The sequence below is a fragment of the Sorex araneus genome, chromosome X (assembly GCF_027595985.1).
Source record: "Sorex araneus isolate mSorAra2 chromosome X, mSorAra2.pri, whole genome shotgun sequence".
In the NCBI taxonomy this organism is placed as follows: Eukaryota; Metazoa; Chordata; class Mammalia; order Eulipotyphla; family Soricidae; genus Sorex; species Sorex araneus.
Window position 1 is genome coordinate 173,744,558 of NC_073313.1, and position 144,179 is coordinate 173,888,736.

A 144,179-nucleotide genomic window follows, 5' to 3' on the forward strand; every position below is an offset into this window, starting at 1 on the left:
ATAGGATACTGGGAACATTGGTGGTGGAGAATGGGCACTGGTGGAGGAGGGATGAGTACCCGGTCATTGTATGACTGAAACATAAGCACACAAGTTTGTAAGACTGTAACCGTACCTCACGGTGATTCATTAAAAAATAAAATTTGTTTAAAAATAAAAAAAAAGAATGCAGAAGTGCAGTCACACCTGTGTGCAGGCAGGGCAGTGGGGGGGGGGGTGACGCTATTAGTAGATGACACAGATAAACAGCACAAAATATGAGCCAGCAGAATTTCTTTTTCTTTCTTTCTTTTTTAAAATTTTATTGAATCACCGTGAGATAGTTACAAGCTTTCATGTTTGGGTTACAATCTCACAATGATCAAACACCCATCCCTCCACCAGTGCACATTCCCCACCACCAATATCCCTGGCATACCCCCCCTTTCCCACCCTCCCCCTGCCTCCGTGGCAGACAATATTCCCATACTCTCTACTTTTGGGCATTATAACTTGAGACACAGACACCGAGAGATCATCATGTTTGGTCCATTATCTACTTTTGGCAAACATCTCCCATCCCGACTGGTTCCTCCAGCCATCATTTTCTTAGTGATCCCTTCTCTATTCCATCTGGCTTCTACTCTCTGCTCACGGAGCAGTCTTCCAGCTATGGGGCAATCGCCCTGGCCCTTGTATCTACTGTCCTTGGGTATAAGCCTCATGTAATGTTATTTTATACTCCACAAATGAGTGCAGTCCCTCTGTCTGTCCCTCTTTTTCTGACTCATTTCACTTAGCATGATACTCTCCATGTTTATCTCCATTTATAAGCAAATTTCATGACTTCATCTCTCTTAACAGCTGCATAGTATTCCATTGTGTAGGTGTACCAAAGTTTCTTTAACCAGTCATCTGTTTTAGGGCAATCGGGTTGTTTCCATATTTTGGCTATTGTGAATAGGGCTGCAATGAATATATAGGTACAGATGTCATTTCTACTGTGCTCTTTTGCATTCTCGGGATATATTCCCAGTAGTGGTATTGCGGGGTCATATGGAAGCTCAATTTCTAGTTTTTGAAGGACTCTTCATATTGTTTTCCAAAAAGACTGGACCAGTCAGCATTCCCACCAACAGTGAAGGAGCGTCCCTTTTTCCCCACATCCATTCCAGCACTGGTTGCTTTTGTTCTTTTGAATGTGTGCCAGCCTCTGTGGTGTGAGATGATATCATTGTTGTTTTGATTTGCATCTCCCTGATGACTAGCAATGTGGAGCATTTTTTCATGTGCATTTTGGCCATTTGTATTTCTTTTTTGAGGAAACTTCTGTTTATTTCTTCTCCCTATTTTTTGATGGGGTTGGAGGGGTTTTTTTTATGCAATTCTACTAGTGTCTTGTATATCCTCGATATTAATTCCTTATCAGGTGGGTATTGGGTAAATATTCTTTCCCATTCTGTGGGTTCTTTTTATATTTTGGTCACTGTCTCTTTTGAAGTGCAGAACCAGCAGGAGAATTTCAGCCCAGCTAAGAGGCAGTATAGCTGTCCCTCTATCCTGAGCTCAGACCACTCGTATGTTTAGGAACTTGCACCAATTGTGTCATAAAGTCAAAACAGATCCAGAAAGTGGGATGGTTTGTAAACAATTATCTGCACTAGCCCTCAAGTCCATCTATTTAATCCTGGGCCCGAGGGGGTAGGGGTAAGGGATGGAGGAGGCTGCCTTCAGACTTTGAAAATATCACAGGCACACGCCAGAGAGCCCCCTCAGTTTTCCCCACCTAATTTCTGCTTGAGAGAGATTCACATGATGGAGACGAGACAGCTCTATGCTCACCTTGTTCTCCACATATCTCCCAGGATTTCCAAGAATGTCTAGGAACAAAGGTTTGTTTTCACCTAGCAATGGGGGGGAGGGGAGAGAGCAGCATTCCTCAATCTTTTTTTTTTTTTATTGAATCACCATGTGGAAAGTTACAAAGCTTTCAGGCTTAAGTGTCAGTTATATAATACTCGAACACCCATCCCTTCACCAGTGCACATATTCCACCACCAAGAACCACAATAAACCTCCCCCCGCCCCCTCAGCCCCCCACCTCACCTGTGTAGCTGATAAATTTCACTTTACTTTCTCTTTACTTCCTCAATCTTTTTATACCTGCCCAGGAGCACCTGTCCTGTAGACCAGTCCTTGGACCAGCAATCAGCAGTTATTACCAAGTGACAGACCATTGGTTTTTCACCTTTCTAAATCAGCAGATCAGCACTGGTCCATGGGACTGTGGTCAAAAGTCACTAGGTTAAACAGCCAGACATGGTCTCCAGGCTCTTCAGCACAGAGAAGACACACATAGATTTAGGCAGAGCTCTTGGGGGTCCCCCCTACCCAGGATCTGCTCTTCACTCTGTAAATAAGTGAGACTTTGCCTTTGCTGCCTTTGCAGAACATACGTGTTTAGTGGCAGAGTGAGCTCCACTTTAAGGAAACTTGAAACATAAAACTAAGTAAAAATTTGGGAAAGGCTCTTTGTTACATGATAGGGTTCTTTGAAGTAGAAAAAAAAAGATTTATAATGAAATTTAAGATACTTGAAACCTAAGCCCTGTTAAAAAATCACCTATTTCATACAACATTACAGGGACAGGTGTCTGTCTTATGTGAAGCACACCTGTGTATTGGAATCTATAGAATAAAGAGTCATTACAATAAAAAAATTAGGGAAATTGTCTCTTTATATAGGGCAAAGTCCTGACCTTTGGACCATGCCAGCATAGCTTTAAATTCCATCTCTGGCATTTAAAAATAATTGAGCAGAGTTGGGAAGAGGAGAAGTCTGAGTCATCATGAGATGCCAGATTCTTAGCCACAGGCCAGCATGAGGCATTGTTAGCCGAGAGTCTTGAGTCACCCTGTTCTTTGTGGTGATGTCTTTATTGAGTTTATAGGTTCAGTGTTTGATGTGTATGTGTGTATTCAAACAATATTGTACAACTGTGGAACTCAGAGAGAGATGGGTGAAGGACTGGATTTTATCCAGCAGAAATTTTTCATCTCTTTTTTAAGACCCAAGGTTGAGTGAAATCAAGTGAAAGCAATGGTTTGGAATAACTTGGACTTTGCGTCAATTGCCTTTAGGAGTATCAGGTGTTTTTCTCATGATAGTGGAGTGTAGAAAAAGATGATTTGTGAAGCAAAAGCACCAATGCACTGAAAATTCTATAATATCTAGTTGCCAGTAAACTTCACTTGAGATTATACTTTCTTTACAAAGGTGACTGAGACGACATTCCTGTTCTAGTTCAGGCAGGTGGGGAAGATGATTCACTAGAAGTGCATGCCGAAAATAGATAATGGACCAAACATGATGACCTCTCAGTGTCTGTGCTGCAAGCTATAATGCCCAAAAGTAGAGAGAGAGTATGCGGAATATTGTCTTCCATGGCAGCAGGGGGAGGGTGGGAAAGGGGGGGTATACCCAGGATATTGGTGGTGGGGAATGGGCACTGGTGGAGGGATGGGTGTTTGATCATTGTGAGATTGTAACCCAAATATGAAGGCTTGTAACTATTTCACGGTGATTCAATAAAATTTAAATTTTTTTTTTTAAAAAAGAAGTCACTCAAGCTTCAGCTCCTTCTCCTCCTTGCTCCCTAATTGGGACCCATTTCCCAGCAAGGAAACTGGGACCATTCCATGCTTCCCTAGAGAAAGGAAGAATGAAAGTTCTAAGACATTTCAAGATCATTTTCTGCCAATGATGCCTGAATGTCTCTCTCTCTTCTCCTGCCACCTCGTCTGCCATCACCACCTCATATCTAATTCTCTTTCATTTTCTCTTCTATCTAAATTGCCTCCTTTTCCTCCTCCTCTGCTATCATCATCTCCATCTCCTCTTCCCTTTATAAAAATCGTTATTCCATTCTAAGACTTTCTTCATCCTTAGGATCCAGATGCACTGATTTTTACTTTTTTCTGATTATTCCTACTTATTCTCTTTTGGGGACTGACTCACCCATTACTGAATCGTAGAATCCCTTTGTTTTCCCTCCACATTTTCTCTTTTTCCATAGGCAGTTTGATTTTCTTTTATACTTCTAGCAGTTGCTAAATGAAACCTCCTAAATCCATCTGGAGCAGTTCAGCTGTGATTTGTGTGTTGTCCCCAAAGCTTCCAATTCAGTGTGCCTTGAACTTCACTCATTTCTTGTGTACACCTATCCATTTGCTCAAGCAAGAGACCTGCATTTATTATTTTATTTTTAGCACAGAGGGTAGGGCATTTGCTTTGTTCACGGCTGACCAGGGTTCCATTCCTCTGTCCCTCTTGATGAGCCTGGCAAGCTACTGAGAGTATCCCGCCAACACAGCAGAGCCTGGCAAGCTACCTGTGGTGTATTCAATATGCCAAAAGCAGTAACAATAAGTCTCACAACGGAGACGCTACTGGTGCCCGATCGAGCAAATCGATGAACAACGGGATGACAGTGCTTTTCTGTATCAGCCCTCTCACACATAGTTCTGTCTCTTTTTTTGTCAGCCCTTTCTTAGTTCAGCCCCAACATTTATTACTCATACCATACTCCTAAAGAGTTTGACTTTCCATCTTGATGGCACCAACACATTCTCCATAGAAACACCGAGAGAGAGAGAGAGAGAGAGAGAGAGAGAGAGAGAGAGAGAGAGTGCTTCTAAAAATGCAAATTGAGACTTTTCCAGCCTGAAATACTTTTTATTGGCTCTATGTGCCACAAGACAGGCTTCACAGTTACAAGGCAAGGAACTTCCTCTGAGGTCTGTCTCCCGCTCTGAATTAATGTCAAACTCACATCAAATCTATAGGTTTAGTTTCTAGAAAGTCTTTTATTCTACTGATTGTTGGTTAACTCAAATACATTCTTTGGTTTTTATTTTCTATAGAGTTGTCTCTGACTTTCCAAACTAAATTATCACTCATTCCTCTGGGCAACTATTGTAGCTCATAGCATTGCACCTCTATTGTTACAGTTGAAATTGCTTTTCATGAGTTCATCTTTCCTGGGAGTTCTGGAAGGCATGAACCAAGTCATATTCATCTTGGTTCCATCAACTTCTGGCCCAAGGTCATATTGTCAATATTAAAAAGATAGTGTAGTTCTCAAGTGTTTTTTCAGGAGTCTTTTTGTATTTAGAAAAGTGAGGGAATATCATCACTCTAGTGCTCATGGGCCTCTCTTGCACAGCTCAAAGTGAGGCCTCACTGTCTCAGTCAAGTGCTCTTCTCTCCCATCTCTCCATACCATAAAATTCCTTCCAGTTCTTTAAGTTTTCAGTTGCATAAAGTTCAGAAAGTTTTCAGAGCTCCATTTCTTTCCAATATAACAGATAAGTGAATTTGTTCTAATTTAGACAAAAGTATCAATGATTAAATGACTTATATGATAAGTATAGGATACTTACTTCCTATATATAGAAAGCTATAGAGACTCATTTATGTTTTAGTAAAAATAGCTACCATTTATGAATCTGGGGATACCTCAAGTGGTTCTCAAGAGGTTGATATCAAGGGTATACAAGACACTGATTGACCTCTACAAAAAGAAAACATCCAACCCCATCAAAAAATGGGGTGAAGAAATGAACAGAAACTTTCTCAAGGAAGAAATACGAATGGCTAAAGGGGACATAAAAAATGCTCTTCATCACTAATTATCAGGGACATGCAGATCAAAACAACTATGAGATACCACCTCACACCACAGAAACTGGCTCACATCCCAAAAAACAAAAGCAACCACTGTTGGCGTAGAAGTGGGGAGAAAGGAACCCTCCTACACTGCTAGTGGGAATGCCAACTGGTTCAGCCCTTTTGGAAAACAATATGGTCGCTTCTCAAAAAATTAGAAATCGAGCTCCCATTTGACTCAGCAATACCACTTTTGGGAATATATCCCGGAGAGGCAAAAAAGTATAGTCAAAATGACATCTGCACTTGTATGTTCATCGAAGCACTGTTTAGAATAGCCAGAATCTGGAAAAAACCCGAATGCCCAAGAACAGATGACTGGTTAAAGAAACTTTGGTATATCTACACAATGGAATGCTATGCAGCTGTCAGAAAGGATAAAGTCATGAACTTTGCATATAAGTGGATCAACATGGAAAGTATCATGCTAAGTGAAATGAGTCAGAAAGAAAGAGACAGACACAGAAAAATTGCACTCATTTGCGGAATATAAAATAGAATAGTAGCAATAGTACCAGGAGGCCTGCTCCATGGCTTGGAAGCTAACCTCACATGCTGGGGGAGAGGGCAGCTCAGACAGAGAAGGGAACACCAACAAAAGTGCAGTGGAGGATCCACTCAGGATAGGAGAGGCGGGTTGAAAGCAGACTATAGATTGAACATGATAGCTACCCAGTATCTCCATTCAAACCATAACACCCAAAAGGAGAGAGAACACTAAGGAATTCCCTGTCACGGGGGACGGGGAGCAGCGAGGGGGGGCAGATAGCACGGTGGGGGGGGGAGGAGGGAGGCACCCTGGGATCATGGATAAAGGAGAATGGGCACTGGTGGAGGGATGGGTACTCGAGTATTGTATGACTGTAACACAGGCATGAAACACTGTAACTGCACGCTCACGGCGACTCATTAATAAAAAAAATTTTTTTTAAGGGAAAAAAAGCTATTAGCATAAAATTTATGATTTTGGGTTTTTTTGAGGCGGGTAACTTGCAGTTGTGCTCAGGGCTTACTTGTGGCTCTCTGCTCAGGACTCACTCCTGGCAGGCTCAGTGACCATATATGGTGCTGGGTATTGACCCTGGATCAGCTACATGCAAAGCAAGCACCTGACCCACTGTACTATCTCTCTGGTCCCTTATTAATGATTTTTAAAATAAAAATAAGTTTATTAATAAAAAAAAGAGGTCTGGCATCCCCACACCTCAGGTATTGGTCAATAGGATTGACAGTTCAATGCAAGTAGCTGAGTGTGCAGTGGGCCAGCTGCATGCTAGGTATGTACCATAATGATGTAGGAGCAGTGATGGTGTGTCTCTGTGCTCATCCATGGTTCCCAAGTTCAAGTTCTTCAATATTTTGAATGATGAAAATATTGAGTAATAAAGATGCTCAGACTCAGTTAGAAACTAGGAAAATATATTAGAAAGTAGAGAAAAAAATTTCCTCATGTGAGAAGGAATTGAGTATAGGGGTAAGCTAAGTCTTATTTTGAGGGTTTCTAGCAGGAAAACAGAACTTTTGTGTTTATTTGTCAAGTAGCAAGAGTGTTACAGGATATGCAAGGATTCTACAGAGTGGTCTGGCTAATTTGGGTCTTTTGGGTTATATAGTTGACCACTTGCCTTAAGTATTGCCCATTTACTCTTACTCTCTGGTGAATCTAAACTCTGGGGCAGAATTTATGGTCTTGGGAAATTTCTAACTTCCCTTTCTCGGATTTTGCAGGGTAATTAAAGGGTCAAAGGTTTTGCAGGGCAATTTAAGGGTGGAATGGGGATAGCAAAAACTAGCTTCTTGCAGGAACTGACAAGGGAAACTGAGGTTTCTTCTTTCACTGACCAATATTGCTATCTCCTGGCCCTATTTATGAATTCTTAATAAAAAACTGAGCTCATGGTATAGAAATATATGTAGCTAAAGTTAAGATGCCTTTAATTAATATTAACAACCAAAAAAGGAGTTTCCAGCAATTGTTAACCTTAATATAAATATCTATTCTAGCACAATCCAATAGTTCCATTCTCCTTGTATAGTACTGAATTAAGGATGAGGATATGAGTCAGTTCTGGAAATGAGATGTGGGAAAGGATGTTCAGGAGAGTCATAAAAATAGATTTTGTATTTTTTTAAACTTTCCTTCTGGTGGGCACTATTACAGCTGTGTGTGGCAGTCCCTGAGAGTGAAATAGGCAGGGGCCCAGTCAATGTGAGAATCCCAGGGCAGACACCTGGAAGTTACCTTGATCTCAGACATCACAGCTACAGAATTAACTTAGTGAGGCCCCCCACCATGAGTATCTCTTCTTTGTTTACCCCAGTGATTTTTATCCTTATGTTTAAGGCAGACACCACATTAGCAAAAGCAAAAACACAAAGGCTAATTAAAGGCTTTTATGGCAGGAGCCCACACTTTATATGTGGAAGTTCCAGAAATCTTTTTAAAAGATCAGAAAAAAATCAACATTTAGCTAGAAAAAGGGAAAAGGGGAGAGAAACTCAATAAGATTAAAGGGGAAAAGGGAGAAAAAACTCAATAGGGTCAGAAATAAAAGAGGAGACATTGCCATGATCCACGTGGACATAAAAAGATTTTAAGGTCTTGAATGACAGAGTGCCAACAAGTTTAGAAAAATATGATGGTGAGGACAAATGCTAGAAAACCGCCCCAGAAAACTTAGCAAAATCACTAAAATAGAAACAGAACATTTGAACAGACCTACAGCGCATAATGAGATTGAATAGTAATTTAAAAAGTACCACCAAAGAAAAAAGCTAAGAAGGGATTGTTTCACTAGTAAACTCTATTAACCATTTTTCCATGCCCTTCAACAAAATACAATAGGAATAAATACTTCCCTGTGAATATTAATTTATTCAACTAGTACAGGCAAATCTATCCAACCAACCATATACAATTTTGGGAAGGGGGATCTCAAGTAGTTCTTGGAGGTCCCAGGGTTACGTCTACTGCCACTCAACCAACTAGCTGATAGTTCAGAGCCCAGGTACAAGACAGAGTGTTGCTCAGGCTCTGGTTGCTGTGGACCAACAGTGTGTAAAACACAAAAAAGAAAAAGAAAAGGGCAAAGGCGACACCACACTGGGGAGGTTGAAGGTGATGACGAGGCAGGCGAAGGAAGGAACGGAGCCAGGCTGGTTGGTCTCAGTTGCAGTTTATTCCATTCCCATCTCCATTCTCCTCTGATTCTCCTCCTGCTTCTTCCTCCCCCATGCTACTTCATTCTCCTTCTCTGCATCTACTGGAACTCGCCCCCAGCCCCCTCATATAGCCACCTTAAATCCCCCGCATCTGGCTCCGGGATGGGGCTTATGCATATGCATAGGTGTGGTTACAATCAACAGGGGGTAAAGTTCTATCCCTTAGGGGATGCTTTCACTAGGACAGAATCTCTCTCAGCAGGACATCCGCCCAAGAGCGGAATCCCATGGGTGTGTTTCTCCTCTTTGTCCTACTAACATATAAGTATTCATATTATGAATAATTTTGTATGGACATAGCAAGAGACGCATTAAGCTTATAAAATTGCTCTCCTGGGGTCACCTCAATCTCAGACTACAGCGCTCAGGCCAGATTAGTCTTTCCTAGCCCTAGCAGGGCCCTAGTCTCATCGTTGCTTTTGGATCATGACATGACATGCCCATGACTAAGCTCTTAACATATAGTTAAGCATTAGGCACTTTGGCCAGGGCCATCTCGATGCCAGGGTAGCACACAACTCACCGCCGCCTGCCCTGGGTCCGTCCTGTCCCTCGTCTGGACCCTGCTTTTGGGGGTGCTAGGAAGCAAGGGTAGCTGAGGCTTAAGTCCAGAAAGCAGATGCCCGGGAGTGAATAATATTTGAAGCCAATTAAATCCCATGTTACCAAAGCATATTAATAAATGTCTTTCTTTGTCCATACAAAAAGGACATTGTTTTAAAGTAAACTATTCAAAAGACATAAGAGAGGAGAAAGACAATATTAACTTACAATACAAGTACACTGTCCTAGCAAGGTCTGACCTTACAAATTAACAGAGTTTGATTAGAGGAAGAGCAGATAAATTGGTAGAAGTGGTTACAGATAAACAAAGGAATGGGAGTGACTCGGGAGCACTTTGATGGGCGTGACTGATAAACCTAAGCTCCTAGTGGCAAGGGGAGCAGGACAAACCAATGATATCCAACAAACAGGACCACCCATATTCTATTAGAGCCATCTAGAGTCACACCCAGTGATGTTCTGAAGGTTATGTGGTACAAGGGATCGAACCTAGGCCAGGAATATGCAAGGCATGCACCTTAACCCTTACACTGTTCACTCAGCCCCAGCATAATGCACTTTGCATACAATGATCAACTGAGATTTTTCTACTCAAGGGTAAAAGGTTTTATCAAGATACAAAAGTTCACCAGAGTAATACAATATTAATAGAACAATGAATCAAAAATACATAATTATCTCAATAGATGCAGGATTTTTTTCACAATATTAACACTACTTTGTATTAAAAGCTCTTGTCAAAAAATAATGGGAACTTCCTCAATTTGTAAAAGAGCATCTATGAAAAACCTACAGTTAATATTATACTTACTGGTTAAAAGATGAAATTGTTCCCCCTGAATAAAGATAAAGACTAGGGATGCCTTCTCTTACCACTTACCCACTATATTTTCTCCCTGGTCCCTATTTTGTATTTATCTCTGTGCAACTCTGCACTGTAGCATTGTTGTCCCATTGTTCTTCAATTTGCTTGAGCAGGCACCAGTAGCATCTCCATTGTGAGACTTGTTGTTACTATTTTTGGCATACTGAAGACACCACAGGTAGCTTGCCAGGCTCTGCCATGCGGGTGGGAATACTCTCGGTTGCTTGCCGGGCTATCTGAGAGGGTGGGAGGAATTGAACCCAGGTCGGCTGCGTGCAGGCAAATGCCCTACCAGCTGTGCTATTGCTCCAGTCCTGTGCAACTCTATTTTATGAAAATTATGACAGTTTGTTTTTTATATTTTTGTGCCTCATTAGATGGAATAGGACCTTCAATATAGTGTTAATAAGTTCCATTCCCTAAGATTGCTTGATAAGATTGTTTGGTAAGATTGTTTTATCACTGAGGATTGAATTTCATCAATTTTTCCCTTACATTTATTAAACAAAGTCATACACGATCTATTTTTTTTTATAAATCGAACAAACCAAGGAGCATGTCACATTAAATTGCTATTATGTTTTTGTAACCATCTTTTTACCTATGTATTCTTTTCTCATATATTTCTAGCTTCTTTTTGATGAGTACTTTGAATTCTGGTATTGTTTGGAGGATTCATCGGTAAGTATAGTAAGTAATTTTCCTTTCATGTATTATCAGTTTTTAGTTGGAAGGTTCTTCTCATCTCATAAAAGAAATTATGAAGCACTTTACATTATAAAAAATTTATGCATAGTGTATGGAAGATTAATACTATGTTCTTTTGGTCTTCCTTTGGAAAAATTTTCATCTTCTATCAAGTCTGAGGTTGACAAGTTGGCTTTCAGCATGTCCTCTCAGGTAGACTTGGGGTTTCATATATTTGAAAATGTGCTTCCTTATTTATGCTTTGGACATGAATTTGTTTACTCACTGTACCTAGAAGAAATTATTTCTCTGTCTTTTGTTTCTTTGTGTAGTTATAGTAGAATTGTAAGAACAAAGGGCAGGGAAATATTTCTATTCTTTCATATTTTATTAAAAATCTTTCTCCTGTATTTTAATATGGGAATCCAAGTGTCTCATTCTCTTTGGAAATTTCAGTTGTTTCATATGGGAAGAACTCATGATCGGGAAGCATATTTCTTTTTTGTTTTTTTGCTTTTTGGGTCACACCTGGCAATGCACAGGGGTTACTACTGGCTCTGCACTCAGGAATTACCCCTGGCAGTGCTCAGGGAACCATATGGGATGCTGGGATTCGAACCTGGGTTGGCTGCGTACAAGGCAAATGCCCTACCTGCTGTGCTATCGCTCCAGCCCCGGAAGCATATTTCTTAACTGAGAGAAGCACCATAGCATGCTGGAAGAACTTTGGATTGGGAATTAGTGGGTCTGGGTACCTGACTATGTAACCTGCATTACTATCTGTGTGATACTCATAACTTCAGTGAGCTTAGTTTCTTATAAAACAAAGTGAATAATACCAAACTTGCCAAATTCACATATTACTGGAGGGATTGAATGGTATAAACAATATTACCCTATTTGATCATTGTATGATTGAAACTCAAACATGAAAGCTTGTAACTGTATCTCATGGTAATTCAATAATAAGAAATAAAAATAAATTTTAAAAATTGCCCTATTTGTAAGAGCTGTGGAAATATATTATTTTTATGTTTTCACATGGAGCACTCTGGAAAGCTGTCAGGAAATATGAAATAAAAGGATGTCATGGCTCCTGCTGTCATTTTGTTCCACCTTAATGAATATTCCCCAGCAAATCTGCAGTCACAGAGGAGTCACATTAATATAAAATGTATATAATTCATGAACTGCTACAGCAGCCTACAAAGACTTTAATCAGTTGATCAGTCGACTTCACTGTTAATTATTTTAAAATCTCAACAATGGCCAAATGAGCTTCATAGCAGTTAAATTAATTTGCATTAAGCCCAAAGGTTTTGAATGAGCAGTAGGTTTATGAACATGAGGGCTCAGTGGGAGCATGTTAAGCCAGAATGAATATTTGAGCTGGTTCCCACTGGTCCTTCTCAAGTGAAGCTGTGTATCTGTGTGCATGCACACATATATGAATGTGTGAGGATGTGTGTATGCATGTGTGTGTGTATCCTTCTTTCACAAAATTTTCATCTTGGTTTATAAAGATAGAATTGACCTTGAAGTTTCTAAACATGAGTTTAGTTGTCATTTGCTAAAAAAAGCTTTGGGATAATCTGTGAATGCCAGTGGTCTATCATATTTCAAGTTCCATAAGGATTGACTGTATTTTGTTTTAAATTGGGGGAAGGTGAGGAGATGATTGATTGGGTAATTTACTTACTGCACATCATATTGATTTTTATAATTAGAATATTTCAATACAGATTCTTCACTGGATGATGGTGACATTCCTGAAATGCTTCCAGCTGAGCCATAGGCTGACCTGAGTTGGTGTTGTTCACTGAGATGGCTACTTCTTCTCCACCTGAGAGACAGTTGCTCAGTTTTGGTCTTCATAGGATGGGTTACTCACATTACCTCCTCTCTGGGTCTGAAGTTAAGAGACATTAATGTCCAAATGATTTGGAGGGCAAAGAGGACAAATTAGGAAGTGACAATGTAGAACCAGCCCTTCTCTTACTGGTCTTCTATACTCTATCAAGCACCAATCTGTGATATTTTGCAATGGCCACACTAGCAAACTAGTTCAGGAAATTTGAGATAGTACACAACTCTCAAGTAAAGATTAAATGAGATGCTCAGTGGGACAAGAAGTATGACATAATCAAGCACATAGTAAAAAAAAGAGTGTTTTTAATTGAACTTTTTCTATTGAAGGGAAATTCCACTTGCTGAGACAATTTTCAACATGATACATGTTTACAGCTTCTAGAGTGATGTTATTCCACTGAACTATCTGTGTGGACAGCCAGTATTACACATCATAGCCCAATATTGCTGTCACTCCTTACATGAGGCCACTGTCTTCTTGAAATGAGACTAAGAAAGTTAATTTTTTATTGAATTCAAATTTAACTAGTCACAGTGTCTAGTTGCTGCTCTATGGGAAAGTATAAGTATAGACCCAGTTAGAAGATGCATATTTCAACTTTATAAGACAGCTATAATATCTCTTCATAAGCATGCAGAAGCAGGTACCTCACAGTCCTCTAGCTTAGTCTACAAAGTCACCAAGCATTCTCACTTTGTTTTTTTAAAAAATTTATTCTTTATTGAATCACCATGTGGAAAGTTACAAAGCTTTCAGGTTTAAGTCTCAGTTATACAATGCTCGAACACCCATCCCTTCACCAGTGCACATATTCCACCACCAAGAATCACAGTATACCTACCCCCTCCCCCCACCTCCTCAGCCCCCCACCCCACATGTGTAACTGGTAAATTTCACTTTACTTTCACTTTACTTTGATTACATTCAATATTTCAACAAAAAACTCACTATTATTGATTTGGACTTTCTCCCCCCTAAAGTCAACCTGCTGAAAAGAAAGCATTTGATAATTTGTTTTCCATTGCAGAGGATGAAGCAATATGAGGTCCAGAGGCCACACTAGCAGCCACACGGGTTTGGATTTCTGTATTTTAGTACTTTAGTAACTAAGTCCAGAGAAATATCTGTCAGAAATTGCATCATTGTAAGCTTGTACCTCTCAGCTACTTTATATTCCACATATGAGTGCAACCTTTCTATGTCTGTCTCTTTCTTTCTAACTCATTTCACTCAGCATGATACTTTCCATGTTGATCCACTTATATGCAAATTTCATGACTTCATGTTTTCTGACAGCTACGTAGTATTCCATTGTGTAGATATACCAGGGTTTTGTTTAACCAGTCATCTGTTTTTGGACACTCTGTTTTTTTTCCATATTGTGGCTATTGTAAACAGTGCTGCAATGAACATAGAAATGCAGATGTCATTTCTACTATACCTTTTTGCCTCTCCGGGATATATTCCCAGGAGTGGTATTGCTGGGTCAAATGGAAGCTCAATTTCTAACTTTTTGAGAATCATCCATATTGTTTTCCAAAAGGGCTGAACCAGCCGGCATTCCCACCAGCAGTGAAGGAGAGTCCCTTTCTCCCCACATCCACGCCAACACCGGTTGCTTTTGTTTTTTGGGATGTGGGCCAGTCTCTGTGGTGTGAGATGATATCTCATTGTTGTTTTGATCTGCATCTCCCTGATGATTAGTGATGAACATTTTCTCATGTGCCTCTCAGCCATTCGGATTTCTTCTTTGGGAAAGTTTCTGTTCATTTCATCACCCCATTTTTTGATCGGGTTGGCAGTTTTCTTCTTGTGGAGTTCAACCAGTGCATTGTATATCCTTGATATCAATCCTTTATCGGATGGGTACTGTGTAAATATCCTTTCCCATTCTGTAGATTATCTTTGTATTTTGGTCACTGTTTCTTTTGAGGTGCAGAAGCTTCTTAGTTTGAGATAGTCCCATTTATTTATCTCTGTTTTCACTTGCTTGGCCAGTGGCGGGTCAGCTTTGAAGATACCTTTAGCTTCAATGTCGTGGAGGGTTTTGCTGACCTTGTCTTCAATGTACCTTAGGGATTCTGGTCTGATGTTTAGGTCTTTTTTTTTTTTTTTTTTGCTTTTTGTGTCATACCTGGCGATACACAGGGGTCACTCCTGGCTCTGCACTCAGGAATTACCCCTGGCAGTGCTGCTCAGGGGATCATATGGGATGCTGGGAATCGAACCCGGGTCGGGCTGCGTGCAAGGCAAACGCCCTACCCGCTGTGCTATATCTCCAGCCCCTGATGTTGAGTTCTTTAATCCATTTTGATCTGACTTTTGTACAGGGTGATAGGTGGAGGTCTAAGCCCATTTTTTTGCATGTAGCTGTCCAGTTTTGCCAGCACAATTTGTTAAACATGCTTTCCTTGCTCCACTTCACATTTCTTGCTCCCTTATCAAAGATTAGATGATCATATATTTGGGGGTGTGTGTCAGAGTATTCAACCCTGTTCCATTGGTCTGCGCTCTGCCTTTGTTCCAGTACCATGCTGTTTTAATGACTACCGCTTTGTAGTAGAGTTGGAAGTTGGGGAGGTTGATTACTCCCATTTTCTTTTTCCCAAGAATTGCTTTAGTTATTCGTGGGGGCTTATTGTTCCATATGAATTTCAGGAGCACTTGCTCCATTTCTTTGAAGAATGTCAAGGGTATCCCTATAGGGATCGCATTGAATTTGTACAATGCTTTGGGGAGTATTGCCATTTTGACAATATTAATTCTTCCAACCATGAGCAGGGGATGTCTTTCCATTTACTCATGTCCTCTTTTATTTCCTGGAGTAGCATTTTGTAGTTTTCATTATACAAGTCCTTTACCTCCTTTGTTAAGCCGATTCCGAGGTACTTGATATTTTGAGGTGCAATTGTGAATGGGATTGCTTTTCTCAGGTCACTTTCTTCTCTTTCATTATTTGCATATAGGAAAGCCATGGACTTTTGGGTATTGATTCTGTAGCCTGCAACTTTACTGTACGAGTCTATTGTTTCTAGGAGTTTCTTGGTAGAGGTTTTAGGGTTCTCTAGGTATAGTATCATATCATCTGCAAATAGTGAGAGCTTGATTTCTTCCTTTCCTACCTGAATGCCCTTAATATCTTTTTCTTGCCTAATCGCTATTGCAAGTACTTTCAGTACTATATTGAACAGAAGTGGAGAGAGTGGGCATCATTGTCTCTTCCCTGTTCTCAGAGGGAAGGCTCTTAGTTTTACCCCATTGAGGACGATGCTTGCCGTAGGCTTGTGATAAACGGCTTTGACTATATTGAGGAAGGTCCCTTCTATACCCATTTTGGCGAGCGTTTTCATCATAAACGGGTGCTGGTTCTTGTCAAATGCTTTCTCTGCATCTATTGATATGATTATATGATTTTATCTTTTCTTTTGTTGATATGATGAATTATGTTGATTGATTTCCGGATGTTAAACCATCCTTGCATCCCTGGGATGAATCCCACTTGGTCGTGGTGTATGATCTTTTTGATGAGTTGTTGAATTCTATTTGCTTATATTTTGTTGAGAATCCAAGCATTCTAACTTTGAATTATACAACTTCAGTTATTGAATTCTAAGCACAAAAATTAAATAATAGATTTTTTTCTATTTTACCATTTCTATTGTTGTCCACTCTCATGATAGAAAATAGTATCCAAATAATAGTTTAGATGGGTTTCTCTGGTAGAAAAGAGAGGTTAAAAGAGATAAGGATAGTTTACTTTTTTGTTATAGGGTCAGGTGCATGAAACTGAGGGAGATATATTATGATATGACTTAGATACAGATAAAGATCCTGATTCTTGTTCACTGCTTCTCAAGGAGAAGCTTGGTGGGGAAGAAGCTTTTGCTTTAACCTTAGAGAAGAATTATTAACGCAATTTCTTCAAATGTGTCTTACAACTTTAGAAATCAAGTGCAGCTAGAAGAAAAACACCTTGATGATAGAGGTAGGGGATCTCTAGTTTTTAAGTGAATATTACTTAGATGGCCATTTGGGGTGGGGCCTCTAAGCAAGGAGAATCAAGGGTGAGCAAAAATGATGCCATCATTGCCCTCAAGGAAGTTGCTCTCTGCTGTAATCAATATTCATGATTATGTAATATCACACTTAGCTGTGATGACAATGAAAGAACGTCTTTGCCAGTTTCTGGAACTTCCCTCAGGAGGAAATATATGGGCTAAGGTCTAAAGGATGGGCCCTTCTGGGTTGAAGAAAAAGAAACAGAAGACTATTAATCATTCAACTAACACCTAAATATTTAATTTTCTACATTGGGTACTGGTAGATAAAGGAAATGACTAAGACAATTTCTTCCTTGGAAGCGGGAGTGGGGCCATGGCAGAGTGTAAGTGTATATATAGTAGATGAAAAGGATCTTTAAGGATTCTTACTTTAGATTTTGATTCATTATGCACCTTCTCCACATGAGAGTCACTGTATTTGACTAAAGTAATATATGTGTGTATGTGTGATGCCTTTGGGAGATTTAGTTCAGACTCACAGGTAACAGTGAGTGGACACAGAGAAAGTGATCAGAGGACTCTGAACAATCTAGAATGTACTTAATAAAGGAAGACTTTGGGAGTAGGGACAAATATTATGAATGAGGCACAAAAAGTCATAAAGAGAATATTGTAGATGGATAATAGAATAGGTAAAATTAATGTATTTTTTAGTACTAATGTTACCAAACAAGTAAGCAAAAGATGAATAAATGAGTACCTACAAGGTTATGTGAAATTATATTGGTGAAAGATTACGTGCACAGAATGACTCACCAAGGGACAGTTTTCAAAGAAGAGTCACAAAACTGCAAGACTCATATTTGGGACTCTGAACGATGATAGCAGATAAAGTGGAGGGAAGTTATTATTGCTCCTGTCACATAGGAAAGAAAGGTTTCTGTGGGGGGCTAATTGAAATGGAGTCCTGCCACCAGTCTGGTTGCCCAGAATCAGCAGAAGTGGTTGTTTGAGGTATACCCTGGGAATTTTAACTAATCTCAGTGAAAATCAGAGCGCTCTTCTTCTCATGTGAAATAACCCCTGAAAATCTCCTGGGTTTTGAACAGATTAACTGAGCAAAATTCAGGCAGAAAATAGAGGGAATGGATAGGTTTTGGTATTAGCAGTGCAACTCGGGCATAGAATTAGATTTAATTCAGTAGAAAGTGATTTTCGGGGTGAGAAAATCACTGGTTGGACGGTTAGGACTGAAAGAGAATCAGGAATTTCCGTGGCCTGGCCTCCTGGTGATCATATATTGGATTCCTCTCTTTACAGACCCCCAATAGGAGAACAGAGGAGTTTTTGGAGGGAGGAAAAGATTGTTTTATTTCTTATTGGGTTCTGGCACCTCTTTTGTATAGTTCTTTTTACTCCATCGTTGCAAGTAATGGCTTCAGGTCAATTTGAATAGCTACAAGGTACATCATTTTTTTTTTTTGTCTTGGAGGCCACACCCAGTAAGCAAGCAATTAGAGGCCAGTCTGGAGGCCTGTATGGATGTAATTGTGAACATGTTGTTCTTTAGAAGGAAGAACTGATGAGCCTTGGCCACATCCTTATTCTCTGGCCAGTGTCATGCACTACAGTTGGGATCCCTGACTCCATTTTTTGCTTCAGAAGGACTCTGCTATCCCATTGTTTGGGTCATTCCCTCCCTGCTTCAGTGGAGCAGTATCAACATGAAAGGGGCATAAGAGTCTTTCATAAAGCTGTCACCTGGGGCTGGAGCGATAGCACAGCAGGTAGGGCATTTGCCTTGCATGCGTCTGACCCGGGTTCAGTCCCCAGCATCCCTTACAGTCCCCAAGCAGCTCCAGGAGTAATTCCGAGTGCAGAGCCAGGAGTATCCCCTGTGCATTGCCAGGTGTGACCTCCCCCAAAAACAAAAGACTGTCATCTAACTGACTAACAAAGTTGTCTGCTAGCCTAAATTAAGACATATTATGGGGGGAAAGGGCAATTTGGTGTCCTTTTTGATTATTTCATGATGGAAAGGATGATTTTTTTTAAATTGAAAGGAAGATTTACGTACTTCATTCAATTATCCATTTATCCATTTTTATTTATTGACTGATACGGGATGAAGTTTGATAGTTTAGAGATTCAAAGTATATTGATTATATTTACACATTTGCGACTATGCCATGCACTGTAGCACTACACTGTCATCCCATTGTGTATCAATTTGCTTGAGCGGGCACCAGTAACATCTCCATTGTGAGACTTGTTGTTACTGTTTTCGGCATATTGAATATGCCACTGGTAGCTTGCCAGGCTCTGCCGTGTGTGTGTGGGATACTCTTGGTATCTTGATGGACGGATGAAGGAATCGAACCGAGGTTGGCTATGTGCAAGGCAAACAACCTACCTGCTGTGCTATGATATAGATGATTTTTTTTTTGGTGGGGCCACACCTGGATGTGCTCATGGCTTACTCCTGGTATTCAAGGCTTACTTCTGGCTCTTTGCTAAGGGATCACTTCTGACAATTCTTGTTTAACAATATGTGATACTCGGGATCAAACTGGGGACAGTTATGTGCAAGACAAGTGCCTAAACCTATGTACTATAAACTAGTTTGTATAGTTCTTTTTCTCCATGATTGCAAGTAATGGCTTTAGGTCAACTTGAATAGCTACACGTTGCATCATTTCTTTTTGGTTTTTGGGCCACATTTAGCAATGTTCTATAGTGAGTCATCCAGGGATTACTCCTAGCTTTGTGCTCAGGGATCACTCCTGGCAGTCCCAGGGGACTATATGGGGTGCTGGGAATTGGGCCCAGGTTGACCGCCTGTAATGCAAGGACCCTAACTGTTGTACTGTCTCTCTGGCTCTTTTTTTTTTTCTGGAACAACACATCGTTTTTTTCTTATTTTAATTTTTTTACATTATCTTGTTTGTATATGAAATTGACAGTCTCCTTATAGAGGGGCATATAAATCTTTTAAACATTAAAAAATATTTTAATGTTTCCATTTCCAAATGCCAGTTTTAGGTTGGAAAATAAATGTGTAAGTATGCTTTCTGTGTACAGATGGTCAGAGAACATATTGTTTGTGTAAAACCAATTTTTCCATAGTGGTTTGTGCTAAAGGGAGATGATAGAATGATCAGAGATAACCAGTCTGCTCTGGAACTAAGCACCCTGCTCCTCTCCTGGAGTGAAGTGACTGTTAATGCTTGTGGATCTTTGTGCATATGGGTATCTCTGGTGAGTGAGGAGTTATAGGAGTTCATGCTGAATGAGAGCTTCAACTGGTCAATCAAAGGGAAGAGTTAGGCATTTACTCTTTTCTACTATTTTCAGTTTTTTTTTTTTAATTTAAATTTCATTGAATCACCATGTGGAGGGTTACAAAGTTCTCAGGATTATGTCAGTTATACAGTACTCAAACACCCTTCCCTTCACCCGTGCCCATATTCCATCACCAACCACCCCATTATACCTCCCGCCCCCTCCTGCCCCCCCAGTCCCCGCCCTTGTAAGTGATAAGTTTCACTTCGTTTACGCTTTATCTTGGTTACAGTCCATGTTTCAACACATAACTCACTATTGTTGCTGGGGTTTCCCCCCAAAAAAGAGAAGACAGTCCCACTGTCAAGGAAGCATTTGATGGCTCTCCATTGCTGAGAATGTAGAGATATTAAGTCCCGCTGTTTGTTACATAACTTTTCTATTTTTTTCCCCCCTCGTCCTGTGCCACCGAGATCACGCCTGTTTAGTAATCACCACGCTGCCTGACAAAGGGAAAACAAACCAAAAGAGATGGTTATTTCTCGTCATCAGCTGGCATGGGGCTCTGCTTAGTTGATAGTCTGGTAGAATGTCTGCAAGCAGTTTCTGGAACCAAAAGTAATACGCTGGTATAGGCCCCGGCTCAAGATTCCACCAGCGTCCCACTGTTCCAAGTACATAATAATTTATTCCCTTGCGTCCCATTCCCACGCCACCAGGTCCTTGTCAGCTTAATGGACATCATACTATGGTTAACGCCACGCCGCGTTTCTTCCCGAGAAAGAAGGATATTTCTTCTCAGCCGGCGTGGGGATATGGCTTAGTTCAGTCTATAGAGATGGCTACCACTTTGGTGGCCTTCAATATTTCAGCAAAAGACTTACTATTCTTGTTAGGATTTCCCACCAAAGTCCGACCCGCTAAAAAGGAACCATTTCATATTGGTGATGATTAAATGACAATAGGTTGCTCGGCCATGGCAGGGGCCTCGCGGCTTTGAATTTCTGTATAAAGTCCAGGGAAAGTACAGCCAGAAATTACATGTCGCTACAAACTTTAACCCTATTATGGTCCCCCCAAAGTCCAACCCATTGCAAAGGAACCATTTCATATTGCTGATGATTAGATGACATTAGGCTGCCGCGGCCGCGCGATTTTGGGTTTCTGTATAAAGTCCAGGAAAAATTCTGCCTAAAATTCTATCGCTACAGTCTTTTACCCTTCAAAAAAAACTTAGTACTATTGTTTGGAGTTTCCCCCCACGTTAAGCCCTGCCAAAAAGGAACATTTACACGTTGCTGACAATCAAGAGATATTATGTTTTGGATTTCTTTTTTTTTTTTTTTTTTTTTAATTTTTATTATATCACCATGTGGAAAGTTACAAAGTTTTCAGGTTTATGTCTCAGTTATACAATATTCAAACACCATCCCTTCACCAGTGCCCATATTGCACCACCAAAATCCCCAGTATACCCCCCGCCAGGGCCCCCCCCAACTGTATAACTGATGAATTTCACTTCATTTTCTCTCTACCTTGCTTACATTCCATATTGCAAAACAAAACTCACTATTGTTGTTGGAGTTTCCCCCCAATGAAGACAGCCCTACTAAGGAAGCAGTTGATAATTGGTTTGTCATTAAAAGATTGTATGTTTTCAGTTTTTAGAAAAGGTCGCGCGGCCGCGTTAGCGGCCGCGCGGCTAGGATGTGTTCCAGTCCCGCAACCCGGAGCCGTGTTAGTTGCTTCTCAGTGTCGCCAGGGTTCCATCCGGAGAAGGTGTACCAGCTGTACCTCCTCCGTCTGGATCCCTGGTGTTGTTGGCCCGGATTCGGGTCCGGAGCATTTCTCCGGCCGCGTTGCTCACCAGACTGCCTCTGTTTTGGATTTCTATATGAAGTCCAAGGAAAATTCTTTTGGTAATTACATCACTCGCTGACAGCACCTGGGCCAGAAGCTCCCAGCACACAGTTTGGAGGCATTTTGGGGGCGCCGCTCGTGTCCAAAGTGGTTCAGTTGCCTCCGGGGTCGATCTTGCGCGGGGCCGCAAAGGCTATTTTCAGTTTTTTTTAAAATTAGTTTACAGCATTGTAGACTATAGGGCTATTATTAACCACTTCTAGATGACTATGAAGATTACATCTATCACCAACATCCTAGTGCCATCCTTTTATTACTGATGATTTATGTGAAGTAGGGATACGGCATTGAGAGGGGAGTCTACCACTTTCCTCTTCACCCACCTCAGTCACCTGAGAAGAGTCCGGAGGGATTAGGTGTGCAGAATCTGCTTAAAGCCTCTGCACAGCACAGATTTTCTGGCTCACCAGCTCCACAACAGTCATCAAACTACCTGACTTTCACTTGATCTTCAAGGTATGGGAAGTGATCCCTGCAAGCTGGCTTCTCGGGGAGCCACAGAACACAGGTTGTAATGCAGAGTTGCTCCTCACAGGGAAAGGAAAATTAGTCCTAACCTATTCTTAATCTGTCATCTACATCTTCAGGAAAGAATTTCAGGAAGAAAATTAATAGTGAAATATATTAGTTTATTTGGGAAGCATGAGGGGAAGAGAAAGAGACAGAATCTGAGCTTCTGAGAGTTAGAGAGCCAAGTACACATCCCGAGGAGACCCCTTGGTGCATCTCCAAGATGGAGAGTATACTATAAAGTAAATGAAACTCACATATTAGGAAGAGATGCAGGTGACCCCAGATTTGGGAAATATGTGCTCTTGTCCCTGCACACTTATTTTTTATACTGTTCTCTAAAACTGCTCCCAAAGTCTGCTTGCTAAGGTGCTGTCAAGGGTGAGGACATGAAGCTGTTGATTTTTTCCCTGTATTCTTAGCATGCTCTTTGTTTATGCTTGGAGCCTCTTCTTCCAGAAGGTCTAGTCAAAACTCTGGGCCTAGAATTCTGTATTTTTGTCTTCTCAGATAAGTCATGCATTTCAAAGGCCTTCATACTTTTGGATGGGTTTGGGTTCCAGTCAGTGTTTTTCCAAATACAGATTACCAGGGACCCACTATCTATCTGCCTGAAACACTACCATCAAAAAGCACCTTTACTCTCATCATGTATCCACCGGTTTCCTCCTTTTCTGTCTGGTAAAAACTATAATTTTCACTGAATCTGGGTTTGCTGTTGGGTTTCCCTCCTTTTTCACAGATGAGTAAAACTATATGGCAATTGCCTTTTGTTTCCTAATTTAATTTAGCATAATCAATTTATGTTCTATCCCTTTTGTTCAAATTTGTATGATTTCATCTTTTGGATGGAGTAGTATTCTATCTTGTATATATACCACAACTTCTTATCTGTTCAACTGCTGATGGACATTAAGGTTGATTCAGTATTTTGTCTATTGTAAATAATGTTGCTACGAACATACAAGCACAAATATTTCTTTGAATCAGTATTTTCACAAGGGATTTTAGGGTAATAGTTTCATACCTTTACTCATTTTTTGTCTATTTGCCCTCATAAACCTGTTTCTAACTTTCCAGATAAGTCCTTGTGTTCTAATTCCCTCTTTGACATACTGAGAACAACAAATAGAGAATATTTGCATAATGTAGAGCATTTCTATAATTGACTAAATAAAACAATTTTCAGGAATCCTCTAGAAATTTCCTATGGAATATTTAGATATATAAATTTGAATTAGAAGAATTAATTAGACAAATTCTCATAAAAGCATATTTATTTATCCTGCTTATCTAAAACAAGAGCCAGCAATCTATATTGGCTTTTATTGAACTTAAAAATTTCTGAATATTTGAATGGGTTCTAAGGGTCTATCCCAATGTTTGGGTCAGAACATCTGCATCTTCTATTGGAGAGCACAGTTGTCTGAATGGGCAATGGCAGTTTTGGAGACAGAAAACAGTGTTACTGTCCCCAGCTCACTAGTTGTATCCTTCTTAGCTGCCTCTGACTGTTACGAGCTGATTAGGGGTGTTGAGCTCAAGCCATGGAATTAAGTCATCCTGGGAAGCTTTTTGAAACTCAGCAAGCAGAATCTGGACACTTTAGGTCTGGGAAACAGGCCTTTACTCAGTCTTTATTCATGTTTTGGGAAGAAAGTATTATAATGGCTAATGTCTGAGAACCTTTTATGCATCATTCAGTGTAAGCCCAGTTCTTATGTCAACGCATTTCATTCTCATAACACTTGAGGTAGATATTTTTCCATTTTCACAAATGGAGAAATGGAGGTGAGCACTAACTTGTTAAACTCCTATTATGACCAAGAAGCATACAAAAACATTACAGCTTCATTAAATAGCAGAAAAATTAAAATAGAAAATGACAGAGATATCACCTCACAACAGTAAAAATGGCCATATTGAAAATGGCCAGAAACAACTTGTACTGGTTGGAATAGGAGAGAAAGGAAACTTCATCCATAATTGGGATTATAAAATGATTCAGCACTTATAGAAAACAGGAGAGAGATTTCTCAAAAAAATTTAAACAACCATATAATCAAGGAATTCAACTTTTTGGATCCAATCTCCCAAGCACGGAAGCATTCATATATGCACACTTATATTCATTGCAGTGCTATTTACAATAGTCAAGATCTGGGAACAACCCAAGTGCCTGACAACAGATAAATGGATAAATTGTGATTTATATAAACTGGCAGAGAGTCTCTTGCCCGCATGCCTGGCTGTCTTCCCCTGGGCCCCTCAGAGGGGATGGGCTCCAGCTTCCCTTTCCACCCCAAGCAGAGCTCCCGACGGCTGAAGACCACAGGAACCTGGTGACAGCCATGCTCGAGGCCCCTTTCCACACGTTCAAACAGGCCTCACGCATGAAGGTACTGGCAGAGGAACCCAAGTGTGTATAATGTGTAATCCCATCAATGGCTAACATCCAGAGACTTAAAAGCAAGCTCCCAGAAGCGATATCTTATAACCTACTTCTCCCTCTGGGAGAAACTAGCAAGCTTCTGAGAATTTCCTACCCACATGGGACAGCCTTGCAAGCTTCCCATGGTATATTCATATGCTAAATCCAGTTACAAGCTGTATCTCATTCCCCTGACCCTGAAAGAGCCCCCAGTGCAACATCCATGGGAGGGCCAAGTCGAAAGAGACTTCTAAGATCTCAGGGAAAGGACGAATGAGAGGTTACTGAGCCTGCTCGAGAAATCGACGATTAATGGGATTTCGTGATCATAATATATGAATTATGGAACACTAATTAATTGTACAAAAATATGAAATCTTGCATTTTTATAAAATTTTGATGGAATTGTAGGGTTTAGCAAAATAAGTCTTAAGAAAATAAAACACAATACCAGATGATCTTGCTCCTGTGTGGTATGTAAAGAAACAAAATAAGGGAACAATCAATGGCTATTGCAAACAAACACTTAGACTCTGACAACATGACTGAGTTTACCAAATGAAGACTAGGGAAGAGGAGGGTGGCGGGTAGAGGGTACAAATGAGAAGGGACCTTGGATACCTCTTCCTTATGGGTGCTTGGATGAAGAGTTTGCCCTGACTGAACAAAATCTAATCACTTGCCTTTGTTAGCCTGAAATTAGGGGTTGCTGCAGGTGAAAAATTTTGTGGTAGTGTTCATGAAACATGAGGGTACATATCACCAATTCCTTCCCACCAGGAAGGACAATATATATTGACAATATATATTGTCAATACATTGCCAATGCTTTTGGTAATGTAAGTGCCTTTTGTAAATCATTTATTTTCCTGAACTTTTGAGATTATACTGTGAGACTACTAAGAATCCTTGTTCAAAAAAAAATCTGAACTGAGTATATTAAAACTTATTTCTTTCATATAACACTGGTCAGGAATGTTGGGATTAAGATTTATATTTTAATTCAAAAGGTTACACAGTATTTTCATTTGTGTGGGAGGCAACCTATACATAAGAAAAATAATTCTAGGAGCCGGGGCAATAGTATAGTGGGTAAGACATTTCCCTTACATGCAGTCAACTAGATTCAATCCCTGGCATCCTGTATCGTCCCCTGAGCCCACAGGAGTGGTCTCTGAGAACAGAGCCAGGGTTAAGTCCTGAGCATCATTGGGTATGGACTAAAAACAAAAAAATAATAATTTTAAATACCAAAGGCATATTTTTAAAGGCACCTTTGTCACCAAAGATGTCAAATACAGGTTGCTGGAGTGATAGCACAGCGGGTCGGGTGTTTGCCTTGCACACGGCCGACCCGGGTTCGATTTTCAGCATCCCATATGGTCCCCCGAGCACTGCCAAGGAGTAATTCCTGAGTGCATGAGCCAGGAGTAACCTCTGTGCAACACCGGGTGTGACCCTCAAAGCAAAAAAAAAAGTCAAATACAGGTGTATTCACAGTGATGTTTTCTTTAAAACCTTACCATACTGTTCTGTATATTATTGTCAGTGTTCGGACAGAAATTAAAATTGGTGGGGCCAGAGAGATGTATAGCAGGTGGGGCCCTGGCTTTGCTTGCAGGCAACTGAGCTCAATCCCTGGCATTCCATATGGACCCCCAAGCACCACCAGTATAATTTCTTAGTGTAAAGTCAGAAGTAATCCCTGAGCATCACCAGGTGGGTGCCCCCAAAACAAAAAACATTAAAATTGGTGCTTATACCTCAAATATGCAGGCTTCTATGGTTTTCTAAAAATTTTAGAACTTGACTGTTTATCCACTTGTTCTTACAAAGTGCTCCTGCCTGGTTTCAACGAAGGCATTAACTTATATCCCTAGGTGGTTTATGTTTTTTAACTACTTAGTTGAAATAAATTGTTTTTAAAATAAAAAAAAATGTCAGTCACCAACTCCATATGCCTAATTTCCATCCACTAGGATCTTGATTTAGAAAAGCACAAGGAGAGACCAGGTAAAAACACTCTCCTTCTTATGTCGCAATCCCCAGCCACCAAACTTACCTTCTCAGAATGGTCAATGTGATTTCCTCTCTGAAATCTTCTCCATCAGCTCAAGGTATATTATATCTTCTCATTTTTTTCTGCTTTGCTGGTTGAGCCTGAGCAGCTGTAGGGCATGCCTCTGCATTGCTGATCCTTGTCAGAGTATAGGCTACAGAGAATGCATTAGAGGCATTCTCCAAATGTTGGATAGTGAAAACAAAGCCATGATAAGGAAAACCACAGAGCATGACAGAAGTAACAGAGCCCAATTTTGGTATCATCAGAATTGACGGTATTTGTTAATTGTGCAACCTTTTATAGGAATCACTCCACTGTGTTCTTTCTGTCTTCCAACCAGCAAATGAAGGCAACATCTTCCTTATAGCACTGGGGTGATAGTAAGATGATATTTATAAACTTTTATGACTTGCAGCTTGTATATCACATGTGCTTAGTCAATGGTATTTAGAGAAGGACCTAACCTTGTGCTGGACAGATAAAGGGTAGATGGGCAAAGAATTGGAGTAGAAGGGGGAACAAAAACACCGTTACCTCTTGGGGTTTTTTTTAATGTCATCTTTCAGCCTAAAGTGTTGAAGCATAGTCAAACAATAGATGCAAGAGGGTAGATATGTCCAGTCTAAAGGGACAGAGCTCAGGAGAATGGAAGGAGACAAAAAGTTCGAGATAATAGAGACTTCCTTCCACATGTGTCTGCTCTTTGTCTCCATTACTGTTAATGGACTTAACTCATTGTCTTTCCACTTCCATGGACGTCTCTCTGTCAGAAACCATTGCTGATCCACATCCTACAAAGCTGGAGGTAAGATATATTCTAGTTCCACCCATGTTTCCACATCTCTCTCATATGTGGGACTTAAAGATATGCAGCAAGGCAGCAACAAAGATCCAAAGGCAACATAATGGGGAGACTAACACACACAACTGATTTATGGGGGATGTCCTTGATAATGAAGACTAGCTCGGTAGCTCTCCAACTTGCGCCTATATTTGAGAATCGCCTGGTGGAGTCATCAGAGATTCAGTCTTCTGGGCTCCAGAGATGCTCAGATTCAATAGGTCTGTGGTGGGGCTTAGAAATCTGCATTTGGTCAATCGCATTTAGCTGATGCAGATGTTGATCTGTCACTGTCACTGTCATCCCATTGCTCATAGATTTGCTCAAGTGGGCACCAGTAAAGGCTCCATTTTGAGGCTTGTTGTTACTGTTTTTGGCATATAGAATACGACACGGATAGCTTCTCAGACTCTGCTGTGTGAGCTAGATACTCTCGGTAGCTTGCTGGGCTCTCTGAGAGGGGCGGAGGAATCAAACCTGGGTTGGCCGTGTGCACAGCAAACGTCCTACTGCTGTGCTATAACTCCAGTCTGTTGTTGATCTAGAGACCACATTTTGAGAACCACAGGGTAGGGATTATAGTCGGCAAGAGGGATTAATGAGAAGAATTCTAATGGAGCAGAATGGATGGCAGCTATGTCTAGGTTCTCCACCTTCCAGAATTGGGCCAAAGGGGGAGTTGATCCAGGTGTCTCCTTCACTCTGACCGAAGGTCAGTAAGAAAAAAATGATATGCTAATGCTATACCAAGATGCAGTGTATAGTTATCAAATTTATGCTATGTACACATTTGTGGAGCTCTGTGAATAAAGTTACCTATAAAAAAAATTCCTCCCAGTTGTGAATGTGTGGGAATCCTATAAATCTTCAATGCCTTAAAGCAAAATTCTTCTTAAACATAGTAAACAGGTACCAACTTGAAGCTCTATAAATTCTAAATGAACAGGCCATGATTTATTGGGAATCATTTCTTTCTGATGGTTGTCAGCAGCTGAACTCTGGGAGGTAATTTCTGCAAGAGTAAGCAAGCAATGATGGGCAGGCTTTTATTTTTAAGTTATACATTCTTTCTCCCATTTCCTCTTTGGGAGATTAGTTAATTGGTACAGGATTGCTACAGAAGAATCCACTTGACATAAAAGGATAATGATGGAGGGGTAGACTAAATGTAGTGAATGGAATGGAAAAGCCTTCTCTACAAGGCTTTTTGTTTTTAAAATTCAGCCATAAAGGAAGGAGGACGAAATGTCTTATCTCTGAGCTTCTGTATATGAATTTCTAAATGAAATCCCACTTTTGTTCTATGCTCCTGAAAATTCTTCTTACAGAATCACACAGTGAGGAGGATGGAGTGAAGGGAGAATTTAAAAAAAATCCCTACTTACTGAGACCAAGAGACAAAATCAGTGTGATTTCTATATACAAATAATAAAATATCTTAAAAACACATAAAGTAAATAACAAATCCCATAATAGCACCAGAGACAATACTATTCTTATTGATAATTTTAATTAAAAGGTGAAATATTTTGCTCCCTAAAAATGGTAAGGTTGATAAAATAAATCAAACACAAATAAATAAAAAACATGTGTTCATAGGAAGATTTAATATTGCTAAAATGATCATAGCATCTAACTTCAAATAAGTTCCTACTGAAGTCCTATGGCATTTTTCAAAAAAAATAGATTATAATAATTCTAATATTTTTATGGAAGTTCAGAAGGACCGAAAGATCTTGCATAGTTAAGGCAGTATAGAGGATAAAAGATTAATGCTGAATGTATCAGATTTCCAGCTATTAGACTGTATTGCAAACTATAGTCATTAAAACATTATGATAAATTATTTAGTTCTATTTCTATTCAATATAGTACTGGAATTTCTTGCCATAGCAGTTAGGCAAGAAAAAGATATCAAGGGCATCCAGATAGTAAAGGAAGAGGTCAAGCTATCACTATTTAAGGATGACGTGATACTATACTTAGAAAATTCTAAAGATTCTACAAAAACGTTCCTAGAAACAATAGGTTTGTATAGTAAAGTGGCAGGCTACAAAAATCAATACCTAAAAGTCCATGGCTTTCCCATATACAAATAATGAAAAAGAAGAAAGAGATATTTAAAAATATCCCATTCACAATAGTGCCTCAGAAAATCAAGTGTAAAATAACACGCAACCCGGAGATTCTTCTTGCAGCGATTTATTCAGAGACCTTCTCATGCAAACGGAAAAGAGGAGGAACGAAGGACGAACGAAGGACGAATGAGGAGGAACCAGGGGGGAACGGGGGAGGGTTGGGGGGGGGGAACCACTAGCTAGGCAGCTTCCCTCCTTATATACCTCTCACTGCTTGTTTACGCCCAAGTGTCTGCAGCTGATAGGCTAGTTACACCTTGTGGGCGTGACAGGACATCCTGTTTCCTTACTAGGAGTTATTTTCGAAGCACGGTGCAATTAACTAGAAACAGGTGTTGTTTACGAAGCACGGTCCAGTGGAGGCTCTCCACAGTTCCCCCTTTTTGTTTTAGAACAGCAAGTCTGCGTAGCGACCTCGGCCCCCTTGGCCTTACCCGTCATTGGGAGCCTTCTCGCTTGTAGGTCCCTGTCTTAGGTTGGTCCAAGAGTCAGGTGGGGTATAATGCACCCTTTCAAACTCCTCAACTACAGGAGGTCCCCTGCAGTTAAGGGCTCTCAGCTGCATAATACCTTTGCTACATCCAGCTAGACCTGATTGTTCCAAGTGAGATTATTGATTCATAGTTGCAAGCCAAAGCAGCGAAATGCCTGTAAATACCACGCCTTATAAGTAGTTGTTCTTGCTGCATTTTATATAGACACCAGGCAAAAACCAAAGCAGCGAGAAGCAACAAGGACAGTACTGCCCCCACCCCCGCCCACTCTTTGATAAAATGGAGGGGACTTCTACTCTGGTCCTATCAAGATGGGTAAGGAAGGGGATAATCTATGCACAGGCGTCAGAGCAGGCCATGTTGTAGCAATGGCCCAGGAAGCTGCTTCTTCAGCTCATATCCTCACAGGAATCAGGCTGAGCACGAGCACCAGTTTCCACCTCTTGGTCTACTGGAGGCGCAGTCTTCCGTGTCAGGCGTTCAGGAATCCACACTGGTTCTGCCCTGTCCTGTGGAAAAACACAAACAGAACCCCTGGCCCAGGTTAACACGGGGTCCGTTTGCATGAGAAGGTCTCTGAATAAATCGCTGCAAAAAGAATCCCCGGGTTGCGTGTTATTTTACAATCAAGTACCTTGGAATCAGCTGAACTAAAAAGGTGAAAGACCTCTACAAAGAAAACGACAAAACACTACTTCAGGAAATAAAATAGGACACTAGGAAATGGAGACATAACCCCTGCTCATGGATTGGGAAGATTAGCATTGTCGAAATGGCAATACTCTCCAAAGCATTATCAGATTCAATGTAGTCCCTATAAGGATACCCATGAAGTTCTTCAAAGAAATAGACAAAACACTCCTGAAATTCATATAAAACAATAAACCCACACACATAGTTAAAACAGTCCTTGGGAAAAAGAAGATGGGTGCCATCACCTTCCTCAAATTCAAACTGTACTACAAAACAGTAGTGATTAAAAGAGCATGGTATTGGAATGGAAACAGACCCGCAGACCAATGGAACAGAGTTGACTATTCTGTCAAAGACTCTCAAATATATAATCAATTAATCTTTGACAAAGGAGCAAGAAATGTGTAGTGGAGCAAGGAAAGCCTCTCCAATAAACGTTGCTGGAAAAACTGGACAGCTACTTGCAAAAATTTAACTCAGACCTCTGTCTAACACTAGGTACAAAAGTCAGATCAAAATGGATTAAAGACTTCAATATCAAACCTGAATCCATAAGGTACATGAAGGAAAATGTAGGCAGAACTCTATGACATTGAAGCTAAAGGCATTTTTAAGGATAAAACACCACTGACCAAGCAAGTGGATACAAACATAAATAAATAGGACTACAATAAATGAAGAAGACAAAGGTAGCCCACAGAATGGAAAAAAAAATACCCAATACCCATCAGATCAGTGGTTAATATACAGGATATACAAGACATTAGTAGAAATGTACAGGAAAAACCCACCAATCCCATCAAAATCTGGGGAGAATAACTGAACAGAAACTTCCTCAAAAAAGAAATACAAATGGCCAAAATGCACATGAAAAAATGCACTACAATCACTAATCAGGGAGATGCAAACCAAAACAACAATGAGATATCATTTTACATCACAGAGACTGGCACACATTAAAAAAAAAAAAAGAACAGTCAGTGCTGGCTCGGATGTGGGGATAAAGGTACTCTTTCATTGTTGTTGGAAATGCTGAATGGTCCAGTTTTTCTGGAAAACGATATGTACATTCCCCCTAAAATTAGAAATTGAGCTTCCATATGACCCAACTGTGGGAGAAGGCAGCTGGGATAGATAAGGGATCAGTAACTCAATGATAGTTGGAGGGATCTCTTGGGATGGGAGATGTGTGCTATAAGTAGATAAATGAACAAACATGATGGCCTCTCAGTATCTGTCTTGCAAATCATAATGGCCCAAAGGAGAAAGAGAGAGTAAAAGGAAATTGTCTTCCACAGAAGTAGGTGGTTGGATGGGGTGGAGGTGACTGGAGGAATACTGGGGACATTGGTGGTGGAAAATGTGCACTGGTGGAGGGATGGGTGTTCAATAATTGTATGACTGAAAATCATGAAAGCTTTGTAATTATATCTCACAGTGTTTAAATAAAAATTTAATTCATTAAAAAATAAGAAAAAAAACAAGGGCTTAACTCTGTGATCAAATACAACAATTTTCACATAAAAATAATTTAGGGCCTGCTATTGGGTAGGTTTGGGTGGTGCTTGGGAAAATTTGAAATAATAGTGGTGGGGGGCTGGAGTGATAGCACAGCGGTAGGTCGTTCGCCTTTCACACGGCCAACCCGTGTTCTATTCTCGGCCCCTCTCGGAGAGCCCGGCAAGCTACCAAGAGTATCGAGCCCGCATGGCAGAGCCTGGCAAGCTACCCATGGTGTATTGGATATGCCAAAAACAGTAACAATAAGTCTCTCAATGAGAGACATTACTGGAGCCCGCTGGAACAAATCGATGAGCAATAGGATGACAGTGACAGTGACAATAGTGATGGGTAAGGTTTATGGTGGTGGGATTGGTGTTGAAATATTGAGTGTAATAAATTATTGTGAACAATCATAAAAATAAAATGAAATTTTAAAGAAGAGATATTTGGAGGGTTGAGAGATAGTCATTCAGCCAAGTTGTGACAGAAGTTGGGAGAAGTGTCTTTGAGTCTCTTGTGACCTTTCTAGTTGTATCTTAGTTTATCTGAGCATCGAAAAACCTATACCCTGACTTCATCTGATTCAAATACACCAGAACCCCGAAGGATTCTTTCTTAAACCAATAGAGAATTTGTATCCTTAGATGCTAAGTGAGAAAATAGAAAATGTCTAAGGAGTACATTTCACTCCCCCCCTTCCCTGCCCCAGACAATTGGAGAGTAAACCAAGTCCTTCAATGACCAAGGGACCACTTTTCACTATGTCACAGACTTGTGGATAAGGATGGCTTGAAGAAGCATCCTTTAGATCATAAAGACACAATTCTAGGACAGAAAATGAAAACTGGCCCATATGTATAGGGCTGAACCTCTGTGATTTTAGTGGCATAGGCATCACAATGATCAGGCTTTAGACAGAATTATAATAACTATAAACTGCGGAATCACAGATGTTAAATTTTATCTTGTCTTTGGGATGACCTCATGCAGAAGCTCTACATACATCCACACAACTGATCCAGAAAACAGCCCCTCCAGGCCATGGCCTTTTCTGCAACTAGAGGTTAGGATTTAGAATAGGATACACAGCTGGAGGGGCTCAACTGAGATTAAACTGGCTCCTCGTTATTCAGTCCTGCACCACACTGTGAAATATACACAACATAGTTCTAAACCTTTCTATGCAAATAGGAGTAGGTTGGGGTTGGGGTGAATTCCACTGGTCCTAAAGAATGATTAGGGACTCCTGGGATTCATGGACATTTACCTTAAGCCATGTTTGCAGTTTTCCAGTTGGTGGCACCAGAGAGCTGAAAATCAGTTTTGAAGCGCAGTAAACTGGGTGAGTCTGAGTCAGGTGTAGTCTGAAGCGAGAAATCTGCCAGAATCCTAGCCAGGAACTGCCTCAGGCACCATGCTAAGCCATCTAGCCAAAGGACACCTTATGCAGGATACAACCCTCACAGATAAAGGAATTTTGTGCTCATTTATAGGCGTATGGGTGGTCCAAAGGGCCATTCCCATCCTTTTTCCTGACCATCACAAATGCTAGTCCTACAGTAGAACCAGGTTAATATCTATCTATAAAGTAATGCATATATTTTTAAGTAAGAGCCATATTTGATCAGGCTGAAGACAAACAGCTCTGTATTATGAACTCAGAGCAGTGAGAGAGATGTGAATGAGTGCAATGTGGCTTTATACTCAAAATACTAAACTAAAATATTTTTGTTTCAAAACTTAAGGCTTTTATTCCAAATATTTTAAATGTTTTTTTGAAAAATAAAAGAAGAACAATATGTAGTACAATACTTAGGTGTGGATTAGTAGAATGCAGATAAAGACTATATGTAGAGCAAGTTGGACTGCAGTGATAGCACAGCAGGTAGGGAGTCTGCCTTGCACATGGCCGACCCGGGTTCAATTCCTCCATCCCTCTGGAGAGCCTGGCAAGCTACCAAGAGTATGCCACCTGCACGGCAGAGCCTGGCAAGCTACCCATGGCGTATTCGATATGCCAAACACAGTAACAATAAGTCTCACAATGGAGACGTTACTGGTGCCCACTCGAGCAAATCGATGAACAACGAGATGACAGTGCTACAGTGCTACAGTAGAGCAAATCATAGAAGCAAGTATACTAACAAGGAAGCAGTAGGAAGAAAGTTCCAGAAACAGAGGCGCCAGGAAGGGGAAGGAATAGTGGTATAAGCATAGAGTGAAGGAGGGAGGCCTCCTACCAGAAAGGCACAGTCCACCTACATAAAGGGGGTTCCGTAGGTTTGGGGGGTCATTGCCCAGGTTGAAATCATGTTCATTTCTCATCATGCTCATGCATCACTGGGAAACAAGATGTCAGAGAGAGATGCTTCATTTCTAACCCTACCAGGTCACTCAGGTTCTTGGAATTCTGTCTTGGCTCTACAAGAAGGAAAAAACTCTCTTGGTCATCGGCTTCCTTATTTCCTCAGGGCTCAGTTACTCATGGAACTCCTGCTTCTGTCTGTAGGATGAAACTTGGGAGAAAGAGGCACCTGGCTGGAAATAGCCGTGTAAATCCTTGGGCTGTTGGCATGTTGGGTTGCCAAAAATGAGGCTATGTTCCCTGGTTTAAAAGTTAAGGTCTCAGCAGCAGCCCTCTGTCTGCTTCTGAGTGGCCCCCACCCCCCAGGGTCCCCAGTCTATGCTCCAGGACTCCCTGTTCCTCTTCAACACTCAGTTTTGGTCTCTTGGGCAGCAGGAACATGTCTCTGGTGGTGCGACAGTTTGTGCTGGTTCTGTCTCTTAGCCCAAATGCTTGGCTCCCCACATCTCTGGGTCCAGGCAATGCACAGGCGAGGGAGGTTTTTGAATCTATGGAAAGCTGGGGTCTGGCCAGCTTGCGAAGTATATCTTCTTATTCAGATAGCTGGACATCCAGGTCTTTGCTGACCTGGCCAAGCCTGCTTCGCCCAGGCTCATTCGTTGCCTGAATTGGTTGAGGACCCACCTGAGAGAGCCACTTTTACTAGCACAATGGTGGGATTGAACCTATCACCCTCCCCTTCTCATCTGGGAGGCATGTAGCCTGGCACTGAGTTACTTCCCTACTCACTCCCTCCATCTTTTCTATAGGCTTAAACACCTGCGCCACTCTCCTCATGGCCAGAGTCAGATGCTAGACAACTAAGGAGAGCAGGTATGCACAGAGCAATAATGTAAAAGAACCGATCCAGGCTGTGATCTGGCCTCACTGCTTCCTTCTTTCCATTGGGTCTTGATGGGAAGGGCCATGCCTGCCTTTTATCCTCCTTCATTCTTCTTCTTGGGGCTCCTGGGGCTTCCCCGTGGATCCTCTGTGGCACTCTGAGTACTCCGTCTAGGAAAATATTGAACTGTAAGAGGTCTCCTTCATGAAGTTATTTTTATGTCTGGGTCATACCACAACTCATAACGCACTGGGATGCATTTTTATCACTGGAATTTACCCTTTCTGAAATAGGGCCGGCGATCAATACCAAACAAGATGGCTGAATGATTGTTTTCGCTTCAGAGCACAAAGTTTACCCTCCCTCCACCCTACCTAGACAAACTTGCTTATTGTGTATTTCCCTAAAGCCTAACACAACTTTGTTTAGGTTTGCAGACAATAGGATGGAATATGCCTCAGGGAACCAGTCCACAAGGGGATTTTATGTTCATTCAGGCACCCACTGGTCTGCATCCCTCTCCCTGTCTCGCCGTTCTTTCCCCGTTCTTATGACTCTGCAGATAAGGTAGTTGCTTTGAGGACATGAGTCCACCATCGTCAACCTCTATTTGTTGCTAATGAAGCTTTTTCCTGACCTGTCACCTTGTCTCTTGTTTGATGGGTGTGGACCAGCAGTGAAACTGAAACTTATTCAGTTTTATCCCTGTCCCTACAATGAGTTTGCACCCTGCTCTTTGAGCCTACGGTTTGTGATACCTCTCTCTTGTCCTATGTGAGTTTGCCTTCTACTGTTCAATTTAGAATGAGCCCTTCCGCTCCTCTAACATTTTGTACTTTGCTTTATGTTTTCACTATATTGGATTTCCCAGAGGCAATAACATCTGGAGATTCATGTTACTGACAGAAGACCTGGCTGAGTAGAGGGGGTGCTTAGGGGATATGGTAATAGGAATTAACAATATATATATTTATGATTTAATTTTTAATAATATATAATTTAATAAACTTGTCTAGTCATAGGATCTGAGGTGGGCCCAGAAGCATGTAGGCCAGACTCTCATGACAGGTAAATGCTGAGCTTTTTGCAGATTCAGAAAATGAGGCTGAGAAGGGCTCACTAAGAGAAAGGTGAACCCCTCAGAATAGAAGTTTCACGAAAAACATATGGATGTAGAGCGTCACAGGCCCCAAATCTTTTCCTCAGGATGCCCTAGCAAAAGACTCTGACCTGCTTAGAAGGTCCCAGGCAGGGGCAGCTTGGGGGAAAGCCCTGTAAAACTAACCTCCTAAAGACATGCAGAGCACACTGTCCATTGTGGGGATTCTCTTCATCTCTACCTGGACTTGAGCTCTGGGAAAGCCTGTGTTCTCTCTTAAACACGTAACACACTTCTCTGTCTCTGTCTCTCTGACTCTGTCTCTTTCTCTCCCTCACTCTCTCCATCTCTCTTCCACCTCATAGTTCTCTAAATTAAACTATTTTACTTCACTATTTGACTTCTGAAATCCTTTTATTTTAAAAATGATAAGCCTGAAAACTATGCAGAAATCAGGACTGATTTTTCTTTTCTTGCAAAGAGCAATTCCTCACTCCAGCCTGAGTCCACGGCTCCCTGAGGACTAGGGTGGTGGGAATCAGCAAATCCACAGTATAGATGAGGTGCAGTTTGATAACTGCCCAGTGGGGCTGGTGAGACTCCGCTTCCATGCCATGCAGATGCTCATGCAGGCTTACCAGTCCTAACCCTCCAAGGGGCTTCCTCAGGTGACTGAGACACGTTTCTCTAACATGAAGAATATAACTTCAGTACATTCTTGAAGGACTGGAGTGATAGCACAGCGGGTAGGTTGTGCACACGGCCGACCCGGGTTTGATTCCTCTGCCTCTCTCAGAGAGCCCGGCAAGCTACTGAGAGTATCCCACCCTCATGGCAGAGCCTGGCAAGCTCCCCGTGGCATATTCAATGTGTCAAAAACAGTAACAACAAGTCTCACAATAGAGACATTACTGGTGCCCGCTAGAACAAATCGATGAACAACGGTCGACAGTGATAGTGCTGTATTCTTGAAACACTGCCCCATCCATAATTTCCTGACCCGGTGCTGCTCTTTCTGTGGGATAGATTCCAGGAGTAAAACTGCTGTGCCGGGGAGAACTATGCAGTTATTTTTGATGGATGTTTGCAGAGAGCTTTAAAAAATTCACATTTCTTTCTACCGGCAAAATATAAAATGAACCCTTTCCCTGCAAGTCTCTGGGGACCTTGGCATATTCAGAATGAAATACTCTAGAGTCTTAGGGGATAAACATTCTGCTTCTCTGAGTGTGGGGCTCCCGTGGAGATGGAGAAGGACAGTTGGCAGATGATGGCTGTAAAGTCCCTAAGGCCCCAGGCTGCCAGGCAGGAAAACCCTCAGGGTCTTCCCATCAAGAGCGCTGGTTCTTAGACCTGAGACCGTTAGGTTTCAGGTCCCTTCCCCGTGTTCTGTCCTTCCAGTATGGACTCTGCGGGAGGGACTTTGGGACGAATTCACAGGGGCCAAAAGGAGGCACACACTTTCAAGTGACAGCTGGGACTTGGTTTTCATGATTAGCAGACTAGCAAGGATTTTAAGTTTCCTGAGATGATTTAACTTTTTCACTTCATTTCCAGACTAGGCATGGTCTTGTTGTAGAAATGGGTGTTTGGGATGGGGGTGTGATTGTCTCTTTGATGAACTCTGTCATTTAGATTACTATCCTAAAGACCAGGCCAATAACTTCCTCTTTCTTTTCTCCAAAGCTTGCTTAGAAAAGTATATTTTATTTTTTTTTAAAAAAATGCACAATTAAAAACCATTTAAAATTTCACTAATCAGAAATAATCATAACTAATATTTTGGAATCAGATTTTTGTCTGGCTTTTTAAATAGAAATATTATATTTTGGCCTATAACTACTTGTACTTTTCAACCAAAGCCATTACATGTGTCATTTTTTTCAGCATATTACTGTACAACAACAGTTTCCATGAATATTTAAGTATTTTGTCCCACATTACCTTGCTTAACCTATTACCTATTATGAGTTCATTTCCCTAGATTTTTGCTATTGTAATAATGTCTATAAAAAATCTTTGCACATATATCAATATAATTGTACAATTATATTCTTAGGCATAATGCCTAGAAATAAGATTGCAGAATTAAAGCTTAGTCACTTTTCAAGGGCTTTTGTATTGAATTACTATCCAAAAAGTATTACCAATTTTATTCTCGAAGAAGTATTTTATAGCTATTTTTCCAAACTTTCCCCAATAGTTAAAAATTGTTATCTTTCATTTTGGCTATTCTTTCCCATTACCTAAGCATTGTCACTTTAATTTTATTTTTTGCTTTGTGAAGAATAAGTACTGGGTATTTTAATTTAACATTTCTATCAGCTGCAAGGAAGTAGTAAATGAATTTCAGTCCCCACTGGAATGATATTGTCTGATTAAAATTGAGATATTTGCTTCTATTCTATCTTCTGTAAAACTCTCAATCACTTTGAGTTCTTCTCAGACCATTAGTTAATGCTCATGTGTATTATTTTTGTTAATACTTTTAAGTTAAACTTTTAAAGTTTTTGTTTTAGTTATCTTACCAAAAATATTTTTGTAAAGTCCTTGAATGTAAGATTGACTCTTCTGAGCTTGCTTCAGATAATTGTTATTACTTAATAGACATTTTTGATTGATTGGTTAAAACCAAAGTTTAAATAATTGCATTTATTTTGATTTCTCCTCGTTCAAGTCACTGAAGAAAAGGAAAGTAGAGTATTCCCTCTAAAACTTTAGGAAATGATTTTAAATTTAGCCTAGCACTTCAAAATGTTATTTGGGCGTACACTTTATTTTGATATGGTGGGCGGGCGGGGGGGAGCTGGCAACTCCTAAGTGGTGCTCATGAGACTTGGGAGACGTGTTTTTCAGTGTAAGGTCCTGAGGATGTGATGCTGCTGGAACCCAAGGTTTCAGAAATACATAAGTCACCCTATTAGTGCTAGGTGGATTCCAAGCTTGGACCCAGTGGTGCCCCAATGGGTACTATGTTGTGCCTGGGATGGAACCCTGGAAAGACACATAGTAGGCATGTGCCCTGACAGCCATACTATCTCCTAGACCCATATATTTTTTGCATGAGTTATTATTGGCTTATGTACTTTAGCGTTTCTGGGCTAGGGCTTTATATTTCTATATATTTGTATATAGACTCGCTGAGCCCACCATCAAGTTTCCCGTGCCTCTTGGCAAACTTGAAAAACACATTTAATATGTTTCCCAATCAGGACAATAGACTCCTACCCTCCCACAAAGTTTTGACCTCTCACCATCAAATATGGACTAAGAATTTGGAGTCAGAGTATGTCTATAATGAGCTGACAAATCTTCTAATCCCAGACATCACCTTTTCATTTATAAAATAGGAAAAAGGACAGGAATCCTGCAAGACTTGGCTTCTGAGGAAAATAAGGCAAGTTGTTTTTGCTCTTTGAGCCTCAGTCTCCTCATCCGGAAAATTGTCATCATGATCATAGTTTCTGTTTTGTTGAGCTACTCGGAGAATTAAATATGTTCTCGCTTGTCAGATTCTTAGACCAGTGTCTGGAATACAAGCAGCCCAGCCCGCTTCCTAACAGAGCAGGTGAATACAATATATGCCCAGATACATCCTCACTGTGTAGCACAGCAGGTAGGGCATTCGCCTTGCACGTGGCCGACCTGGGTTCAATTCCTCCGACCCTCTTGCAGAGCCTGGCAAGCTACCGAGAGTATCCCACCTGCATGGCAGAGCCTGGCAAGCTCTCAGTGGTATAATCAATATGCCAAAAATAGTAGCAACAAGTCGCACAATGGAGACATTACTGGTGCCCGCTCGAGCAAATTGATGAAGAACAGGAGACCAGTGCTACAGGACAGTGCAGTGCTACATCCTCACTGAAGAGCTGGCTCAGAATTCTGAGAGGGGCTGGGAATCTTGTAACCCCAAAGGAAGTAGGACTCGGGCCAGGGCCCCCACATATCAGAAGTCTCTGGGCAGCATCCTCGAAGGGCTCAGAGGATTTGCCCAGTTGCTCAAATAGGAAGGATGAGAGGATGAGTGAGGACACAGGTCCAGGTGGCAACTTTCAAAGGAGAATTATTACAGTTCCTGTGAACAGAGTTCTGCCAGTTGCATGCAGCTCAAATGACTTGATCAAACCTTCCTCATCTTATCTCCATCCTGTCACTCCAGCTCCAGCACCACCTCAGGAAGATGACTCCCCAAAGAAACCTGAAACTAGCTGTCCAGGTGGGATCAGAGAGCTCTGGCAGGCGCGGGCCTCTTGACTTTCCTGTGAGAAGGATCACAGAGCTGTGGGCTTGGCAGCTGCCATTACCCTCCTCTTTTAGGAGGACAGGGAAAGCATCTTTGGATACCTCAAGCAAAGGAGGAGGTCCCTTTAAGCAAGTGGTTTCCCTATGACTGAAGTCAGTCTGCACTGCCTGTTTGGGCCAGCGAGAGAGTTCTGGAGGGAGATGAGAATGAGGGTAGTCTCTGGCTTCCTCACAGACAGCCTTGCAGCGGGTTCCTAACTAGACCGGGCTATTTGGGGCAGTGCTGGTCCCCTTCAGGTTGTGTTTGTTTGGCAGAGCATGTTTTTTTTTTTTTTATGATAGACACTATTTTATTAAGTTGATTAAAGTTACTACTATCAAAAGGGAATAAATCAACAGCATGTACCAGAGCAACACATAATGAGGAAATGGCATCTCCTACGGGATGAATCTGACAGAGCATGTTTTAAAAATATAAATCAGGAACTAGGATGTTAGCTGAAAAGGCAGCATGCTTGACTTTGCATGCAAAGGATTCCAAGTTTCTAGTCCTTCCGCCCCCTTTTCCACTTCATGGTTTCCTGAGCACCATGGATGTAACTTTCGAGGTCCCCGAGCACTGTCAGGGGTGGTGCTGGTCATCCCCAGAACTGCCATTAATGGGAGCCTGCCAGACTGGGAGTTGTGGGGAGCTCTGTTCCAGCAGACTCTTATATGTTACTGGTGCTGCTCTGGGAGAGAGTGTGGCTTAGTCTGAACCTGTTCGCATGGATAGATCGGACAAAACTCCCAATTCCTTACAGAGAGAGGTGAGAACTGCTCCTCTGCATTTGGTAGCAGCCACTGTGAACACTGAACAAAACTCCAGGCATGTAGTGGGCTTGTAACAGGGTGGTAGGTCCTCGTTCTTTCCCCATTGAGCTCCGTTAGGTTGGAATCAGGCTTGTAGTTTCATAATTGTGTCTATTTAATGAGATCCATTAAAAGGTAGTTTCAAAGGCGGAAAACGTGTCTTTTGTCCTCTACTGCTTTGGGAAATCCATGCCTTCAGGAGCTGCCCACTGCTCTCTGCTGCTCGTTAATATGGACACAGTTCCAGATGTCCTCTTGTAAAATTCTCTTCTTTCAGACTTACTCTGCCAGGGAGCTCTCACTGTGTGATGCCGATGGAATGCTTTGGAACTTCATCTCTATGAAACATGTAACTTAGGTCACTGAAAAAGTTTAAATTATACCCACTGTGCTGCCTTCATTGACCTTTGTTCTGTGATGTGTTATATTTTAGAAAGACTGCCACTGAAAATGGTTGGAGAAATGTCACATTAAGCTCTGGATTGCTTAAGTACTCTGGGAACTTGGCACAGTATGGCCGGCTTCAGGGGTGATACTCAAGAAAGGATCTAGGCTCTTGGGGAAATTGCTACCACAGCTTTCCATCTTTTATTTAGTTAAGATTCTGCAGGAGGGGTGCAAGGCCAGATCTCTAAGTCTGGAGTCCTCCTAGTCTACTCTGACCAGTCAGGATTTACTCCACACATTGATGGTCCAGCCCTTTGCTTCACTGTAGGAGAAAATAATTTCCATCTGAGCTCTACATTGGATTTGATTGAGATGGGGAATTTACCTCACACTGCACCCACAGGTGGTTTTCCCCCTCCTATCCTCTCTTTCACTGCTGCTCCCTTGCAGGGTTTCCTGGACTCTTCCTTAATAAATCACAGCCTTAGGAAGCCTCAGAGCTACCTCCAAGCAGGCACCTAAAAATAAGATCTTTAACATATTTTAAACATCCCATTTATATTAAAATTTCTTCAGTATTTCATTCTTTACATTTGCTTTTCTGCATTAGGATCCAAATATGGCCCATATATATTGGTGGGGTGACTTTTACAATCTCTTTTAATCTTTATGTTTTTTTCTTCCCTTTCCCATTACATTTGTTTGTGTGTTATGATTTAGAGAAACTAGGTTGTTTGTCTTGGGTGTTTTCCACAGTTTGGATTTGAATACTGGCATTGGCTTGATGTTATTAACCGGCTCCTCTTTCTGTTTTCCCTATAAATAATGAGGTAATCAGTTTTAGATGTGATATTTTGGCAAGACTATTTCAGATAAGGGGTGTTATTCACCTCTCAGGCAGGTGCCTAAGTTCTGTTGATTTTCTTCTTATGATATAGGTATTTGTTGCTACTCAGTTCTCAGATAGTTTAATTAATTGGAGATTGCCATTTGGTGATATTTAAATTCCATGATCTTTTTTACCAGTTTGAATATTCTGAGAACTTTCCCATACCAAGTACTTGGCACAAGTCTGAAGTACAGTTTCATAAGGAATTTAAAGAAGAAATGTTTGTTACTTTATCCTTATATGCCAATTTTCAAAAATGCTGAATTGGGTTCCTAGCATCCTTGGAAAATTTCTAATCTATGTTTATTTTTATGCCACAATGAACTTAGAAATTTATCCAAATAGTTTGCTTTCAATGCTTGGAAGATAAATGGATTTTTTTAATGTCAGTTTTATTCTAATTTATTTTGTAATTTCTTATTTAAAAAAACTTGGAAGTATGTCTATCTTGAAGATTTTCTCTTCTTTACTAATATCTTCATAATTTTTGGTTCCCATTATATCCCATTATATTTGGTTTCCGTACTTTGTCTAACAGGCAAAGTATCCTGTGTGCATTATTTAATACAGCATTTAAGATAATTTATGAAATATAATGAAAGTAACATGGGATTCTGGGTGAAAATATAAAATTCTTTTCTTTATTTATTTGACTTGGAGCCACATCTGGTGATTCTTAGGAGTTACTCCTAGCTCTGCATTCAGGAATTACTCCTAGCAGTGCTCAGGGGATCATATGGCATGCCAAGGATTGAACCTGGGTTGGCTGTATGCAAGGCAATGACCTTATTTGTTGCCAGAGAGTATAAATTTCTTAATTTGGGGATAAAGAAGTGAAGTCCAAGTTTACTTAGTTTGGAAGTAGGGGATAGGAAGATAGCTCAGGGACAGTGGAACATGTCTTGCAAGCTCAAGATCCTAAGGTGGGTCCCCAGCATTGCATAGCCCTTTAAGTACCAGTAGTTATAGACCTGGTGACCCCCGGCATGCTGGGTCCCAGAAACACAGGATCAGCAGGACTGAACTTATAACCATGCAGCCCAATTGGCTGAATATTGCTGAAAGTGACTCCTGGCTCCCCTGAGCTCTGCTTGTGAGCTTCTTGTCTTTCCCTAAGGGAAGTGATGACCCCAAATTTGGATTTGAGTCCAGCTCTGTTTGACTTCCCTTGAAGAGCTGCTGCTCTTGACCTTGAGTGTATGGCTGCACCATCTGGAGTCCCATTTTCAGGCCTCAGAGGTTACTCACATATCTCCTCTTCTGTTTATGGTCAGTCTTCTCTGCTCCGTGTTAAACTTCCTGCTCCTCAGGAATTCACCTCTGATCAATTATTCCTCTTATGTACACACATCTGCCTCTCAATATGAACATTTCTCTCAACCATGAACTGTGTTTGAATGTCCTGCACCCATGAAAGATAAAGTACCTTCCCCTTGGCCCTATCTGCCTTCTGAGTTGGAGCCTACCTCTCATCCCACAGCTGCTATTTATTTGTTTACGTTAACTAAATTGGATTACAAAAATCGATTGTATCAAATAAATATTGACTGACTGTGCATGTCCCTCTTGAACTTTTCACCTGCAAGGAGGGTCCTGTCAGCCCACCCACTGCGGTTAGTGCTGTCTCTGCAGAGTCCTCCTAGACTATCCCCACCTGGCCCTTTAGGGCAATTCTGTGGAGCAGCTATTAACTAGTCAACATACCCTTTGTGCTCCAGTCTTGGAGATGTTGGAGAAGTGGAGGTTTTGGAGAAAAAGTGTTGATTTTTGGATGAGTATTCCTTTTTAAAATTTGCTTTTTATTAAAGTTCATAGTTTACAGTAAACTTAACGCTGGTAATTTATACTTGCAGACACTACATGAATCTGTGACCAGTGATTTTAGATCCCTCCGCTATCATCCCATCGTCCATTCCCTTCGAAGGCTATTCTTTTTTTTTTTTTTTTGCTTTTTGGGTCACGCCTGGCGATACACAGGGATTACTCCTGGATTTGCACTCAGGAATTACCCCTGGTGGTGCTCAGGGGACCATATGGGATGCTGGGATTCGAACCCGGGTTGGCCACATGCAAGGTAAACACCCTACCTGCTGTGCTATGCTCCAGCTCCTCGAAGGCTATTCTTTTCAAAGCAGAGAAATACTCCATTTTAAGGCTGTGAATGATTGATTTTAAAAATAAGTTTTATTGGATCACCATGAGATACAGTTACAAACTTGCATGATTACATTTCAGTCATACAATGCTTGAGCACCCATTCCTCCACCAGTGCACACTTTCCATTTTTTCTGTGGATTTTTCCACAGGAAAAATGTTCAGCTTTCATTAATATTACTTTTTTCTGCACTATTAGTACCAGTTCTTTGCATGTCATACTTTATGTTATATGTTGTTTGGTTATATGCAATTGTTAAAATATTGAATGCTGGTTTATATCCTAGTCTATGTTTCCCTTACATTTACCTGACCCACTTACTATTCTGCACACGGTGAGTGTTGGAAGTTGTGGGATGATAGTCTAATTCATTATTTTTATTAGGCTTTTGGGAAAAATTGAGCTATGGTAATAGACAATTCAGTCCAGACTCTTGTAATATCTCTGAGCAATGTATTACAGATATTCTCTGCACCTCACACTCAAAAGCTTATTTAAAACACAGCAATTTTCTGTGGTCTCTTTTGGAGGGTCAGGTTTCCTGGAATTCAACAATTAAGTGTTAAGTATTAGGGAAAAGTAGATCATCTCTTTTCATAACATCCCGAAGTAGTGGATGTAATTGCTTTTACCTGCCCCAAATTTCTTCTTCCTGTTGGAAATGTATTTTCCTTGGAAAATAATGCCCTCCTGTATTCTGTCCAAGAAGCTTGTAGGCACCCCTCTCCATGCCCTCCTCAGTCCTGAGGATGGGCACTCAAGCCTAGTCAGGCAAGTGAAACCCAACTTGATATGGCATGATGAGAAAGGCATTCTCTGACCACTAGATTTGGAATTTTGATAGTGTTAGACTGGAATCTGTAAGATCCATAGACGAGAGTATCACCTTTCTAAGAGGTGCCAGCAGTGCAGAGTAGAGAAAAGGAGAGGAACTAGGCTTGATGACACTGATGAAGCCCTCCTGGAGTCAGGAGGCCTGAACCTCAGCCAGTTCTTGGATTGATAGTTACACGAGTCAACCTGGGTCTTCATTTTGCTCAATAAGAATAGGTAGATTTTTCTATCACTTTGAAAAATAAAGAATCCTAACTCATTAAAGCTAGGTTGTTAGATAACTATAGTATTTTTAAGGAAGAAGCTTTTTTTTTTGCTTTTTCAGTTTTTGGGTCACACCCAGCGATGCTCAGGGGTTACTACTGGCTCTGCACTCAGGAATCAGCTTCTGGCAGAAATGCGTCTGGACTCCCTACTAGGTTCTCAGCCCTGGGCTACCCCAGGTGGGAAAACGTGCTGACCCACTGCCTTTTCCCCCGGTGGCTCAAGGCCGCCATCTTCCCCTGAAGGTGGGAAGATTTGGGCCCCCACTGAGGAGGCACCAGGGGTCTCACAGGATGGGGGTGGGACCGGTTCTTTCATCCCCTGCCCAAACGAGACCCTGAGTCGCTGCCCACTAACGGCCTCTCTGGCTCCTGATCAAGTTGCTTAATGGCCATGATCCCAGAGACTCAGAAACAAATCTCGGAACCGAGAAGCTTTTGGCAGAAATCCCTCCAGATTTAATTATTAAAATTCCAGAATTCCAAAATCGCACATAGCGTCTGTGCATAACATCATATGCTATTAATAATCAGCAATAGAAAACGAAATGTCTAATGTTGCCTTTTCAGCAGATCTAAGTGTTGGGAAAAAATCCCAAATAACAATGGTGGATCCAGTGTTGAAATATAGAATGTAATCAAAGTACAGAGAGAATAATGTGGAAATCATCTGCCACACAGGCAGTGGGGAGAGGAGTGGGATGGGGGGGGTATACTGGGGTTTTTGATGGTGGAAAATGTGCACTGGTGAAGGGATGGGTGTTTCATCATTGTATGACCAAGACTTAAACCCGAGAGCTTTGTAACTGCTCTCACGGTGATTCAATTAAAAAAAAAAAAGCAAAGTAAAGTTTGGTAGAATCTACATTTATCCCCTTCTATTTGATTTGTTTTTTTTTTGGGGGGGGGTCACACCCAGTGATGCACAGGGGTTACTCCTGGCTCATGCACTCAAGAATTACCCCTGGCAGTGCTCAGGGGACCATATGGGATACTGGGAATCAAACCCAGGTTGGCCATGTGCAAGGCAAACGCCCTACCCACTGTGCTATTGCTCCAGCCCCTATCCCCTTCTATTTGAAAGCTACCTGGATGTCTTTGCAGATTTCCATATGTGTATTATTGACTAGAACTCAGTTAATACAATCACTGCTATCTCCAAGGAAGCCTAGGAAAATAAATACTCAACTAGGCATATTGATATTGCTACCAATATTAGGGTTTTGTTTTGTTTTACAAGAAAGAGATAAAGAATGAATTTGAGCTACCCAATGAAAATTTGCTTGTTCTTTCTGCATTTCCCATAGCATGAAATCTCTACCAAGAGGTTCCCCAGACTGTGGATTAAGAGACCTCTCCATATCTTAGCTAAATGTCACCCTGAGCCTCTCTCCATTTTGAAAAAAAACAGGCTTATTTGACAAGATCAAATTAGAAATACTAATATTCTAATGTACTCACTGTATAAAGTGGATAAATAAAAACAAACACAGATGGTGCTTTAAGAATAGACAAAGTTCCTAATGCAGCGCCAAGGATAAACATGGTTGGTATCAATGAATATCGTTTTTACCTTTTATCTCTCTTTCTATTCCTTATCAATGTACTTTTATCTCTTTCCTCCTATTTGTGTTAGATGAAAATATCATCATAATGTACAGTGGACAGTTTAGCTCATTGGGTTCATGACCTAGAATCTGATAGGAAGGATCTCAGAGAATATACAAATACCCAAAATCAAGGAAGCCAGATATGTGGCACATATCTTTGGTTTAATTAAATACACCAATTGACTAGTCAGAAAATATGAATCTAAAATAAGTTATACCAAATTAGTTCTGGTGTTTTCCTTTGGGTCTTATCATCTTATAAAATCATAATCTTCTGCCTTGTGACATGGAGCAGAGGTTCTGTGATAGGCAGAGAAATTAAAAAAGATCATCTTGTCATCACAGGGAAAAGAAGTGTGTTGTACTTTTCCATAGTAAATTGTTTTCTCCATGGAGGTAAGGAAGGAGGTTCTCTAGGTGACACTTACATGGTGTAGTTTGATGAGATCAACAGCTAGGACTCTATTTTCCTTTTTGATAAATTATATTCTAAAGTGGACAAGCACTTATTAAAAATCCAAAATATAGTTGTGAATTTGGGTTCCATCACTGATGAGCCATTGTATCCTGCAACCTCTCTAATCCCTCATTCTTCCCAGAATAATAGACTACTGTGAAAAATAATGAAAAAGAAAAACTGGCTGTGAGAGCAGGTGACATGTTGTAAGTTTTCAATTAATGCATATTCTAAGCATGAAGGTAAACAATTTTCACAGAAAAATGATGAAATGAAAGTAGAGAATCCAGTCAGAGAAGAGAACATTGCAGCCTGAGGACCTAAGCAGCCTGCTGTCAATAGACTTTGGTGAGCGGCTAGAGTCAAAGTTTGCAGTTATTCGGTTTCATTTCTTTCTTCTTATTCACCATTGACTAATTTTCTATTTCACTTACCAGTGAGCCCTTTCATTATTTATGTCTAAAATCTTACTTTACCAGTCACATTTTCATTTAATAGGAAATAGAGTCGTAAGCTAAAGGGAAATACTTGAAAGTATCATTTCACTGAAGCAAATTAGATGAAGACATAAACCAATCAACCAAAGTGAAATTGATCTATAGACAGTGGGACTACAGTAAATTCACTCTGCTCAGACCTGTGCCCTGGGGAAGAGAGTCTCTACATCCACTCAGTCATCCAGACCTTTCCAAGGGTTCCACTCCTTTCTCCCAAATCCCACTGGCATGTAACCCACTCTCCTGCTTAATGAAACCCCAGCCTACAATGCAACCATTTTCATTATCTTTCATCCTATTTCTTCACAAACATTACAAACAACCCATTCATTTTCATAAATTATAAACAGAAAAAACGTTAATCAAATGTACAACTACTTGATATATAATTATAGGACAGTCTCAAACTATGGTGGAATCTTTCCTACTCTAATGTAAAGAGTGCTGGTCTCAATGATCCAGTTTCTTCAGACTTTTACTCTGCTGAATCTTCTTGGGAACAAGCAACTTGATTCACATTCCTTTATTCTCTTGCTTTTCCTCTCTTATGGCAAGAGACCCTATGCCATCTTTGCTGAGAGAAGTACAGTTTCTGAGCAAGAGCCCCAGGCATGGCAGCCGATAGACCTGGCTTGAGTGTTTTGCTACTTATGTCTTTGGATTCTTGTTTCCTCTTTCCCTTGGGTTTCTCTCTCCTTTTCCAAATGTGGATTGCAGTGAAAAGTCCTCAAAGAATAATTACAAAGATTAAAAAAAAGAAAACAGATAAACCGTCTCCAACACAGTGCCAGACACAAAGCAAATATTTGCTATTAATGGGTTAATCATCACCTCTTGGACTACAATGCAAGCGAGCGTCTCCAGTTTTTTGTATTATTTTTAACTGAAGGACTACAGTAGGAAGAAAAACAACCAACACAGACCCCAGATTCAGAGACAATTACTTTTCTGCATCTTCTTGACAAGAAACTATCATATTCCAAAAGATCTATCATTTCATTCATGGCAGAAACCCATGCTAGTCAGAGATCTAATGATTGAAGGAGTGAAGGATAGTCTCATAAAGAGACTTGAGGACATAATATATTGCCACAATGTCATTGGGTAAATTATTATGGTGGCTTGTTTTTTTAAAGGAAGTCAGCAGACAATGAAGTGAAAGATTTGTCTGAATTTCCCCCCTCTGCTTTTCTTCTTTGATCTGAGATCAATGGGGGCTGTGCTTTGAAGAGTTGGTTTCCGATGCTGCTGATGAGCTGCAGGTGGTTCTCTATGTAGTCATATGATCATTCATCATTCTCCATTACACATTTTGCCAACTCCAAAGTGGAAGTTTTGAAACTTTTTTGGTTGATTTATAAATGCAAAATGTGTCAGCTAAGTTCTAAGTCTTTATTTGGAGCTATAGGATGGTATTGCCTGACTTAAGTATCAACCCTTCAGCTATTTATCAAAACATTTAGGATACTAATGGGAATGATGTCTGCAGACCACCCCTGAGGTCACCCAAACACTGCAAAAGAGTGATTTACAAATGAACAGCTGCATTCTCTACACAAAGTGACTGTGTGGGCGGGGACAAAACATATAAATTATCAGATGTTTTTGGTAAGTGTGATGCTATTTTTGTCACTTGCTAAACCATTCAGAGCATGATCCCATCCCTGTCAAGTATTGTTATACATATTAGTAGAAAAACCGTCGAGAAAAATCAATTACATTTTGAAAATTATAGTTGTGAAATCCTAGAATAACCTGCATTTGCTAACATCTATATTTTGGATTTGAAATTTCTTGGGGTAATTCTTTGAGGTGGGTAAGTCTGGTAAAGGGGTCAGTTGGAAGTCAGGTGGAAGATGGAAACAAGAGCTTTAATTTGTTTTTTGAATCACAATCAGTGGTGGTCAGGTCTAATTACTGGCTCTGTGCTCAGGTATCTTTTTTGGTTCTGTACTCGGGGATTACTCCTGGTGAGGCTCAGGAGATGTGAGATCAAACTGGGTAGGCCACGTGTTAGCAAGCATCTTACTGGCTAATTTAGTTCTCTAGCCCTAAAATAAGAGTTTTAATGGTGATCATAAAGCAGATCCTGAACTAGCATATTATATAACTGAAGACTAGGAGACGGAGATCAAAACAACTATGAGATACCACCTCACACCACAGAGACTGGCACACATCCAAAAGAACAGAAGCAACCGCTGTTGGAGGGGATGTAAGGAGAAAGGGACCCTTCTACACTGTTGGTGGGAATGCCGACTTGTTCAGCCCTTCTGGAAAACAATATGGACGCTTCTCAAAAAATGAGAAATTGAGCTCCCATTTGACCCAGAAATACCACTTCTGGGAATATATCACGGAGAAGCAAAAAAGTATAGTCGAAATGACATTTGCACTTATATGTTCATCACAGCACTGTTTACAATAGCCAGAACCTGGAAAAAACCTGAGTGCCCGAGAACAGATGACTGGTTAAGGAAACTTTGGTTTATCTATACAATGGAATACTATGCAGCTGCTAGAAAAGATGAAGTCATGAATTTTGCATATAAATGGATCAACATGGAAAGTATCATACTAAGTGAAATGAGTCAGAAAGAGAGAGACAGACATAGAAAGATTGTGCTCATCTGTGGAATATAAAAATAACAGAGTAGGAGACTAATGCCCAAGCATAGTAGAAATAAGTACCAGAAGGTTTGCTCCATGGCTAGGAAGCTGGCTTCACATGCTGGGGGAAAAGGCAGTTCAGAGAAAGAAAGGATCATCAAGTAAGCTCTGGTTGGAGGACCCGCTCAAGAGGGGAGATGCATGCTCAAAGTAGACTATAGATTGAACACGATGGCCACTCAATACCCCTATTGCGGACCACAACACCCAAAAGGAGAGAGAGAAAGAACAAAAGGGAATGCCCTGCCACAGACTTGGGGAGAGGGGGGGGCAGGGGGAGGGGGGATGGGATTGGGGGGTGGGAGGGATACTGGGTTCACTGGTGGTGGAGAATGACACTGGTAGAGGAAGGGGTGCTCGAACATTGTATGAGGGAAACACAAGTATGAAAATGAAAATGTGTAAATCTGTTACTGTACACTCATGGTGACTCACTAATTAATAAAAAATAAATAATAAAACCCCCAAAACTACAGGTAACTGTAAATCTATGTTATTTTCATAATAATAAATGAATGTAATAAGTAATTTAAAATATATTTACACTATATTATATATTAAATTAATACAACTTTTTATAACCAAAATTTTCCATAGATCCAGATTCCAAATTGATAGTTACTGATGACTACCAACTACTACTTTTAATTTGGGATCAACTCTGCTTAATATAACTTTTTTCATGATGGAAATGTCCTCTGTGGGTATTGCTCAATTTATAACAACCCACCACTCGTGGAATAGACTTTCAGTTTAATTTGATTTTAATTAAGTACAGTTTCAATTTTGATACTTCATGTGATGTTGGAATAGAGCTCTAAATATTTTAGGCCTGACTTTGGTTTTTCCTTTCTCCCTCGCTATAAAGACTTTAGCTTTATCTGATAATAATCTTTAAACAATTCTAGACTACATTGGTATGTCCTGCTCCCCTTGCCACTAGGAGCTTAGGTATATCAGTCAAGCCCATCAAGGTGCTTCCCTAGTCACTCTCACTCCTTTGTTTATCTGTAATCACTTCTATGCTCCCTTCCCCAACTAGTTATTCAGCTCTTCCCCTAATCAAACTCTGTTAATTTGTAAGGTCAGACCTTGCTAGGACAGTGAACTTGTAAATTAATATTGCCTTTTCTCCTATCCTTATGTCTTTTGAATAGTTTACTTTAGAGCAATATCCTTTTTGTATGGACAAAGAAAGGCAGTTGTTAATATGCTTTGGTGACATGGGATTTAATTGGCTTCGAATATTATTCACTCCTGGGCATCTGCTTTCTCGACTTAAGCTTCAGCTGCCCTCACTTCCTAGCACCCCCAAAAGCAGGGTCCCGACAAGGGACAGGATGGACCCAAGGCAAGCAGTGAGTTATATGCTACCCTGGCATCGAGATGAGCCTGGCCAAAGCGCCTAATGCTTAACAATGTGTTAAGAGCTTGGTCATGGACATGTCATGTCATGATCCAAAAGCAACGATGAGACTAGGACCCTGCTAGGGCTAGGAAAGACTAATCTGGCCTAAGCACTGTAGTCTGAGATCAAGATGACCCCAGGAGAGCAATTTTATAAGATTAATGCATCTCTTGCTATGTCCATACAAAATGATTTATATTACGAATGCTTATATGTTAGTTGGACAAGGAGAAGAGAAACACACCCATGGGATTCCGCTCTTGGGCAGGTGTCCTGCTGAAAGAGAATCTGTCCTAGACGAAGCATCCCCTGAGGGAAAGAACATTACCCCTATCGATTGTGACCACACCTATGTGTAAGCCTCAATCCCTCATGCTTGGGGATTTAAGTAGGCTATGAGAGTGGGCTGGGGGCCAGTCCAGGGGTCAGTCCCAGGGCCAGTCCCAGGGCCAGTCCCAGTGCCAGATCTGGAGAAGCTAGATCCACATCCAGATCAGAGGAGAAAGAGAATGAAGTAGGATGGGGGAGGAAGAAGCAGGAGGAGAATGAGAGGAGAATGGAGATGGGAATGGAATAAACTGCAACTGAGACCAACCAGCCTGGCTGTGTTCCTTCCTTTGCCTGCCTCATTATCGCCATCAACCTCCCTGGTGGTGCACTCCTTTTTTCTTTTTTGTGTTTTTACACAATGTGATAGGTAGTAGCTTTGTCTGAGAGAGCAGCTTTGGATTACGCTTAGAGGCAGGGTCTCTGCATATCTCCCAGTTTGCAAATTTTCAGGCCTGTTTAAATCTTTCATTCCTAAAATCTGGATTCCCTGGTGCAGTGACCTTACCTTGGAGTGCTTTAAAGTTGTGTACATCTCTATTGGAACACTTGTACAGCTTATAGAGTTGGCTTTCAACCTGCAAGCCTACCTTAGTGTATTCCTATATTCTGTAAAAGTGTAGCACCATTGGGCCACTGGAAGGTCATGTCTTGGCTCAGGGAGAAGAGACAGCCCAGAAGTAAACAGATCAGTAGAACTATGAGACAAGACTCGTGAAGTCACCTGTATTCACCTTGACTCTCCCCCCGTCCTCTGGACCATTATTTCCACTTACCTTTTAGGAATGACCTTTCTTCTTTCTATATCCATCATTTCTCATACTTATATGTCCTGGCTTTGACACGCTCAGCTTCCTAGGATTGGAAAGAACTTTCATTTCCAGTATCTGTCAGTTTCTCATGGTGCTTCCTGGATACTAATATCTTTGGGTGAACATAAATGTCCTTTGGTTTCTGAGTCTGGGTCAGATCCTGCCTTGATGCCTCGGGTTCTGAAGTGGTCTGCCTCTTCATTTTAGTATAGGAGCCATAAATTTTTGTTGATGCTTAATGCTGACAAAATATTATTTTAAAGGGACAGTTTTTATTTTGTTGGTAATGGATTATCAATTAAGAGCAAAGCCAAATCACAAAGGGCAACACTGGGACCTAAATTATCCAATCTGTTTTCTTTTGTGTATCATTTTTTTTCATTTGCAGTGATTTTGATAAGCTTTCATAGTTTTTGTGTTTTGCAAAATATTAGCCTTTGTGGGAAAAACAATCATATCCCTTCTTACCCACCAGAGAATGAGATTTTCCACAACAAATGAGTGGGAGGAAGGACCATGGAAATGAAGTAGATGCTTTTACTGGAAGGATGAGCAATATCTTAGGACTATATTTCATCAGGTCCTGGGATTAGATAGGAAATTTTCTGGAAATAGATGAAAAAATCACCAGAGTTCCCCAGGCTCCAGAATAAGTTGTTTTTATGTTGGTTATATATATATGTATACATATATGTAGCAGAAGCAGAGCCTGGCAAGCTACCCATGATGTATTCAATATGCCAAAAACAATAACAATAACATGCTTTTCATTTTCCTGGAGTGAGCAGATGCCATTGGGCTACACTAGCACGTGACAGGGACAAATGGAGATGTTACTGATGCCAGCTTGAGCAATCCATGAGCAACAGGATGACAGTGCTACAAGTGATATATATACATATAAATATATATATGCGCATGTATACATATATGATGTATATAGTACTGTAGCACTGTCGTCCCATTGTTCAATGCAGACATATATATTCTACATTGGCTTTACATATGTATGTGTATAATGCACAATTTATATATATCTATATAATCACAAACATACAGATTTAGGTTCTACTAAAGGTATTAGAGGGTAATGGATTACTCTATACTCAGATATATAGGAAACTATTTTCCTTCTGTTTAATCTTTCATTATTGGAAATTATTTTATGAGTAACCTTCTTACAGGAGACGGTGAGTTCCAGAAGGGGCTTAACTTAACCCAATCTGGAACCAAGAGTTCGTTCTCTTTGGGGTAACTGCTGACTTTGTGGTCTTTGTCCTTGTGCCTCCTTCCTATCCCTTCAGAAACATAGACCTTAATCTAGAGAGCAGGGTAGCTGAGTTGACATGAGGGTAATGGAGATACAGAGAACCTTCCATCCCCAGGCCTGCTGTGGAGGCTGCCTGGCCTTGGACTCAGCACACCTGTTCAGAGGGCTTGATGTAGTACTTTTCATGCTACAGACATTGGCTTCCACCTTTTGTATCTGGTTTCAGAGATCTGACCCATTTTTAGAGAATACAATCTTCTACTGTGCCATCTGGGCTTGCAACACCTCTCATCCCCTCACTTGGGACTCTGCGAGCCTGTATCTCCTGGACTCTCTGGTGCAGTGCTCCTACCTGAGTCCTTTGAAGTTATGTGTGCCCCTTTATTAGAATACAACATTAAAGCCCTCCAGAAGAACATGCACAATGACTTCTGCTGTGGAGGGTCTGCAATCCTGTGAAGGACAGGATTCAGGATGTCAGGATCCCCTTACTTCCATAATTTTCACAAGTGGGCAGCTTCAGTAACAGAATTATGATTATGCATGTTTAGTTCTGTTTACATGTTAACATTCTGTTTGTTTCCTCACAGCATGTGATGCTGTAAGACCAAGGGCCAAGTAGTTTGGTATCTGGTGAGACCACTCTCCTCAGCTTCCAGATGGTCATCACTTCACGATCATCTCTGATCGTGTACATCTCTGAGATCCTTTAAGGACTTCCATCTTACTGTATTACTGCCTTACCTTATGTCCTTACTGATGCCCTGCATAAGCCCCATCTCCATAGGCATTAGAGGTTAAGTCTTCAGCCTGTATGTGCTGGGAAGGACACAGTTCAGACCATACTGGTATGTCTCAGGAAGGTGTGTGAATTTCTCCCAAGATTGTACCTGGGAATTGCCCTGGATGTTGGCATTTTGTCCCCTGCTTTGTGTGGATCTATCTTTATGTTTATAAACTGCCTGCTCCTTCCAGAGAAGTCCACATAAATGAAGACCTCACCATCCGTGCTTTCTTTCCCTCTCCTCCCCTGGATCTCTGAAGAAATTTCTATATGAGTTTTTCACGCATCATCTCAGAAAAACTACACAATTACCTAGGTTTTGTTTTCTCTCTGGTCAGGGAGCTTAGAATGTAAATGCAAATATAGGTTGCTATCTTTCCTGTGCTCATGAGAAAAATATCTTCTTATTAAAAAATGGCCATGAGGTAGTCTTATCTTGACTCTACCATAAATGAATGAGTCTGCTTTGGAGGAGCTAGGTTTTTCCAATACTTTTCTGATACAAACCTCTAATGAATATACTTGTACTTATATCTTTTTGTACCTGTGCAGGAGTATTTGTAAGATAACTAAAAAAATTATTATAGAACTGTGATTTACAAAGTTAGTGATAGTTGAGTTTTAGGTATGTAATATTCTAGTGGAGCAGGAGCGATAGCACAGCGGTTGGGTGTTTGCCTTTCATGCGGCCAACCCTGAGTTCGATTCCTCTGCCCCTCTCCGAGAGCCCAGCAAGCTACCGAGAGTATCGAGTCCGCTCGGCAGAGCCTGGCAAGCTACCTGTGCGTATTGGATATGCCAAAAACAGTAACAATAAGTCTCTCAATGAGAGATGTTACTGGTGCCCGCTCGAACAAATCGATGAGCAATGGGATGACAGTGACAGTGAATATTCTAGTACTGATATCACCACAAGTGTCAACTACTCAGAGTTCCCGTGTTATCTCCTGCTTCCTCCCTCAACTTGCTGCCTTGACAGGCACATTTTGAAGTATGATGGTTGTAGTTTGGATCTCATATTTCACTTTTTTGAGTCTGTGATTTGGATATATTACTACACCACTCTCTCATATTACCAGTACCCCTGAGACTCCTGGTTCCTGTTTCTCCATTTCTTCCTTTTTCATCTTCTTCCTTCCCACCTCGATTTCTTTTCCTGTATATTCTTAAAAAATAAATTCTAAGAAGTAGCAATTATGGGGCAAAACATATGTTCTTCAGTTGTTTTTCTCATGTAGCCATAGGGCTAACCTGAGAGGTGGCTCCCAGTGTGCATTTCCACCAGCATTCTATAAGCTATCAACTGACCCCATCACTTATTTCAGAAAAAATCTTGACTGAGGGTCTCAGCATTATAAACAAGTAGTGGTTTGATGTTGGAAGCTGGTCTTTCAGTGGCTTCACCTTCCCCTGTCCACTCTTTGCCAATTGCCACGGGTTCAGAGACGTACATTTTAGGTCCAAAGGATGAAACGGACATGGATATGGCATGCATATCTTAAAAAGAATGACCCAAGTTGAGGGAATTTACTCTGGACCTCCTTAAGCTGAGTCCAAACAGCTGCTTCTTGCCTATTTATTTGCTTCCAGTGACTTTTGATTCCATCCTTTTTTGCTTGGGGGCTCCTCAGAATCTTTCTACTGGGCTTCCCAAGCCATTGCCCAATCCTGTTCTTTGTTCTCCTCAGGGAAGGTGACGGGCAGCCTTTTAGCTGGGTGTCTCAGGCAGAAGGGCCAGTGAGATACCAAGAAAACAAGGTTAGAGTGATACATGCCTACATTTCCTGGTTTTCTCTGATTTCCTGGAGCTGTTTCTTGCAAGTCTGGACTCATCCTTCAAATATTTGATTTAATGTTAGAGTTGGGGACCAAAACTGCTGCATATGGGGGCCATTTGAACAAATTACTTGATAATCTGCAGGTTATCTAACCAAGCCTCAATTTCCAGAGCTGTAAATGGGGTCAATGACAGTGCCCTCTGAATATCACAGAGTAGCAGTAAGAATGAAGTTGTTACATGTGAAATTGCTCTGTAAACTTATATGTGTTGCAAAGTGTATATGGGACGTTTTCATATATTTAATTTATTTACAACAATGTAATAACTATCAAAAAGGAAGCAGTGCAAACATAAAAAGGGGACTGACATTCTCTCTCTGCTAATCCAAGCCATTATTATTTTGTGGTATTTTGTATTCTTTTCCAGTTCTCACTCACATAGAAAACAATCAGAGGGTGATTCTGAGCTGAATCACTTCTCCCTCTAGGCTGCTCTCTGCCCTTCTGTTCTCCAGCAGATGGGAGGGGAGCAGAAATGAGCCCTCTGAGGATGCCTAGTGAATGATTTATCATTGAGTATTTTTAAAGAGATCAGACATTTTATGCAGCATAGGCAGCCCATTGCAGAGTTCATCCAATACCAAACAAAAAGAAAACAGAGAAATAAACACATCTAAAAGATTTCTTCACGACAATACTGTCTTTTTAAGAGTATTTTATGTTTTTGGATGGTCTTCACATGTACTATTTCATTTTATCCTTTGAGCAGTTCTGGAGGGAGATAAGATGGAACAAACATATTCACAATTATTTTCCAGCCAAGAAAAATAAGTTCAATGAGGTCAAGTGATTTGTACAAAGTTATGCTTAGTTTGGACCAGAGTTGGGTATGGAACACAGAGCAGATACACTCCTTTCTTGTTCTCTAAATTTTCATTGATTTGATTCTTCATTATAATTTCTGTGCTGAGTAACCACACAAAAGTACTTGACTATCAATCCCTTCATAATAAATCTCTGTAATAATAAATTCTGTTTATTTATTAGTAAAGTGTGCTTGGAAGAGTCATGCCTCATTATCTGAGGACTATAACTGTAAAATATATTCCTCCATGACCCTTTTGAATGAAGCATAATAAGCTACAATTTCTTATTACACTAGCAGCCTAACTTGTAGGCTATTGTAAAGTTCATTGGCAACTTTCACATCGGTTCTGTCATGTGAACCCACTGCAATTCTTGGAGGTACCTGGGCATCTAGGAAACTCAGATAAATCTGTTTTTCAGAATTTTGCAATAAGCTTCTATGCGAATAGCAAAGTGATAGGACTCAAATTCCCTCTCCCAGTGGCACACCCATGTCCACCCAGTGGTTCCCTGGATTTCCAGAGGAAACATGAGAATAGAGCTGGGAATAAAGAAGTGATATGTTCCCGTTTCAGGTCCTCGTAAGAGAAGCTGGTTAGGCCTTCTTGTCAGCCTACTGTAGGGACACAGGGGAAAATTCCTCCACAGCTTTGGATGATTTGACAGACTGGTTGAACAAAAAATTTTCATCAGTCAGAAAGGAAGCATTTAATTCTCCATACACCCATAAAAATTAAATGGCTGTAAATTCTAGTGTTAATGGAATAGTGTCAGAGTTTTAATTCTTTATTCTTTTTCTTTTCTTTTTACTTTTTGGGTCACACCCAGAGATGCTCAGGGGTTACTCCTGGCTCTGCACTCAGGAATTCCTCCTGGCGGTGCTTGGTGTCCATATGGGATGCTGGGAATCGAACCCGTATTAGCCGCATACAAGGCAAACGCCCTACCGGCTGTGCTATCGCTCCAGCCCCCCAGAGTTTTTATTCTTAATGTAGCAAATGGAATAAGAGTTGGGATGACAAAGAAAGAGGAAGGGGGATGTCTTCATGCTCAAAATTACTTCCCCACCGGAAGACGGGTTTCTTTGATAAATAGACTGACCCAAATCTAAGTAATATTTATCCTTTCAGATAATAATAATTATCTCTTGAAGTCCAGCAAGTCTCAGTTGGCCTTACTGCAATACCAAGTTGCCACATAATGGAAGAGCATGCTCTAGATTGCATGGAGAAAAGGCTCTCTGAGCACTGTGGGGAGGCCTACCATTTACTGTGCTCCTGTCCTCTGCTTCGTACTGCTGCCAGATCCAGATTTCTTCTGAGCCCTTTTACCTTCTTTCCCCATTCTGGTAACTTGACACCCATACCAGATTGTTGGGTGTTGCAGGCCTTATCAAAGTTTTAAGGAAAATATAAGGTATTTGGTCTACAGGTAAAATAGCATCTCAAATTCCATTCAGATGCTTTTGTTCCTGGGCATCTACTAGGTATGTCCGACATTATGGAACTTCTGATGGACCTGTAGCCCTATTGTTGGAGCCGCTTGCTGCCTTCATGGTTTCCATCTTTCCTTTCTCTCATGGCTGATATCTTGCTAACCTTTTATCCTGGCATATATTTTTGCTCACATTTTTCTAAATACTTTCTAATACTTTTCATAATTTTCTTTTTTCAAGTCATTTTCTGCAGGTTCTTGCCTCAAAGAGTCTCAAAGGAGCTCATTAAGGTATTTTCCTAGTAAAAAGCCACCTCTTCAGATTTGAATTCCCTATAATACAAAAGTGGCTGCAGCTGGTTCTTATACAAGGTGATTTTCCATTTCCTTTTCATAAATACGTATTTCCATTTTGCAGATGAGGAAACTGACATTTTGAGTCTTTTAACAGCTTGAACAAGCTCTAGTGCCTATGAGCGATGGTGCTGGGACCTTGTTTTTCCACTCTGACCTTCTATTTTTCAAGAGACTTCAATGATAATGTGTTTGTTATAATGATATCAAGGCGTATCTTAATTTACTTTTCTCCAGTGTAAGTGATTACTTCAAAGAACACTTTGCATTGACTTTCCGCTGTTCAGAATTCAAGGAGCAGAATCTTGACGTTAAGGAGCAACAAATGTCATGGCTGCTGTTAACATAGCCGAGTCAGGCTGTTTATACTCCTTGTAAAAATAATTGTGTCATTAATCTTCACCTCAACTACTGCATGCTGTTGCCAAGGTCAAGTTAAAGACACCGGTGAACTGAAAATATGCCATTATGCACACAAATCCCTGGACCCAATGCCTGAATTGTCTGAAGTGGCAATGAGCATGGAGGAGTCAGAAACTGGAGATGAGAAAGATGAAAGTCTGCTTTCTCAGAATGCAACGTAGACCAACACCCTGTGACACCAGAACCTTATTGGGCACATTAATGTGGCACACAAAAGCCTTCCCAGCTAGGAGGTAGGTCCAATTTCTTGAATTCAATTCTACCAAATGCACTCACCATTGAATTTGATGGTGACCTTTCTTTTTTCACTCTCTTCCTCAGTAAATATTATTGGTTTTTGTCATCTCCCCCCCCCCCCACACACACTTCATGGTCATTTTCCTATCACAGAGTTGATGACTTAAATGCACAAGAATCTACGCTTTCTCAACAATATATCATTGGATAAAAACTGGGGAAGACTATATCATAATGTGTCCTTGATCTTAGTAGAAGAAGAGAATGAATAAAAATATCCTTAGAGGTTCATTATATATTTTTAGGGGTTCTTTGTACACTTTTTACATATGTGTGTCCAAAATTAATTTAAATTTCTCATTTACTGGGTCAGATATAATATCAGGTACAGGAGAAGCAAAAAAAGGCACTGAGCCTGTTTGAAGGCTGATAGTGAAGGGGGGGTGTAAGTTTTGTCTGCCTTGAGATACAAATCAGAACGCTTTGGAGCACAGAGACGTGTGCTGCTTGGTAGAGGAAGCTTCTTTGAGAAAGGAAGTTAATATTTGAAGAATAAGGAATTTTTTCAGAATCATGGTGGAGCATACCAGAATTGCTTGTTTATTTGTAAGGATAAAGTCCTTAAAGCTTTTCATTCTGTACTTAAAAAATTATTGTTTTCCAAATTCCCAAATGCTTTCTTTTCAGCAGATCGACTTTAGGGGGGAGAAACTCCAAATCAATAATAGTGAATTTTTTTGTTTAAATATTGAATGTAATCAAAGTAAAGTGAAAGTAAAGTGAAATTTACCAGTCACACATGCAGGGTGGGGGGCTGGGGAGGTGGGGGGAAGGGGGGAGGTATATTGTGATTCTTGGTGGTAGAATATGTGCACTGGTGAAGGGATGGGTGTTTGAGCATTGTATAACTGAGACTTAAACCTGAAAGCTTTGTAACTTTCCACATGGTGAATCAATAAAAGAATTAAAAATAAATAAATAAATAAATTTAAAAAATTATTGTTTTCATGCTCCCTCATTTGCAAATAGAGGACAACTTTCTTGCTCATTCTCCAGTTGATTTAGATGGTGTTTTCATCCTTGAAATTTAAAAAAATGTAGTTAATCCCAAAGACAGTCAGAGTCACATATGGAAACGTTTGATAACACAGAACCTCAAAATTAGAAAGAATAAAAGCTGGGGAGATAGTACAGGGGTCAAGGTGCCTGCCTTGTATGTAGACAGCTCCAATTTAATCCTGGAACCACATCCAGTCTCCTGAGCACTAGGAATGATCACTGAACACAGAACCAAAAATAAGCTCCGAGGCCAGCTGTGCGTGGCCCAACACCCTCTTACCTCCTCCCAAATGTAAAATAGAAAAGAATAAGAAAGAATTTTCCTGCCAGCTCCTTTAGCAATTTGAAGGCATCTATCATGAGCTTAGCATTGTGTAAAAAGTACCTTAGTTTTAATTTTTTTTTCATGTGAGTGCTAGAGGAAGAAATCAATCAAATGCTTGATATGACAGAAATACTTATCAAACTTATCCTTTACATCCTAAGAAACACCTGAATACTCTTTTAATAAACCACAACAGCTTTGGAATAAATAACAAATGATTTCCCCCTAAAGCCTGCCCAGCATGCAGGGCCCCCTGCATCCTCTGAGGGAGGGAAAAGAACCAGAACATCGGCCTCCTGGAGAAAGATGAATGGATGGAGTCCATTCCTTCCGTCTTTCATGCTTTGTAAAAACAAAGACTTCAATGTATGGCTCTATTGCTAGACCTGGCTCTCACACAAAAATTCTTCATTAAACTTGACTTCCCTTTGGCTTCAGCACAAACCCAAGCCTTATACTATCCTGGGCACGGAAGGTGAAGCATTTCTGTTCTTTGTGAGTTCTTTCTTCCTCTGATTTCTGACTTATTCTCTGCAGTTGGGTATGGGTGTAGATAACCTGTGAATGAGAGAGAACTGAGTACATTAACTTTAGCTGTTACTAACATTTTAATGTTTATTGATTATGCCCTTCCTCTTCTCCCTTCTCAAGCCCTCCTCACTTCCTTTTCCTTATTTGCATTTTTGTTTCAAGGCACAGGGAGTACCACACTTGGTTGCGGTACATTGAGGGTTGTATATTTGGTGGTATATTTGGTGCCCTTGATCACACTAGCAGAGTTAGGAATCACAGTTGGCAGTGTTGTGGATTTAACTTGAGATCTCATACATGTAAGGCAGGCAATCCACCACTGAGATTCATGCCTAGCCCACTCTTTCCTTCCCCCACCCCCACAAAGGAGGGAAATGTACACTGGTGGAGGCATGGGTATTGGAGCATTGTATGACTGAAACCCAATCATGATCCACTTTGTAATGGGCTATCTCACAGTGATTCAATAAATAAAATTTTTTAAAAGGTAGCTTAAAATAACATGTATGCTTCCTGTATTTAAGTGAAATTGGTTCAAAAGGAATTGAGAACTGGATTCAAAATTATAATCTATAAGCTTGCTCAGGTTTATGTGGTTGAGATGTTAAGAATGTTTCCCTTATCTTGTCCTCCCTGAAAAACCTGTACAAGGAAGATAACAAGAAGGCTAAACCCTTAATTAGAAATCTTTTAGATTTATAAATGCATTCATTGGAGGATGCATCAGGAAGACACACAAAGGAATTCACCAGCTTTTTCCACCTGGGAGAAGCCCATGTTTTCTTTTGAATATGCATCCTTCTCTTTCCCTTTACATTTCTCTCTCTAAATTTCTTTCAATAAAACTATTTTGCTGAAGAAAAAACTAAACAAACAAAAAGAGAAATTACTATTTGAGGCCCTCTAGCTAGCATCCTGTCATTTCTGAAAGTACATTTTCTATTGCTCTGTACAAGATATTTCTTGTGAACATGCAAACAAAATATTTCTCTGGGATGATGCACCATCTTTCAGCCTGCAGGCTCATTGTCAGTGACACAGCGTGGGGCCCACTCACAGTGCTAGTGTTATGGCTCACTAGAGCCACTTTCTTGGCTTACTCAAGAAGGATTTTTCATGAGGAACACTAAAGAATAGATTAAGGAAGAAAAGAAAAGAGTAAACACCCAATAAGGGTTAAACAAGATGTTTATTTACTTTACAAGAGCAGGAAAGAGTAGAGACACTGAGGGTATCTGAAAGTGGAGTACCCCTGCCAGTATCCTAAATACTTTAAGGCTTCCAGTTCTGTCTCCTGTTCACCTCCTAAATTAGGTAGAAGTACCTTGAATTTCAAGACTTGCATCAGATTTGGCTACTTCCAAGGGTTATCACAGTAATTATTGTACAAATGAGCATCGTTTTGATAAGAGGGCACAATTTTTGATGTGTTAAGTTACCATAATAGTGATATAATGAGCTAGAAATTGCCGGAAGTCACTTGGGCTGACAGGCTTTTTTTCCCTGTGTAACAAAGGGTGGGAAGTAGAGTTGGAGGAATTTTCTTCTTACCATAGATTTGGTCTTGGTGTTATTCTGCTGGACGTTTGTTTAAACAGTAAAGACCTGCTTTGCCTCTCATTCTTTTCCCATGCTCCCATGACCTCACCCCTTACCATTTGCATCTAACTACCTAACACTAACAAAGCTTTCTCTGCTCAACACCTTATCTCTCTTTTTTTTTTTTTTTTTTGCTTTTTGGGTCACACTTGGCGATGCACAGGGGTTACTCCTGGCTCTGCACTCAGGAATTACCCCTGGCGGTGCTCAGGGGACCATATGGGATGCTGGGATTCGAACCCGGGTTGGCCGCATGCAAGGCAAACGCCCTACCCGCTGTGCTATCACTCCAGCCCCAACACCTTATCTCTTGATTGATTGACCCTCTCAAAAAAATATTAGAAAAAGATCTTCAGGATTACAATAGGAAAGATCCTGAAAGACCAGAGGCCATTTTTAAGAAAGTTAGCAAAGACAGAGGACACAGGAGACAAGAAAGATGAGATGGAGGGCTTCTCAGGAAATACAAAATATGCATATTTAAATGTCATCTTGTCCATGGTAAAGAGTTAATGAAAAGATTATGTAGTGGGATTGCTTGGAGCACATAGACTAGAGACTAGAGACCAGCGTGGGACAATGAACTTTGTATGACCTGCACTGGGGGCTTGGGAGAGTCCTGTGCAGAGGGCCTCTTGAAAGAGGGGCCTTGAAGGTAAAACCTACCAGCAAGATAAGCAGGACACATCCTGCACGTACATACTTCTCGTGCTCTAAGTAACCTTGGGAATGATCTGACTTAGTATTTTTAATGAGAACATCTTGAGACAAACACAAAATATGTCTAACTCATGAGAGCATCTTTTGACTTGGCTACGTGCCTGGGCCAAGGTATGTAAATAATATAAAACTGCTTGCTTGAGAATAAACGGGGCCTTCAGCCTCGATTGCTGCTGGTCAACACATCATCTCTGAGTCGGTGGTCTTCATTCCGGAGCTGGTCTCCGGCAAGATTAGGTCTCTCCCTAATTTCTAGTGCATTGGGATGCCTCAAAAAGAGTTCTGTAAACATGTAACTAATTTTTTCAAAAGGGCAACCTATCTAACCTTCAGAGTCTCTCAGAGAAACTCAGCATTTTGCCAAAGACATTTTGGAGTGGCAGACATTTGTTTCTCTACATTCCATTTCTTCTGGTTTGTTTTTGTTTTATTTTTTTTGTTTGGTTTTTTGCTTCCTACTTTCAGCAGAGCCCAGGGAACCATATAGTACCAGGAACTGAACCCTGTACTCTTGCATGCAAAGCTTGCATTTGGTTCTGCTTTGGGGCAGGGTTTGGGGTTTAGGATGGAAACATCCAAAAAGACGGTGTTGAGAAGGTGTAATGGTGGTGGGATTGGTGTTTGAATATTAAATTTAATCAAATATTGTGAACTACTTTGTACAAATTAAATTATTATCATTATTTTTCAAAAGGCTGCAGTCAGTGTGCTGAGCTATCTCTCTCTAGGCACTTCATTATCTTCCTTGTACCCCCTCCCTCTTTTCCCACTTCCCATTCATTGCCTTTTGTTTTCTGGCCTTTTCTAGGTTCTGTTTTTACTTCTTTTCCCAAAATGTTATTCTCCTTAGATTGTATTTTTTAGGACTTTATGATCTCACCTCCTTTCCTCCCACTCTTTTTTATTTTATGCTTTTGCTTCTGACTTCTTGCTTCTACTTTTTCTCTTTATTCTCATTCAATGTCTTGTCTATAGTTTTCTTTATCTTTTCTCTTTTGGTTTTGTTTTCTTGCTTTGTTACTTCCCTTTTCTCACTGTGCTTTCTTACTGTCTTGCTTTGTTTCCATGTTGTCATTTTACCCTTCCCATTTGAAACTTTTTTAACTTCCTTTTTCTCATTTCCCATTTCTCATTTCCTGTAAAAAACTAAAGCTCGCCGAGGGGGGAGCGCACTCGCGGGCTCTCCGGGCGGCTCTGTCTCACCGCTCGCGTTCGGTGCCCTGGAACCACAGTGTGTGGACTGGATCGGGACGGCCGGTGGTCAAGGACAGGCGAAGGAAGAACGAGGACCAAGCTGGTTGCTGATTAGTTACCGTTTATTCAATCTTTCATCTTTCTCATCTCCCGCACTCCCAGCTCCGGCCTCTCTCTGGTTCTCCCGCGGCTTCTTTCTGGCTTCTCTCTCTCCTCCTCCTTGTCTCCCCCACCTTGCCCTCTAGGCTACAACCAGCCAGGTAGCAAAATCAACATAAGAAAGCCCTTCCTGAGGGCAGGGCATTCCAAAGCCCTTCCTCACTCTTAAGGTTTTTTTCTTTTCCTTAGTCCAGGAACTTATTAACATCTTAATACTAGCTATTTTTGTATGGACATAGCAAGGGATACATTGAGGCTTGCAAGGTAGCTCTCCTGGCAACATCTTGCCACAGGCTCAGACCACAGCACTCAGGCCAGATTAATCATTCCTCACCCTAGCAGGGTCCGAATCTAGTATCACTGTTTGGATCATGACAGCATTTGTCCATGATCAAGCTCTTAACTTATAGTTAAGCATTAGGCACTTTGGCCAGGCCCATCTCGATGCCAGGGTAGCACACAACTCACCGCTTGCCCTGGGTCCTTCTGGTCCCACTGCTTTGGGGATGCTAGGAAGTAAGGGCACCTGAGGCTTAGGTCAAGAGAACAGATGCCCTGGAGGAAAATATCATGTAGAGTCAAATGACTCCCAGGTTACAAAAGCATAACATTTGTTATGTCTTCCTGTGTCCATACAAAAAGGACTTGCTCTGAATAAATTATGCAAAGGACTCAAGGAGAAGAGAAAAACATTATTTACAAGTCAACAGAACACTAAGAAAGAAGCTACAAATAAACAAAGAGGAATAGGAGCACTGTAACGGGAGTAACCCGATAAACCTAAACTACCTGAATCTATGTTATCCTACAATTTCCCTTTTTTAAAAATTTCTCTCTAAGATGAAGTCATGAAATTTGCTTATAAATGGATAGACATGAAGAGTATCACACTAAGTGAAATGAGTCAGAAAGAGAGGGACAGACATAGAAGGACTAGACTCATTTGTGGAGTATAGAATAATATCACATGAAGCTGACACCCAAGGACAGTAGATACAAGAGCCAGGAGGATTGCCCCATAGCTGGAAGACTGCTTCATGAGCGAAGGAGAGAAGACAGATGAAATAGAGAAGGGATCACTAAGAAAATGATGGCTGAAGGAATCAGTTGGGATGGGAGATGTGTGCCGAAAGTAGATAATGGACCAAACAGGATGACCTCTCAGTGTTTGTTATGCAAGCCATAATGACCAAAAGTAGAGAGAGTATGGGGAATATTGTCTGCCATGGAGGCAGAGGGAGGGTGGGAAAGGGGGGTATACTGGGGATATTGGTGGTGGGGAATGTGCACTGGTGGAGGGATGGGTGTTTGATCATTGTGTAATTGTAACCCAAACATGAAAGCTTGTAACTATCTCACAGAAATTCAATAAAATTTAAAAAAATAGCATGATATTTTATTAACTGCCTGATGCATTTCTTACATCTTGTCACTGTATATTCTTGGTCACCTCCTCAGAATACAATAACACTGTCATTAATTTTCTGGAGAATAAAATAAATAGTCTCTTTATAAACTTTCAAAAAAATTATCTCTAGCTTCTCTATTACTTATCTTTCTTGTTTGCTTTTTAGTACTTTTTTGTGTTGCAGTTCATGTTCTTGCTTCCCTCTTCTTTGTCTTTATTTACTTTTCATTTTTATTTTCATTTGCACTTATTTTTTGGCTTCCCCCTTCTCAGTAAGTTTCAACTTTCCTTTCTATACCCTTTTATTTCATTTTCCATCATTGCTTCTTTTACACACATTTTACTTCTCACTTTCTCTCTTCACTTGTCTCTTCTCATGTTATGTTTAGTTGTACCTTTTCTCGCTTTCTTTATGTGCTCTCTCTCTCTGTTTTTCTTGAATAACACTTACATAGATGGAGGGGAAAGAAGGAGAGGAAGACATGTTTCAGAGTGAACACATTTCTCTGGAGTGACAAAGAAACAGTAACAAGCAAGAGAGACACATGTCCAAGAAAGAACACTGGCTTGAAGAGCAAGCTGGTTTTTCTTTCTTTCACCTCCTGCCCCTGCGCCCCTTTCTCGGTTCTGTGTTTCCATTTTGTTCTCTGATTTGCTTCACTTTCAAGATTTCCTTTATTTCCTAAAATGCACTGTACTGTAGTACTGTTGTCCTGTTGTTCATCGATTTGCTCTAGCGGTCACCAGTAACGTCTCCATTGTGAGACTTGTTACTGTTTTTGGCATATTGAATACGCCATGGGTAGCTTGCCAGGCTCTGCCGTACAGGCGGAATACTCTTGATAGCTTGCTGGGATCTTCGAGAGGGATGGAGGAATTGAACCCGGGTCGGCCTCGTGCAAGGCTAATACCCAGTGCAACGCCCTACCCGCTGTGCTAATATTTTTAAATATTTGTTTTTTAACTTTCTATTCTTTTTCTATTTCCTTTTACGCAATACTCCTTTCTTTATTATTTCTTTCTTCCCTTTTTTGCTTTAATTTTTAATTCTTTCAAATCTTTGTATTTTCCTTTTGAATTTTCTTGCTTTGATTTTTCTTCCTTCTTCCCCCTTTCTTTTTTATTCCACACTAATATTCCCCTTTCTGGTAATTATTCTTGCTTCTTTTTATGCTTTTTTTTCTCGAAACATTCTTTGATTTTGTTTAACTTCTCTGTTCTTTTTTTCTTATGTCTCTATTTTATTCTCATTTGTGTTTCAGTTTCCTCTAGTTTATTTTCTCTCTTCTGGTTTTTCTCTTCCTTCCTTTTTATGCTTTCTCCTTTTGATTTCCCTATTATGTTTTCTTTGTATTGCTTCCCAGAAGTTTTGGGGGCCTTGGAGCTCTGGGAATATACATTACCCAATTGTGGGGTCCAGCTGCTATGTGTTTGGGCAGTGATGGGGTGGGTGTGCAGTACATAAATCAAGCACATGGATTTATGCATGCAAAGTATTACTCTGAGCTCTCTCTCCGGGCCTATTTTATCATATTTTCCTTTCCCTTTCCTTGAGTTTCGTGCTTCCCCTTCCTTTTTATCCCTCATTTTCTTCCTTTTAAAAACTGTCTCATTTTTGGTTTTCTGTTCCCCTCTCAAACCTTTTTGCTTCCTTTGATCTCACATTCATTTCCTCTTCCTTCTCCTCCTCTTCTTCCTTCTTTCTTCTTTCTTCTTCCTTCATGTTCCTAATTCCCTAAATCTTTTATTTAGTTGTCTATAGTTCAGGTTTTGTTTCTCTTTTCTCACATGCTTTTTCTTCTATGTCTTCACTTTTTTTTTTTTTTTTTTTTTTTTGCTTTTTGGGTCACACCTGGCTATGCACAGGGGTTACTCCTGGCTCTGCACTCAGGAATTACCCCTGGCGGCGCTCAAGGGACCATATGGGATGCTGGGATTTGAACCCGGGTTGGCCGCGTGCAAGGCAAACGCCCTACCCGTTGTGCTATCTCTCCAGCCCCTGTCTTCACTTTTTTGGCCTCTTTTTTCTTGCCTTTATGTTTTGCTTCAATTTCTTTTTTTTTTTTTTTTTTTGCTTTTTGGGTCACACCCGGTGATGCTCAGGGGTTACTACTGGCTCTGCACTCAGGAAATACTCCTGGAGGTGCTCAGGGGACCATATGGGATGCTGGGAATCAAACCTGGGCTGGCTGCATGCAGGCAACCCTACCTGCTGTGCTTTCACTCCAGCCCCCTTGCTTCCATTTCTTATTTCTGCCTTTTGCTTCCTATGTCACCTTAAACTTATTCACATGTTGTTTAGAGGAGGAAGGGGTTTTGGGGTTACGTCCAGTGTTATTCAGGGGGTGTTCTGAAATCTAGGCTCAAGGGTCACTTCTATTAGTATTCAGAGGAGTATATGCAGTTCTGGGGTCAAACTGGATTGAATTACATACAAGGAAAATGTCTTAACCTCATTGATTTTTCTCCAGACCTATTAAATTGTATTTTTGCAGTTCTCTGTCTGCTCTTGAAAAATCAGATACTAGATTGGTCATTCTGGGTACTCTTCTTATTTTTGTTGTGTTTGGGCACACCCTGTGGTGCTTTGGACTTACTCCTGGCTCTGAACTCAGGGATCATTCCTGGTAGGATTGGGGAACCACACAGGATGATGGGGATCAAGCCCAGGTCATCTATGTGCAAGGCAAATGCCCTATTTGCTGTCCTCTCTTTTCAGTGTCTGGGCATTCATTTTTGCATGGTTGGGTAAGCCAAGTATTAGTTTTTGCTCCCCTAGAGGAGTCCAACCACCCATTTCATCAGATTTTCTCTGTTTTCTTCAATCGTGATCTTAGTTATCTGATGCCTGGAGTTTGGGTCAAGACAGGAGGTGACAGGCACTACGGAGATGGATATTTTTCTTTTAATAATATTACTTGAAAATGTAATATTTGTAATGAGGATCTTCCGAGGTCCATTAACAAATTCCTTATATATTAATAAAGAAGGGAGATGGGGTTGGGGGAACTTTAGCAATGAGTTTCTCAGGGGAAGTAATAAAACCAAGACATGATTTAAAAATGTTGTTTCATCACCATCCCTAAAGGAACCCAAAGAGATGAAGGTAGGTGCCCTCCTCCTTTGGTGGCTGAAAAAATTGAGGCCTAATATTACTAACTGGACAGTTGCTGCCCAGAAAATGATGGATCTCCTCAGGAAAGAAGAACTTTCAACTGGAACAAAGGCTGTGATAAGAATTAGGAAAAAAGAGCAGTGCATATTCAAAGTTCTTCCCCTTATTAATTCCCTAGCAACAGACTCTTAACTCATAGAAAGTCCCAGGTGGAGGCAGTTTGGGAAAATGCCTATAATAGCAACTTTGCAAAAACAACAGGCACACATGCCTGTTAATGCCCGTTATGGAGTCAATTAAGCTTGGGAGGTGCAATTCTTTTGTTTTACTTATGGGGTACACTTAGCTCTCATTCTCTTGTTCCTCTGAAGAACACCATATTCTCTCTTCAGTTTGCTACTTTATCTCATTCTCACTCTGTTGTAAGATTTCCTAAATAAAACTATTGCTTCACTAGTTGTCTCCTCCTAAAATTATTTTCTGTGAGGGTAGACAACAAACCTGGTAAAGGTGGTCAGAGGTCAGGACTGACTGCTTTTTCTGCAAAAAAGCAATTAATCATAGGTCAGAATGATATCATAACAGGATGTAAGTCTCCTGCCTTGCATGTGGCTGACCTGGGTTTGATCCCTGGAATCCCATATGCCACATTCACACACACAAAGCAATTACTCCCTCCAGCCTGGGGTCATGACTCCTTGAGAATTCAGGTGATGGGGATTAAGTTCCATGTCACACAAATCAAGTGAACTTAGATGTAGCTTGATGTCTGCCTTATGGGACAGCGAGAATGCTAGTTTTCATGTGTGTGGGAAGCTGTGGCAGTCTTTTACCAGCCCCATGGCACATGGCAGGCACTTTCCTGGGGACATCAAGGTGGGTCAAATAGGAAGGTAGTAATACTCTATTAAGGCTACTTTCTCTCTGACTCACTATTTCTCCTACCAACATCATTTTGTGAGACAGCAGGGGACCAACATCATTAATGACCATTTGAAGTTTGCTGAAACACTAACTTCAGTTGGGAATATACCTTCTTAAATGAAGCAGAGGGAAAGTTTTCCAGAGGAGAAAATGTGAGTAAGTACTTACTTTGTCCTCAGTTATTACTTGATACAATGACATAAAACTCAAAATTGTTTTTATTTTAGCCACTATGATTTTATAGTACTGTCAATGACAGTATTTAATGTAGACAATATTAAGACACCAGAACTCCCCCCATGGTGTTTGTTTCCTTTCAACCATTGTGTTGAGGTTCCCCTCCCTTCCTCCAAACTCCCCTTATTATCTCCACCCTACTCCCCAATCTTACTGAGCTGGCAAGTGCTGTTTTGTAGACCAGCCTGGGGCTCTCTCAATGGGGCACACTCTGGGCTTCTCCAGTCACCAATCTGCTCTGTGACTCAACACAAAGCTCAGTTGCTCACAGCTCAATAGACAATATTTAAGATATAAGAGTTGGTGTGTGAAATAAAGATTTATTTAGGTGTTGGGAAATTGACAAGATGGTGGTGAAATCATTATCCTTCAAATAACATTGGAATATCAACCTTGGAGTTATGAAGGATCAGTAGAGAAAGTAGAACAAAAGCCAAAACTGGTAGAGGGCTGATGAATAAGATTCCATTTAGTGCCAACCTAGTCACTATAAACTTTTAGCTAGATTGCACCACTGTAAGTCTTTGATGTTCTAATCATCAGAAAAAGACACCTGCTCGTTTGTTTCCTCTCCTTTGTGGTTGTTTCCTTGATTAATACTAAATACATGGTTTATGGAGACATTTCTTAACAGTAGCAAAAATTAAAAAGCATAAGAGGAGAGAAGGATCTAGAAGTTCTGTGGAGAACAAGATGGGATTGCTAATGTCTGCTGTCTACAACAGTTGGGCAGTTTTAGTGACATCCCACTGCTTTTCCTTTCCCTGATATGTCCTCCTCAGTCAACTTTAGCATTTCTGCTGTGCTGTAGGTAGAAGATAAAGCTTTCTATACAACATTTGGGACCGGAAAATGTATATCTGACTTGAAATCTGTGGACCAAAGATGATTTTCTTCTATAGAAAGGAGGATAGCATTACTGTCAAGAAATCTTTCCCTTGTAGAGTTCAATCAGTGCCTTGTATATCCTTGATATACCCCTCATCAGATGGGTATTGGGTAAATATACTTTCCCATTCTGTAGACTGTATTTGTATTTTGGTCACCATTTTTTTTTTGAGGTGCAGAAGCTTCTTAGTTCAAGATAGTCCCATTTGTTTATCTCTGTTTTTACTTACTTGGCCAGTGATGTGTCTGTCATCTTTGAAAATACCTTTAGCTTCAATGTCGTGAAAACATCCAAGCCCATCAGAAAATGGGGGGTGGAAATGAACAGAAATTTTCTCAAAGAAGAAATCCAAATGGCTAAAAGACACATGAGAAAATGTTCTACATCACTAATCATCAGGGAGATGCAGATTTAAACAACAATGAGATATCATTTCACACCACAGAGACTAGTCCATATCCAAAAGAACAAAAACAACTGGTGTTGGTATAGATGTGGGGAGAAAGGGACTCTCCTTCACCATTGGTGGGAATTCCAATTAGTTCAGCCCTTTTGGAAAACAATATGGACAAGTCTCAAAAAAATTAGAAATTGAGCTCCCATTTGACCCAGCAATACCACTCCTGGGAATATATCTCAGAGAGGTGAAAAAGTATGGTAGAAATGACATCTGCATTTGTATGTTCATTGCAGCACTGTTTACAATAGCCAAAATCTGGAAAAAAACAGGAGTGCCTCAAAACAGAAACTGGTTAAAGAAACTTTGGTACCTCTACACAATGGAATACTATGCAGCTGTTAGAAAAACTGAAGTCATGAAATTTGCATATAATGGATATAAAGTGGATCAACATGGAAAGTATCGTGATAAGTGAAATGAGTTGGAAAGAGACAGACATAGAAACATTGCACTCATCTGTGGAATATAAAGTAACACCCAAGAGTAGTAGAGATAAGGACAAGGATGTCTGCCTCACAGCTTGGAAACTAGCCTCACATGCTGGGGGAAAAGGCAGCTGAGATAGAGAAGGAAACACCAAGTAGAAGATATTGGGAGGACCCATTCTGGTTGAAAGATGCATGCCGAAAGTAAGACTATAGACTGAACATGAAGGCCACTCAATACCTCTATTGCAAACTACAGAACCCAAAAAGAGAGAGAAAAAAATGGAATGCCCTGCCACAGAGGCAGGGTGGGTGGTGGGGGATGGGGTGGGGTGGTGAAAGGGATACTGGGATCACTGGTGGAGGTAAATGGGCACTGGTGGAGAGATGGGTAAACGATCACTGTATGACTGAAATGCAAACACAAAAGTTCATAAGTTTGTAACTGTACTTCATGGTACTAACAAAAAAATTTAAAAAAAGAAGAAATCCTTCCCTGTTGGCAAAGTGCATTTGGACCTATCAGTCTATGACCTTTGTAGCCCTTAAGTCACATTTTCCTCTCATTACGTTCTCAGGACAGTGCCATTTTCTTCTCAAGTTATTCAAGTTATTCAAATTATTCTTTCATCTCTGGTGATTTTGTGTTTGATATATCCTCATCTTAGGGCACTTTTCTCTGTGATAAAACTAGTGGTGGCAGGTCTGCTTCTTCTCATATAATCAGTTATACTTGTGCATATTCTATAATCACGCATCCACTACATTGACTATCTTATCTCTTAAAGGCATATATACAGTCTGTATAATGAGTACATATTACATATATGTTATTATATATTTCTCTATATAAGATTTGTGCACATATAGTATAAGAAACATGGGAAGACATGAGTAATTGTTACGTCAATAAGTGACTGAATAAGAGTCATCTATTCAGGGTTGCCTCCTTCTATCTTCCCTATGTTCTGGTCTTGTTTTTCCTGATCTTGAAAACTTAATTATATATTTTATTGATTCTTGAATCTCCATTTAGGTGACTGGTTGGGTAATTAGTTATTTCGAATTATAGCAGTTTAATAATGTTTACCACTATGTTTATAATCCCGTGTACTGAGAAAATTTGATAACAGATGTCTTTTTATCCAAATGTAATGATTTCCCCATGCACCATACTCACCAAGATACACCAATTGGGAAAACGCATACACAATTGTCTCTTAACCAATGTGCCACAGTCCACTGTCTACTATGACAGTACCTAAGTATGGTGCATCTTGAGTTTATTCCTTCTCAATTGGATGCTTCATCTTCCTTTTCTCACCTTTCTCATTTGCAGCACTTCCCAAGAAATAGCTGATGACTGGGTATGGGGGATTTGTAGTGCACTTCTGTTTTGGAAAAATGGATCAGAGGTTTCTTCTCCACTTGAAGACATCTGGTCACTGTAAAGGTAGGAAAAGAAACAGTGTGCATTTGTGCAAGTGTATAAAATCAGATCTACTTATGTTGTAAAATTTCAAAGGTGACCAAAGGAGTAAACTGAATAAATAAAATGATGATCAGATTCATATTTCAGATGTTTGCATTCACCAAATTGGTTGGAGTTGTAAAACCTGACAATTGTTAATTCAGAATTTGATCACTCAAAGACTGCTTATAGTGAAAGAAATATTAATGCACTCACAGTATAGCCAGTAGCTTTTCAGCTCATGTATAATCCCCCACAGGAGCTATGAGACTTACACATGCTATGTGTCTGACAAGCCTTTTTTGCACATACAATATTAAATTATTTCACAAGGGAAAGGAAAGAACTAGGAATGGGAAAATTGAAGTTTCTAGGAAAGGGTAAGACAAGGTCACTGAAGCTGTTTCATATCTCTGGGATGTGACAAGAATACCCGCAAATTTGCTAGTTTAGGGAAATGATGTTTATGTATCATGTTGCTTTTATCAAACTGTCTTGTTCAAAAATTGAAGCCTAAAATTTTAAACTAAGGGCAATACTACAGATTCAAGTCTCCAGAAAACCTTTCAGTAGTTGGGGTCCTGTGGGCACCCCTCATCTGGCAGATGCACCAGTATGTTCATTTTCTCTTCTGACTGCCACTCATTTCTAACTCTCTGCATGCCAGGAATTAGGGTTTACTCATTATGGGAATTGCCTGCCACCTAGCAGGTGGTCAAATAGCTAAGAGTTCAATCATACTGATATATTCACATTTTAATTTATTTTTATAGCTTGAAGGGGGAAATTTTAGAGGAAAATTATTATCCAATATAATAGATATTATATCTTTGCATATAATTTTTATTCCAAGGGTTCTAGAATCCCCAAAGCAAAACTATGTACCATTACTATGTAGTTTACTGCCCACACGGGAGAGCCTGGCAAGCTCCCCATGGCATATATGATATGCCAAATACAGTAACAATGTTGGGTCTCATTCCCCTGACCCTGAAGCGCCTCTAATGTGGCACCATTGGGAAGGATGAGTGAAAAGAGACTGCTAAAATCTCAGGGCTAGAATGAATGGAGACGTTACTGAGCCTGCACGAGCAAATGGATCAACGGGATAACAGTGATGACAGTGATACTATGTAGAAACTATTGGTGCACCCTGAGACATCACACACATTCTCGCAGACACTATGGTTGTGAGATGTTTTAAGATTCTATTGAAATACCTTGAGTTAGAAAGATGTAAATTTTAGGTTTACTCCTTCACACCTCAACACCTGTGTGTACTATACTGCATGCAATACCTATTCTACCATCCTAGTGTCTTACTTTTCTTTGCCAATCATAATTCTACTGCAAGAATCTAAAGATTTACTTTTGTCTTTTTCTGTTTGCTCTTATTTTTTTCTACTTAAAAAAAATAGCGGCCACACCTGGTAGGTGCTCTGGGAGGGATGTGGTACTGGGGATCAAATTCATGGTCTTGCACATGCCAAGCATGTATTAAGTCCTCATCCCCCCTTTCTCAATTTGATATCTGTATTTTTCACATATGAGTGAAGTTACACAGTCATAAACGTACTAGCTTGCTCAGGTTATTCTACTTATATGAAGGAGACAGTTTCTGCAGAGCACAAACACAATAAAGAAGGGGCATGGGGTCAGCTAAGGCACATTTGGTTAATATCTGGGGAATAGAAAAGGTAAAGTAATTTTTGGTCACTAACTATTTTAAATTTCAAAGTAACAGAACTCATATTCTAGTTCTGAAATAAGTTTAAGAACAGTTCTGGGAATATATCCTGGAGAAACAAAACAGTATAGTCGAAATGACATCTGCACTTATATGTTCATCGCAGCATTGTTTTCAATAGCCAGAATCTGGAAAAAACCCGAGTGCCTGAGAACAGATAACTGGTTAAAGAAACTTTGGTACATCTATACAATGGAATACTATGCAGCTGTTAGAAAAGATGAAGTCATGAACTTTGCATATAAGTGGATCAACATGGAAAGTATCATGCTAAGTGAAATGAGCCAGAAAGAGAGGGACAGACATAGAAAGATTGCTCTTATCTATGGAATATAGAACAACACAATAGGAAACTAATACCCAAGAATAGTAGTACATTAAATATTTTATTACATTACATTAAATATTTTATTGATTTTAATGGAAAAGGTAAAAGCAAAAGGAAGCATATATATTTATACATATATAATTATTTATATATACTGTCACTGTCATCCCATTGCTCATTGATTTGTTCAAGCAGGCACCATTTGTCTCTCATTGAGAGACTTATTGTTACTGTTTTTGGCATATCCAATACGCACGAGTAGCTTGCCGGGCTCTCCGAGAGGGGTGGAGGAATAGAACTCGGGTCGGTCATGTGAAAGGCAAACGCCCTACTGCATGAATTTATATATACATATACTAATATCATAGATTCTCAGATTCACTAGAACTCACCTTTTCTCTTTTCTGCCTATTTATTTAGCACTCCTTGTTTCCTAATTAGTGTGGTATTTTAAAGTCCCTCTAAGTAGAGACAAGTATTGCTCATTAATAATAGACATAGGATGTGACTAATTGTTCATTGTACTTTGATTTTTCTTTATTTTGCTATATTATCTAAGTACTTAATGAGTTGGTTATGGTAAGACTAAATCGTTGTCTGAATGAATTCTGTGGCATTAATTTTTTATTAAGAGACCCTGACTAATATTAGTGATTATAGTAAAAAAACACAGGGCTAGTAGTATACTCAGTAGGCCTTGGATCTAATTCTGGCAGTGTTAATAATGACATTATGATACCACTACCACTCTTCCTCCTCCTAGTGATGTTAGTATTATGGTTACTTCCATACATATTTAATATTAGCACATAATTTTTATGTCATTTCCCCCCATAAAAACAATAAAATAGGACTTACTTTTAGCAAAGTATAGCAAGCATAAGTAAACTTATATAAGAATGCAATTGACAATGGTTTGGTCAAGTCCCTCTAGGTTTGGGGATTAAAAATCCAATGACATCATACATTAAAAAATTAATCTTTAAATAGGGCATATTATAACATTATATATTGGCATGTTCTTTATATTTCATGCATTCCTCAGAAACAGGGCATCTGGGGGAAACACTCTTCCATACTAAACTTATAATACAGGCAACAAACAAGTTAATTAAAATGAAAATTTTAAGGAGCAAAGTCATGGAAGTGTTTATTTTGAGCATATTTTAGTCTTATTGCTTCCCCCCTAGGCTGGGTAGAACTATTACTCTTATCTGAGAAGTTGCTATGGAAACCAATTTGGGCTGTTATCCCTTTACTGTGCTATTTTTCCCAGGCACACATTATCTCTCAAAAATCTTAACCATAGTGAAACAGATATTAAGCCTCAGAGAACTGAAGAACAGGATTTGTATTTCTTTTCTCCATTCTTACCTTTCTCCCTTCAAAGACATGATTATTGACAAGTTGTTGGCTCACAGAAAATCACCAACAATGGCTGATTTTCCATGCAGACACACGCTGACAGAAGGGCTCCGTGCTAATGAGGGAGGGCTGTGACTGCTGTGTGGGTGACTCTTGTCCACTCCAGTCCCTCTGCAGTGGACACTGGGGCTCTGTCCCAGTTTGAAGGATGAAATGAACATTTATTACTTAGGGAAAAAAGATTATTATTCTTTTCTGAGCTTATCGTAAAACATAAATCTCAAGTTTACTACCATAAAAAGAATGACATAATCATATGAAGCAGAATTATTCCAAGTATGCCATACTAGTGAAATATTTAAAACTGAGTATCAATAATATACACAGCAAACTAGAGGAAAACACCAGATGACTTAACAACTGAAGCATAAAAAAGCATTTGACATAATCTAACTCATTTATAATAAAAAATATTAGCAAACTAGAATGGAGGAACTCTTCAATTTGGTTAAAATCTCAACTGAGGGCCTGAGAGATAAAATACGGGGTAGGACACTAATCTTGTACATGGCTGGTCTCCAACATCCCATACGGTTCCCTGAGCCCCATCAATAGTGCTCCCTGAACACAGAGCCAGGAGTAAGTCCCCAGCATCACTGGGTATGACCCCCAAACAAACAAACAAACAAACAAACAAACAGAAAATCAACTTACATTTTTTTTTTGCCATTTTTTTTTAAAATTTTTTATTGAGTCACCATGTGGAAAGTTACAAAGTTTTCAGGTTTAAATCTCAGTTATACAATGCTCGAATACCCATCCCTTCACCAGTGCTCATATTCCACCACCAAGAATCCCAGTATAGCTCCACCCCGCCCCCTCACACCCCAACCCCCCCCACGCCCCTAGCGCCCCCACCCTAAGCCCCCCCCCGCCTGTGTAACTAATAAATTTCACTTTACTTTCACTTTGATTGCATACAATATTTCAACAAAACTCACTATTATTGTTTGGAGAGTCTCTCCCCTAAAGTCAGACCTGCTGAAAAGGAAGCATTAGATAATGTGTTTTCCATTGCTGAGGATGAAGAGGTATGAGGTCAAGTGACCACACTTAGCGGCCTCTTAGTTTTGGGTTTCTGTAATTTAGTATTTTAGTAACTAAGTCCAGAGAGATATCTGCCAGAAGTTGCATCGTTGCCAACTTGTACTTCTCAGTTACATTATATCCCACATATGAGTGCAATCTTTCTATGTCTGTCTCTTTCTTTCTGACTCATTTCACTCAACATGATACTTTCCATGTTGATCCACTTGTATGCAAATTTCATGACTTCATGTTTCCTGACAGCTACATAGTATTCCATTGTGTAAATATACCAGAGTTTCTTTAGCCAATCATCTGTTTTCGGGCACTCTGGTTTTTTCCATATTGTGGCTATTGTGAACAGAGCGGCAATGAACATGGAAATGCAGATGTCATCTCTACTATACCTTTTTGCCTCTCCGGGATATATTCCCAGGAGTGGTATTGCTGGGTCAAATGGGAGCTCAATTTCTAACTTTTTGAGAATCGTCCATATTGTTTTCCAAAAGGGCTGAACCAGTCGGCATTCCCACCAGCAGTGAAGGAGAGTCCCTTTCTCCCCACATCCACGCCAACACCGGTTGCTTTTGTTTTTGGGGATGTGGGCCAGTCTCTGTGGTGTGAGATGATATCTCATTGTTGTTTTGATCTGCATCTCCCTGATGATTAGTGATGTTGAACATTTTCTCATGTGCCTCTTAGCCATTCGGATTTCTTCTTTGGAAAAGTTTCTGTTCATTTCATCAGCCCATTTTTTGATCGGGTTGGCAGTTTTCTTCTTGTGGAGTTCAACCAGTGCATTGTATATCCTTGTTATCAACCCTTTATCGGATGGGTACTGCATAAATATCCTTTCCCATTCTGTAGACTGTCTTTGTATTTTGGTCACTGTTTCTTTTGAGGTGCAGAAGCTTCTTAGTTTGAGATAGTCCCATTTATTTATCTTTGTTTTCACTAGCTTAGCCAGTGGCATGTCAGCTTTGAAGATACCTTTGGCTTCAATGTCGTGGAGGGTTTTGCCGACCTTATCTTCAATGTACCCTAGAGATTCTGGTCTGATATTGAGGTCTTTAATCCAGTTTGATCTGATTTTTGTACATGGTGATAGATGGAGGTCTAAGCCCATTTTTTTGCATGTAGCCATCCAGTTTTGCCAGCACAATTTGTTAAACATGCTTTCCTTGCTCCACTTCACATTTCTTGCTCCCTTATCAAAGATTAGATGATCATATATTTGGGGGTGTATGTCAGAGTATTCAACCCTGTTCCATTGGTCTGCCGCTCTGCCTCTGTTCCAGTACCATGCTGTTTTAATGACTACCGCTTTGTAGTAGAGTTGGAAGTTGGGGAGCTTGATTCCTCCCATTTTCTTTTTCCCAAGGATTGCTTTAGCTATTCGTGGGGGCTTATTGTTCCATATGAATTTCAGGAGCGCTTGCTCAATTTCTTTGAAGAATGTCAAGGGTATCCCTATAGGGATCACATTGAATTTGTACAATGCTTTGGGGAGAATTGACATTTTGACAATATTAATTCTTCCAATCCATGAGCAGGGGATGTCTTTCCATTTCCTCGTGTCCTCTTTTATTTCCTGAAGTAGTGTTTTATAGTTTTCATTATACAAGTCCTTTACCTCCTTTGTTAAGCTGATTCCGAGGTATTTGATTTTTTGAGGCGCAATTGTGAACGGGATTGCTTTTCTCAGGTCACTTTCTTCTCTCTCATTATTTGCATATAGGAAAGCCATGGACTTTTGGGTATTGATTCTATAGCCTGCAACTTTACTGTACGAGTCTATTGTTTCTAGGAGTTTCTTGGTAGAGGTTTTAGGGTTCTCTAAGTATAGTATCATATCATCTGCGAATAGTGAGAGCTTGATTTCTTCCTTTCCTACCTGAATGCCCTTAATGTCTTTTTCTTGCCTAATCGCTATTGCAAGTACTTCCAGTACTATATTGAACAGAAGTGGAGAGAGTGGGCATCCTTGTCTCGTCCCTGTTCTCAGAGGGAAGGCTCTTAGTTTTTCCCCATTGAGGACAATGCTTGCCATAGGCTTGTGATAAATGGCTTTGACTATATTGAGGAAGGTCCCTTCTATACCTATTTTGGCTAGTGTTTTCATCATAAACGGATGCTGGATCTTGTCAAATGCTTTCTCTGCATCTATTGATATGATTATATGATTTTTATCTTTTCTTTTGTTGATATGGTGGATTATGTTGATTGATTTCCGGATATTAAACTATCCTTGCATCCCCGGGATGAATCCCACTTGGTCGTGGTGTATGATCTTTTTGATGAGTTGTTGAATTCTATTTGCTAATATTTTGTTGAGAATTTTTCCATCTGTGTTCATCAGGGATATTGGCCTGTAGTTTTCTTTTTTCAACTTACATTTTTAATGATAAGAAATGAGATGTCCTCTCCAAATCTGAAACCAGATAATTATGATGCCTCTCACTATTCTTATTCAACAGCACATAGAAACCATAACTAGACAATGAAGAAAAGGAAATAAGACTTAAGAAGATTGAAAACAAAGAAATAAAACTACTTTATTCACAAGTTGACATGATTATTCAAGTAGAAAGTCCCCCAGAGTAACAAAATCTCCAGAAGCAAAGTTAATTATAGCAAGGGGTAGAAGACATAAAGTTAGTATACAGAGGTCAATTGCTTTCCTGTTGCCAGAAATAATTGGAATTTAAAATTCAAAAAAAACAAAAGCATTTTTATTTGTGTCAAAAAAAACTTAGGTATAAATCTAACAAAATATGTTCGAAGTATTTAAAGAATGATATTAAAATATCAAGCAAATCTAAATAAATAGATTTAGACTTATAGATTTTTCCTATGTTTGTTTACAGATTCAAAATCTTCAGAAATATTTGTGGATATTTTCACAAAGTGACTCTAATAGTGTATATAACTATTATAAAAATCCAAATAGGGGTCAGAGCAATAGTACAGCAAGTAGGGTGCTTGCCTCATGCTCAGCCAATCTGGGTTTGATCCTTAGCACCATGTATGGTCCCTTGAGCCTGCCAAGTATGATTCCTGAACAGAGACAGAAATCCTGAGCACAGCCTTGTGTGGCCAAAACAACACACACACACACACACACACACACACACACACACACACAAGAAACAAAGAAAGAAAAAGAAAAAATCCATATTGCCAACGTTATACTCAAGAACGAAATTTAACAGCTGACTCTGCCTGACTTCAAGATGTCTTTAGTCTATAGACTACAGGTCTAAGGATCTGCATGTATATAGCTCATAGACTAACAAATCTGATATAGATGTAGATATAAACTAGAGCTCAACAAATTTAGCAAATGGATGGTGGAAGCTGGGATCAAAGATTTTCAACTGTAAAGTTTGTAGATAATTTTATTTACATGTTGAATACCTACACTTGTCCTTTTTTATGCTTTTTTATTGGAGTGGGTTTATTCTCTTTCCTACTATAGGGCAGACTGGAGAAAAAGGAAGAAAAGTTAACAACCAATCACTTGGTCTTTCACTTTGATGCTTTATTTAGCAAATTCCTCTTAGGTTCTCCAGGATCCTCCATACAAAAGCACATAAATTAAGGCTCACTCTGATGGACTGCCTGGACACACAAGTGAAGGAGAAAGTTCACTTTCAGATATTTTTAGATTCAGATAACACATTTCAGATATTGTTAGAAAATTATTTTCTTTCTCACTTGTTAAACGCTCTGATTTTTAAGAAGAAAGAAATTGCCATTCTAAATGACTCACATTTGTGATGCTTCTTCTAATTGTCTATGTCAGAACATGCCCATTTTAGCTTCTTTTGTGTCTCAGCAGACTCCTGAAATTAATGGGTCCAATGCTGAAGACAACATAATGAATGTTGGGTTCTAATCAATGGTCAGCTTCCTCAGGAGGAAGTGTCAGAATCTCTTCTTTCAGCTTGGGAATCCAGATCCCTGGACCTTCATCTGATGCTTGTATCTCTTGGGGCGGCTGCTTTGAAAATAGATGAGAAAAAGTTCTTCCTTCACATATTTCTCTCGCTATTAGGACCTCTACATTTATCTCTAAAAGGAAATGCTTATCTCTGAGTCTTATATAATACAAATCAGAGCTGTATAATGTGTCTCTTGCCTTTAAATTTTAAGGAATCAGAGATCTGTGTTCTGAAAGGTTCTCGCCATCTGCCTGAATGAAAGTGATTCAAAGTGAAAATGTCTAACGGTGCTTGTCACTAACAGGCTCTGAGAATCCTTATCAGGCACTGTGGCCAGCAAAAGCCTTAGACATGTCAGATATCTTGCCCCTTGAGATTCCTATGTTAATTAGTTTATTTCTAACATTCACATCAGATAAATCTCAGGGAAAAACACTTTAGTAAAAGGAAGGGTTTGGAACTGTCTCCAATGAATGAGAAAATTAGATTTAAAATGCTTACCTGTTATCAGTTGAGGATGAACCAGATTCTTAATGCAAATATCACAAGGGTGACTATTTTCCTACAGAAAATTTCTCAGCCTGAAGGCTAGAAATCAATTTTCAGAGACTTGGTTAAAAAAAAAGTAATCTATGCATATGGCTAGTTTGCTGATTTCCTCCCCGGTTCTGCTTTCTGGAAAGATTATGATTTTGTGATACTTCCAAAACAGTTAGTTGTCAGAAAGTTCCATGCTCCTTTTTATCTGTATAAAATTTTATTTGAAAGTATAGTTACTTGTCTTTTTGTGGGGGGTGAGTTGTATTTCCTTAATTTCCAAGTTAGGACTGAAATATTTATATGGAATCCCATTGGGTTCGTTGGTGGTGATAAATCCATTTCCAGGGGCTTCACTGTGTAGAGGGTTTGGACAAAATTCATGCTCAGGGACTTAAATGTGAGTTTTCTCCAGAGGACAAAAACTTTAATTAGGAGACGAAATGTACTTGAAATATTTGGAGCAAATGCCTTCTTGCTATTGTCTCTTAAGAGCATATGCTGATGTCATCAGTATATGATCTCACCTTGGTAAAATGGAGAAAAGAATAGGAATGGAGCCTATAGGGAAATCTGCCTGTCTAAACTGCTGAAGCTCACCTTGATTTAGGCAATCTGGTTCCTCCTCATGTCTTTCACGCTTAAATATCTAAGTAGATATCATGCTGAGCTTTGGCTTTGAAGTTCTGCTAGTGTTCACAAAGCTGGGATTTGCCTGCAGTGTCTTGGGCCTTTCTAGGAAAGTTGCCTATAGTAACGTTGCCTGTAAAGTAGGAGATTAGAAATCTCAACATCCTGGGTCTCAGTTGGCAAAGGCTTACTATTTAACATATCTGAACAGAGCGTCAAGTTATGGGTTTTAATCCTGAGAAGTAAAGTGTGGGTTTGAAAAGTAAAAAGCGGCTCACCCCCTTCACCCCTTGAATTGAAATACACAGAATCAAAAAGGCAAAAACAACTGTAAAAAAAATCCTTTGTCAAACTGACTTTTTCAGACTTCATGATGCTGAAAGCACTTTCTTCAAAGATGGAGCTTTTGTGCATTCAAGTGCACGGCAGAGCCTGTAGCCACAAATCCCCTTTGTCTGGGCTCCTGCAGAGCATAAAGAGACAAGGTTGAGGGTGCTGAGCCTCATCACTCCTGCCACCCCCCTCCTGGCATGGAAACCTCAGTCATTTTCCTGACAGAACTTGGTCTGGGAAGTAGGGCCAATGTGATAGTGAAACAAATAGCAGAGTCACAATGAAATCTCTGATTATAGGAGAAATTGCATGGATTGATGGAACTAGCGTTTCTTTTTTTTTCTCTCTTTTTGGGTCACACCTGGTGATGCTCAGGGGTTACTCCTGGCTCTGCACTCAGGAACTACCCCTGGCAGTGCTCAGGGGACCATATGGGATGCTGGGAATTGAACCCGGGTGGGCCGCGTGCAAGGCAAGCATCCTACCCACTGTGCTACCGCTCCAGCCCAGGAACCAGCATTTCTATAGAGCAATTTTTCTCAACCTGTACAGTCCCCTAGGGTATTCTGAGGGGCCACAGGTGAAATGTAAATGGGGGCCGAGGCATGAGATGAGAGGATCAATCAGTGAGAGGTGGCAGGAGACACTGGAAGGAAGAAGGTCAGAAGGTGCCCATGAGAAATAGAGCAACCCCGACTCACAGGACTTCAAGGATTCAGGTTACTACCTAGAAACTCTGAGAACTTTCACGACCTTTCCCTGTTCACCATCTTTCCCTGCCACTTGACTGTGCCTGGCCATGCATAGGCTTCTGAAGCTCAGACATTACTAGTCCTCTTCCACCTTGTTCTGCTTTAGTCTAAGCCAGCCAACAAGTTCTGGCAGCAAGGTCACTTGATGGAGTCCCACTGTGGCCTTCATAACCTTAGATGAACTTTAGGTCATGTAGCCTACAGTAATACTATTTCCTAATGCTTCGAAACTAGTGATCCTCTGGGGCTTAATATCTGTATCCTACCAAACACCAACAACCTTCAAAGGATGTATTTCTAGCTCCTCCCTCCTTCTCTCCCTCCCTCTCTCCCTCCCTCCCTCCCAATGATCTAGGTTGAGATCATTTAGGACATTTGGGATATTCGTTTTGTTTATTAACCCATTATAAAACTCCAATTACTTAGGTTTCTCTACTTTGTTTTGTCCTTGCCTTTTTTTTTTGCCTTACTTCCTCTGATCTTATTTCTTTCTCTTTCAAGTATAAGTTCGTAGATTAATTGTATATTCATATAATGAATAAGAAGAATATCTTACACCCTTATTTGAGCTTACATTTTATCTATTAGCATTTTCCTTATATTTTAGATTATTGCTTGGTTTTCTGTTCAGGAAAATAAGTGCTTATTTTCATTATCATACTCCCCACCTATATGGACACACTTTCCTTTCTTTTCTCAGCAAAGTATTTTGATTAATTACTCAGGTTTTTCTATTAGTGGCACTTTAATTTCTTACTGTCACCATGACAGTACCACAAACTAGTGCCTTAAATCAATGCAGATTAGCAATCATAAATTCTGTAGGTCATATTATTGCTTCTATTACAGATGACCAGAAAGTAATACTACAAATGAACACAAATGCATTATCTTATATTCTGCAGGTCAAAAGTCTAACTAAAGCCTCTCTGGATAAAGTCATGTATGATTCATTCTGGTTCCTTCCCAAGGTTCTGGGACAGAGTCTCTGTCCTTATGTGTCCAGTTCCAAGTGACATCAGCCCTCCTCTCCTCATTGCCTACTCAAAGTCAGCAGCATAACATTGGAGCCTTTCTGATATTGACGTTGATAAATATATATAATATATTATATGTTAAACATATAATATATAATATATAAAATATATAAATATTTATCCATATGTATATTTTCACATAGCTATTCAAAGATACACAGAATCATGCTTTGTCACAGCTTGCTTATAAGTATTAAATATTTACCTAAGTTTTTTAAATTTAAAAATATAGCTGTTTCAGAGAGAGAGTACCGTGGAAATCGTATGCCACACAGGTAGGGGGAGGGTGTGGGATGGGAGGTATACTGTGGTTTTTGGTTGTGGAAAATGTGCACTGGTGAAGGGTTGGGCGTTTCATCATTATATGACTGAGACTTAAACCGAAAACTTTGTAACTGCTCTCATGGTGTTTCAATATAAATTTTTTAAAAATTAAAAAAATATAAATTTGTTTCAAGTTTTTTTAGTTACATGCATATTTTAAAGTGCTTTTAACCTATCACAGGTCAAGTGAAAGTGGTGTTTTTTAAATTTTTTTGTTATTGCCGTTGGGTAATATGGTTGCAACTTTGTTAGCATTTATTATTTTGGTGTTCACAGACTCTTCATTCCCACCACAACCAAAGTGCCAATGACCTTCCATGACTGTTCTTGTGTCACTGCTAGTCCATATTTTCCCTTCCTCTGACCCCCATTCGATAACTTCAGTTCTACAGTTTAGTCAAAGCTTTTGTTTCATTAGTTGTAAAAAACTAAAGTGCGCCAGAGGGGCGCAAGTACTCTCGGGCTCTCTGGGCAGCTCTGTCTCACCACCCGTGTCCAGTGCTCTGGAACCGCTGTGTGTGCTGTCAGTCAAGGGCAGGAGGCAGAAGGAAGAAAGCCAAACTGGTTGCTCGATCAGTTTATTTCGTTCTCTCTGCTTCTCCTGAGTCTGGCCCCCCCTTTGCCCACAGTCTTAGTTTATATAGCAAATTACATAGGGCGGTAGCACAAAGGTGGGTTTAACATCAACAAATCAACAAAGAAGGGTAAGACCATTTCTTGAGGAGATTAATAAAATCTCATCTAAGGAAATCTCATCTAAGGAGATCTGCTTAAGGGAGTGATTCCAAACAAGGGTGTGTCAGGGTGTGAGCTAATAATCTGCTAAAATAGTTACAGTAAATCTACTTCTAATATTTCTAATATTTCTAGCAATGTCATTCTGTATGAGCACAGTAAGAGATATAAAGTTTGGTTCTTCCTGAGAACATCTCACTATACAGTCCTCAGGCCAGGTTAGTCTTCCTAACCCCAGCAGGATACTAGTCTCATCGTTACCTTTGGATCATGACAGCATTGTCCATGAGCATGCCCTCAACTTATAGCTGAGTATTGTGGCGCTTTGGCCTGGCCTATCTTGATGCCAGGGTAGCACATAACTCATCGCTTGCCCTGGATCCATCCTGTCCCTCGTCGGGATCCTGCTTTTGGGGTGTTAGGAACTGAGGGCAATTGAGTTAAGAAAGCAGATGTGCAGGAGTAAATATTACTGGAGTCAATCAACTCCCAAGTTACAAGCACAATATTATCTTCTTGTGTCCATACAGAAAGGACATTGCTTTAAGGTAAACTATGTTCCCTAAGGCAAGGCTAAAAGCACAAACCCAATGTTATCCTACAATTAGTGACTCGGAACTCTTTTGCCCTACCTTTCAATACCCCATATATGACTGTGATCATCTGGAATTTGCCTTTCCTTGAACTTATTTCACTTAATATGTGACACCTTAGTTTGTGTTAATTCTTTAGTTCTACCCCAGTTATAGCAAAGGCAAAATTAGATAGATATATAGATATAGATAATAGATATAGATATAGGTATATGCTTTTGAGGTCACACCTAGCAATGCTCAGGGGTTACTCCTGGAGGTGCAGGGGAGACCATATGGGATGCTGGGGATCGAGCCTGGGTCGGCCACGTGCAAGGCAAATGCCCTGCCTGCTGTGCTATTGCTTCAGCCCCAAATTGTATATTTTTCTTAGAGCTGAGCAGTAATTCAAAGTTAGGTCAATTTTGTGTTGCTTAAGAACATCCATGACTTTCTGCAGTCCCTACATATGGTAGATCTTTCCTTTATTTTCATCTTTCAAACCAAAAATGAAAACATACAGCAATGCCATTGTATCCATGTCTGATGTATTATCAGTGCAAAGTACTTTTATTAGGTTGAAAATAATTAAGAAACATAAACCAAAAACTCAAGAAAACAAAACCCAGGGTGTGAGGACAGGAAATACAGGTCAAATGGAAGAACTCATGCCTAGCATGAGGAAACGCTGAGTCCATTCTCCAGTGTCTCGTGGCCTCCCTGAATTCCTTTGGCTGTAGTCCTCATGGCCCCTGAAGCAGCCCATCCCACCTCCAGCTTTGCTGATCTTTAATTTTTTAAAAAAGGAGTGAAATAAATTGTCAAGATAGGGCTGGAGTGATAGCATAGCGGGTATGGTGTTTACCTTGTGTGTGGCCGACCCGGCTTCCATTCCCAGCATCCCATATGGTCCCCTAAGCACTTCCAGGGGTAACTCCTGAGTGCAGAGCCAGGAGTGACCCCTGTGAATCACCAGGTGTGACCCAAAAAGCAAGAACAAAAAGTCAAGATAAAGGGGAAATTTCAATATCAGAATTTGAAAATACATAATTGATCAAGAAATGCTCACATTTAATAATGGATACCTGTTTCAAGCCAAGGAAGAGTGAAAAATCAACCCATCATTTAGACATGTAATTTCATCTGGGGGAAATCTTAAAAGTTCTAAAAGTGTTTATGAAAGTGTTTGTGAATACTAAAAGAACTGCTTTTATTTATATTGCTCATTGATGATAATTATGCATTTTAAATTCTATTATATAAACTGTGTATGTGACTATCTTAGTTAAGTCGTCATAGCTCACAATAAAGCTCAATCTAGGCTGATGGTTTTCCTGTTATTCCTTAATCTTTTCTTATCACTACACCTAAGCCATCTTTCAGCACTTTATGCTCGGTTCCTGAACAGACATTTGTTACCTAGAACTTCTCTCCCAGTTTCCCATAGTTTTCTTTTTTTTTTTTTCAATAATAAAATCATTTATTTATTTTTTTTAATTGAATAGTTTATTTTTAATTAGTGAGTCAACGTGAGGTTACAGTTACAGATTTATACATTTTTGTGCTCATGTTTCTCCCGTACAAAGTTTGATAACCCATCCCTTCACCAGTGCCCATTCTCTACCAAAAGTAAACCCAACATCCCTCTCCCCCCTCCCCAGTCCCGTCTCCCCCCACCCCACACTGCCACTATGGCAGGGTATTCCCTTTTGTTCTCTCTTTCTGATTAGGTGTTGTGGTTTGCAGTAAAGGTGTTGAGTGGCCATTGTGTTCAGTCTCTAGTCTATATTGGGCCCGCATCATCTTTCCCCCACACGACCTCCAATCATATTTTACTTGGTGTTCCCTTCTCTGAGTTGCGCAGAATGAGAGACCAGCCTCCAAGCCATGGAGACAACCTCCTGGTACTTATTTCTACTATTCTTGGGTGTTAGTCTTATAGTCTGTTATTCTATAGTCCACAGATGAGTGCAATCTTCCTATGTCTGTCTCTCTCTTTCTGGCTCATTTCACTTAGCATAATACTTTCCATGCTGATCCACTTATATGCAAACTTCATGACCTCATTCTTTCTAACAGCTGCATAGTATTCCATTGTATAGATGTACCAGAGTTTCTTCAACCAGTCATCTGTTCTAGGGCACTCGGGTTTTTTCCAGATTCTGGCTATTGTAAACAGTGCTGCGATGAACATATAAGTGCAGATGTCATTTCGACTATACTTTTTGGCTTTTCTGGGATATATTCCCAGCAGTGGTATTGCTGGGTCAAATGGGAGCTCAACCTCTAGTTTTTTGAGAATCGTCCATATTGTTTTCCAAAAGGGCTGAACTAGCCGACATTCCCACCAGCAGTGTAGAAGGGTCCCTTTCTCCCCACATCCTCTCCAACAGCGGTTGCTTTTGGTCTTTTGGATGTGTGCTAGTCTCTGTGGTGTGAGGTGGTATCTCATGGTTGTTTTGATCTGCATCTCTCTGATGATTAGTGATGTAGAGCACTTTTTCATGTGCCTTTTGGCCATTCGTATCTCTTCCTTGGTAAAGTTTCTGTTCATTTATTCTCCCCATTTTTTGATGGGGTTGGATGTTTTCTTCTTGTAGAGTTCAACCAGTGCTTTATATACCCTTGATATCAACCCCTTATCTGATGGGTATTGTGTAAATATCCTTTCCCATTCTGTAGATAGTCTTTGTATTCTGGTCGCTGTATCTTTTGCGGTGCAGAAGCTTTTTAGTTTAATGTAGTCCCATTTGTTGATCTCTGTTTTTACTAGATTGCTTAGTTCCGTGTCATCTTTGAAGATACCTTTATCTTCAATATCCTGGAGGGTTTTGCCTACCTTGTCTTCAATGTACCTTATGGTTTGTGGTCTGATGTTGAGGTCTTTAATCCATTTTGATCTGACTTTTGTGCATGGTGTCAGATCGAGTTCTAAGCCCATTTTTTTGCATGTGGTTGTCCAGTTGTGCCAGCACCATTTGTTAAAGAGGCTTTCCTTGCTCCACTTCACATCTCTTGCTCCCTTATCAAAGATTAGATGATCATACATTTGGGGTTGTGTGTAGGGATATTCCACCCTGTTCCATTGGTCTACAGCTCTGCCTTTGTTCCAGTACCATGCTGTTTTAATTGTTACCGCTTAGCAGTAGAGTTTAAGATTGGGGAGGGTGATGCCTCCCATCATCTTTTTCCCAAGAATTGTTTTAGCTATCCGTGGGCGTTTATTGTTCCATATAAATTTCAGGATTGCTTGCTCTGTTTCTTTGAAGAATGCCATGGGTATCCCTATAGGGATCGCATTAAATCTATTTAATGCTTTGGGGAGTATTGCCATTTTGACAATGTTTATTCTCCCTATCCATGAGCAGGGGATATTTTTCCATTTCCTCATGTCCTCTTTTATTTCATGAAGTAGCGTTTTATAATTTTCTTTGTAGAGGTCCTTTACTTCTTTAGTTAAGCTGATTCCAAGGTATTTGATTTTCTGGGGCACAATTGTGAACGGGATTGCTTTTTTCATGTCCCTTTCCTCTGTCTCATTGTTTGCATATAGGAAGGCCATGGATTTCTGGGTATTGATTTTATAGCCTGCGACTTTACTGTATAGGTCAATTGTTTCTAAGAGTTTCTTACTAGAGCTTTTAGGTTTCTCTAGGTATAGTATCATATCGTCTGCGAATAGTGAGAAGAAATTAACGATATGGAAACCCGAAAAACAATCCATAAGATCAATGAAACAAAGAGCTGGTTCTTTGAGAAAATAAATAAGATTGATAAACCGCTAGCAAGACTCACAAAGAAAGAAAAAGAGAAAACCCTAATAAACCGAATCAGAAATGAAAAGGGGGACATCACAACAGAAACCAAGGAGATTCATAGGATCATCAGAGACTACTTTGAAAGTCTGTATGCCACGAAGCAAGAGAACCTAAAAGAAATGGACGAATTCCTTGACTCCTACAATCTCCCAAGACTGAGCCAAGAAGACGTGAAATACCTGAATAGGCCCATAAATATCAAGGAAATCGAAACTGTAATCAAAAGTCTCCCCAAAAACAAAAGCCCAGGTCCAGACGGATTCACTGGTGAATTCTTCCAAACATTCAAAGAAGACTTGTTGCCAGTTCTCCTCAAGCTTTTCCAGGAAATTGAAAAGACAGGAACCCTTCCGAACAGTTTCTATGAGGCACATATCTCTCTAATACCAAAAGCAAACAAAGACACCACTAACAAAGAAAACTATAGACCAATATCCTTGATGAACACCGATGCGAAGATTCTCAACAAAATACTAGCAAATAGAATCCAACAACTCATCAAAAAGATCATACACCATGACCAAGTGGGATTCATCCCAGGGATGCAAGGATGGTTTAACATTCGGAAATCAATCAACATAATCCATCACATCAACAAAAGTAAAGATAAAAACCATATGATCATATCCATAGATGCAGAAAAAGCATTTGACAAGATCCAACACCCATTCATGATAAAAACTCTCACCAAAATGGGTTTTGGAGAACTTTTCTCAAGATAGTCAAAGCCATCTACCATGAACCTATGGCAAGCATTATCATCAATGGAGAAAAACTAAGGGCTTTTCCTCTAAGATCGGGGACAAGACAAGGATGTCCACTCTCACCACTTCTCTTTAATATAGTACTGGAAGTATTAGCAATAGCCATCAGGCAAGAAAAAGATATTAAGGGGTTTCCCATAGTTTTCAAAGCATTCACTGCTGAATGAAATACTTTTAAATCCAAAAAGACCTTTCAGCCAGAACTGATACAGCCACAGCCAACTATTGGTCACCTGGATTTTTACTCTTGAAAAATTATCAGAGAACGGATTTGAACAGAAATTGGAAATTCATCCAACTAACTGGGTTTAGCTTGGTGATGTGTTGCCATTTAAAAGGCTTAGCAACATGGAATTTTCCATGGGCACCAGAAGACCAGAGATCAGGGGGACAGTCATTGCTGAAAAATTATTGCTACAGATCATCTTTTGGTGAGTTGATAATACCACGGAAATTATAAAACTCGAATCTAAACTTAGAGTTATAAGGGTAGGCTAGAAAATGCACAGACTTGAAAAGCAGGTTATCTGGGCTCTTGGTCACATACCTTTGCATAGAATATTATATAAGAAGGCTAGGACTCATTTTTCTCATCTGTAAGTTTCAAAGTATTTTTTTACCAAATGAGAAAAAATACGTGTTTTTCCATGCAGAATTCAATTCAGAATTACACTTTGCATTTTGTTTCCACATTTCCTTGGTATCAACATAGAATAATTATTTCCTCTTTCACTGATGGTTTTGGCATTTTGATGCAAGAATTTTTTTTCAAATGTTTTTCTCTTCATTCCTAATATTTCTTTATGACTAGCCTCATGTCTTCCATCCTCTTGAGTCCTACAGAAAGTTGTTTCCTTCCCAATATGTCCCACTAGGAAAGACATAATGTCAAACTCCTGGCAGTGATGATCAGGACTCAATATTTGACTAAGATGATAGCATTAGGTTTCTCTGTTGTAAAATAATTGGCGTATAATTATAAAGGACATATTTTATAAAGGTGCAATTTATTTATATATATCATATTTCACAAAATAGTTTTACTCAATTATTGTATGACATGTTTTTTTATTTTTTGGGGGGGGTCACACGCAACAGTGCTCAAGGTTTACTCCCAGGTTCGTGCTCATAGATCACTCCTAGTGGTGCTCAAGGGGCCATATGCAGTGCCAGGGCTCGAACTTGGGTCATCTGCAATCAAGGAAAGTGACTTACTCACTCTCCTACCTCTCCAACCCACACATGCCTTTTTATAAAAGAAGCCACTGACTCAAATTTATTTTGATTTCACTTAAATTGTCAAGAATGACAGTTAATACTTCTCTTGCCCTATACCATTTTGTCACTAGCCACCCACATGATGTAAGCCTCTGGAGGGTAGGAATTTTGTTTGCTTTGTTCAGCCCATTTTAAAGTCTTCAGTGCATTACCTGGCACACAGAAGGCCCTCAGATTTGTTCAAATAAAAAAGATGGGGTTTTTTTGACAATGCAGTGCTCTTATGGGAGTTATAGTTCAGATTCTGGCTCTGTTTCTTGGAGGTGTAGACATGTGAATTGGGGAGCTGAGTTGGATCAGAGAGCAGCCCCTTAGTCTCTCAGCTTACTTATGCTTCTCTGCACATTTGCTGTTTTTCATCCCTTTCCCCTACGACTTCTTTGCACCTGATCCTGAGTATTTTCCATCTGCTTCATAACTCTCTCCCCAGAGCTTGCTTCTCTGTTGTCTCTGCCTCTCAACTCCCAAGCTAAGAATGTTTAACTGAGATCATCTGTTGGAACCAGGCTCTGTCAATCACAGGTACCTGGTAGGTAGTGAAAGAATGTTCTATCAAAGAACTATGCTTGATTCACTAGACTGTGTTTAGGGTGGGCAGAAATCCACATAGAATAACACATGGCTTTGAGGGAGAGGAATATTAGAGCAGTTTCCTTAGAGGGTGTGTGAATCTGATTAGCAATGATTGGCATGCTAATAAGAGTCCCAGCAAGATAAATACACCAATAAAGAGTTTCAAAGATCTGAGTAAGGCATAGGTAAACCATGACAGGAGTGTAGACCTGGGGGTAGGAGTGTGAGGGGATGAGGTGTGTGTGTGTGTGGGGGGGCACCAGAGGACTATCAGAACTCAGACATACAGCAAAGGCTTCCAGAACTATTACCCTTGGTAGGTGGAAAGGGATTCTCCTTGCCACCACCCTGTTGGGCAAGAGAAGGGCCTGTTCTTGTAGGAACATTTAGAGAACAGCTGGACATGGCAACTACAACAATATGTCTTCAATCCGGTTGTTCTTCTCACCTATATGTCATTGTATCTTTCCATACTTTTCAAAGGACATGTCTTGAACCTATGTCAGGGATCTCTACTTATCTGGCTCCCCCACAGTTAAGTGACTCCCCAACATTTTCAACAGTTGCAGAGATTTACAGGGTGGTTACTGTGCACCAGATGCGGTATACTTGCATAGTTAACTTTCACCCTTATGTCCTCCTAGAATGAATAAGTTCTTCACTCTGGGCTTCAAGAAAAAAGAAGAGTGAAGCCACCCAGTCATGAGGGTGGGGCCATGTACAACCCTGGGCTTTGTACCTACCTCTACTGGTGTACATGGAGGGTAAATACTCTTCAATGTTGATTTACGGATGCTATTAGATTTTAAAGATGCCAAAGGTAATAATGAATTATTATTATTTTTTATTTTTCCTGTGGCAGAGAGTCTCTTGCCTGCACGCCTGGCTATCTTCCCTGAGGCCCCTCAGAGGGGATGGGCTCCAGCTTCCCTCCTCGCCCTGAGCAGAGCTCCAGGCAGCCAAAGACCACCGGAACCTAGCAACAGCCATGCTCGGAGTCCCTCTCCACAAGTTCGGAAAGTACCGGCAGAGGAACCCAGGTGTGTGTAATCCCATCAATGGCCAACATCCAAAGACTTAAAAGCAAGCTCCCAGAAGCGCACGGCTGCTTTGATTATATCTTATAACCTACTTTTCCTTCTGGGGAGAAATTCGCAAGCTACTGAGAGCTTCCTGCCCACATGGGACAACCTCGCAAGCTTCCCATGGTGTATCTATATGCCAAATCCAGTATCCAGCTGAATTTCATTCCCCTGACCCTGATAGAGCTTACAATGTGGCATCGTTGGGAAGGCCGAGAAGAGAGAGGCTTCTAAAATCTCAGGGATAGAATGAATGTAGAGGTTACTGAGACCACTCGAGCAACTCGACGATCAACGGGATTTCGTGATCGTGATTTTTCCTGCCTCTTACAGCATGAAGTATGCTGCTAAGAAAAGCCAGGCAGAAAATTAATGTGGGCTGGTAGATAGGACCTTGATCCACTGGGTTTGGCCTAAAATCCAAAATGAATGCAATACATAACGAAAATAAAGTCATACAATTTTTGGCAATTTGTTACAACTCTCACAAGAAGCATATACATCGAACCCCATTTACTGGCTGAAACCTATTGATCAATAATGAGAAGTAAGACCCTCTCAGTAAGGTCTGGGATTTTTATAAACAGCAATCACAAAATCAAGTTATAAGTCTAAAGCACCAAAAAAGCAATGAGGACCTGCTCTATTGTTAGTAAACATGAATTTAGAGTTATGCTGCTACTGATAGTGGTTATGATGAAAGTGCTGCTGGTGATAGCGTGTGTTTATCTATTCATCTATTTCAAACTTTATATTGCATAAGGTTTGAAATTCCTATAAGAACTTAATAAATCTACCCCAAAACCTATGAATCCCATTCATTAATGAGGACAACCAAAGCAAAAACAGTGACTAAGTCATCTTCCCAGGGACAAAAGATAATAAGAAGCAATTGCAGGGTTTAAACTAAAGTGACCCAAATCTAGACTTGTATCACTTGTCATCCCATTGATCTTTGATTTGCTTGAGTGGGTGCCAGTAACGTCTCCATTCGTCCCTGTCGAGTGCTAGTGTAGCCCAATGGTATCTGCTCACTCCAGGAAAAGGAAGAACCTTAAACCGTTCGTTCAGAGTTTTGACGAAGAAATCTGACCATCTCTTAGGTGGTCACCAGGCGTTCTTTTGATGTCCCGTGGAATCTAGTCAGTAACTGCTCTAGTCCAGCAGTTGTCTCCAAATTGCATTACATGTCCGGCCCATCTGATTTTCGACGCCTTGGCAAACCAGACAGCATCCCTGACTCTTGACTGTCAGCAAAGGTCAGAACTCTGGATTCCTTCTCTCACTTGAGTGAAATGTGATACTGCAAGAGTAGCTCTTTCAATTCCTCTTTGGGATACACGAATAGCATTTGACTATATCTAGACTATGTATCCTTAATAATGATATTCTACTTTTTCTCAAATTTAGAGGTAGATTGACCTAACGGATTTGTCTACCATCTCCAGAGCCAAAATAGAGACCAGTGCTGTAGCATACAAGAGCCTTAGGCCCCCTTTTGTCTTCTCTTTGGGTTCATTTTAATTCCCTCCCCAGTCTCTCTCTGTGTCTGTCTGTCTCTGTCTACATTTCTCTCCCACAGACAATCATTCTTTCCACACGCACAGAACAAGTCACAGACAATCATTCCTTCCTACATGCCTAGAACAACTTTTTTTTGCTTTGCTTTTAATGCAAGTCAATCATTTTAAACACCTGTGTGTTTTTCCATCCTGACAGAGCAACTTGCAACTTCAATGTTGCAGCAAGGCTCATGATCTGACAGTGCTGCAGCCAGAAGAATCCTTGAAGGTAACTTCAGTGCAGATTCTTCTCCATTTGACATGAAGAAGACAAAACAGAACCAAGAGGTATGTTAGTTTTGACAATTCCAATATATTAAGCACTGCCTGCTAGGGCAAATTATAGGTATTTGAGGAGGGGCCTATCTGCCAGAGTGATCAAGTCCTGATTTTGTTAACAAGAGGAATGTGGGTAAGTAGGGGAGAAGAAGTTGATGAAAATGACAGCTAGACCTTGAAAAAATATTATGCAAAGGGTTAAGGTGATAAAAATAATAATGGCCAGTGTTGAATGGTCACTTTGGCAAGCAGATTATGTATAACAAACACTGTGTAAAAAACGAGATATTTGGTTTTTTTTTTTAACAATTTTACAAACAAGAAAACAGTTAATTAGTTCCATTCAGTTATCTACAGATCATAAATGGCAGAGGTAGGATTTTTAATCTTGCTCTATTGAATGGAAACACTGACTATTTCAACTGTCTGAGAGAGTTACAAAAGACTCCCAAAATAAAGAAGAAATTACAGGCAACTGAGAGTTAAAGAAAAAATTTGTGGACTTTTTTCTGGAAAACTTTTGTATGATAGGGAGTAGTCATAAAGAAGAGATTTGTATCATTAAGAATTTGCTGCTCATCTGATATACAAACAATAGAGCATATCTGAATTTAAGAGAATAGTAGGCTTTTTCACTTTTGTGCAGTCTGAACTGCACCTAGATCTTGTCTTTAAAACTATTTGGGGGACTGGAGTGATAGCACAGCAGGTAGGGCATTTGCCTTGCACATGGTTGACCTGGGATCAATTGCCAGCATCCCATATGGTCCCCCGAGCACTGCCAGGAGTAATTCCTGAGTGCATGAACCAGGTGCAACCCCTGTGCACTGCCAGGTGTGATCCAAAAAGAAAAAAAAATCTCAAAAACTATTTGGATGCTACATAATACAGGAAGACTGGTCTACCCATTTCTACCACTAGATAGAGCTATGCCCATAATTTTAGATTTTCACCATTAGAATGAAAGCAGTGCACAAAATATACAAAGAATTTTCTCAACAGGATTACTTGGTGTGAAAGGTACCACCCAGGATTAAATTAAGAGCTTTTAGAAACAGTTGGTGTATGGAACGATTTAAACTTTTTTGTGTGTGTTTTCTTAATTCCCAGTAAGATGATTAGCCAACAAGCATAAAATTGGTGAAATTCCTCAGAAAAGGTGAACTTGCTACATTAGGTTTCTAAATGAAGCGGCAATCAGTTTTTTTTTTTTTTTCTCACATCTTCCCACCTCTTTTTAATCTTGAAATATAATCTTCCTACCTGGGCAAATGGAACTTTGAACCTATTTTTTTTAGAATGGCCATTAAGTGATGCCAGTGAAATGGTGTGGATTAGATTAATACTTAAATAGCTGAAATGAATTTGACAATTAGGTACTTTATGATTTCCCTATGGATAGAAGAAATTTAGTCAGAACACTTGGAATTTGTGAAATAACATGTGAAAGTAATTTATAAAAACTATAAAAAGTCTAATTAAACCATTAATAGTATTATAAATATTTGTCTCATTGAACAGGTGGGAATTGTCTATTGAATTGTGATTTGACATTAATCAGATAAAGCTGTGCTTAGGTGCGAAAAGAACACAGAGCGGATATGAAAACAATTTCCTAATGAGTTAGACATTTTGAGTCAGAGAAATGTGAAAGCAGATACAAGGAAAGAACAGGATAAGTCCCTAATTTCTTGAGAATTTACAGTGTATGAGAAGAAATAAAATACAACTCTCAATCAAAAGTAATTTGGGCAGATATATAGAAGCAAATGGCAATTAATTTAGAACAAAATATAGAACATGCTTATTGCTCGCAGACTGCATATTGACCTGATTAGAAGGAAGCAAATTTACTAACAAACTATTTCACTGCCTGAATAAATAAATTTTAAGTTTTTTAAAATGGAGGAGAGGGATATCGGTGATGCCCTGGAGAATGGTATTTCAGCGAGAATTTGTATGTTGTGGAGAAACACCACGGTCCTCAAGATTCCGCAATTCCACAATGAGAAGAAGACATGTTCTGAGAAAACTGTTGTGTCTTCCCAACAGATTGTAAATTCAGGATGAAACTATCTGTAAGCATGTCAATGCACCTTTAGAATTAGAAGTACAGCTCACCATGAAGCAAACCACTCTATTTTTCGACTCATCCTTTCTACCTAAACCTTCTTGTTCAACGCTTGACTGCTTGCATGCAGGAACACTCACTCAAGATTGAGTCATAGTTGAGAACTTCTTAGAACGTCTTAGATTTAGACAGATATTCTTAGGAATAATACACAGGGCAGCAGAGAAAGCACAAGGGTTTAGGCACTTGCCTTTCACAGTTGACCGCAGTTAGATCCTGGTCACCACTCAAGATCCTTTCTCCCCAGCCCTCACCCCCTGCCCCAACACTGCCTAAAATTATCCCTAAGCAAAGAGCCAGCACTAAGCCCTGAGTACCACAGGGTGTGATGCCAAAAGTCCAACATCCCCACAAACAAAAGAAAATAAGTTTCAGGGTAGATTATTTTTCAGGTTCTTTTTACCCCAGGTTGTTGCCATTATGAAACCCATGTGATTAAAGCCTTTCCACAGAGTTGAGAGCTTAGGACTGGGGAGCAATTATTATTTGTAATAAAGCACCAAACAGGTGCCCTAGGAATGCGGGGGTCTGATTCAGCCAGAGACAAGATCCTGATGTATTTTATCCACTAGGTCTTAGTTTCATTATTTGTGAATGGAACCTTATGGTGCTGATCACATGAACGGAGAATACTAAATAAAAGTAAGACTTCCTGGCAGAAGAAATATTACAGCAGTTTTGGTGCACATCTTGCTTGTACCTGACCCCTGGCACAGCATGATATCCTGAACGCCACCAAGTGCAGGCCTAAAGGCTTCTGGGCACCATGGGGATGCCAAAACATCGTCTGCATAGTAGGCTCTCAGCACTGCGTACTCAGGCTCTTGCATTCAACTGCAGACTTGATTGCCTGAGACTTACAGGGTGGGATCCCAAGGCCTCCTGAGCACTGTTTAGGAGACCTCCTCTGGCCCCACCAGAATAAGTGAAAACTCTTGAGAAATTAAGAATATGCCACAAAACAAGGTGAATTTTTTTTAAAAAAAAGCTTTGATGATATATATATATTTTTTGGTTTTTGGGTCACACCTGGCTATGCACAGGGGTTACTCCTGGCTCTGCACTCAGGAATTTCTCCTGGCGGTGCTCAGGGGACCATATGGGATGCTGGGATTTGAACCCAGGTCGGCCGCATGCAAGGCAAACGCCCGAACCGCTGTGCTATCACTCCAGCCCCAAGCTTTGATGATATTAACAATGTCTTCACACTTCCTAACAAAATCTATAGGAAAATATTCATCTTGAATGGCATTTAAGATGGCGTTTTAAATGTCATCTTAAATGGCATCTAAAACTGGCATGTATTGAACACTTGTTTTATGCAGTTGAGAGCCTTTCTCTGTTGCCAAAAAATAAAAGAGATACAAAAATCAGTAAATAAGCTCTTTGGTTTTTTTATTATTACACCATCATTTTGTTTTCTTGTTTCCTTTTTAAAGCTAGAGAAATAAAGACAAACAGTAAGAATTCCATGATCGTAAAATATTTTAGAAAGCATATCTGGGTGCTCATTATAGGCATATATTTGCATTATTGCCAAATGGGCAAACCTATGTCTCAAGACACATATGCTCCCTTATGGGTCACCTGGATGCTGTCTGGGCCCTTCCTCTTTAAGTTGGCAGTGCCCAGCGTAGCAGTTAGAGGCAGCAGTAGCAGCTGTTTTCAATGTGTCTGATAGCATGTTTTGAATATTCTCTCTCCCTCCCTCCCTCTCTCCTTCCCTTCTTCCTTCCTTCTCTCCCTTCCTACTTCCCTCTCTCCCTTTCTTCCTTTCTGTCTTACTGTCTTCCTGCTTTCCTTCCTGCCTTCCAGAGGCACACCCTTTACCCTTAATTTCATTTTTAGTTGTGAAAGTTGTCAGAAGGGCACTAACTTTGGAAAAGACCAGAAAACCTCTGTTGAGTCTGGGTGACTTCAGTTATGAGTCCCAGTACACTGGTTTGAGGAATTGCTAGAGGTAGTGATCTGGTCCTGAAGTCTGAGCCACTGTGGAGAAGGGTTTAGATTTGGAGTACAGTCCCAGATCAGGAGCAAAGGGTTGCATAATCACACACAAGTAATAGAATGGTTAGGCTTGGGCTGCTGGGAAGGTCAGAACTGGAGATTCTTGGGAAGCAGCCTGAAGAGCAGAAGGGGGGCTGAGACCGTGGAGGTTAGCACCAAGAATATCCAGGCTCAGGTCCAGGGTTGGAACATAATGGGGACCAAGAATCAAATCAGTTGAGAAAAGGACCTTTCCTGTTGTTCGGAATATCAGTTCCCACTTTTGCCAGCTGCTCCAATTTCTACCCATGCCTCATGTTGTCAGAAGAACTCAGGTACAGCATGTCAAATGCTATATTCATGTGGGTGTGCCAGAGGCTTAATGCATCCCCCACTCTTCCTGAAACTGCATTTGATGGCTCTGGATTATGGAATGTTCAATATTTGCTCTTTCATGCAGTATCCTTGACCTTGGGTATCTGTAATTACCATAGTGTATCTTTCCAAGGCTTCTCTTTCTCACTGCCTTAGGAGGTAACTTCCTCAAGGCCAGATACTTCCAAAATTGATGTGGTGTCTGGTACAGAAGAAAAATGATATGTTTGCTAAGAACCTACCAGCAGTCAAAATAGAAGTTTTAAATACTATTTTATTTATTTATATAGGGGAGAGGGAGGGAAAGCATCTACCAGCAATTCTTGGCCAACCAGGTATCTTTCTAGGTGGTTAAGTACAAAATGTGGTGGTGTTCATTCAGGAAACTCCATTAGTGCCAGGGCCTCTAGGGTTTAACCGAGAGGAATGCAGTGGACCACGTGGTGTCAGGGATTGGGTTCATGCAAGATGTGTGTCTCAACTCCTGTACTATTTATTCTGCCCCTAGAATTATGTTTTAAAACCCAGTCTTATTAAAAGTACTCATTTCAATGAAATATTAGAGTTTTATGCTGGCAGTACTTTTTATAATATAACTTTAAACAAATGCATAAAAGTTAAAGCAGAGTCAAGCTATATTTTCCTTTTGAATTCCATTCCTGTCAATACATATGCTGGGGCCAAAGAGATAGCAGGGTGTGTTCATTGCACCCGGCAGACACAGGTTCAATTCCTGGTGTCCCATATAGTCTCCTGAGCCCCTATAGGATCGATCCCTGAGCAGAGAGTCTGGAGTAAGCCATGAGCATGGTATATCCCCTAACCAAAATATTTTAAAAAACTTTTTAAAAAATTCACACACTACAGGGTGCATACATAAGTTACAGAAGACCAAATTCCCTACCACTGTCCCCACAGTAGCCGTATCATCACTTTGCTACTGCAATGCATGCCAGGACCCCACCTCCCTTCTGCCCACCAACTTCCTCTCACTGCCTGTAGTCTGTTATGCCTTGTCTGTCTTTTTCTGTCTAGCACTAAGCCAATCAGCGTCCTATTCCCACATGGTATGCTCTGTGTAGAGTCATGATTCTATATGTGAGTGGTGGATTTTAATCTGTCCTAAGGTATTAAAATTTAATAAGGTGATAGAAATGAATGTCAGCCATGGGCTCCAGGGAATGGAATTTTCAAGCCAGATTTGCAGATGATTAAAGCAGAAACGTTGCAGGGAAGGGAATTTTTGGCATCCCTCATTTCTTCTACAAAATTACCCATAGGTGAGATATATCTTAACATTTGATGTGAAAAGACTTTATATGAAATTTTCTCCTTCAGGATTAAACTATCCTAGCTTTTCCCTAACTTTTTGGCTCACTAGTTATCTTGAATTTCCTCCATCCCATCTCCCCCCTTCATTGAACTCCTTTGTTCCACCCCCCCCAGCCCCCCAGATTTTCTTTCCTTCTTTCTTTATTTGTAGAGTAGAGGTAGCAAATTGATCAATGTCTTCTGGGGAAATAAAACTTGCACTCACAAACCCTCAGTGTGTGGGTTTGTGAGTGTAATTGTGCCTGTTTCCTGGGCATGTCTCCATGTAAAAGAAACATTCAATAGAACTATAAACTTGAGTGCCGTGATTGCTACTGAATAACTGTTTCATCCAGAGTCATGAAGAGCTGGTCCAAATTCTGCCTCTGTGAGTGCCTAGTTCTGTGACTTTGAGAAAACCAAAATCTTTACTTAGCTTTTTTTTAATATGCAAAAAAGGGTAGTGATAGTTTCTATATTCTATCACCAAAGATTATGGTCAGGAGCCCCAGTGCCCATTGTCATGCCTGCTCCAGACTCCTCAAACAGTGGCCAATGCAGGGCCAGGGGCGGCTCATGCTATATATATTGGCTGACCCTCCAAGGGCACCCACTCCCTTTTATGTTCATCTGTGGCACATAGTGTAGTGACAATATATTTTATGGCTGCTTCAGGCTCTGTTGGGGAAGAGTCCAAGAATTCTGAAATGCTTTATCCCTTTGGGATAATTGTATATTGTAGATGTGATTCAGTTGACACTGACTATAGTGTTCCAATTATCTGGATTGTTGAACCCAACCTGCAATGTTTTGGCTTTGCATTTTGAAGGTGCCTTGTTTTGGTTCCATTGCTTTTAAAAAAAAAAGTCTGTGCAGCAGGCCCTAAGCCAAATCCTGGGCAGTGTCTGCCAGGACTGTTTGAGAGCCAAGTATGAGCCTTGTGGGCCAAGAGTGGTTTTGGCCCAGAGAGGCCACAACATCTCATCTCCAGCAGGGAGGGAACCTCAGCCCATAAAGCTCAGTGAAAATGAACAAAACAAGACATTGAAGTTCGTGTAATTCAGAGGGTGTTCCAATGGAGCCCGGCAGATAGAGGCTTTCATGCTGGAATCTTTGGTCGGATCATTGCCTCCAATCACAGAGGTGACACTCCCCGGTCCTCGGTGACCTCATTTTGCTCTGGAGAGACATGGATAGGTATCACAAGACTCTCATCTGACTTGGTCTGAAAGGCAGCCTCTGTTTAAAGACAGCTGTCTGACAGGAACAGCCAGGATGATGTAGGATATCAAGAGAGCCCCAGCAAGAACGCGGGAGGCCTCTCAAACAGTACTTCCCTCTGTGCCGGCTGGAACCAATCCGGGGGATCCAGAGGGTCCTTTCACAGGCTTCTTATTTCCCCTTTCCCCACCCCTAAGCAAAATGATGTAATTTTGATAAATAACCACAATGAGCATCCTGGCCTACATAAATCCATTCTTGTTATTTGTGCTTAGTTTGAAAGCTTTGTCATCACAGATCATGCCTAATCCAAATACATGCCTAAACTTAGTTCTTGACCTGCAATATTATTAGTGAATTATGTTGGTTTGAGAGAAGGGTAATATATTGTTAGTAGACAAGTCAGCTGGAGGAGGGAGCCCTGCATGTTCCCATAGGACCTGAATGAAAGCATGATGCCTAATATTTCAACAAGTGCCCTCCACCCTCCCCTGAACCATTGCAGGGCTGCTACTGGAATCTTGGCACATTCTTTCTGCCTCATTGCTGGGAATCATTTGTAAAGTGATGTTGTGGCAATGTACTAGAATGATACTAATCATGTCCAACTCTGTTACTTCTTTCACACAAGAGACTGTTGGATATCATTGGTTTGTCCTTTCCCCCTTGCCACTAGGAGCTTAGGTTTATCAGTCACACCCATCAAAGTGCTCCCAAGTCACTCCCATTCCTTTGTTCATCTGTAACCATTTCTATCAGTTTATCTGCTCTTCCCTTAATCAAACTCTGTTAATTGGTAAGGTCAGAACTTCCTAGGACACTGAATATTATAACATTGCCTTTCTCTCCTCTTTATGCCTTTTGAATAATTTACTTTAAAGCTATGTCTTTTTTGTATAGACACAAGAAGACAATATTATGTTTTTATAACTTAAGACTTAATTGGCCTCGATATTCCCTCCTGGGCATCTGCTTTCTCCACTTAAGCCTCAGTTGCCCTCAGTTCCTAGCACCCCAAAGTAGGGTCCCCGACGTGGGACGGGAAGGATCCAGGGCAAGCGGTGAGTTATGTGCTACCCTGGCATCGAGATGGGCCTGGCCAAAGTGCCTAATTCTTAACTATAAGTTAAGAGCTTGATCATAGACAAATGCTGTCATGATCCAATAGTAATTATGAGACTGGGACCCTGCCAGGGATAGGAAAGACTGATCTGGCCTGAGCACTGTAGTCTGAGATTGAGATGGCCCCAGGAGAGCAATTCTATAAGCTTTAATGCATCTCTTATTGTGTCCATACAAAATAATTAATATTATGAATTCTTATATGTTTGCTGGCTAAGGAGAAGAGAAACACATTCATGGGACTCTGCCCTTGGGTGGGTCTTCCTGCTGAAAGAGAGATTCTGTCCTAGTGAAGGCATTCCCCTAAGAGATAGAACTATACCCCCTATGGATTGTAACCACACCTTTAGATAAGCCCCAGGCTGCTGGGGGAGGGGGAGATTTAAGGTAGCTGTATGAGGGGGCAGGGGGAGAGTTCCAGAGGAGAGTGTATAGAGGGAAGATTGGAATAAACTGCAAGTGAGACCAACCATCTTGGCTCCGTTCCTTCCTTCGCCTGCCACATCTTCGCCATCAACCTCCCCGGGGTGGGGGAAGCGGCTGGAGGCTACCGAACTCGGGTGGCGGGAGAGACAGCTGCTGCCCTAGGCCCTGTGCCTGGCTCGGTGCGGTGAGGTATCTCTTCCCTCGCCCGCGCCCTTTCTTTTTATTTTTGTGTTTTACACAAGAGACTATATTTTACTTACCAACTCAGAAACTCTCATAAAAAGCAATTTTTTTCTTGGTGATTTAGGATAGAATGTCTTCTTTAAAAATCATACATTTAATTCCTATTGACCCTTATCTAATCTAGAAATAAGCTCACACCAGAAACCATCATTATAAAAGATATTTTTAGGGTCCTTTCTTTCTCTTTTTTGTGTTTCAGTGGTATTTTTTTTTGGTAGTGTATTTTTCTTCTTTTGGTTTTTGGGCCTCACCTGGTGGTATTTAGGTTTTACTCATGGCTTTTTGCTCAGGGATTTAAAAAAATTGTTATTGCTTAGGTAATATGGTTGCAATAGTGTTAAAGTTTATAGTATTGATACACAATACTATACTGCACACTATACTACACACCATCACCACAAAAGTACCCATGACCATCCATCAATGTTTAGAATCAATTCTTGATGAGTTCATTTCAAATAATGATTTTCTGGAAGGAATTGACTAGGGAATGTAGAAGAGTGTGTATTGAAACAGTATTAAATGTGACTTAATACAAGTGGTTTGATGATGAGAAATGGCAACAGTCTTCTAGTAAAACTTAGGACAGAAACTAGTTTGCTCTTAAACATAGTAAACTATATCAAATTGCCCTAAAATATACAAAAAATGAAAGCAATTCCTCACTCCAGAAGCACACACCTACTGCTTCTATGTGGCTGGTGTACAGTTTATGCATATTGGAATGTAAGCAAGTGTCACCTACATTTTCTGTTGCTCCAACTGCATCTCTAGATTCTGGAATAGTGCCAGATTCCTTAGGAGGGAATCATTAAATATCCGTTGAATGTGAACCTAAGCAATAGCACAGCCCGGCATTTCATTTGGTCTCCCTAGTCTACCTGTGTGCAGAGTCATGAGTAAGCCCTGAGCACTGCTGGGTGTGGCCCCTAAATAGGAAAAATATGTCTTTTGAATAAACAGGAATATAAGCAAAAGTACAGCTGGTAGTCTGCTACATATAATCTGTACCTTATTTTTCTCACTAAATAAAGATACAAAAGTTTTGATGATATATGTGTATCTCTGTCTTGATTTAATTTTTTTTATTTTATAACTACCTTACTAAAATTCTGTCAAGCTATTTGTATGGCTGTATTAACCAGTATTATTAACTTAACTATTATTAACTGTATTAACTGTCATTAACCAGTGTTATTACAATTTAAAAAATAATAGTTCTATGTTAGCCTGTAAGGTATCTGTATATTCAAATTCTTGGGATTCATTGAACAATATGTATGCCTATAAAATCACCATTTGTAAAATAACCATTGATAGTTCTAAGAAGAATTTTCTGTTTCCTTTTTCTCTTCTTTTTTATTTATTGAGACACGCCTGACTGCGCATAGGGATTACTCCTGACGCTATGATCAGGGATCACTCCTGGTGAGTTCAGAGGACCCTATAGGATGGCAGGTTATCAAACCTTGGTTGACTGCACATAAGACAATTTTCCTAACCCCTATAGTGACTCTCCAGTCCTCTAAGAAGACTTTTATTTAATTATTTTCATTTTGGTCAATGCGATATTATTATACTTATTTATATAAAATATAAAATTATAAAAACTAAAAGAGAACATTAATTGAAGAGGAAATAATAAATGCTTGATTCTACACTTTTTTATTGACTTATTTTTACTTTGGGTAATATAAAACTTACTTTTTTTTTGCCGGAGCTTGGGCAATGTAAAGCTATTTCTGCTCTGCCCTCTGTCTGGAATTCAATTTTTATGCTCTTTAGTTGCAGAATTGTTAGCTATATTTTCTGAGAAACTCAAATATAATCATCTCAATGAAAATTTTCACATCATGTTAAATTACTGATTTATGCATCTATTTCTCTAACTAGAATAAAAATTCCTTGATGACTGGTACTATGTCTTACTGCATCTCTATGTAATTAATAACCAGCACAATGCCTGTCACATTGCAGCTGCAGATGGAGATTTATTTAATTGTGACTATGCCAGTAAATTTCAGTCAGTGTGGAGAACAAATATGTAAGTATTCCTGAAGACCAAGACTCTGCAATGGTGGAGAGAAGAAACCTATTTGGATTACTGAGGTGATTCTTAAAAGCGGTATCAAAAGTATAGGTGGACCAAAGACAAGCTAGTCTGGGAGACCAACAGATGAACTGAGCTTGGACTGAGGGTCAAGTATACAGCTTGTCTGTGAATTAGGGTTGGGCAACTGGCTTGGGATCACATGACTACAAAACAAAGGAGTGAATAAGATGAGGTCAAACCCAAGTAGCACTTAGAGCAAACGGGTGAATGAAAATGGGATCAGGAACTACGGTAAGTTGTTGAGGCTCTAAGGACCTGGTAGATCTGTTTTCAGATCTGATTCCTCTGTTCAAAGTAACAAAGTCATATCCTACTATTCCAAAGAAGTGGGCATGTTTTGAAAGGGATCTTATTGGGCAACAAATGGAACAGAGGAACAGAGGCCTCCCAGGAGCTAAAAACTTATTCTCTCTCTCTCTCTCTCTCTCTCTCTCTCTCTCTCTCTCTCTCTCTCTCACTATATATATAGCACTGTCATCCCATTGTTCATCAGTTTGCTCAAGCGGGTACCAGTAATGTTTCCATTGTGAGACTTGTTACTGTTTTTGGCTTATTGAATATGCCATGCCACAGGTAGCTTGCCAGTCTCTGCTATTCAGATGGGATACACTCGGTAGCTTGCTGGGCTCTCTGAGAGGGATGGAGGATCAAACCCCGGTCAGCCATGTGCAAGGCAAATTCCCTACCTGCTGTGCTGTCACTCCAATCTACACACACACACACACACACACACACACACACACACACACACACACATAGATATATATAAACACCAGTGTTGAACTTATAACAAAAAACATTTATCTTCTACAGTTTCTATGGGTCAGATGGTATCTAGTAGGTTTATTGTAAATTCTTTGCCTCAAAGTATTTTTACTGCAAGCATTTCTGTTACCTAATTCATTGTCTGTAAGGCAGCATTGGCATTTAAAAAGATATAATTATGAAAACCAAAAGAGGAACATTTTTTGAAGAGGACAGAATGAAACATGAAGAATTTATTCTCCACTGCAAAAACTAAAAAAGAAAACTGAATCATGTTAGAGACATACTCATCAGTATTTGTAACTTCTTTCCATAGATGGAGGCAGGGATAAGAGGAGTTTGATTCTTAATTTGTCCTCAACTTCTAATATTTCCTGATAAATTTGTTGATTTGAGAGCAGGTTATTGTAACTTAAACTATTTAACTAATTAATAATTTATGCTGTTGCCATTAGCTACTTTTTTATATTTGCCATCACTCGGTAAATTTTTGTCTTTAATGGGTGAAGGGATAAATGCGTTTACTGAAAAATTTGCAAACTGCTATGCAATTATCTTATAATAAGGAATACACATTAAGTTTATACTCTCTTATCTCACTCTTCTCGTGTTACTGATATGTTTTCTATAAAGTTGATATGTGTAGCTAGCTGTTGTTTTTCACATTTGAAGACCACCACATCCACTCATTAATGTATTGACCACTGTGTGGATTCAGCATCATAAAACAAAAATGGGGGTTTTGTGTCAGTAGAAACAAATTTGAAATCAAACTGGCAATCACTTGTTTCCATTTTTTAAAAGTTTCCACTGTGGTCAATTAGTTATGCAACAAAAATGTTTCTGGGAAGATTTTTTTTTTAAAAAAACAACTTATAGAGAAATGGGGGTGATAAATTCCAGAGCATTTAAAAAAACAACTTAGAGAATTTCTCACCCCCTTTCTCTAGAGAAATTTAAGAGCAGCCTAATATGATAGGTCTGGCTCAAGGTCTTCATGATGATGCAATCTAGTGGACTTCCATAGGCAAGATTTGCTTCCAAGTTAACCAGGTGCTGGTGGGACCACAGTTTCTCACTAGCTCTTGGCTGAGAACCTCTACTACTAAGTCAGCCTCTCCACAGGCTACCAAACATCCTCAGGACAAGGAAGCTGCCTCTGCCCTTACTACCTAGAGTGAGTAACCCAGGAGAGAGCACTCAAGAGAAAAGCCACAGTCTTTTATTACCGAACAGGTTTGAAGACCCAGTTGCTTTTTGTTTATAATCTCAAAGGAAATCCAATCCCTAACGGCATCACTTTGTCCTTTTTCACTTGTGATACTTGCCAAGCCTTGTGAGAGGAGGCTCTGCCAGAGTATAGATGCAGGAAGTGGGGATCCATGGGTGTCCTTTGGAAGACCAGCCACCAGAGAAATGAACAGTAGAGTATTAGCCCTCACTGGAGTTAGAATACAGCCTATACATTGCCAAATCTATTTAAAATTTCTTTGTTTTAGAAATATAAATGTGTTAGTTTTTCAATTTACATGCATTAGAGATTCAGTGTTTCCATATTACACCCACCATCAAGCGTAAATATTCCTCAACCTAATCCTTAAAACCTTTTCAGCCTACTCTCTCTTCCCGCTCTTGTTAACCACAGTTCTGTGGTCAGAATCTAAGGATTTGTTTTTATTGGACATTGTATATTCCTTTTCTTTCTTTATATACCACATATGAGTGAAATCATCTGGTACTTGTCTTTCTCCTCACTTATTTCACTTAACCATGCCCCCCTCCAGTTTAATATCTATTGTGTATGGATACCACATATTTATCCACTTATATTGTATTCTTCCTAGTTCTTGGCTATGGTAAACAATGCTACAGTAATCAAAGGTGTGCATGTATCTTTAAAATTTTATGTTTAATGATATTTTGAATAGATATCCAGGAGGTAATTTCAGGAACATATAGCAATTGTATTTTTAACTATTTTTGTGTGTGTATATGAAGCAAGAAAGTTTTTACTGAAACTTATTCAGAAAGATGTGAGGAAAGATAAAGAGAGAAGAGTGTGTTCAAGAGAGAGGGAGGGCCTCTTCAGAGTGGAAATAGACAGGCAAAGAAAGACAGACAAACAAGCAAGCTATGTGTTCAAGGGAAAACAAGGGCTTGAAGAGCAAGTCACTACTTTTAACTTTTTGAAAAATCTCCACAATTTTTTCCCATAAAGGCCAAGTCAACTTATATTGCCATTAATAGCAAAAAAGTTCTTTTTCCTACAGAGTTCCATCAAAAATTCCTGTTTCTAGCCTTTTAGATAATGGCCATTATCACTGTTGTCTTGATTTGTATTTCTCCAACAATAAATGATGAGATATTTACATTTTTAAAATATATCATAGTTAAGTGTATAACATAAAATTTATTATAATTATGTGGTTTGCAATGGTATATATTTACTTTATGGTCTTGATGTATGCAATTACCTCACCCTGCCTTATTGATCATCTGTGTCTTTTTTAATCTTTAAAAATTATTTTTTACAGAGCTTTTCATTATTGGATTTCAGCCATATAGTATTCCAACACCCATCCCTCCACTAGTGTACATTTCCCAGCACCAATGTACCCAGGTTCCCTCCCATCACCCCCCACCCCACCCCTGCCTGCCTCTATGGCAGGTGATTTCTTCTCTCTCTCTCTCTCTCTCTCTCTCTCTCTCTCTATCTCTCTCTCTGTCTCTTTGTCTCTCTTTGTATCTCTGTCTCTGTCTATCTCTCTGTCTCTCTCCCCTTTTGGGCACTGTGGTTTGTGATATTGATACTGAAAGGTTATCCAGAATATCCGTTACCTACTTTTAACCCTCAGTGTGATCATTCCCAGCTATCATTGCCTCTTGTCTCTTCTCTATCTTACTTACCCTTAGCTCCACACACACTTGTGGTTAGTTCCAACCATTGACCAGTCCTCCTAGCTCATTTTTTCCCTGGCCATGAATATAAGCCTTCTACTATATATATATATATATATATATCATTATATACCACAAATGATGCATTTTTGGAGACATAATATGTTGTATTCTTTTCTCTAACATTTGATAGGGTAGTTTATTTGTTCTTGAGTATTGTGAAGTTTTATATACATACATATCTTAGATATGATTAGTCTTTTATCAAATATATGGTGTGCAAATATTTCCTCCCATTAGTGATAATTTCTTTCACTATGCAAAAGCCTTTATTTGGTTGATTTTTAAAATTTATTATGACACTTTTTCTGCTTTTCAGTATACACAAATCTTTTTATTTATTTATTATTAATTTTTTTATTGAATCACCATGTGGAAAGTTATAAGGCTTTCAGGCTTATGTCTCAGTTAAACAATGCTCAAACACCCATCCCTTCACCAGTGCACATATTCCACCACCAATAACCACAGTAAACCTCCCCCCCATCCCTCTGACCCCCCAGCCTCCCACCCCGCCTGTGTAGCCGATAAATTTCACTTTACTTTCTCTTTACTTTGATTACATTCAATATTTCAACACAAAAACTTTTTATTATTGTTTGGAGATTCCCCCCCCCCCAAAAGTCAGACTTCCTGGAAAAGAAGCATTTGATAATTTGTTTTCCATTGCTGAGAATGAAGAGATATGAGGTCGTGTGGCCACAATAGTGGCCACAAGGTTTTGGATTTCTGTATTTTAGTTTTTTAGTAACCAAGTCTAGAGAAATTTCTGCCAGAAGTTGCATCATTGCTAGCTTGCACTTCTCTGCTACTTTATATTCCACATATGAGTGCAATCTTTCTATGTCTGGCTCTTTCTTTCTGACTCATTTCACTCAACATGATACTTTCCATATTGATCCACTTACATGCAAATTTCATGACTTCATCTTTTCTGACAGCTGCATAGTATTTCATTGTGTAGATGTACCAAAGTTTCTTTAACCAGTCATCTGTTTTGGGGCACTCCAGTTTTTTCCAGATTGTGGCTATTGTAAACGGTGCTGCAATGAACATAGAAATGCAAATGTCATTTCTACTATACCTTTTTGCCTCTCCGGGATATATTCCCAGGAATGGTATTGCTGGGTCAAATGGGAGCTCAATTTCTAATTTTTTGAGAATCATCCATATTGTTTTCCAAAAGGGCTGAACAAGTTGGCATTCCCACCAGCAGTGAAGGAGAGTCCCTTTCTCCCCATATCCGCGCCAACACCAGTTGCTTTTGCTTTTTTGGATGTGGACCAGTCTCTGTGGTGTGAGATGGTATCTCGTTGTTATTTTGATCTGCATCTCCCTGATGATTAGTGATGTCAAGCATTTTCTCATGTGCCTCTCAGCCATTCGGATTTCTTCTTTGGGGAAGTTTCTGTTCATTTCATCACCCCATTTTTTGATCGGGTCAGCAGTTTTCTTCTTGTGGAGTTCAACCAGTGCCTTGTATATCCTTGATATCAACCCCTTATTGGATGGGTATTGGGTAAATATCCTTTCCCATTCTGTAGGCTGTCTTTGTACTTTGGTCACTGTATCTTTTGAGGTGAAGAAGCTTCTTAGTTTAAGGTAGTCCCATTTATTTATCTCTGTTTTCATTTGTTTGGCCAGTCGGGCATGTCAGCTTTGAAGATACCGTTGGCTACAATGTCATGGAGGGTTTTGCCGACCTTGTCTTCAATGTACCTTAGAAATTCTGGTCTGATGTTGAGGTTTTTAATCCATTTTGATCTGACTTTTGTACATGGTGATAGGTGGAGATCTGAGTCCATTTTTTTGCATATAGCTGTCCAGTTTTGCCAGCACAATTTGTGAAACATGCTTTCCTTGCTCCACTTCACATTTCTTGGTCCCTTATCAAAGATTAGAGGATCATACATTTGGGGTGGTGTGTCAGAATATTCAACCCTCTTCCATTGGTCTGCAGCTCTGCCTTTGTTCCAGTACCATGCTGTTTTAATTACTTCCGCTTTGTAGTGGAATTTGAAGTTGGGGAGGTTGATCCCTCCCATTTTCTTTTCCCCAAGAATTTATTTAGCTCTTCGTGAGGGCTTATTGTTCCATACAAATTTTAGGAGTGCTTGTTCCATTTCTTTGAAGAATGTCAAGGGTATCCTTCTAGGGATCTCATTGAATTTGTACAATGCTTTGGGGAATATTGCCATTTTGATAATATTAATTCTTCCAATCCATGAGTAGGGGATATGGATTTCCATTTCCTCATGTCCTCTTTTATTTCCTGAAGTAGCATTTTGTAGTTTTCATTATACAAGTCCTTTACCTTGTTAGTTAAATTGATTCTGAGGTATTTGATCATTTGAGGCACAATTGTGAACGGGATTGCTTTTATATGGTTGCTTTCTTCTCTCTCATTATTTGCATATAGGAAAGCCATGGACTTTTGGGTGGTGATTTTATAGCTTTCACTATGCAGAAGCTTTTTAATTTGATGTAATCCAATTTGTTGATTTTTGTTTCCCTTGGCTTGGACTTGAATCTCTCAATGCATCATAGGAGTCAAATTGAATGTTTTACTTATGCTATCATTTTTGTACTTTATAAATTTGGAGTCTTAAATATCTAAGCCTTTAAATTCAAGTTAAGCTTTGTGCATGGAAGATGATATTGGATGATAGACACATACAATTTCATTCTTTTGTATGTGTCTATTCAGTTTTTCCAACATCACTTAAAAATTATTTTGGGGTCGCCCAGCCGGGGCCCGTGCTCGGCTCCGGCTGGCTGGGTTTTCGGCCCGGGTGCCCATGCCTCTGCAGAGCCGGTGGATGTGGAACGAGCGGGAACCAGAGACAGCTTTAAGAATTGGGGTTCCAGCAAGTGCTTGCACCCATGTATGGAGACTGTGAACTAAGCTTTTACCCCACGTCGGCTAACGGAGGAAATAACCTTCCTTCTTGGTCTCTCTCCCCTCCGGGAGAAGGCGTGGTGTCCGACATTTTGTGGGTCCATTGAGAAGGTATGAACTTTTGGCGCGAAAAAAAAAAAAATGTGTGCTTTGAACTTGAAACAGCCGCGGGATTCTGGGGCAGCCCCAGCCGGGGCTGGTGCTTGGCTCCGGCTGGCCGGGTTTTCGGCCCGGGTGCCCATGCCTCTGCAGAGCCGGTGGTTGTGGAACGAGCGGGAACCAGAGACAGCTTTAGGAATTGGGGTTCCAGCAAGTGCTTGCACCCATGTATGGAGACTGTGAACTAACTTTGGCTACATGCTGTTCCAGGAAGGGAAATGATTCATTTTCAAACTTAAATCTTCGCGGACTTAATTACTTAATTACCGCGGCCGCGCGACATTTTATCTCTTCATTCTCATCAGTGGAAAACTTATTATCAAATATTTCCCTGTTAATAGAGCTGTATTCTTAGGGGATAAATTCCAACAAAAATAGTGAGTCTGTTTTGAAACTCTAACAACAATAGTGAGTTATGTGTTGAAATCTGGAATGTAATCAAGGTAAAGAGAAAAGGAAGTGAAATTATCACTCACCTATGGGGTGGGTTGGGGGGTGAGGGGTGGGATGTATACTGCTTTTTTTTGTTTGTTTGTTTGTTTTGTTTTTGCTTTTGTTTTCGTTTTTATTGGTGGTGGAATATGGGCACTGGTGAAGGGATGGGTGTTTGAGCATTGTGTAACTGAGATATAAGCCTGAGAACTTTGTAACTTTCCACTTGGTGATTCAATAAAATAAATTAAAAAATTATTTTGGGGTCAATGCTTTGATACCAGGGATGATTCTTACCTTGCTGACCTGGGGGTCACTCCTGGTGATGCTCAGGTATTGTTACTGGTAAACAAACATGGGTTACTCAAATACAAATAAAGTGCCCAGATTCTAGAATTATCTCTCCATCCAACAAAATTTGTTGAAGAAGCTTTCTTATTTTATATTATTATCTTGGCTCCTTTTCTTTTGTAAATTAACTGATCATATATATGAGTGCTTATTTCTGGGTTCTCAATTCTGTTCTATTGATCTGACATTGCTTTTATACTAATCCTTCTGTTTTGATTTATGTAGATGTTTATCATATTTTAAATGAAGAAATATGATGCTTCCTATCTAATATTTTTATAGGAATTTCAGGATATCTATGAATATTCATGAAGCATTGCAGTTCCATATAAGTTTTAGTAATATTTTCTCTGTGTCCTTGAAGAATACCACCGGAATTTTGATAAAGATCACACTAAATCCATATAAATGTTAGGGTAAATGGTAATTTTATTACTGTTAATTCTTCTAACTCATGAACTTTGATGTATTTCTACTTCATGTGTTTTCTTATATTTCTCTCTCTTTTTTTTTTTTGAGAAAGGGTATCCAGCAGCATTCGGTCGGGGGATGGGGGAAAGGAGCTAAGCGATACACCAGGGGACTGGTGATATTTGCCATACTGAACAACATAGTTCAATACTAGGGCCTGGCTATGCAGAGCTGCTCATATACAGTAGTGATCAGCAGTCTTCTGGCTATACCTGAGAGCACTTGAAGGGTCATATGGTACTCAGAATTGAACTAAATCCTTGTGTATGCAAGGCATGCACCCAAGCCACTAAATTCTCTCCTTGGTGTCTCTTGCCTCCTTCATTTTTGATTTCTAGGTATTTGATTATTTTTGAGAATTTGTAGTAAGATTGTTTTGTTCACTTATTATCTTCTACTCTGTTGTTTGTACAAAGAAACTCATTACTTTTTTGTATATTGATTATTTTAGCCTACCTAATCTTGGTTTATGACACATTTCAGTTAAGATAAATAATATTAAAGATAGAGATAGAATCCTAAATTCAGTGGGAGAAAAACTAAGACTCATATATGAAGGAATTCACATAAACACAGAGCAGACTCTTCTACTAAAACTATAAAGGTTAGAAGGAAATGGCATAATATATCAACAAATTGAATAAAAAACAGTCTAACGAAGAAGAAAGAAGGTCATTTTCCCCTCCCCTGCACTGCACAATGAACAATAGTATATCCGGCCAGATTATTACTTAGATTAAAAGGAATAATAAAAAGGAGTAAACCAGTTCTCTGAGAAATATCAGAGTCTTTTATGAAAGTAAAAGAAACTCCATTGAGAAGTGGTATGATATTTTAAAAGCACAAAACATGGGAAAGAAGAAGAAGAATGTTGAGGTCTCTTCAAATAAATTTTAATTTCTCTAAAATAGTGGTAAGAACCAAAAAGACAGCTAAAGAGGTAGAATATAGCATATGTGAATCCCTGGCTTTGGTCCCTAGCAACACAGACAGCCCTGAGCATGGCTTAATGTGATCCTGGTGGCCTTCAGGTACTTCTGTGCTTGAGTTCTGTACTGTTAGGCCTACACTCCAAGGCAAAGCATTGGCTAGGATTGGCTGCAGGGGTCCCCATCATTGCTGGATGTAAGAGGTATACACCAACCTCTTTGTAAGTTATGCTGACTTTAAAACAAAAGTACTTAGGAAAGAAAAAAAAGTAAGTGACTTGAAAACTATATAGAATGCAGATATAAAATTATACATAAAAATTACAGGTAAAACAAACAAGTACAAATGCAAAATAGCCCAAATGCATATTTAAGATGGAAATGAATTTAATGGAAATGAATATTTTCATTAGCATTAAAGATCTAAATTTATCAAAAAAGCACAGAGTGATTAGATGAAAGGAACCAAAAGCCAGCCTTCTGCTATTTACAACTCACCCACTTGAGCTTCCATGATAAGTATCACTTAAAATTAAAATCTGGTAAATTATCATGCAGGTAAGTTATAGTCTAAAAAAGGCAAGGATATGTGCACTCATATCAGAAAAAAAGATTATAAATTAAAGGTAGTTCAAGAAAGGAATGAAATTGAAAGAATGATCAAGGACTCAATATATCAAGAGGATTAACAGTATATATGTGTCAAATGAAGGGGCATAAAAATATTTAAAGCAACTATTATTCTGTCTGAAAAGAGACAAGAGAGCAATGTAATAGTAGTAACAGATTTTAACACCACCTCTTTGCCATCACCTTTGAATGTATCAATCACACAAATACAAAATCAACAAGGAAATAGAAACATTAAATGAGAAATTGGAGGAGTTTGGCTTAAAAAGACATGACTACCCACTCCTACTAGCCTTAATCTAAATAACATTATTTTATAGTACATATAGAACATTTCTACAATGAATCATAGGCTAGAATATAATAACAAATGCTTAAGTTGTGAGATTTAAATCAGATATTGTCTTTCTGAATCACTATTGAATACTAGAAATCAACCATAAAAAGAAAGATGGGAAAAAATAAAAAATTTGTAGACCAAACACCAAGTGATTGAATAACTATTGAGTGAAGAGGAAATCAGAAAGGACATTTTTTTAATTCAGGGAAAAGGGAATGAAGATAAAAGATAATAAGATGCATGACACAGCAAAAGCAGGTCTACATCAGGCTTATATCAAGAAACAAGGAGAAACTCAATTTAGTCTCACAAGTTAAGGAACTAAGAAAAAAGCAAATGAAACTCAAAGTCAGTAGAACAAAAGAAATAAAAAAATAGCAAAAGCAAAATAGAAATGTAAAGCACAAGTATCAGTGAAACCAAGAGCTTTTTCTTTGACTGTTTTCTGTTTGGGGGGAGGCATACTAGGCGGGCTTAGGGACTACTCCTAGTTTTCTGGGTCACTCCCTCTAGTCCTTCAGGAAATATGTGGTGGCAGGGATCAAACCCAAGCCTTCTGCAGGCAAAGCATGCACTTCAGTCCTTTAAGCTAACTTCCAGACTAAAGTTTATCTTTGAAATAATATATAGAATTGTCAGAGATGAAATGCTGAGAATGTTCAATGAACTTAAAGAAACAGTGGAGCAGTCAGTGAAGAAAATGCAGGAAGAAATGAGAGCAGAAATAGGAAAGCTACATTCAGAAATGTCACAAATAAAAGATTGGTAAATGAAATAAAAAACTCAGTGGGTACCCTCAACAATAGAATGGCTACAGCAGAAGACAGTGAGCTTGAAGATGAGCTGCAGAAAGCTCACAGGCAATAGCAAACAATAGGAAAAAACCTCAAAATAGCTCTAGGGTGAATCAGAGACCTAGGGGATGATTCCTAGAGGAATAACATTAGAATCATCAGAGTACCAGAAGGACAGGGAAGCAACCCCAATTAAAAAGCCACAGTTAAAAATATCATTGCTGAAAAGTTCCCAGAGCTGGTGAATGCAGATGTCCAGATCCTAGGAGCCTGAAGGGTGCCAGCTAGAAGAGACCCTAAAAAAAGGACTCCAAGACATATCATAGTCAGAATGATGGATGCCACAGATAGGGACACAATACTGCAAGCAGCAAGGTCAAAAAAAGAAATCATGGCCACACACCAGAGAATGCTCTAGACCCCAAACTGAGCCAATAACACCAGGGTGCCCCAGATGGAGCAGGTGCAGTCTCCTCGCCTTCTCCAGATGGAATCCTGGGAACCATGAAGGAACCATGAACTCCTACAAACATGGCTCTGGTATGTGGGGATGAGGACTATTTCTCCAAACCACATGGGGGCACTGGGCAGTTCCATCCCGGCTTCCAGTCCACCCCTGACCCCTAAATCATGCCCTCAACATGCCCCTGGCACCATCTTGCCGCACTCAGCAGTGAAGAATCCTGGCCGGCGGGTGCCACAACACTGGAGAAAGCATCGGATCCCAGACAGAGCCAATAACACCGGGGTACCCCAGATGGAGCAGGTGCAGTCTCCCTGCCTTCTCCAGATGGAATCCCGGAGACCATGAGCTTCTACAAACATGGCTCCGGTATGTGAGGACCAGGACTATTTCTCCAAACTGCTTATGCGGCCGCATGACCTTTCCTGATATACAAAAAATGTTCAGGAACAGCTCCTATGCTTCTGAACAGCCATGATCCCAGGGGCACACAAACCAATCTCAGAACGCAGTGGCTGCTGGCAGAAATGCTCCTGGACTGTGAACTAAGCTATGGCCCCAGGAGGGGAAGGGTTTTTGTCCCTTGGCTTTCTCCCATCTGCGGCAGCATGGTGACCGCCACCTTTCAGAGCCAATTGGGCAAAGAGGTAGGAGCTTGCAGTGATGGGGTGCACAGAAAATCTCGAGATGGAGGGGGACAGAACTGGCCCTGCTCCCCTCCTGACGAGATTCTGAGCGACTGCCCATGAATGGCTCCTTTGCTCCTGAACCACCATGATCCCAGAGACACACAAACAAATCTCAGAATGCAGTGGCTTCAGGAACAAATAACTCTGGACTTAATTACTAAAATACCAGAATTCCAAAACTGCGTGGCCCCTGTTGTGGCCGTGTGACATCATATGCTCTTTACTATCAGCAATAGAAAACAAATTATCTAATGATGCCTTTTCAGCAGGTCTAATTGCTGGGGGAAAATTCCAAATAATAATAGTGTGTTTTCTGTCAAAAATGGAATGTAATCAAAGTAAAGAGAGAGTAAAGTGAAAATCATCTGCCACACAGGCAGGGTGGGGTGTGGGGTGGGGGTTATAATGGGGTTCTTAGTGGTGGAACATGTGCACTGGTGAAGGAATTGTTGTTTGATAATTGTATGACTGAGACTTAAACCTGAAAGCTTTGTAACTGTTCTCACGGTGATTCAATTAAAAAAAAAAAAAGAAATCACATACAAATGAGCACCCCTTAGATTTACAGCAGACCTATCAGAGGAAACCCTCTAAGACCGAAGGCAATGGTGGGATCTAGTGAAAAAACTCAATGAAATGAACACCTCACCAAGAAAACTTTATCAGGCCAAACTCTCACTCAAACTGGAAGGAATGATACACTGTTTCATGGACACTGTTTCATGGATAAATAAAAGCTTAGGAACTTCATAGACTCAAGACCAAACTTAAGAAAAGGGCTAGGCCCTCCCGGCCCCGCTTCCCGCCGCCTGGACTCCCCGAGACCCTCCAGCCACCCCAGCCCGTCTCCTCCGCGCCCCAGCTCCTGACCTGGCTCCCCAACTGCGGCCCGCCCTCGCAGGTACCGTCCCAGACCCTCAGCTCCGCCCTCCCGGCCCCACTTCCTGCCGCCTGGACTCCCCGAGACCCTCCAGCCACACCAGCCCATCTCCTCCGCGCCCCAGCTCCTGACCTGGCTCCCTAACTGCGGCCCGCCCTCGCAGGAAGACACTGGGGGCGTGTCCGTATCTTAGTGGGCGTGGTCTAAAAGTGGGCGTGGCCTCCTCTCAGAGCGGCCAACGCTAATGTGGCCGCAGTTATTCATTGTTACCTCAGCTCACTCGGTACTTGTATTTTTTTGAACATTCACTTTTGCGATCTCAAACATGCGAAATAGCCATTAGCTTAGTCTGACACTATAAAAGCTGGCAGTTAATAAGGGAACTTTAGCACGATCAGAAAAACTTCTTTCCACAAGAAGAAAAAGGAATAAATAACTACAAAGTCCAACTCTACACTTCCGTAACAATATGAAGAAGCAGCGAAATTCCCTCCGAGAAGAGAGGGGGAAGAAAAGATACCAGAAACCTCAACAGGGGCTTCTCACATCTACGACCTCTCAGATAAACAATTCAGAGAGGAAATCTGGAGGAGAGTCGACCTACTCCAAGCAAATATGGAACAGACATCCAATAAATTAAGGGAGGAGATGAATGAAGCGCTGGATCGGTCTACCAAGAAAATACAGGAAGAAATGAGAGCAGAAATGAGAGCAGAAATTTCAAACCTTCGAACGGAAGTCTCACAAATAAAGGAATCGGTAGATGAAATAAAAATCTCACTAGATGCCCTCAACAGTAGAATGACTACAGCCGAAGATAGAATCAGTGATCTGGAAGATGAGCTGCAGAAAGCTTACAGACAACAACAAATCATGGCCAAAGACCTCAAAATGGCTATAGAGCGAATCAGAGCCCTGGGGGATGACTTCAAGAGGAACAACATAAGAATCATTGGAGTACCAGAACCGCAGGGAAGCAACCCCAATGAAAAAAACACAGTCAAAGATATCATTGCTAAGAAATTCCCAGAGCTGGAGAAGGCAGGCATCCAGATACAAGGAGTCCGAAGAGTACCAGCAAAAAGAGACCCGAATAAAAAGACCCCAAGGCATATCATAGTCAGAATGACGGATACCATGGATAGAGACACAATTCTGCAAGCAGCAAGGTCAAGGAAGGAAATCACATACAAAGGAGCACCCCTCAGATTTACGGCCGATCTGTCAGAAGAAACCCTCCAAGCCCGAAGACAATGGTGGGACATAGTGAAAAAACTCAACAAAATGAATGCCTCACCAAGAATACTTTATCCGGCTAAACTCTCACTCAAGCTTGAAGGAACCATACACTACTTCTCGGATAAACAACAGCTCAGGTCTTTCATAGACTCAAAACCAATCTTGAAAGAAGGTCTAAAGGGGCTACTGTAAGACAAGGAGGAGCCCCATAAGAACAACAAATCCCACAGAAAGATGACACAATAATCTCTCTCAATGTCAATGGCCTAAATGCACCTATCAAGAGACACAGAGTGGCTAAATGGATCCGGAAATTAAACCCAACATTCTGTTGCCTGCAAGAAACACACCTGAACAAACAGAGTAAACATAGACTCAAAGTCAAAGGATGGAAAACAATCCTGCAAGCAAACAACCCCCTTAAAAAAGCTGGAGTGGCCATCCTGGTATCCGACAACATAGATTTCAGGATGAAAAAGATCAAAAGGGACAGTGAAGGTCATTTTCTGTTTATCAAGGGATATGTACAACAGGAAGAAATCACACTCTTAAACGTATATGCTCCTAATGAACGACCGGCTAAATATTTAAAACGACTCCTAACAGACTTCAAAGAGGACATCACTAACAACAAAATTGTAGTCGGAGACTTCAATACGGCCTTATCGCCTCTAGATAGATCCACAAGAACAAAACTCAACAGGAAACACTGACTCTGAATGAAGAAATTGAAGAGAGAGGCCTAATAGACCTATACAGGGCCTTACACCCCAAAAAGAAAGAATACACATTCTTTTCCAGTGCACATGGAACATTTTCTAAAATAGACCATGTACTGGGCCCCAGAACATACCTCAATAGAATCGGAAAAATAGAAATTGTATCAACCATCTTTTCAGACCACGAAGCGCTGAAGATAGAAGCTAACCACTCACAAACACGGAAAATCAAATCAAACACCTGGAAATTAAACAATTCAATGTTGAACAATGAGTGGGTCAGGAAGGAAATCAAGGAAGAAATCAAAAGATACTTAGAAACAAATGAGAATGAAGACACGAGCTACCAAAACCTATGGGACGCAGCTAAAGCCGTGTTAAGGGGAAAATTTATAGCTCTCCAAGCATTCCTCAGGAAGGAAAAAAGGACCCACATAGATAGCTTGACTTCACGACTCAAGACCCTAGAAAAGGACCAGAAAAAGGACTCCAAACCAGACCGAAGGAAAGAAATAATAAAAATTAGAGCAGAAATTAATGACATCGAAACCAAAAAAACAATCCGAAAGATCAATGAAACAAAGAGTTGGTTCTTTGAGAAAATAAATAAGATTGATAAACCGCTAGCAAGACTCACAAAGAAAGAAAGAGAGAAAACTCTAATAAATCGAATCAGAAATGAAAAGGGGGACATCATAACAGAAACCAGTGAGATTCAAAAGATCATTAGAGACTACTTTGAAGGTCTTTACGCCACAAAAAAGGAGAACCTAAAAGAAATGGATGGATTCCTTGATTCCTACAATCTCCCAACACTGAAGAAAGAAGACCTGGAATACCTGAATAGACCCATCAATGTTAAGGAAATTGAAACGGTAATCAAAAACCTCCCCAAAAACAAAAGCCCAGGCCCAGATGGTTTCACTGGCGAATTCTTCCAAACATTTAAAGAAGACCTATTGCCTGTTTTCCTCAAACTTTTCCAGGAAATTGAAAAAACAGGAACTCTCCCAAACAGTTTCTAGGAAGCACATATCTCCCTAATACCAAAAGCAAACAAAGACACCACTAAGAAAGAAAATTACAGACCAATTTCCCTGATGAACACCGATGCGAAGATAAGCAAACAAAGACACCACTAAGAAAGAAAATTACAGACCAATTTCCCTGATGAACACCGATGCGAAGATCCTCAACAAAATACTAGCAAATAGGATCCAACAACTCATCAAAAAGATCATACATCACGACCAAGTGGGATTCATCCCAGGGATGCAAGGATGGTTTAACATTCGGAAATCAATCAACATAATCCAGCATATCAACAAAAGTAAAGACAAAAACCATATGATCATATCAATAGATGCAGAGAAAGCATTTGACAAGATCCAACATCCTTTCATGATGAAAACCCTCGCCAAAATGGGGTTTGGAGGAACTTTCCTCAAGATAGTCGAAGCCATCTATCACAAGCCTACAGCAAGCATTATCCTCAACGGGGAAAAACTAAGGGCCTTTCCTCTGAGATCGGGCACAAGACAAGGATGCCCACTCTCACCACTCCTCTTCAATATAGTACTGGAAGTACTTGCGATAGCTATTAGACAAGAAAAAGAGATTAAGGGCATCCAGATAGGAAAGGAAGAAATCAAACTCTCACTATTTGCAGACGACATGATACTATATCTAGAGAAGCCTAAAACCTCTACTAAGAAACTCTTAGAAACAATAGACTTATACAGTAAAGTTGCAGGCTACAAAATCAATACCCAAAAATCCATGGCCTTCATATATGCAAACAATGAGGCAGAGGAAAGGGACATGAAAAAAGCAATCCCATTCACAATCGTGCCCCAGAAAATCAAGTACCTCGGAATCAGCTTAACCAAGGAAGTAAAAGACCTTTACAAAGAAAACTACAAAACGCTACTCCATGAAATCAAAGAGGACATGAGGAAATGGAAACATATACCCTGCTCGTGGATAGGGAGAATCAATGTGGTCAAAATGGCAATACTCCCTAAAGCATTATACAGATTCAATGCGATCCCTATAAGTATACCCATGACATTCTTCAGAGAAATGGATCAAGCAATCCTAAAATTCATATGGAATAACAAACGTCCAAGGATAGCTAAAACAATTCTTGGGAAAAAAGATGATGGGAGGCATCACCCTCCCCAACCTCAAACTTTACTACAAAGCAGTAACAATTAAAACAGCATGGTACTGGAACAAAGGCAGAGCCGTAGACCAATAGAACAGGGTGGAATATCCCTACACACAACCCCAAATGTATGATCATCTAATCTTTGATAAGGGAGCAAGGGATGTGAAGTGGAGCAAGGAAAGCCTCTTTAACAAATGGTGCTGGCACAACTGGACAACCACATGCAAAAAAATGGGTTTAGACCTTGACCTGACACCATGCACAAAAGTCAGATCAAAATGGATTAAAGACCTCAACATGGGGCTGGAGAGATAGCACAGCGGGTAGGGCGTTTGCCTTGCACGCGGCCGACCCAGGTTCAAGTCCCAGCATCCCATATGGTCCCCTGAGCACAGCCAGGGGTAATTCCTGAGTGAAAAGCCAGGAGTAACCCCTGTGCATCGCCAGGTGTGACCCAAAAAGCAAAAAAAAAAAAAAAAAAAAAAAAAAAGACCTCAACATTAGACCACAAACCATAAGGTACATTGAAGACAAGGTCGGCAAAACCCTCCACGATATTGAAGATAAAGGTATCTTCAAAGGTGACACGGAACTAAGCAATCTAGTAAAAACAGAGATCAACAAATGAGACTACATTAAACTAAAAAGCTTCTGCACCGCAAAAGATACAGTGACCAGAATACAAAGACTATCCACAGAATGGGAAAGGATATTTACACAATACCCATCAGATAAGGGGTTGATATCAATGGTATATAAAGCACTGGTTGAACTCTACAAGAAGAAAACATCCAACCCCATCAAAAAATGGGGCGAAGAAATGAACAGAAACTTTACCAAGGAAGAGATACGAATGGCCAAAAGGCACATGAAAAAGTGCTCTGCATCACTAATCATCAGAGAGATGCAGATCAAAACAACCATGAGATACCACCTCACACCACAGAGACTAGCACACATCCAAAAGAACAAAAGCAACCGCTGTTGGAGAGGATGTGGGGAGAAAGGGACCCTTCTTCACTGCTGGTGGGAATGCCGACTGGTTCAGCCCTTCTGGATAACAATTTGGACGATTCTCAAAAAATTAGATATTGAATTCCCATTTGACCCAGCAATACCACTGCTGGGAATATATCCCAGAGAGGCAAAAAAGTACAATCGAAACAACATCTGCACATGTATGTTCATCGCAGCACTGTTTACAATAGCCAGAATCTGGAAAAAACCCGAATGCCCCAGAACGGATGACTGGTTGAGGAAACTTTGGTACATCTATACAATGGAATACTATGCAGCTGTTAGAAAAAAGGAGGTCAAGAATTTTGTAGTTAAGTGGATGGGCATGAAAAGTTTCATGCTGAGTGAAATGAGTCCGAAAGAGAGAGACAGACATAGAAAGATTGCACTCATCTATGGTATATAGAATAACAGAGTGGGAAACTAACACCCAAGAACTGTAGAAATAAGTACCAGGAGGTTGACTCCATGGCTTCGAGGCTGGCCTCACGTTCCGGGGAAAGGGCAACTCAGAGAAGCGATCACCAACTACATTGTAGTCGAAGGCCATGTGGGGGAAGGGAGTTGCGGGCTGAATGAGGGCTAGAGACTGAGCACAGCGGCCACTCAACACCTTTATTGCAAACCACAACAGCTAATTAGAGAGAGAGAACAGAAGGGAATGCCCTGCCACAGTGGCAGGGTGGGGTGGGGGGGAGATGGGATTGGGGAGGATGGGAGGGAGGCTGGGTTTACTGGTGGTGGAGAATGGGCACTGGTGAAGGCATGGGTTCCCGAACTTTGTATGAGGGAAGTATAAGCACAAAAGTGTATAAATCTGTAACTGTACCCTCACGGTGATTCTCTAATTAAAAATAAATAAATTTAAAAAAAAATAATAAAAAAAAAAAGAAAAGGGCTAAAGGGGCTTTTAGTAAGACAAAAAAAAACATTCACACAAAACAAACCCCTACAGAAAGATGGCATAAAACCCCATGACAATAATCTCTCTCAATGTCAATGGTCTAAATGCACCAATTAAGAGATGCAGAGTGGCAAAATGAATTCAGAAATTGAACCCAACATTCTGCTACCTACAAGAAACACATCTGAACAGTCAGAGCAAACACAGACTCAAAGTCAAGGGATGAAAAACAATCCTAAAAGCAAACAACTCCCTCAAAAAAGCAGGGGTGGCCTTATTAGTATCAGACAATATATATTTCAGGTTGACAAAGATTAGAAGGGAGAGTGAAAGCCATTTTTTACTAATCAAGGGATATGTAAAGCAGGAAGAAATCACTCTCCTAAACAGATATGCACTCAATGAGTGTAAAAGGTTTCTGCCAGGGTGGCTGGGGGAGTGCCTTGGCAGCTCTCCCCATCAGCTGTGGGGGTTCGGGGCTTGGTCCCTGGCCGCTCACCCAGCCAGGGCAGCCCAGGCCATGGGGCAAATGGGAGAGGAAAGAAGGGCCAAGCCAGTTGATTGATCAGTTGCCATTTATTCCATTCTCTCCACACACCTGTTGCAGTTTCTCTGAGCTCCCCATTCTAGTCTCACACTGCCCTTCATTCCCATCTCCTCTTGTCTCTTCACTCATTTCTCAGTACTCCATCTCATAGCCTCGAATCTCTCTCTCCTCTCTGGATTTTGACTGTGACTCTGATCTTTGGATTCTGACTGTGGCAGCTTCTCTTCCTTCCTAGCCCCTCATTCCTCCCTCAATCCTAGCTCTCAGGGTTCTCCTCTTTCTTCACTAGTCTCTCCATCCCAACTTGTCTCTCTATACCCAGTCTAATAGCAAAATCCACATAAGAAAGCCCTTCCTGAGAGCCCACCAGGTTCAAAGGAAACACCACCTAGAGGTGTTCCAAAGCCCTTCCTGACTGCCTGAAGGAAAAATACTTCTTAAGTTGTTTTTTTCCTTTTCTTCAGTCCAAAAACTCCATCAACATCTTAATACCAGTTATTTTTGTATGGACAGAGTAGGAGATACATTGAGGCTTCTAGGGCAGCTCTCCTGGAAAACATCTTGCCACAGACTCAGACTACAGCGCTCAGGCCAGATTAATCATTCCTAACCATAGCAGGGTCCGAATCTAGTTATTACTTTTTTGATCATGACAGCATTTGTCCATGACCAAGCTCTTAACTTACAGTTAAGCATTAGGCACTTTGGCCAGGCCCATCTTGATGTCAGGGTAGCACATAACTCACCGCTTGCCCTGGGCCCAACCCATTCCTCATCGGAACCCTGCCTTTGGGTGTGCTAGGAAGTAAGGGCAGCTGAGGCTTAGGTCGAGAGAACAGATGCCCAGGAGAAAAATATCACTGAGTCAATTAACTCCCATGTTATAAAAGGATAGCATTTACTATTATCTTCCTGTTCCCATACAAAAGGACATTGCTCTGAATAAACTATGCAAAGGACTCAAGGAAAAGGGAAAAGAAATATATACAAGTCAACAGAACACAAAGAAAGAAGTTACAAATAAACACAGAGGAAAGGGAGCATTGTGATGGGAGTAACCCAAATAAACCTAAGCTACCTGTGGCAATACTATCCTACAAATGAGCAATCAGCTAAATACATAAAACAACTGCTAACAGATTTTAAGGAAGATATTATAGCAGTTGGAGACTTCAACATCACCTTATCAACTCTAGATAGATCAACAAGATTAAAACTCAGCAAGGAAACACTGACTTTAAAGGAAGAAATAGAAGAGTGAGGGTAATAGATCTATACAGGGCTTTACATCCCCATAAAAAAGAATATACATTCTTTTCCAATGCACATGGAACATTTTCCAAAATAGACCACGTGCTGGGTCACAAAGCATACCTCAATAGAATCAGGAAGATATAAATTGTGTCAATATCTTTTCAGATCATGATGAACTGAAGATAGAAGTTAATCATGTGCAGACACAGAGAACCAAATAAAAAAACCTGGAAATTAAACAACCGAATGTTGTTTAATGCAGAGGAACCCAGTAGCTAGGTGGTCACACCCAGGGACTGCCCAAAGCACCGTGTAATCCCACCAATAGCCAACATCCAGAGACTATAGAGAGTCTCTTGCCCCCACACCTGGCTGTCTTCCCCGGGGCCCCTCAGAGGGGGTAGGCTCCAGTTTCCCTCCCCAACCCGAGCAGAGCTCCTGCCGCTGTAGATCTCCAGAGCCTAACCACAGCCATGCTCAAGGCCCCTCTCCACACGTTCGGATTAGCCTCATGCATGAAGGAACCGGCAGAGGAATCCAGGTGTGTGAGACCTGGGGCTGAGACTTCCAAGCCTGCTTGGATCAGGACTGGGCCTTATCTGCCCAGATTCCCCATTTTCTAGTAGCTAGGCGGTCACACCCAGGGACTGCCCCCGGCACTGTGTAATCCCACCAATGGCCAACATCCAGAGACTATAAAGCCAAGCTCCTGGAAGTGTGCTGCCTCTTTGCAGCTGTGCAACATCTTATCGCCTAGTTCCTGACAAACTACCGAGAATTTCCTGCCCACATGGGAGAGCCTCACAAACTCCCCATGGTGTATTCATATGCCCAAACCAGTAACAATGGTTTGTCTTATTCCCCTGACCCTGAAGGAGCTCCAATGTAGTACCATTGGAAAGGACGAGTAAGGAGAGGCTTATAAAGTCTCAGGGTTGGGATGAATGGAGATGTTACTGAGACCACTCGAGAAATTTGATGATCAATGGGATGATGATGATGATGATGATGATAATGAATGTTGAACAATGAGTGGGTCAGGGAGGAAATCAAGAAAGAAATCAAAAGGTACCTGGAAATATATGAGAATGAAGACATGAGCAAGTAGAACCTATGGAATGTAGCTAAATCTGTGTTAAGGGGAAAACTTATAGCTCTGCAAGCATACCTCAGGAAGGAAGAAAGGGCCCACATAAATAACTTGACCTCACAGCTCAAGACCTTAGAAAAAAAACAACAACAAAAGGACCCAAACCAGGCAGAAAGAACAAAATAATAAAATTTAGAGCAGAAATCAGTGACATGGAAACCCAAAAAACAATCCGAAAGATCAATGAAACCAAGAGCTGGTTCTTTGAGAAAATAAATAAGATAGATAAATCACTAGCAAGATTCACAAAGAAAGAGAGAGAGAACACTAACAAACCAAATCAGAAATGAAAAGGGGGACATCACAACAGAATCCAAAGAAATTCTAAAGATCATTAGAGACTACTTTGAAAGTCTGTATGTCATGAAACAAAAAGAATCTAGAAGAAATGGATGAATTCCTGGATTCTTATAACCTCCCAAGGCTGAACCAAGATGATTTGGAATACTTGAATAGACCTATTACTATCAAGGAAATTGAAACTGTAATCAAAAGTCTTTCCAGAAACAAAAGTCCAGGTTCAGATGGATTCAACAGTGAATTATTCCAAACATTCAAAGAGGACCTATTGCCAGTTCTCTTCAACTTTTCCAGGAAATTGAAGGCACAGAAAAACTCCCAGTTTCTATGAGGTACATATCACCCTAATACCAAAAGTTAACAGAGACACAATAAAAAAGAAAATTACAGGCCGATATCTCTCATGAACATGGATGCAAAGATCCTCAACAAAATATTAGCAAATAGAATCCAACAACTCATCAAAAAGATCATACAGCACAACCAACTGGGATTCATCCCAGGAATGCAAGGATAGTTTAACATTCGGAAGTCAATCAACACAATCCAAGATATCAACAAAATAAAAGATAAAAACCATATGATCATATCAATAGTTGCAGAGAAAACATTGACAAGATCCAGCACCCATTCATGATGAAAACTCTAACAAAATGGGTATAGAAGGGACCTTCCTCAATATTGTCAAGGACATCTACTACATCTTGCCTACAGCAAGCATTATCCTCAGTGGGGAAAAACTAAGGGTCTTCCATCTAAGATCAGAGACAAGACAAGGGTGCCCACTATCACCACTTCTGTTCAATATAGTACTGGAAGTACTTGCAATAGCGATCATCATCATCATCCCATTGATCCTCAAATTTCTCAAGTGGTCTCAGTATCGTGTCCATTCATCCTGGCCCTGAGATTTTAGAAGCCTCTACTTACTCGTCCTTCCCAATGGTGCTGCATTGGAGGCTCTTTCAGGATCAGGGGAATGAGAAGCATCATTGTTACTTGTTTTGGCATATGAATACGCCATGGGGAGTTTACCAGGCTCTCCTATGCGGGCAGAAATCTCTTGGTAGCTTGCCAGGTTCTCCGAGTGGGAGAACTAGGCTATAAGAATTTTTTTTCATATCACTTTTTTCTCTCTCGTTAATTTGCATATAGGAAAGCCATGGACTTTTGGGTATTGATTTTATAGCCTGCAACTTTACTATACAAGTCTATTGTTTCTAGAAGTTTCTTAGTAGAGGCTTTGGTGTTCTCTAGATATGGTAACATATTGTCTGCAAATAGTGAGAGCTTGATTTCTTCCTTTCCTATCTGGATTTCCTTAATATCTTTTTCTTGTCTAATTGCATGGCACTGGGGGCAGTTTCTGGGTGTGGCTGCCTAACTACTGGAAAATGGGGGATCTGGGCAGAAGAGGTCCAGTCCCATTATGAACAGGCTTGAAGATCTCAGCCACACACTTGGGTTCATCTGCCAGTTCCTTCATGCATGAGGCTTATCCAAACGTGTGGAGAGGGGCCTTGAGAATGGTTGTGGCTGGGTTCTGGAGGTCCTCAAATAAAGGGTGTCAGGAGGACCTGCTCAGGTTGGGAGATGCTAGCCGAAAGTAGACTATAGACCACACATGATGGCCACTCAATACTTCTATCACAAACCACAACACCCAAAAGGAGAGAGAGAACAAAAGGGAATGCCCTGCCACAGAGGCAGGGTTGGTTGGTGGGGCGTTGAGGTGGTGGGAGGGATACTGGGATCAGTAGTGGTGGAGAATGGGCACTGGTGGTTGGATGGGTACTCAATCATTGTATGACTGAAACCAAACACGAAAGTTTGTAAGTCTGTAACTGTACCTCACGGTGATTCACTAATAATAAAAAAAGGAAGAATATATAGAATAGAGAAACCTTAGTGAATGTGAGGCAGGGAGGGAGAAAGGACGAGAGGAAGAGAAAAAAAAGGAAGAGGGAGGGAAAGAAAAGGAAGGAAGGAAGGAAGGAAGGAAGGAAGGAAGGAAGGAAGGAAGGAAGGAAGGAAGGAAGAAGGAAGGAAGGAAGGGAGAGAGAGAGGGAGGGAGGGAGGGAGGGAGGGAGGGAGAGAAGGACGGAGGGACAGAGGGAAGGAGGAAGGGAGAAAGGAAGGAAGGGAGAAAGGAAGGAGAGGAAGAAAGAAAAAGAAAGAAAGAAAGAAAGAAAGAAAGAAAGAAAGAAAGAAAGAAAGAAAGAAAGAAAGAAAGAAAGAAAGAAAGAAAGAAAGAGAGAAAGAGAGAAAGAAAGGAGAGAAAGAAAAAGAAAGAAAGAGTAAAAAAAGAAGGAAAGAAAGAAAGAAGGAAAGAAGGAAAGAAAGAAAGAAAGAAAGAAGAAAGAAAGAAAGAAAGAAAGAAAGAAAGAAAGAAAGAAAGAAAGAAAGAAAGAAAGAAAGAAAGAAAGAAAGAAAGAAAGAAAGGCAATAAGTAAAAATAGAAATGAAAAGGGATATTTTATAATACTTATAGAAATACAAAGGCTTGTAGGAGACTCCTGTAAACTTTATGCCACTAACATAAGTACTTAAAAATAAAATGGATGAATTTTTAGAGTCACCCAACCTAACAAGACTGAATCAGGTGTAAGCATACAATCTGAGCAAGAAATTTGAAATAGCAATAGGATGTCTTTCCTTTCAGAGGCAAGGGAGATACCTAAGGAAGATAGCTCAGGGGTCAGGGCTATCTTCAGAGGCAAGGAACCAAGTTAATTTCTGGCACTCCATGGCCCCCCAAAACTCCAGGTATAGTTCTGGAGGTCTTCTAGGACCACTGTGTGTGATTCTAATGGCTTAGCACAGCAGGACCCAAGGAGTGTTGCAGAGAGAGGCTCCAGCACTGAACTGCCTGGTCTAGTTGGCTGAATATAGTGAGAAGCACCCAAGCCTTTAAAGTACTGATTGAGAGCTTTTCCTACTAATAAAATGTTTCTCCCAAAACAAAACCCAGGTCAAGATGGGTTTACTAGGCAGAGCTACCAAATCTCAAAAGATGACCTATTACCTTTACTTCTCAAATTCATCTAATAAATTAAAGAAATGGGAATTTTTCCAGTTTCTATGAAGCAAACATTATCCTGATGCCAAAGGCAGAGACATCACAAATAAAAAAGAAAGAAAGAAAAAAGAAAACTATAGATGATTATCTCCGATTAACATAGACGCAATGATCCTCATCAGAATCTTAGCAAACAAAATTCAACAAAGCAGTCCTTCAGAAAAGGATCATAAATCACAACCCAGTGAGAGATGTTTTAGAAATGCAATGAGGGTTCATCATATACAAATCAATGAATGCAGTAAAGCATATAAATGAAAGGAAAGATAAAAATCATATAATCATATCTTGTCTTTGACAGGATTCAACAACCACTTAGGCTAAACACTCTCTAACACATTGATGCAAGACTGAATTTGTGCTAATTAAACCACATTCAAGTGTGAGCCACTGGTAGTATGAACCAGAATCAATGGGGTAAAAATGATGGCAGGGTTATACCTCAACATGGTAAAGACTATATAATAAAATAAACTCACATCTAAAATCAAACTTCAGAGTGAAAAATAAGCATTTCCTCTAAGATCAAGCACAAGGCAAAGATATCTGTTCTCATCCCTATTGTTCAACACAGTTTAAAAGTTCTAACCGCAGCAATTAGGCAAGAAAAGGGATTCAAGTCAGAAGCAGTGTTAATCATCAATATTTGCAGATGACAAACATAGACATTCCCTCTGTAAACAATAAGCCTTTTTTGGGGTTTAGAACCACAGCCAATATTACTCAGAGGCTACTCCTGCCTCTGTTCTTGGGGGTCACTAGTGACATCGCTCAAAGGACCATGCAGTGTTGGGGATTGAACACTAACTTCTTGCATACAAAGCATGTACTAGAGCCCATTGTATATCTTTCTCTGCACCCGAAACTATTTAAACTGACTCATAGGAGTTCTTGTTCTTCTTAAATCATGACTATTACATTCTAGATATTTTGTTCTGTTTTTACCTTTCATTGACTTCTTTTCTTTGTTCTACCCAGTGGGTTTCTCATGGTCCTTCCAAAGCTCTGTCCAACTGTAGTTATGGTCATATTTTATTTCTTTTTCCTACCTGCCTAGCACCTAGATTGCTCAATTATTAATTGCCATAAAATAAATGCATATTTTTGTTTCATTTTTGGGCTAATAGTGTCATTTTGACACCTAGTAGTTTCAACTATATTTTAAAAATTGTAAGTAGGGTATTGACCTCTAGATTTTTGTTAAATATCCACCTTCCAGATGTCAGCTATTGTGAGAGGCCAGGGATAAGTTGTTCATAACAGGAGGTGTGAGACCTGAGTATTTAAGTTGGGCAGGTCACAGTTTGAATGGATTGCCACTAAAATCTTTAGTGATTATGAACACAGACTAAAGTATCAAACTGAGTCACTATTTTAGGTAGAGGTATATATGCTTTCTTTGTAAAATAAATGTAATAATCGTATGATATTTGATAGCTTTGTCACAAATATTAAATGTGTTTATGCATTTAACAAGATTGGATCAGTACCAGGAATACAATATACACCATAAATGCTGGCTGTAATTTCTATTGCTATAGAAATTCTGCTTTGGGTGATGTTTTGGGAGCCCAATGGATACATGAAGAAGATGATTCAGTTTCATTAATCCAACAAATATTTGTTGGCAAGTTTTTTCAGTTATAATTCACTTTTTGACTATAGCATATACATTAAAATCATATTTTTGTTGACTTGTTACTACATTAGTCACGAAATCTCTTAAAACTTTTTTCTTTAAAATCACTCACTACAAGTGCCAATTCCCTTAGAACCTTCTCTCACTTCTCACAGATAACATCTCTCTCTTTTACCAACAGTGCGTAATAGTAGGTAATGGAAAGAATCCTGGACTTGGCGCAAGAAGACATGGATTTGGAACTTGGCCATGCCTCTGACTGGCTGGCAAATTACTTGGCTTTACTGAACTGATTTTCTCTATAAATGGTTGTAATAAAATTTACCTCACCTCATGTAAGAGGCCATAGAGTAAAGATTACAGATGCTGAAGTCATATTGCATGGGTTGAGTTCCAAATTTCTCTTTTACAAGATGTCCTTGTGCACTTGACCTAAACTTTTTGTGCCTTCGTTTCTTTATGTGTAAGTGGGGAGATAACACCAGAATCATGCCCACAAGACAGAATTAGGAATGGTTAATGGACTAATGTGAGTGACTGGCACATAGTAATTGTTACCTAACTGTTACCTATTTTTGTACAGTTTTATGACTCTAAAACAGTAACAATATTTTATGACCCCTCTATCAGACACTGGAGTAAAATGAAGAACAGACATATTCAAAATCTTGGTAACACCAGCTTTTTGTTTTTGTGTTTGCTTTTTTGGTTTTGTTTTTTGGTCCACATCTGGTGGTGATCAGGACTTACCCTTAGGTGAATCTAGGAGAGAACTATCTCATCTCAGAATCTAGGAGAAAATTCAGGGATTCTGGCCATGCTCAGAGACCATATACAGTGTGGGAATAAAACCCAGGTTAGCTGCTTAAAAGTCAAGTGTCTTAACTTCTGTACTATCTGTTTGACCCTAAAAACAGGTTTCTGAAAGAGGAAGTCATAATTTGACCTACAGAAGTCTAGTGTTTGACCTCCTTCTGCCTTACCCCACTCCTCTTCTTTGCTGGAGTAACCTCATATAGACAGACACGGTCTTCGCTCTGGCAATGCTCATCTGTCTACTGGACTTTATCCTTCTATCTGGAATAGTGTCTGTACTCACTATCTGTGCAATGGTTTAGATCATCTTCTTCGTTTTTCTTTCCTAATTTTTAACATGCTTTTCCTTTGTTTTGCCCACATCTGTTTTCTCTGGCCTTTTCCCGCAATGATTGTCTCACCTTAAAGGCTGTTATCTCTAACAGAGGCTTCTAAACATGCAATCTAACTCCAACGTTTCTTTTTAAAATTGTGTACCTTGAGTTTCTGAGTCTATATCATTAAAATAAAATTAATGATCCTTAAAAAAAATCTAACTTCTCACTTCTCCTTACTTCATAAACAAAACCACTCTTGTTCTAGTCACTCAAGTTCAGAGTCCTTCACTTATTGCTGGTTGGGCATCTCCATGCCTATTGTGTGATTGTGTGACAAGTATTATAGGAGAGAAAGAGAGAGAGAGAGAGAGAGAGAGAGAGAGAGAGAGAGAAACTGTAGTGGAAGGGTCTGACAAGTAAGGACAGGACTGAGGAAAGGGAGTGGCGGTTGGCCTGGGGCAGGGCAGGGGGGAATCTCAGGAAAGACTGCAAGGAAGAGGTGAAGCTTGACCAGAACGTTACAGGTGAGAAGATTTTTAAAAAGAGTTAGGAAATTCCAAACAAAGAGTTTGATTCAAGACAAGAGAAGAGAAACAGCCAAGAGCTGTCAGGACCTGACCACCTCCCCAGCCAGGAACTCTGCCAGAGGCCAGGATTCCCTGCAGGCCTATACAGATATGTCTCTGGTATTTGTCTCTCTCTCTCTCTCTCTCTCTCTCTCTCTCTCTCTCTCTCTCTCTCTCTCTCTCTCTCTCTCTCTCTCCCCACATCCTTAGTCAATCCTCCATTGCTATATTATTGTTTTGATTTTAGTATCAAACTTTCATCATGGAACATTTAAAACACATGTACAATAGATACTGTAATGAACTCCCCTGCATCCAGCACAAGCTCAACAATACTAATCCTTTGTCCCACCCAGAGCTTTCTCATTTGTATTATATTGAAGAAAGTAATAAATTATATAATTTTTTTTAAATTTATTTATTTTTAATTAGAGAATCACCGTGAGGGTACAGTTACAGATTTATACACTTTTGTGCTTATACTTCCCTCATACAAAGTTTGGGAACCCATCCCTTCACCAGTGCCCATTCTCCACCACCAGTAAACCCAGTGTCCCTCCCACCCTCCCCAATCCCATCTCCCCCCCACCCCACCCTGCCACTGTGGCAAGGCATTCCCTTCTGTTTTCTCTCTCTAATTAGCTGTTGTGGTTTGCAATAAAGGTGTTGAGTGGCCGCTGTGCTCAGTCTCTAGCCCTCATTCAGCCCGCAACTCCCTTCCCCCACATGGCCTTCGACTACAATGTAGTTGGTGATCGCTTCTCTGAGTTGCCCTTTCCCCGGAACGTGAGGCCAGCCTCGAAGCCATGGAGTCAACCTCCTGGTACTTTAAATTATATAATTTTATCCATAAATATTTATATGACATAAGGATTTTAAGAAATATAACCATAATATAGTTGCACTATAGCACTGTTGTCCAGTTGTTCATCAAATTGCTGAGCGGGCACTAGTAACATCTTTATTGTAAGACTTGTTGTTACTGTTTTTGGCATATCGAATATGCCAGGGGTAGCTTTCCAGGTTTTACCATGCGGGCAGGATACTCTCAGTCACTTGCCAGGCTCTCTGAGAGGGACAGATGAATTAAACTCGGGTTAGCCATGTGCAAGGCAAACACCCTACCAGCTGTGCTATAGCTCCAGTCCTACTCTATAGTAAAATATAAAAATGCTACAGTGGAAATAGAAAAGCAGGTACAAATACACTGCACTTTTACTATAAAGCGGTACAAATACAACATTCAGAATTATCAGAAAGCTATGGCTTATAAGTAATCAAGACTGATTTGGGGAACTGAGACAATGAGAGGTAAATATAGTTATAGTGCAAAAATGGAAATGAACAGGTCTTTGGGTTTCTTTTGGGGAAGAGGGTGACTCCCAGCAGTGCTCAGAGCTTATTCCTGGCTCTATGCTCAGGGATAACTTAGGGAGGGGGGTGAGCATATATGGTGCTGGAATTCAAACCTGGGTTGGCCTCTTGCAAGGCAAATGCCCTACCCACTATCCTACTGCTTCAGCCCAGGAAATAAATATGTTTTTTTAAAAATATTATCAAATATTTAATCTCATAAGTCATTAATTTTTTATAGTTTGCTTTTATGAGGATTTGTATAAAGTCTGTATATGTGATTGATCTATAACCGCCTAAAGTATGTTATTTATGTACTTATACTTTACTTTTTGTGGTGACATTGGTTTATGTCACTACATATATTATAGAAGTATAGGCATAAACATTTTGATAACTTTTTGAAACCTTTTGAGTATGAAACCATATCCACCAACAAAGTATCCATGACCTTTCCTCTATCATAATCCATGGCCCCTCTGCATTTTTAGCTCTTATTCTTTTCCCAGATTGATAGCATTGGTTCTCCAGTTAGAATCCAATCTGTTCCTTAACTGCTTTATATCAACATCTGTGGGAAATTATCCAATATTTGCCTCAGATTCTCCATTGCCCTTCTTTTCCCCATGCTTCACAATGTGTTGAAGAAATCACTCACTGTCACTGTCACCCTGTTGTTCATGGATTTGCTCCAGCAGGCACCAGTAACGTCTCCATTGTGAGACTTGTTATTACTGTTTTTGGCATATCGAATACGACACGGGTAGCTTTCCAGGATCTGCCATCTGGGTAAGATCTTGCTGAGCTCTCTAAGAGGGGCAGAGGAATCGAACCCAGGTCAGCCATGTGCAAGGCGAATGACCTACCCGGTGCGCTATTGCTCCATCCCGTTGAAGAAATCAAGACTTTTATTTTTAAGTTTTTACTCACAGTCTGTATCTTGCTAATTTTATCCGTATAATGCCATTATATATGTTCCTTTATCCATTGTATTTAATCCAAATTGGCTGGTAGATCTATAGATTTGTTCTATACACTAAAATGGCAGGACTACTGCAGAGTGGCATGGGGAGCACTTAGAAACTGCTGAATCATTTTCTGAAGTCATAGATGCTTGGAGTCCTTTATTTATAAAGCATGAGAAAGCACCGGTAGTCTTTCTTTCCTTATTTGTTGATAGGCAAGAATTCTGGGATGAAGATAAATTTATTTCCACTTAATATGTAATTTTCTGTGAGCACTCCTGGTAGGAATGGCATGAGAAATACATGATTCTTTTTCTTTCTTATCAGTTGGTTTCACTGCATCCCTCAATAGCAAATAATTCCTTTTCCTTTGTTAGTCATTATGAAATTGTGTATTTAACATATGTGATATGTCTTAATGTCCTTCGGTTCTGATCCTAATTTGTTACTAGAATTGCATTTGATTAATTTGTTACTAGATTGAATTTGCAATTTACTGCATTTGATTTATGGTAGTCTCTTTGCACTGGTTGTAAGTTTTTTTTAACTTAGCAATATTTGATAATATTTTTGCTAACTGACATAAAAATACATGCTGTGCATTCTTTATATATCTCCTATACCTGAGCTTTGGAGTCAGTCATGTCTCCAAAGTCTCTTGTTCTCTGCTATTTAATTTTTGAAGTGGGGAATACAGTTTAAGACTACAGTTTGAATACCAGAATTCTTCATTGCTTTTTTTGGCGGTGGTAGTAGTAGAGATATGTGTGTGTTTGTGCTATACATGCAAGGCTCAAGGTTACTCCAATTCTGTCCTTGGGGAATTTCTCTGGGGTGTTTCAAGGACCATGAAGTTCTGGGAATCTAATGTAGGCATCCCTCATACAAAACATGTGATCGGTCAATCGAGCTGTCTCTCTGATCTTTGAATTCTCTTTAAATATTAAATGTAACAGAAAACCTGATCCACCAGTTTCTAATTTCTATACACTTTACAGCTATGCTTCACATTTGCTGTCAGATTTTCCCAAAGCCCAGAATTAGTTGTATTCTCCTACCATTGTGCCATTTCATTACATTTCAGATGTTCTTCCCATAAAGATTCTATCAGTTCACAACTGTACCCCTGTATACCCTGTCAAGAACCCACCAAACTGCCCCTGCATCCTAATCTTCCATTTTGTATTGTTGTCTTTGAAATGCATTCACCTGGGGCACCCTTCCTAATTTAGACCTGGGTAATTTAAAGTCCTTCTTTAAATGTGACCTCTGCTTTGGGTGCCGACTAGTCACCTCATCATGAATGTTCTCTTTTCTCTAAATCCTGGTGGCTCTTTTTCATGACATTAGACATCAATACGTTCACAATGGGACTAAGAATTATAGATGATTATGATATTGGCTTATTTACTCTTTGATATCCCAGAGCTAAATATTTTTCCTTAATACTTAGAAGATATAATAACACTTATTATATAAATGAAGAATGCTCAAACATCTAAATGAGTGACTTACTTTCTGTTCAGAGTTAGAGATAATGATATTAAGTCACGATCCTGGTCTCTCCTACTTTCAGCCATATCCAGACCACAATCTCCTTGTGGGAGGGAAGGAACTGCTCCAGCTTTTTCTTTATTGTAGGCCTTAATGCCTTTCCTAGATGAACTAAACATTACCATTCACTGCATATTCATTTGGGTTGAATACCTGGTTAAAAAAAAAGATTTTAAATCCAGAACTCACTTTTATTTATTTATTTTTTGGTCTCTGTTAAAGATTTGAACTTTTAACCTCTCCTTTCTTCTTTAGTGGCAGAGGATTTCAGAGCCAAAAGAAGCCAAATACCATTTGCTCTGTTTTGCCTTAACTGTAGTTTGGGATATGCTGGCTTAATGTTGCAATTTTTTAATTTTCCCCTTATCACCTTTCATTTCATTCTCTCTGAGGCATCTTGTGTGATGGAGACTCTTCTAAGTTTACTACAGAGATTCCATGTGGCAGTAAAATAAATAAATAAATAAATAAATAAATAAATAAATAAATAAATAAATAAAAACCTTCCCAGAAAAACAGTCTGAGAACAAACATTGACCCTGGGGATGATAGCACAAAAATGCTATTGACAAAAGATGGGCAGAGAGCAGTTGCCTTTATTTGGACAGAGTGAGGAAAAGAACTCGCAGTGAGTCTGTTAGCCAAGCACACCCTGGGTGTTCTATTGCTCTTTTGGGGAGAGCTGCATGCCTGTAATAGCTGGAGGCAGGGAAGGGATCCAGGACTCTCAGCAGCTGCCCAAGGGCCTTCCGGCTGCAGATGTAGAGATGAGCGGTGTTCCTAGGATAAAGTCACTCAGCCTGGCGATCAGACTTCAGATCGCAGTCCATAAGCCTCAAACTCTTCTGTCCTACCAAGTTCCTTTCTTTAGTAAGGAACCCTGGTTGTTTTTTTCTCCCTAGACAATGTAGAAGTTAGCTGCATTTCATGGAAACTGGGTGTTTTCAGATCTGTTCTTTAAATTTCTGTTATTTCAGGAACCAGGTTCAAGATTCTAGTCTGCTGGCTATTCATCTCTACATGTGTACTCTTAGGGACCCCCAAACTCTTTTCTAGTTCTTAATTTAAAAAAATAATTAAGTTCTTGATTTTTCTGTTGGTGGAACTTTTGCTAATTAAAGTAATTTCTAAAGAAGCATTTCAAATAAGGTGACTGAAGGCTTTTTAAAAATCAGGATCTCTGGAATTCTTAACACTAATTTTTAAGACTATTCTTAAGATGTAGAATTTTGAACACAATGGAGGATTTCTCAAAGAACAATGTGTGGCCTAAGTGGTGGAATAGTCTTGCTCAGCTCCTCCAAGAATTCCATGATTTAATGTCAAATCTATCCTATTACAAAGTTTTCTTTTTCTTTTTTCCTGGTCACACTTGGTGAAGCTCAGGGATTACTCCTGTCTGTACACTCAGGGTTTACTCCTGGCAGTTCTCGGGGGACCATACTGGATGCCCAGGATGGATGGAACCCACCTTGGCATGTGCAAGGAAAATCTAAGATTTTCTTTTCTTTTAGTTACTTCAAAAAATCTAGAAACAGCAGCTCCTTCTTAAGGCTTTTTTTTTTTTTTTGGTTAAGCCACTGAAGGGCTGTGGGAAAGATGCAAATGTGTTTCCTGTGAGAGCAATGAGCAAGAAAATCCTTACTTGTGTTCCCATTGCATAAAGAAAGAGGATCCCTTCACTTCACCTCCCTGCAAGGTTTGAGGCAGAAGCATCTAAAATAGGTAAAATTTTGAGAATGGTTTGGGAGGAAGGCAGGCAGCACAGGAAACCTAAAATAATTCCCCAGTGATGAGAAACAGCTCATCCTTGTTGGCAAAGAAAGCTAATAAGAGGTACTAAAGGTCTCTAGAAATACAACCTGTATACAACCCACTTTAGGGTAATATGGTGTATCTAAATGATTTACTACTAGTAAGTGATAAAACTGCTAATTATGACTTTGATTTACATATTGGCTGGGTTTTTGTTTCCAGAAATTACCTTTCTCCTATGTGTTGTTGCACCTAAA